General features: G+C 34.9%; 1 protein-coding gene across 1 annotated transcript; it reads right to left on the bottom strand.

Moving 5' to 3' along the window:
- Nucleotides 1-35,860: 35,860 nt before the first annotated feature.
- Nucleotides 35,861-143,712, bottom strand: LOC150107568 (uncharacterized). The gene is made up of 3 exons (XM_090391390.1): nucleotides 143,651-143,712; nucleotides 132,728-134,204; nucleotides 35,861-37,609 (listed from the first exon to the last, which is right to left on the bottom strand). Exons 2-3 carry the CDS (start codon nucleotides 133,467-133,469, stop codon nucleotides 36,276-36,278), a joined length of 2,076 nt encoding a protein of 691 aa, XP_090247516.1. The 5' UTR covers nucleotides 133,470-134,204; nucleotides 143,651-143,712; the 3' UTR covers nucleotides 35,861-36,275.
- Nucleotides 143,713-144,179: the final 467 nt, after the last annotated feature.

The following is a 144,179-nucleotide window of genomic DNA, read 5'->3' as shown; positions in this document are numbered from 1 at the left end:
AACAGAATACGAGAAAAAATATTAGTAAAATATGAGTATTTTCTTTTTCGGAATGTCAGAAAAAAAAAAACCCGGAGGAAGATCGAGATCTATGTGGATTGATTCAAGTAGAAGTGCTCTGCAATACGGAGCACTTCTAATTAAACACAAATCCCCCCCCCTGGGCATGGATGTTTGTGATTTGTGAAAATACTAGTAGTGGTGGTGGCGGTAGACGGCATTAGTTTAGTTGCGGATTGTTGTAGTTGGTGGAGACAGAGAGTTGTAGAGTAGGTGCCCTCCTTTGATGAGTCTTTGGTCCCCCTGGAGGTGTAAAGTAATAATAAAAATAATGGATTACTGTGTTTCTGGTTTTTTAGTGAACATACCTTGTGGTGCGCAAAGCAACACTATGCAAACATCACTTTAAGGGTCCGTTTACCATTAGGACTTCATTCTTGCGAGTTTCCCGGAGAAGAAATCTCCATCTCCATTACCAACTAACTCACATTTAATTGAGAAGCCCCGATATAGGTTATTCTCATAATAGACGGGAATCGAGCTCAGGTCTTTTCAACCAGAGAGCATCGTAGAAACCGACTGAGCGACGAAGTTTTAATGAAATCTAGCGCCTTAATTCATATAAATATACTTTCAGATGATGTCCGCTGTATTGATTCATCAGGAAACTTTATTTAATGCAGTACAACAAATACATCACATCTTGGATGTGCAATTTATCCAATTCTTTTGTAGCCAAGTAGGTTCGACGTTCGTTGTCTTTTCGTGAAAAATATTTTAGTTAAGAAACGAAAATAGTGCTGCTTCTAGTGTCAAAAATAAAAGCCGCATGTGAGTTAATTAACGAATTCCTTCTATATATGATCTGCTTTTTTAAAGAAAAATATATTGGGGTCGAATCTATATGTGTGAAAAGCATCTAGACATGTTTTCTTCATTTATTACAAACAGCCTCACTGGAAAACCTCAAAATTTTACATTTGATGACTTTTATTTTCGCAAGAAATATTTTACTTCATTTTCCCATTAATTTTGACAAAATGTCTATCTTCAATGATTTCAACTTGAGCTAACTTACACCTGTAACCTTTCTGGTAACCTCCAGAAAGGTGTACTTTTTCGTTCGAGAACTTGTACAACGCCTAACACTACGTGAATCCCTCCAAACCTTGGAATACTGTTCTCACATTTACGAACGCGCATCGAAAGTTTACAAAGATGCATAATGCTATCCAGAAGGGTATTAATCTTAACAGATGACCTCTCTCTCTCTCTCTCTCTCTCTCTCTCTCTCTCTCTCTCTCTCTCTCTCTCTCTCTCTCTCTCTTTCTCTTTCTTTCTTTCTTTCTCCCCAGTATATAGATTCACTACTTCAATTACTTTCTCATCGTTTTTGTGCCTTTTTGTATAAATTCTTCATTGGTACAAAACTGACTTTCGCTCTCTTTCAACACCTAAAAATACGAGTAATTGCTGTTAACATCCGTTCTTAAATTTTACCTTCAAACTTACGAATCCATTTTTCTTTATGTTTCATTTACTTTAGTTTTTTTTTTTTTTTTTGGAACATTTCATTACAATTTTCCCAAAGGAATACGGATTCATCGATTCAAGAAAGACCAAGGAATTCCTAAATGCTTCTTGTCCACAGTCAACACTCATTTGCTATAAGTTTTGCATCCACATTTGTAAGGGATTAACATGACGAAAATGCAAATATGAGAAAGTTATGAAAATGGATTTTTTTTTCTTTCTCTGTTTTTATTAGATTTTTGCGATCAATAATTAACTGCTACATTTTCAAAGAGTGGAATGTCCAGATGAACGGTCTTCGCAAAATGCTTAAACACACTTTTAGATCTATTTCCTTCGTCCGTTCGTGTGTGTGTGTGTGTGTGTGTGTGTGTGTGTGTGTGTGTGTGTGTGTGTGTGTGTGTGTGTGTGTGTGTGTGTGTGTGTGTGTGTGTGTGTGTGTGTGTGTGAGAGAGAGAGAGAGAGAGAGAGAGAGAGAGAATGTAAACTATCCCGTAAGATGTGCTTCAATGAGAGAATGTGTAATAACCAATGATTTAGATGTTATAGATTCTCCATATAATAAATTAATACGGAAACATAAACGGAATGTGTTCAAATGAAATTCTCGATCTCATCTTATGAAATAAAACTTTCAAGTAGTTTAGCATACGTCAAAAAAAAAAAAAAAAAAAAAAAAATTAGGAGAGGATGAGATAAAGCAGAGTGTGGGAAGTTGGTCCAGACAAATGTAAATATTGGGCAAAACCCAAGCTATCTTCCGTTTTCAGGATAGCCTTGCTTACTTGCGCGCACGCTTTCACACACACACACACACACACACACACACACACACACACACACACACACACACACACACACACACACACACACACACACACACACACACACACACGATGTGTCGGCAGTCATCCTTCCACAATCGCTCAAGAATGCCAGAGAAGAAGATGTGGGCGCCGTTAAAATGTTGCCATGGAAACTGTGTTGTTGTTTTCGTCGATCCTCGAGCGATACACAAGCAGAAGTTTAGGACATTTTTGCGTGTTGTGACACTACGACTCTGAAGATGGAGCACTCTTGTCACCGAGTTCTTCTCTGAAGACTCACTGCAGGTATGGGGAGTGACAAGTAAAACTGCATCCTCTACCGAGTATGTGTGTGTGTGTGTGTGTGCTGCCCTTTGTTCACGCCCCGCGGCACGGGGGTTGAGTAAGGTAAAGTGTACACATTCGATTATGTTGGCTGATAAGTGGATGGCGTCCAAGGTCTGTGAGAATACAGAGGTGTACTGGTGATAAGAAGCCTGCTTGTCTGCTGTGATTTGGGACGGAATGTTGTGTCAGTTAGTTACCATGCCCTGGTGAATTTTCGAACGAACGATGTTAGTTCAGTCGAAGCCAATCAAACTCTTAAAAACGCCTGATTTGTATTGTACGTTAAGGTTTTAGTATCTGGAGATAAGAAAACAGTACATGTAAAGTAGTGACGGGGCTAAATTATGTTCCGAATTATAAACAGATATAAAACTTAGAAGGAGAGATCGTAGATTCAGTTAGAATTCACAAACAAAAGAAAGAAATCCGAAGTGCAACATTTAAAATTAATTTCCCGTTTCCAAAATAACACGCGCTAATTCCACAAAAATAAGAAATTCAGTAAATACTTTGGATACAGAAATAAAAAAAAAAAATAAAAAAAAAAAACGAATTCAGACTATGGATGAATACACATAAAACTAAGTCGACACTATAAACAATAGAAAAATATACCGAATTAATCGAATTAAACAAAGCTTAGAAATATAAACAAGGACATCAACAATGTGCTCATAGAAAAGCAGAGAAGCATACGATGAACATCCAACAAAAAAAAAACATGGCCATCAACTAAGGCAACTTTCAAGCAAAATAAAACCATTAAATTAATTCAACCTTAGCAAAAAATAAATAAAAAAAGTATATTTTTTATTTTCATGTTTCCTTCCCGATATTCTCACTCCATTTCACTAATGATTCTGCTTAAGATCGGTCTGATTTACATCAGCATATAGCACAGCCTGAAAAAGCTAAGTAAAGTCAATGAACCACTAACAATTTCACCTTGTAAATAGGCGTGGCCTGTGAAGAAAGGATACTAAAGAGAAAAAAATGCATCAATATTGATTATAGAATGCAAAACTCTGTTTCCAATAGCAACTTGATTTTTTAATCATTTAATACTATGCATCTCTTAATACTACATTTTAATCTGCATTCCCTAGTTTCAAATTTTACAGAAAAAATAGCACCCAAAAATAGTTTAAATATAATTGTTTAACACGATAATTAAATATTTTCGTCTGCTCTGCATAATTATATTTTATTTGTGACTTAAAATAAACGACTACTGGCGCCCTCTTCTTTCAATAATTCTTAATTAGAAAATTAACCGTTATTAATTTTACATGAACTAAATTTTTCCCACCTCAATCAGTTTTATTTTTGACATAAATATTCATTTTAATTGAAAATACCAGCTAATTGCTGTGTTAATTATACTCGTATGTCTTGGACTATTATAATAAGTTTTTTGTTGAAAATATATTAGGCTTATACAAGCATATCGTGTCTGACGTACGATAACAATTAGTGCTTTTTTTTTCTTTTTTTTTTAATTTTAGCAAGCAGCAAATATTGACAAGACAATAAAAGTTCATTTAAATATTTCAGCATCTATTAGAGATGACTCAGCCGGAAGTAAACCATTATTCGTTTATTTATTAAGGATAAAAATGTCCATAGCTTTGTTCTCAGTTCACTTTTTTAAAAAAAAAAATTTTTCTTTTTCAATTTAGAGTATTTTTCTTCCAAAAATGATAGTCGTAGAGAATAACAGAAATAGCATTACGCAGTAATTTGTGATATCTTGTTCAAAGAGTGTTTCCATGTCAGAACACATGAGTTAAACCCGCCCCACAGTTAGATTTCAAATAATCACATTTTTGTCTTTAAAAAAAGGCGAGTGTATGTGAATGAACGCTGTTATCAGCTAAAGTAAAGGTGGGGAGACCTTCCCGGACATATGTTCCAGGCATGTTGACAGTAGTGACAGCTTCGTTTTTCACACGCGGATACACATCAGCCCTTGTGGGAAACATGCGACACATTTTTGCTCTTCCGATTTTAACTTGTCGCCAAAGGCAAGAGTAAGAAGATTTCTTTGTCCGTCCATAAACGTGGCTAGTTTCTCTGTTGTTGTTTTTATTATTTTTTATTTTTTTTTATCTACGATCTATCTCTCTATTTGTTTTTCAAGGGTGTGCATACTTACACAGATTATTCCACTGCGATGTACCTTTACTAGAGAATGTTACAGTGTCACAGGTTAGACACGTTCAAAATTAGCTTCCTCATGTTAATATCCCTAAGCATTCGTTATATCGATAATCTCGCGAGGTATTTATTTTTGTGAAGTATGTCATGGGAAGAATTTGCAGCACTTCACAGATGTTCACAGTGTTGGCTAAAACTTTGGTATTTGAGATAATCCATAGTAGGACTGGTTCAATGTTTTTTTTTTTTATTCGTTTTTAAGTGTTGCGTGTCTGACCTATTCAATGTTGTTGTTGTTGTTGTTATTCATGTGTCCTTTCCTGTGTTGTCTACTAGCAGTTATTCCTTCTGTTTATCAGTGTTTGAGGTAATTAACGACTACTAACTGTCTTAAGATTAGATTAGCTTCTTCTTTCTAGCATTCTATTGAGAAAAGAAAATGCCAGACAGACCCGAAGTCCTCAAAACTTTTGCTACTATTCTGTAATAAACTGCTGGCATTTTTCGTCGGAAGTTATATTATTACGATAATTTATTTTGACAAATTTAATACTGTACAATGGGTATTTGTGGGATGGCACCAAATATTACAATTTTTTTTATTTTTATTTATTTATTTTTAAGATTGGGAAATCTCTGCACCCTAGTACAAAGGTTATGCGGAGTTTAGTTGATTGTTCTGGATTTACGGCCGAAGCAACTTAAGCTATCAGACCAGTATATTGTTAATTTTGTTTTTCTGGTTGATTTGCCTGTTTGGGGTATGAAAAACCCACTGGAGGATAAACTCCGCCACCTTCGTACGAGACTCGTAACTCACCTTCAGTTGAAATATCATTATAAAGATTATTTTTTCACTTCCTAGACGGGATTCGAATCCGGATCGAATTCATGCTGGGAAATAACAAATATAGTAACTGTAGGATTTTTCGAAAAGATTTGGAAGATTAACATGCATATGCTGAACCCCCAAATCTACTTAAGAGATAGTAAACATCGATATACCACTTTAGTAGGGACGATAGTCAGTTTTGATTCCAAGTTTTACAAGTTGTGTGGATTGTGGGTTCTATTATGGGCACCTGGGATACACGGAAATATCAGTATTCACATTCCTTGGGTTCTACGTAGCGTATTCAGATTCACTGATGCAATGAGATGGTCTCATGAATGCCTTATGTCAGTTCATTGAGTATTCTCGGTACTAAACACAACTAAACGCAAAGATCTAAACACAACTTATGCTAATTAACATAAATATTCGTTCTTATTCATATTTATGGCAGAATTTCTTTGAAATTATTCTTGCGGAAAACTGAAATATCGTTTATAACTAAACATATTTCCCAAAAACCATGATAGTAATTAGCATTCAAAGTGCTTTAAATAATTATGTGTAAAAAGTGTACCCATAAATCTTAAAAATCCATGTCAAATTGACAAATGGATTAAAGTTCTGCGGTAAAGTATATATCTTGTGAAAGCCACGACGTCGCATATCTAATAAACCTTTCTGCTCAAATATTCGGTAACAGTCGAAGTTGTTTCTAAGCTTTTGCTTTCGCATCCATCTCCGAAGATCAAACAAACAGATTCTTTGTTAACATCAAGTGAGGGAAAGACAATAAATACTGTAACTGTGTGTCAAACAGTATTGGCAGCCTCAAAACAGGACAAATATTGCCTTTATTGATTGAGTTCTGACAGTATTGCTGACAGAACTCATTCCAATTTAGATGCGGACTCTGAGTTGACCAACGTTATCCAGATTTTGTAACGATTGTCACCCAGGTCATGCATTGAACATTGAACATCTCAACATTATCATGCTTCTACCCCAGTGGTTTAGCGTCTAGGATAACCCGGTCTTTTCAGTGCATTTGTCGGTAGCCATCTCAAGATCAAAGGTCTCCTATCTGATGCCAACAAACTTTCCTGAGTCCAGTTCTGGCAGTTTCAGCACCATGAGTTATTGATATCAAAAGTGAAATCGATATGTTTGGATTCTTGGGTCATTTTGATTAAAAATGACAACGTATCTGCTTACTGACATGCGTATCTGCATCATTAGCCTCTATTTTCACGTTCTTTACATTATTCTCTTCTGTTGGTGGTTGCAATAATTTTGTAACAGCAGTGCAAAGCATTAACGTTATATGCTCCTACCAACTACTACTATTACCAAATGCAAATTTTGTGTATTCTGTATACTTGGACAACAAATACTATAGACTTTATCGTTGTTTCCAATAATGTTAGCGTATCCAATGAAGTGGATTAATTTGAAACAGATTAAGGTTCAGTTTGATGTCCGACATCATTTGATTCATAATTTCAAGGAATCTACATTCTACTTTTGCATCTTAAGAAATTGAATATATTCAAAATTCATAAATGGGTTTCTAAACAACTAACATAACCGTTTTTATCGATAGATGTCATCATAAAATTATACTTTTTAAAGTCAGAATCCAAATTTGGTCACGAAAGTCTCTAATTGGTTGACCAACCCGAACTGTGTACATGTACTTGGCAAACAATTTGTCCCACAGCACTGTAAGAAAATCCGTCGCGCTATTTGGCAGCGTACGTTACTAAGAAGACCGACGTAATAATTTCTTTTACATACATCCCCGTCAACACTTTATTGACAACACCATCTGTCAGTAGAGTCAATACCATCTGGCGCGTACTACGTACAATCTGCTTGAATAACGTTTTCTTTGTGGAATGGCATCATTCATTTTCTTCACGAGGTGAAGACGATTCAGGAGGTTTTATTTTTCTTGATTGGAAATGTCACGAGTTTTAAATTCATTACCAAATGCATAAGGAAATGATCACCGAAGTGGATCACAAACCCAAAGTTTATAGATTTGTTGTCTTCGATATGGAACAACTGAAAACCATCAGATATATGTGCAAAATAAGCTTTTCTATAAAAGAAATAGCAGATTTGACACACTCTTATATGGTATCAATTGGCTAAATCTACAGGAAATTAAACAGTTCTTATTACTTCAAGGGTATCGTTGTCTACTTCATTAAGTTCCATCATTATTTACAAAAGTGTCCTTCGCATACTTCGTTTTGAAATTAAAATGTTTTTAATGTATCCATTCTTTGTTTTTGTTGCATTAAAGCTGTCATTAATAATGTCTGATCATAATTACATATCAAAGATACCTGCACAAAGTCTTTTTGCTGACTCAGACAATGGTAAACGTTTTTCTTCTTCCATTTCTTTTTTCACCGGAATTCTGTTTGCATTTCCAAAAAAAACAAAGTTGTCCTTGTGATGACGTATTACACGACCAAGTGAGTATGACGAAAAAAAAAAAAAAAAAAGAAACAGAAATCTTAGGGATGACACTTAACAACTTTCCAACAATTTATTCAAAGAAACATAAGATATTCTAAAAAAGCCGTTTTTCAACCTCCTAAAAGTTCTTGTGGTTTGCCCAAGTGCGTATTTAATTATGTTACTACGTCAACTTGATGCCTGGCTACACACATAACCACAGAATTATTATATTGCCCCCTTCCCCCCTTTACGAAAATTGTCGGGACCTTTGCCAACCAAATTACAGCCATGAATGCTAGTTGCCTCCTTATTATTTGATGGAAAATCTTAAGGGATCATTGTTACATACGAACACCTTGACAATCGAGGTTCCAGGCACCGTTAGAACACAGGTCAGGACACCCCACCCATGTCAGTCTCCACTTCATTTAGCGGAACTGATTGGGTCTCGTCACGAAACGCTCCAAATAGGTCAAAGGTTAGAGTTAGTCACGCAGTTCCCCGTCAGAAATCTGTCGTCTTGACTTCCGGAGTAGAACACCTTCAGTCACAAGGAATGGAGATAATGGTGTATTACTGAGGGTGGCGCTTCTGTCGCCAGCCTAATCACTCGTCCCGTATCTTTAAATCTCCTAGATTGTTAGGCCTAAGCCATGCAAGGTAACATCTTATTAAGGCCATTTCGTAACGCATCGATGCTTCCACTCGGCAAGAATATGATTAGTTAAAGTGACCTTTGCATCCCACTCCTTCACGAATGTCTGTGAGTCTCGTAAGCAAGTACACTGGTTGGACGGGGAAGCTTCCTGTGAAATAACAATTGCTCAAAGAGTGGAACGGCAATTGTTCGATCGTCGAGAGACGGTTTGTAATAATATTTTTCGGTCATTCATCCTGAAACCAATACAGTCCTACTTGTAACGAAGTGTTGGGTCCAGGAAAGTGCGTGCAATGGTCGAGTTATTTTTACGAACGGTCAAAATCCGTCTGGGACTAGCACGTGAAACGACTCCACTGCCTATCTATTGTCAATTCCTTAAAATAGGAGAAGGAAAGTGGTGTTGATAAGACGATTGGACGGCACCAACTCAGAAGAAGCAATAAAACGGTCATAACTGATCACGCTATTCAACTACTCCCTGATAACCACATTCGTTCCAAGCATAGGAAATTATTCCGTGATTTTTTAACGGTTGGTTTTTTTTTTTTATTCCACTGCAACGTGGATGTTTCGAAAGATTTACCGAAATATTTTGCCACTCCTACGTTTACACCTACTCTGGAACTTCATTTGTTAGTAACAGACAGAACAGACATTAGGGAAAGGTTTACGCATGCGTAGTTCATTCTCTGGGCACCAATAGTGTTTCAAATTCCTGTTGTTGAACAAAAACAAAGATTCATTGGAATGGAAAATGCATTAGAATTCCTTATTTGTGTGTCAATTTTTCGAGTTAGTCGGGCGACTTATATATAAAACTATCTTAAACAATCTATATTTTCAATAAAGTACTTAACCTTCTTTTTTTGTTGATATTTTTATGCAATTATGGTTAAGAATTTAGTCCACTAAGATTGTATTCAATAGACCATTAATAATGTAAATTTGTGGATTGGATTTAGCATTCTTTTAAGAGAATAATACAAAATTAAAAGGTTTTTTTTTTTTAGTTCAATCTATTTAAGAAGTATCGAAAAGGATATTTAAAAGAATAAATAAAAATGTGCGTCTTTTAAGAGCTCTTGGTTTGGTTTTCCTCCATTCAGACATAAACATTTCAAAACGATTCTCTTTTACACATGAGTTCCTTCTACCAATCAGAGAAAGCACATAATGCAAATGTAAACACATACGCAAGACTCAAAGCACTACTAAAACCAGACGGTGCTCAATTTATTTGTGCTTCTTTAGCAGAACTAATGAAAACAAACATACATCGAGAGAATCAATAAAAAATGCACCGTTGGTGTTTACAGTCCTTTAAATTCCACTTGATACGATACTCTATTGATTTATTTATCTTTAACAACGCTACAGATCACTTTGATAGACTCGTAGTAGAATTTGTGTTATTTTTATTCAAGAGAGCATGAAGGATTGGTTAATTTTGGTTTCTACCTGATATCATAGTACCTCCAAAAGAATAGCAAATTTGTTACTTATAGTATATTGTGATATTTGATTCGAACAAACATCGTAGCAAATATATATAATTATTGAACTATAATAATATGCATTCTTTAGTATGAGTATCAATCCATATTGTAATTAACAATGCGACAAACAACAAATAGAGACATAATCCCAAAATTAAATCATGATACAACAAATAGAGACATAATCCCAAAATTAAATCATGATATTATACTACAGCTATAGTGTATAACAAAAATCGTGTTATTGTTGTACGGCCAACAATGAATAATGTTCAGCTTTACAGTAATAGTGTACCAACAATAAACCATGGGTTTTACACCAATAAAGCTCCAATAACGAATCATGATAACTACTATAATATATAGGGATAACAACCAATCATGATGACTCAGCAACACATAGACGATAATGAATCGTGTTGCTGCTGGTTCTGTGTGCTTCAGCGATATACCACCCAAGAAGTAATTTATACTTCTCTTATTATAAAATCATTATTACTAGCGGCATATATAATCAGCTATAAAATAGGTCGCATCACGACTATTTCCCCAAACTGTTAACTTTTCAATATGAAATTAAATAATGGATTGGTAATTAGTTTTAAGTAGTTTATTATTTTTTGTATAACTGATCGAATTTGGAATAAATATCAGTTATTAGAATTACCATGAGAACGTAAAACTGATTTCAAAATACTTGTTTATCGTAAACCTCTAAAGATACTGATCTAAAGACACACACACACACACACACACACACACACATTTATAATGACCTCCTGCTATGAGGCTGGGACTACAGAGTCACGCCACATCATAATAATAATCATAATAATTTATTCTGCATAGAGTTCTCCCCTTGCCTCCCCCAATACTTGTTTAAGCGGATTGTGTATTTGCAATGCGAAGATGACAAATCGAGTATGAGGATTTACAGTCGGAAAAAACGTTTATATATAATAATACAAAGTAAAAACTGGACAATTAGTTTTTTAAGTTTATTTTATTTAATTTTATTTTATTTTAATTAAATTTTTTTTTTCATATCGTCCATTACAAATCTAGTTACATCTGTAGTCATCTTTGCAATTCAGGCTATTAAGACTATTGCAGATAATCTTATATCTTTTATTTATTTATTATATTTTGAATCAGTTCGATTTTATTTTTACATCTTTAGATGTTCTGTTTCGATGAAATATTTTTTCATTTTAATTTATTTATTCATAAAAGTGCTTCTCTTAGTTGAATAATTTTTAATTGTCCGAAAACTAACATCAATCGATGATATTAGACTCTGTGGCTATTGTATTTCTTCTTGCATTACTTGTGGAATTATTTCTGAGAAATATGTCATGATTTCTTACAATGTTTACTATGTTTGATTCATTATACTTCCAGAACTGTCCATTGCAAAGTTATACTTCGTATCTTCTCTCTTTCCCGTTTGTTTTCTTATAATTTCAACCTTAACTATTTAATACTATCCTGGCCATCTTGAAATCATAGTCATCCTTTGAATGTTCATCCGAAATTTTCTGTAAATTGATGTAAATTGTCCAAAAATATTTGTTTTTTAAAAACAGACATTTCTGCTTGATATATTCGCTTTTACTTTTCAAGCTAATGAAAACCGAACCTTGTAATGTAAAACCAATCGGCACACTTCAAAGTAAGAGCGCAGGAAATACTTCAAGCGAAAAAAAACTGAGAGATTCTGTTACAAAAACAAACAGAGCCACCTGATTGCCGTAAAGTATAGGCAATAAAGGAGCATTGGACACTTTCCTTCATAAATAATCATGCATATGTTTGTGTATGTACCGTCTCAACTTATATTTCAGTTTAGTTTGTAGTTTTAATTTTGCCTGTAATGTTTAAAACTGAAGATAAAAGAGGAATATAAAAACGAATAAAATATAAAAATGGAGAACTTAGAACAAAACAATTGCAAATTTGGAATACCAGAAAAATTAATCAGATTGGTCAAAATGTGTGTACAGGAAAATCAATGTAGAGTCCTCGCTAACAACATATTGTCAGAACCATTCAGCATCTCCACAGGTTTAAAACAAGGAATATCACCTATACTATTCAACATAGCCTTATAAAAAGTAATTCGAGAAACAACGAAAAGTACTATGTCATGCTCTGCGTCATTCCTGGGGTATGCGGACGATATTGATATTATAGCAGAAAGTGCAGATGATATAACTGAAACTTTTCTAAACCTGAAAACCTCTTCCAAAAAAATAGGTCTTAATATTAACCCAAATAAAACAGAATATTTAAAATTATCTAGAGATAATAATCTCAATAAGCCATCAACTATTCAATTCGCTGACGTGATATTGAAAACTCAGTATAATTTAAATATCTAGGCTCTATAATAACTAAAGATAATAAGATCCGAACAGAAATAAAGATGAGAATCCAAGCAGGTAATAAATCATATTTCTCACTTCAACACCTCCTCCCGTCTAAAAATCTGTCATATGAATCTAAAATAAATACCTACACAATGCTAATTAGACCAGTCGTATTATACGGTGAAGAGACATGGAAAAATATAACAAAAGCTGATGAAGATCAATTACAACGCTTCGAAAACAAAATCTTAAGAAAAATATTTTGTCCCGTTAAAGATCTTGTGACAGATGAATGAAGAAGGCGAACGAATAAAGAACTCTATGAACTTTCATAGAGTCTTTCAGATCGTTCAGATCTGAAAGACTCTATCTTAAATCTTTCAGATCGTAAAGGTACGAGTATATTACACATTATTAAAATGCTAAAAACTTTGGAGAACACTATAATAAAAGGTGATATGACATCTCCAACAGGATGTTGTCAGTTGTTTTCAAGAAAACTGGTGCTAGAGCAGCAAAAAGGTACTCATGCCATATACGCTATTAGTTTGTTTCATCTCCTAGGTGACAATTCGCCTGTTTTATGGAATGATAAACCCGAGTTTTCGGAGGTAAAAAGCATAGCCACCTCCATATTGAGACTGGCTATATGACAAAAGCTTGAAGTCCCGTGAAACACACACTAAGTTTTGCCATAGTCTTCCATGTGATATTCGTAAAACTACTTACTGTGTAATTTTTGCTCCAAAACATTTTTTTTTAATTCAAATCATTATAAGTACTAGTTGTTTAGCAAAGGACATTATGTCCTCAATATTTCTAGTAGTTGATTTAAGGGTTCCCTATAGTGCAGTCTGATGAGCAGAGATGCTCATAATATGACAGGCTAACGTCTCCCTTAAGAATCTTTTTCTATAAACATTCGGTTTTAAATGATTCCACCCTCTGTTCATAAGCCTTTGTACAGCCTTTTCTACTTTGTTCAACCGTATACATAAACACGAATGCTGGATTTTCCTACGGATTCTCAACTGACGTCTACTATTACGTATTACATGACAACAGAGGAACCTGTTTATCCAGAGCAAAGAAGAAGAGTCTTTTCAGGAAGTACTGAATATATCATTGTTATCTGGTTGCTAATCCAGATTCAGACGTCATTTTGTCGTAAGCAAATGTTGAAATCCTACTAATAAGCACATTTTAAAGAAAGCACTGATGCCATTTATTATGTAACGTCTTAACAGCCAGATTATTGTATTAGCAGTATTTCAGATTAATGTTCAAATGGATTTGCAAGTATCATTTACTGAACATTACTTCAATTTTAAGTTGTGAAAGAAGATGCTTCAGTGAACGAAGCACCAGGAAAAAATGGATTCCCTTTGGTATCGGAATCTGAGTTCGAATCCCGTATTCAAACGCAAGAAACATTTCTGAGTATTTTTTTAAATGTTTCTTACATTTCCAAAACGGATTTTCTGCAGTTTTCAGATCTATTATTATTATTTTGAGTTTATCTAGTTTATAAAATATCCCTTCGTTTTAAGATTTTTAGTAATAACTTTTTAAATTTTATTACCAGCTTTGTTTCAACAGTTTCCCCCTAAAATGGATCTATTATTTGTTATATTAACTGTCATTCTGATTTCATAATGCGATTAGTTCTTACTTTCTACTTTTTAAAGCAACTATAAATGCATCGATCCATCTTCCCGCATCTTAAGTTATCCTGTAGGCTTTTTGCGTATGATTTTTGTTCCAAAAAATTTGCTGTTTTGCTAACCTTGCATTCTATTTAAGTGAATTATTCGACTTTGGATTAGTTTTGCTTGCATGTTTTGGATTTGTCTGGTCTTCTAAATAATTTCATTCAAACTGCATTTTCGACCTATGCAAGCCTTGTTTATTATTTTACTCTCTAAAGTAGCCTATTTACGACACAATGTATATTTTCGTAATTCTTGTCTTTTTATTGCTATTTTATCATATTTATTGCAATAGTTTTCAAATTTGGATAATGAATCTTGAAGAAAGAAAAGAATCGAACTCTTACTCCAGGTATTCTTAATTGCTTCAGGAAGTGTGTCTTTTGACCTTTCTTCACACACTCATCAAGCAGAATTCTCTATAATTCCGAGATTCAGTTTTATTTCCCTTTTTTTGTACATTAATATAATAAGAGTCTTGTACTCCAACTCTTACCAGATTGAAATAATTTTGGCTTAATACAAGGGGTTTCCGAAAAGTAAGGTAATATATATACATTTTGTTAATCTTGAGGATGTTTAATAACAGAAAGTTGAAATGATACACTAAGAAATAAGTGAAGATGCACTATGTCTCCAAAAAGTCTCCAAATTTATTGATGCACTTGTCCCGCTATAGATTAGTTTATGAGTATCAGTACTGAAGATGTCCGTGCTTGCACCCAGTAACCAACATCGCATCACCTGATGAATTCTTCATCCGTAGTAAAATAACTTCCGATAAGGTGCTTCTTGAGGGGGGACGGGGACGAACAAATGGAAGTCTGAAGACGCTAAGACTGGACTGTAGGGGAATGTGGCAGAATTTTCCAACGATTACAACTCAATCAGTCACGAGTGATGCGCGTAGTGTGTGTGTGTGTGTGTGTGTGTGTGTGTGTGTGTGTGTGTGTGTGTGTGATTTGCATTGTCGTGCACCAAACTCACGCCGCTGATCAGGTGTCATAGTCCACAAACGACTATGACTCCTGACAAGCAAATGTTAGCTTTCAGTTTGTCCAACGTTATGCAGTAAAGCTGTGTATTGATTGTTTCTCCATTCGTCAAGAAGTCCATCAACAGATCGCATTCGCGATCCCAGAACCCTATGACCATGACTTTTCCAACAGTGGAAGAAATTTTGAATTTTTGGCGCTCAGGAGACTGTGGATGTTTCCAGATCATGGTCTTGTTTGCTCTCCCTGGTAAAGTGATGAACTCAAACTTCGTCTCCTGTGACTAGACGAGCGAGAAAATCCTCGCCTTTGTCGCTTTATCACAACAGAGTGTCCAGACACATCCTCCTACATGTTACCTTGTACGCTTCTGACAATTGTCGGAGCACCCACCTTTCGAAAGCGAAGGTATCGTAAACAGTGGACTTACGGAAGTTGACCACTTGTGCAGTTGCGCGCAGTTTCACTGGCCGGTCTTCAAGAACGATGCACCAAATGTTATCTTCTGTCTTGCCTGATGAAGGCCTTCCAGCCTGATGTCGATCTTCAATGTCACCAAGGCTCGCTTTAAATTCATTGCTCCAGAAACACATCTGCTTCTTTCATATCACCCCCCCCTCTCCTCCATACACAACAACCATTTCACGATGAATGTCACTTGGTGGAGTCCCTTTTAGATGAAAAAAAATAAGCCAAAAACACACAACAAAACGAATAAATTTACAGACATCTGTCTTGGACTATACTCGCATAGCAGCCGCCATCTTGCAACAGTAATTAGCTGAGAAGTGACAGTAGCTAGCAGCTGTTTTGAATATTAATATTCAAAACAGCTGCCAGCTACTGCCACTGCGTTTCATCTCATTCCCTTGCACCATTATTAAGAATAAAAAATGCATTATTTTACTTTTCGGAAACCCCTCGTATAATCCAACCTAAAATACTTAAATCCGGTTTCATTAAGTTAAATTTGGCTAAATTTAAACTTAATATCATTATCTTTCGGGTAGAAAGATTAGGCTTCGAGTTCGTTTATGATTCGAAGAACCTCCATAAGCTCTTTTGAAACCATTGAGCGTGAGTTGGTTGCACAAAAGAGCAAATAGTTCCGAACATATGCAATCGACATTCATACGATACTGGTTTTATAGCTTTAGTAGTTCCTCCAAGTATCATTTAACAGCGCAGACTACTCTCATGTATAGGATATTGGGATTAGTTCCGAAGAGTGTTGGAAGTCCACAATATGGAGCAACTAATAATGATAATCCTTTCCAATCTGATGAGTCAGTTTGGAAGATCTCAATCGAAGACCTTTTGCAGGGTATATCATTCTCAACTACTTCTGCTGTTTCTCCTGTTATGAATTCGGTTTGTTTCTTCATTGTAGTAGTACAAGAATATTCCATACTTTTAGATGAAACAACGCATTTTACGTTATGGTGGTTTAAAAACAGGCTCGTGTCATAGTACGGGTGCTGTTGCGATATGATTTGAGTGAAACGATTTGAGAAAAAAAAAAAAAAGAACAGATCTGCATAGAGTCTTGATCTCAACAGAATGCTTCTCTAGTGAACTTAGCTGGGTGGGGCCATATTAGTGACTCGCAAATTGGTCGAATGCATGCTTAAAATGATGGAAAGTGTTAGACAAAGGAATCCCCCACAGTTACCGAGTTTAAGTTTTGTTTGTAATGCTGTCCCAAAACTTATTCAACAGTGCGTTTCTGTCACTGAGAGGACATTTGTAAGTTCGTCCTATAAATACATCTCTTCAGAAACCATCTTGTGATATTCGTTCCTTATCAAATCTAGGGAATAAGTTACAGTCATCAAAATTAGGAAGAACAAATCATCTGCATGCTACAGATTATAGAAATTTTTAAGACGGATAAGGAACAGGTATTTTTCCCTACCCAATTAAAACGACAACAAAAAAAAAAAGACAGGAATAGAAACGGTTTACAAAAAAACAATGTTAACTCGTAGAAGATTAAATCCTTGACAATAGTGAAGAATGTTTACGAAAGAATTTAATCAAAGTAACTGATTCCAAATGTCACGTGACTGTACTTTATCCAATAACGAGAAGAGCAACTGACAGTCCTAATTAAGAAAAGAATTTCAACCATTATCGATAGCAGGTACTTGGAGTTGACTGAGAACACGGTATTATAGCCATTGTTTCCTACAGAGGGCGCACATCTCGACACTTCGTGTTTCATTAATCGTTTTGGTGTCCACAAAAACTTTTTCCGAGTTGAGTTGTGTCCACGCGAGACTATTTGTAACGTGACGGAGGGTTGGTCATAGACGAAGTGTCAGTAACCTAGCTAAGTCGAATTCAGTATATAATAGCGGAAACTTGAAACTCTTCCCTCCTCCCCCCCCCCCTATTTTACTTGAAGGAAACAAAGTTACAGGCCATCCGTGCTCTCGTGAACCACATCAACACACTTCTATCACCCAGACTTAATAGGTCCCATTAAGACTGTCACTCCCCTGGTTTTCCTGCCCGTTAAATATTCCAAACCCGTTATTCAGTGACCCGTATCGCCATCGTTTGTCACAGGCTGGTGACTAGCAAGAGGCTGTTCGATCTACTATCAGAGGCTGTTACAGTTTTTCGCTTGGGCATGCGTGAAAGTCTTAGCGTGGGATGCTTCAGTGATCGAAAAAAAAAAAAAAAAAAAAAATTGCACGCATTTCGAAGGAACTGTTAAGAGCACTCTCGTGATAAGGGGATTTATAACGTTCTAAATATTCTTCTTAGCACGTGCTTGATTGTCTGAATTTTATGGAGTGATATAATAATTGGAACAAGAAGACCAACTGAGTTTTTCAAGAAGGTTATTGTGTTGTAGTGAGATAGACGTAGTCTGAGTGTAGTTTTTTCTTGGAATTAATTTTGCAGATCTACTTGCACTGAGGTTCTAAGTCTGCATCAAAAGGATTTGTTGTCATATAATGGATTCGTTCAATTCCAATACAAAATGAATCTTTTTTTTTTACTTTGGATATTCATGTTTATATCCCATCTGACTTCTGTTAGTAATATGAATGTATTGTCTGGAGCAGCTTTTTAAAACGTCTATGTGAAGCCAATGCGGTATGCATGTCCGTTAACTGTGCATGTTTCTTTGGCCACTTTGCCTGTTCTTTTTTTTTTTTTTTTTTTTTGCAATGAAAACCCCGAATTTCTTCTAGAAAAATTTCTGCCATCTACATAGGAGTCCATCTGACTCGTCTTAAGTTGGAAAGAACTTCAAAGTTCTTCAAATCGCAAACGGAACTCGAACTCAGTTCTTTCCACGTTGATCTGAGCAATGTTTAGATCTACTTTCTTCGCCAAAATTCTTACTATATAAAATAATAATATTATTATCGTATTTCAATTTCAGTTCCATACATCTGTTATTTTCGCCCATTTTGAAAAATAGCCGCGATGGAACGAACGTGTTTTAAAATGGCGGCTCAATTAGAATAGTTGATTTGGAATAATCTGAATTATTGAAATATTTGTAAATTTTTGTTTTTATTTTAGTTATTTTTTATGTTTACTAGCTTTATTTTATTCCTAAATACTTTTCTTCTCTTCTACCTTCAATTCTTTGTTTGACGCTTTACGAAGGTCACAAACTGTTTAGATGGAAGTAGATGAGTTTGAATGTCAAAGCTTTTCCAATCAACTAAAGAAACGATCACTGTTTCATCCAAGTAGGAATTAAGGTCAGGGTTTTTCCCTTTTGGAAGAACTCCTGTTCTTTTTTTCGTTCAGAAGAAAAAACTATCTGAAAATGGCATGCTGATATGCATATTATCAGGATGAACTGTCTGTGTGAGCAAGAAACGAATGGAGTTTCCAGGAGATAAAAAAAAATCGAATTCAACCCTCTCTTGAAACTACTCAATTCATATTAGAATGAAAAGTTAGTGGGGGACAGCCGAGTTTTACCATCCAATAGATTTTCATCGTGTTTATTAATGAATGGTTCTACGATGAGTTTATTCCGAAATATACTTGATGACATCTTTTATAATCTTCAACTTAATCGAATATTATTTATGAAGGATAAAAATAAAGATGGCCGAATATCATAAAATGTACCGGTACCATGTTGATGAACTTGGGTGATATTCTGGTACTAGCGGAGAATTCAAACAACTCAGATTGCAGAATAAATGGACAGATGTGAGGCAGAGAAGCAGACTACAGTCGAAAAATAGCTGAAAAATTGTTTTACGAAGAAAAACAGGGTTTGGGGATAAAAGAAATCCAGGTGTGAACGTGGGAGAACGAAATGTTCGTGATTGTTGATGTGATCTACCTTAGGTATGTAGGAACCAATATTTGTCATACAAAATGGCCGCAATAAATTTTAGTGAGACCACCGTCGGAGTAATGTGCTCGACGACCTAAGTTTAGATTCCTTTTTTGGAGCTATCCTCAAAGTCATTTGTCTATCAACTGGATGAGAACTTTAAGTCGGTTGGTCTGTTTTGCGAAATTAAAACCACGAATTTTCAGAGAAGAAAACCAATGTCAATAAAAACCCTAACACGAAAAGTTTTCTGAAGATTTTTCGTGTTCTAAACGGGATTCAAACCCGGGTTTATCCAACAGAAGCGCATCATCGATACTTACAGATGTTCGATATGCTTAGAAAAGAGGATGAAATCCTTCACCGCACTACAGCTGGGAACGAGACTTACGCATATTCATACGAGTCACAGATGAAAGAGCAGTTGCTCTCCTATGAGTATCAGCATCAAGTGAACAGGCACGCTCTGGTGACGTTCTATCCAACTATGACAGTGACGTCATTTTTTTTTTTAATTTATTCGCATGTTTCAGTAATGACTTGATCAATCGAAAATACAATTCTTATAATCCTACGGTTGTTTTCTTTCTACTGAAAAAGTAGCTCCTTTCCCTTTTAAATCTCAAAGTGATACTCAGCCCATTGCGCCAATGATCAAATGATATTGAGACATGACATCACTGAACTATGTAAATATAATCCAATCAGGACTTCTCTTTATTTGAACAAAGAATGAACAAATACGAAACAGCTAAGATGCATCAACACTGCGGAGATACTAGTAAAATACCTCTTTCAATATTTATAACGGTAAATTCTAGGAAGAACTTTAAGAGACAACCTCCCCTCATTCAAGGGGCTTTTTCTTTCACTTATAAAAACCACTGGTTAATTATACGGTGTGTTTTCTTTGTTTTGTTATTCTCTGTTTATTATTTACGCTAGACAGTCATTTGAAACACGTTAAAGACAGCGAAATATTTGTATTCTCCGCCTATGCAATATCTTACTGAGAAATTGTATATTAGAGACCCTCACCTCTATCTAACTACGCCTTTCTCTCCATCCAATGATCTTGGCTGACAAATTACCATTCTCCATGTTCCTGCTGACATATGTAGTTGTCTCCGTGGCGTCTGAACTACAACATCTTTTCCTTTAATTAACAGGGTAGTAGCACCTTCTCTTTATTTATGTCAAGGTTATAAAACACACGAGGGAACTTAAGCTAGCCTTCCTAGGTATTTAAAGTGCTACTCGTGCAAAAACTGCAGACCTATTTTCAAGTGCGATAGCTCCCGATAAGAGGATGCCAGTTAAAGAGAAAAAAAAATAGATGGCCATTTTGGCAACCCCCTCCTCCCCGTTTGTCCTAGGTCTACTGACCCATAAATACCTTTGTGGTTCTGTTTATCATTTTTCTTTTCTTTTTTTTGGGGGGGGGGAGGGCTTGCCTTTTTGCGAAAAAGGTGGTCTATACAGATGCTTTCAGATGATATTGTGTACACGAGAATCAGATAAATGGTGGGTAAACAATATTACAGGATTCAGATACTGCATCTAAAAGTGTACGGTCGAATCTCCCGCTTTCATCGATGTAATTTTAACTATCAGAAACCATCTGAATTCAAACCGGTTTCAAGAAACAGTAAATCTCATTTAGATGGAAAAAACGTGATTCTTTTTAAAATCTTGAGTTAGTAAACAATCAAACATCGTGTTAATAAAATATAATTATTGTTTTTGCATCTTCTTAAATATATTCTTAGGCGCCTATTTGCAATCTCCTTCCCTTCCTATATCCCAAAGAGTTTTACAAAGCTACGGGTTTTCACAAATACAAAATTCTTCAAATCTGTGACGTCTTTACGAATTAATATTCCGTAAGAACAATAACATTTAAGTAATTTTAAGAAGGTGTTTATATTTCATACCAACGGCGCAACGTACGTTCAGTCTGTTGCGCCGGTGGTCATTTTGGCATGTCTATCGAAGCGCATGGCAAATGTATCTTGATGCACTGGAATAGCAGCAGAAGCAGCACTGGGATACACTATTATGTAAAATTATACGAAAAAGTGAGTATTTACTCATAGTTTGACTGTCTTCTAAATGCTAATTTGATAAAGAGATGCTGATAAGTTGGTCCATTCTTCATCAAACACGCGCATTTCCGGTTGCGAAGTTGAACATTTTGGTCTCGAATTCAATTTCCACAGTCCTGGCAGTATAAACTAGGGAGTCCTCATGATGATACCCAAATGAGTCTTTTCTATAGAGCCTCTGACGCGTAATCAAAACAGAAGTGTCCAAAATTTCGAGAAATGCTTCTTCTTCTTAGTGGCTTAATTTTTCCATACATCGCAACAAAGGATCTTAAGCCAAAACAAGAGAACCATCTATACTGTGCATCACACATAGGATGATACATGCTGGTCAATAGCGTTCTCGTAGAAGGAGTGCCTTACCGAAACAGGTTCATGCGCTTTATAAAAAAAAAAAAAGAAAAAAAAAGTGTATTTGTGAAGAAAGCTTAGGCTGTGGAGTTCGCTCCATCAAGAAAACCGAGACTATGGAGTTTAGGGAGGAAGGTTTCGGCACTGACCTCTAGGTCAGAGGTCAGTACACCACGATAGTATATCAAGTCTTAATTCCTTTCAGTAGTTTCCTATTTCTCTCATCAGTTTATGGGGTTATGACTGTTTCTCATACACTGTTTCATTTTAAGTGAATATTTATATTCTTAATACGTAAGGAATCGTTTAAAGAGATAATCTCTAACAATATATTCTTGATAGCTACGTAGATTTTATGCGAAACCCTGTAATTTTGCATTTTGATAGTTATGGTTTAATATCCAATGAATAATTAAGATTTCTCTTTTGTTGTTATTATTGTTTTAATCGATATCTTGAAATATATTCGGATTCCTTTATTATTTTATGACTATTTTCATTGTCCCTATTTAAATTAAATGCATTATGATCCGTTATAACTTTAGACAACGATAGATGACTTTCCACCTCAAAGAATAATGTGTTTACTTGGGCGGGAACGAAACCGGAAAGATGTGGATAAAGTGCAACGAATCAACTTGGAAATGACGTTTAATTATTAGAATCATTTCCTGCCCTCGTTTGATGAAGAAATTCAACAATACGCTGTTGTTTTTATCCTCTGTAATCGAAATATTCTAATTTTGATTGTTTAGTAAATTTCAGATGACGCTTAGATAGGGAACTCAATATTTTTATTACGTTAAAATATTCAAACAATTAGTAAGTTGATGTTTGGGTCAATTGTTGGCAAGTTTGTTGTGTTTATGTCAATAGGAAGGTCAGTGACATCAGATAAGCGATTCTTTTGTAAGATGTTTATGGCATTGACCAAACCAGAAGCCAATCTATTGTTGAAAGGCTTCGATCACGTGAAATGTGAAATTTCTCGCGTGATCATTCTTTGTTCTCCATTCTTGGGCTGTAAACAGTTCAGAATTCAAGTCTATCGATATGTTTGAATAGTCGAGGGCCTTTAACGCTTTTATTCTGTCTCCGATTCATTCATCACCATTACGATGACGGGAAAATAGGCTACCAAACACTTTATTCCCTGCAGGCGACACTCCTTTCACACGTTACAAAATTCAATATCTCCGTCACACATCGCTATTTGTTCGCAGCCACCAACGCCGCAAATGGCATTTTCGTGAGGAGTACCGGTTGAAAGAAGTAGGCCAAGGATTATAATTACTTCGAACGCAGGGGCATGGTGTAGATGCTCGAGACCACATCCTGTAGATGAAGGGTGTATCGTGAAACAGAGGAGAGAAAACACGCTCCTGCACACACACACACACACACACACACACACACACACACACACACACACACACACACACACACACACACACACACACACACACACACACACACACACACACACACACACACACACACACACACACACACACACACACACACACACACACACGTGCGCGCGGTCACCACACATACACAAAGTTCTGCAACATCATCATCATCGTTGTCGTTTTTACTTGAAGAGCTTTGAAAGCTGACTTGAGATCGCTTGCAATTTTTTTTTACGAGTCCTCAGACCACATGACTCAATTATTAGAACACGATTTCTTCCGGAACCTTTCTGCTTGGAATTTTAAAAATCCCTTCACATCTTCGTCAAGTACAGACAGACAGTTCGCAAATATGCAATTTTTGCGAACTGTCAATTTCTTTTCAATTTCTTGTTTCTTCTGTCTATTTTTTCCTAGTTCTTTCCCCTCTCTCTCTTCTACTTAATCTCTCTCTCTTTCTCTCTATCTTTCTTTTTTGTTGTTTTCTCTATTTTCCTTAGCATTTCTGTTATCATTCCTGTTTTCTACGTCTTCCTGTCTGTCCTTCCATCTTTGGTACTTCTGTTCTTTTCCTGTCTTTCTCTCTTTCTTTCTTTCTTTATCTCTCTCTCTCTCTCTCTCTGTCTCTCTCAGTATGTGTGACGAGTGTTTGTCTTTCTCGTTCTTTCTATTCCCCTTTCGGTCTTTCATTTCATTGTCAGGCGTTTTCTGACTTCCTCTCCTTTTTTATTTATCGTTCTCTCTCTCTCTCTCTCTCTCTCTCTCTCTCTCTCTCTCTCTCTCTCTCTCTCTCTCTCTCTCTCTGTTATTATGATCTATCTATCTAGCTCTCTTTTTTTTTCATTGTTTTGTTCTATTTACTTTCTTACCGCCTTTCCTTGTAACTTTTTCTATCCTTCCATTTATGTTTGTTGCTGTTTTACTTTGTATTTTTATTTATCTACTTCTATCTTTCGCTTTGTTTCGTCGTTTGTTTTTTTATAATCGACAACCATATATAGCCCACAACAAAGTTGAAAACCTGTAAAAAAAAAAAAAAAAAAAGGAACTTTTTAAAATCCACTCGAGATCTTTAACAAGCAGATAGTAGAGCCTTACATCCTACGATGAAATACTTAAAACATTCCCAAGATTCAAAAAAAAATTGTCCATCACATGTTTTTTTGTCGCATCAGAATTGTGTCGTTATGAGTCGACGGCGCGTCAATTGCTTTCACAAACTGGCAGAATTGCTCCGTCACTTTTATACTCGCACACCGAAACATCTACTGAGAATCACTAGTTTGTTTGTGTGTGTGTGTGTGTGTGTGTGCTGCCGTCTCATAATCTGAAAACACGGCACAGAAATGCGGAAGTAGCGATTGTTTAAGACGCACATAGAGTGAGTATCATTACGTTGTGTAATCCTAAGTTTATGCAGCCCTTCATGATTATATCTGTTCGGCATCAGCTACTGAAACGGTGATTACGGAAGCGAATTACTTCAAATGAACCCCTTCATTAATAAGGTAAAGTGTCTGACTACTTCATTCACTACCTTTAAACTTACTTTAGATTGTGAAAGAAGACGAATTTATTTTCATTTCTTTGTATTAATTGGTTGACGAAATTCATTGGTCTAATGAGCTGGTTAAACAAGCATTCTAGTATTATGTTTAGTTCTGATCTTTATTTCAGGTGGAGTGACATTCCATATGCATATATTGCAATAGCAATAACTATTAGGCAAGATACAGTAGGTAGGTCTGGATTTAGTGCACTTTTGAAAAAAAAAAGATTCTCGAATGCCATTTTAATATGATGTTGAAACGCGACACAAACGATAATTCTTCTTTACCCAACTTTGAACGTGTGTTGAAAAGATGAAAATCGACTAAGATCAAGCTCTACTTAACCAGAAAGGTTTGAGTTTTCCAGAAAAAAAGCCTGTATACCCTGTGAAAGTGCCGTTTGCATCCATAGCGCTAAAGAAACACAGTCTAAGTTCAAGTTAATTCTATTCATCAATTAGAGGAATTCTCCCTAAGCTTTCTTTGACCGTTTTCCAAGTTAACCGATCTCTGACATGCAAATGGATATTTGGATATGTTTTCTCTTTAACTCGGCTATTTCATTTCATAAAATCAGGAAAATCCACCGCAGAATTCGCACTGTTTCCGATAATTATATTATATATAGTGTTAGGGACAACGAGATGGTGGCAGTTGTCTGTCCTCTCTCCTCCCAGGAGGTCAGTTAAAATCTCAGATTGTCTTGGATCACCTGTTCTGTGATTGGCTAAGAGTAGAGGCTGGCGACCTACTAATCTTCAAACGTTAGAGCTAAATGGCTTCGCTTACTCCCTTTGTAAATAAAAGACTGAAGGATTTTTTAATTTTCAGAACAACAGTGCTCAGCCCTCATAACAACACGTGGTTCGAAGCGTTAATTAGAGTGGTGCATGTCCCATCGTAACTGGACTGTGGAACAATAGAAATAGTTCCCGTGAAACAACAAGTTGTATTGTCCACTGTTCAGGTCTAATAAGTGGCTTAGATCTGGAGAGTTCCTGTATTAAGCGGTGGGGTGTGTGCTAATTTGACAAAGAATTTTAGATGTGGTTATATACGAGACCATTGGTTTTAATATGAAATAGCCTAACAGCCACGTCCTACCTTCATATTTTGACTCCTTAAATGGCGACAGTTGTATGCAACTTGTCCTTGCGTGTAGCAGTAGAAACTAAAGCTCCCAGTTGCTACAAAGAACGAAGCTGTTAGAGTACTGGTTTGAGGATATTGCCTTGGCCGGCATAGAGCCCTGACCTTAATCTCTCGACATATCTAAGGGGATGAGCTGGGGTACGCCCAGCACGATTTTCATCAAGTGAAGGGCTGACCACTGCTTTGAAAGAGTGTAAAAGAATTTTTTTTCTCCATCAATTTATCATGGCATGAGCTGGTAAATTGATGGAGAAAAAAATGCAATGGGAAAGAATGGGACCAAATATATTCTCAAAAATAAAATAAAAAAATAATAATAACAATAAAATTAAAATCACTAGAGAGAGAGAGATTTTCCACTTGGAGAACTGAAAGCCTTTCAATTTCAACCTAAACACAAATCTTCAGTGGTATTACTCCGTTGATGAACTATATTCCACTTGCTTTAAGCTTAATAGTGTTCCAAGGGTTGCTTAGTAAATGCAACAGGAAGGATCTGTGAATATAAATTAACTTGCCTTCTCTTACCCCATCCCAAAAGAAAAAGGTTAGAAACCAATGTGGTAAATGTCGTACATCAAAATGCGTGAAAAGTGTAAAACAAGAAATCGACTTTACATAAAACTTATTGAGAAATCAACAATCAACCAGAGTAAGTTTATTTGATGAATCTTGTGCTGGAGTTTGTAGATAATCTTCAGAGTTGATGCACCTTCGTGTTTCATCTCCGATGTATAGGTTACATGAGATGAAATAATGATGTAAGGAAGGGAATATCCAACATAGCATTGATTAGAACCATCCCGCTATCTCTGATGAAGTGATAAAGTTGTGCTATCTATTTAACCAATAAGAATCAAGTTGGGAATGCGTCTATTCGCTGATAGAACTGTCTGGTAAAGCTTCATAGAACATGCTAGTGAAATTATCTACCTTAATATTATTTGGTACATGAATGATATCGAATTACATAATATATCTCGCAAAATAGACAAACCGTCCACTAGAACAAGGTTCAAAAGGTCGATAATTATGCTGCAAGTTAGACATAACAGGCTGCCCTCATAGTCTTACTTGCTTCTGTCGTAATACCAAATAACAACAACAACCGAAGATATCCTTGTTGCATTCTGTTTTACACCTGTGAAGTCTCTGTAAAATATTCATGTACGTTTTATAATTATTCTGATCAGACAGCGTATTTCTTATCACTCAATGAGAGATGACAACTGTGAATGTAAAAAAAAAAAAAAAATGGTGGATGGGATCCTTTGTACGATGTCGAGTATTAACCAAGTTTCGTTACAAGTCCCTTGACGCATATCAACTATTTCTGAAATTTGTATTCATGTGGTTTATCCCTTTTATTATTTTTTATTGTTTATTATTTAGCAGGTAAAATAACTAACCACTTGGAAGAAAGATGAGGGCTCTGCAAAACCCACGAAACCGTTTTACATTATTACTTACGAGGCATTATTCAGTTGCAATAATCACGAAATGTAACTTACTGCACGCATTCACATATGATTAAGTTAATTTTCAAACACCACTAATATATTCAGCGTGGAATGAAAAGACCCAGAAGAACACCGATGCCATGTTTATAGAGCTTTCATGCGAAGCCAAGAAGTGTATACGTCGAGCAAACAGGGAATTCAATGGAACGTTCTTCATTGCACCAGTGACTCCATACAGCATATGCTAAAGAGATACAACCTGTCCAGGCGTTACAACTTAATGATCACCCGCTGAGTTAGCTCGCCACGTGTTGCAAAGGATTGACCTAAACAGCCTTGAAAATGTGTTGCTTTTAAGCGTGGGATGACCTAAGCAACCTTTTGAATATTGGAAAGATTTTTAAAATATATTTTAAAATTTTTAAATTTTAATATTTTAAATTGTAATTGACGAACTATATTCTACTTGCTTTAAGCTTAAAAGTGTTCCAAGGGTTGCTTAGCAAGTGCAACGCTTGGAACTTAAAAACTTTTTTTAAAATATTTTATTAAAATGTTTTAAAAATATATATTTTAAAATTATAATTTTAATATTTCTGTTATGATTAATTATAAAAATTAATGATTGAGAAGAACTACAAATTTGAATTCATCATGGTCGCGAGGAATATTTTTCTAGGCCTATTCTACCAGAAGTGAGTTAACCGGTCTCAGATGGAAACAGGTTAACGGAAGAGAAAATGACTGGTGAGTACTGAATTAGCACGTCCGTCACCTGAACTGTTTTGACTCTAAATGAAATTCTTTAACTTAGGGATGGATAAGAATTGATTTCTAGTCTAGCCCTCATTTCTGTACTTTTGTTGCATCACCACTGTGTTATATTTATATTCCTGTTTCTAAGAGTTGAATCTAGTTTTGTCCTTTTCTTAGAAATTTAACAGTGGTTCGTTCAATGGAAAAATATTTAGCAATAACTTCAGCTTGTCCTTACGGAAGTATTTAATTATGAAGGCAAAAAATAAATTATTTTTTGTCTTCATAATTAAATTAAGAAGAAAATAAGTAAAGTGTCAAATGGCAGGGTTTAGGATAATAATTTTGCACATTTCCAATGACACATTCCTAGGGTAAAAGTTATAAAACGAATAGAAATCGTGAGATGGGTCTTTCTAAATACGAAATGCGTGTTTATTTTATTTATTCATTCCCATGCTTTCAACATAGTAACACTCCTGTGGGGGGGATTCCCATGACTGCACTATCCTTGAAACTAAATTTCCATATGGTAACGAGTTTTTGTTTCTTTTTTAAAAAAAATGTGAAGGTGTTTTTCCCCCTCTTAAGAGCAAAAAACATGAGATCACCAGTGGCAAGGTTAATGTACTGTGACACGTTGACCAGTCGGAATTGTTTAGTTTTAAAATAATGTCCGCATCAGATGCCGATACAGACCAGTCTATTATATGATAGGGATGCAAGGTATGAGTAAGGGGAAGTGTTGTTCACATAAAAAAAAAAAAAAACCTAAGGAAGTTTCCCATTGAATAGCTGTCATCAACGAGTGACGATGAAAAGTGATATGTGTCAAAACTCCTCTTTTTTTTTCATAGATTGCTCCCACCCCTAACGCAGAATCAGTATCATCTGCAAATGCTATAGGAAGAAGAAGACAACTTCTTTTACTAGACAAGATAAGTATAGGTTTTCTAAAGTGTTTGCATCTTTATTTTTGATCTATGTCCTACGCTACTATTTCATGTAGACGATGTTTCACAGGATAGTCGGGAAAAATCCTCGTTCACCCATTAGTTACTAAGGTGTTGTAGGTACTAGTTGAGGAGAGTCACACTAACTACTAAATAATTGCCCCTTGCCTATTACGGTGTCGACGATTTCTAGACTCAGTTGTATTTCCTCTTTATATGTGCAAAAATGCCCGCAAGGCATCCGGGTACTTTTTAGTCTGCTATTTCACTTACTTACAGTCCACTACAAGGTGAGAAGGTAAACAAGACCATGCACAAGAAGGGAGGGGGGGGCTGAACAGGGAGGAATGGAAGAGAAGTTCCGCCCACTTTCTGTTCTCAAGAAAGATATAGTGCATAACAAAATAAAAAATAAATCCCTGTCTTTGTGTTCGTTTAAGAAAATGAATATTCGGTTGTTGTTATTATAACAATAAAAAAAATTTAATGGGCGCCATTAATTACCACATTAATTAATGTGGTAATTAATTAATTACCACATTAATTAATTTCCCATTTGTTTTATTAATAACCTTAAACTAAACATTAAAATTACGATAACTGTCTCTGTTAATTGAGATTTTAAGTATTGTCGTAAAATAAGCAACGTGTATTAGCAGTGTATCAATAGATCACCATAGTTACTATTGACGAGAGTGCAGAGTTTGCCTAGCGGCGGAATTTAGAACTACTTCACCATAAATGTGACAGGTTTGATTTTGTCGACTATTTAAGTATTCCTATGCATATCGAATAACAAATCAAACACTCCAATAACCTCCACTTGATCTTTTATTACCATGGGCGGGCTTATGTATACATTCATGAGTTACTCAACTTATGAATGCTTTAATTTTCTATAAATTGCTTTGTCTCGAATATGTTTAACCAGTCCACTTACATTATACTGATTGTTTTATTATGTTGGAATGTTTTCCAAGCTAACGATTCTCTTGTTGTAAATCTTGGTTATATTATGATATCTCAATTCTTTTTTTTGTCCCAAGATTAATTGTTATACGGTATTTTAATTCTAGTCATGCGATTCGTACATACAAGTTCATAAAAGTAGTAATAATTGCTTTTAGCATAGTCTATAAAACTATTCAATTTCCTTTAGGCACAAGTCACATTAACAACTCGTAGAAATTTAGTATTTGGTGATGTCAATTTATTTATTTAAGAAAGGTTTTTCGATAAGGAGTGTTTTTTATGAAAATCGTGTAAGAGGATAAAGTACTACCATACTTTGACTAAGTTTTTCATCCAGGTGTTTTCATACGCAATTTGGATCCAATGGGAAGCAAGCTCAATACTTACTGTAAAATGTACTTTCTATTTTATGTTAGACTGAACACTTCCGATTTTCTCGGTGAAAGTAAACTCGTCTTTGACATTTCCGTCCTCCATTGATCTAATTTGGATTGGATAGCAATTAAGGGAGAGATGCTAATCGCTTTCTCTCCGGACTCTTTTTTTTTTTTTTTGTAAGATAAGTGAATCTTGTTACATTCTATGAAAGAGAATAAATAGCCAGCTAGAACAAAAATTCTGTCAACTGATATGAAACTAAGATTCCCATAAATTACTTGTCGTTTTATTTTTTTTTCACCGCAAAACAGACTGACTGGTCAGAGAACACGCACAATGAACAATCATGCTGTAATAATAAACATAAACAATGAGAACCACATTAAAATCCAAATGGTGTTGTAAAAGTTTTACTAGATTGCTTTAGGATGTCACAAACTTTAATACTTGAAGGGTTTTTATGGGAAATGAGGAACAGACCTAAATTTCTCATATGCAATATACATGAGAAATTAGGGAATCTCTTCTCTTCTCTTCATAATATCAAAAGTTAGCTAATTTCAGAATTTAGTGCGATCTACGCAATTCATGATGAAGCTTTTGGAATAAAAACAATGTAGAAATGTATATATACATATAAATTAATGTATAAATGTCTACATAATTTTTATTATGTAGAAATGGAAATAAATAATTTACTAAATAAATTAAATATTTACACGCCGACGTTTCGCCAGCTCCACTAGTATTATCAAGGGAACTTTAAAGACATACACTCGGCGAATGACGTGCATAGAGGGCGACGGTGGCTCTCTTTGTGGTGATTACTGCTCTCTTTGTGGTGATCACGAAAGATAGGACGGTGCTTCCAAAATTGTGTTGTTAATTAGGCTATCATTTTTATCAGTTTATCGGGTCTGTAGAACATGAGCCGCTTCCAGTTGCAATGTGATTTGAAATGAGATCATCTGTACAGCAACCTAGCTTTCTCCCACCTCATCAAATGGTATTATTCCAAGGCATGTCCAAAATAGTGGATCCCACATTGAGAGAAGGAGGATAATGGACATATCTGGGAAGGAGAGGGGATCCTGGTGGTCCTTGATTTGTTTCATGAATGAGCAGATTTTGTCCAGAGGTTTACAGACTGTTCTCATTTCGTGTTGTTTTAGGGATGAATATGGTCTGTCTGTTGTACCTTTGATGTAGGTTGCAGACAAGGTGTGTGTGTATATATAGCCCCGTTAGGAGGAGGGAATTGCAGTACATTTTATGGATTTTAGAAGGGTTTTTGTTGTTCTTATAGCCGTTTCTGAAATGATGTAAATAGAACATGTTCTTCCATGCAATGCACTTGGCATCACCATCCTTTCCAGGTTTGAGGGAAGGATGATGATGATGATGCCAAGTGTCATATAGATATTTGTCTCTGGGAGGGAAGAGGGAGATTAATAACAAACTGAACACGTGAGAGTCCTATCTGATTGCCTTGTACTAAGATATCCAATAAAGTGGCTTTGATGAGGCTAGTTTAATTTGGAGAAACGTCGGCATGTAAATATTTAATTTATGTTGCAAGTTATTTATTTTCAGTTCCACGTAGATTTTATTCCAGAAACTTCAACATAAATCATTACAATAGCTGTGGAAAGAGATAAGTAGTGCTATTTATAGGAAAATAGTGAAGTATTGTGAATTTCTCTGGGTGATATTTAAAAATTTTATGATGTCCAATGAGAGAGGACTGGAGATCATCCTAGGAAGTAAGTCCTACAGTGAAATCAGCATGTCATTTTTGCGACAGTTTTACTTACCATTGACTTTCTGTTTTCCCTATCACAAAGCACACATCCTCGGTATTCAACTTCTGTTCATGCATGAAGCTGCTTTATTTTGTAATCTGTGAATTGCTCATGACATCACAGAGTTCAACCATGTTTTATTATCAGTGACATGTCTTAGCAATTGACTTTTTTTTATGTTGCTCCTACCCATGAAAGGTTATTTGCTAACCTATAGTACATTTTATATCATTGGTGGCTAAGGATTTTTTTTCTATTTTTATTAATTTTAGATTTTTTTTTTTGTATTTTTAAATTTATTTTTACAGGTTTCTGGAAAAATTAATTTTTCCAGAAACCGTATATATATTCGTTATGGACGAAACGAAGTCTCTGTTCTAACATCTAAATTTAGATCTTTAAATGTCATGTTTCTTTTCCTTTTTTTTAGACTCGATTTCATCCTTGTAGCTATTTCTGCTTCATCAGTATTCATCTCCACGTTGCTATTAACGTCAGCTATCCGTGTATCATTTACCTATCTTGATCTTATGTGAGTTGCCTTAGTGCACATCCACCTGTCTTCTAGTCGGTTATTAACCCATCTAACACACATTGGAAAACCCTTTTTTTTTATCTTATTCTAAGATTACAGATTAATTTTAAGTGTCTAATGCTGTAGTTAGCTTCTGGTGTCGGAGTTATATCGTGTCACTAATGCATTCCTGTCTAGTTATCTAATGACACTACAAGAACTGAGGACCGATATTGTCATGACAACAATAATTGTTGCTATGACAACCTCATCATTTTCATTAGTCGATGCATCCGGAGATAGATAAATCAATAGACTACGCACAAATACAATGACAGGTTGAATAATAGCGGTATGCGCGAGATCTCTTTTTAGTGTAAATTCTTTTAGCGTAAAGAACACGATAGCGAGCGCATTTTGGTGTGCAGAAGTTAAAAAACAATTCTATCAAATGCATGTTCACTATCATCACTTTCTTTTTTTAGAATTTACAAAAGAAACCGCTTTTGTAAGCAATACCTCATTTATTTTAATAACAATGCTGAGTGATAATTTTTATAAATCAATTCAGTACTAAAATGTAATTGAAGATTTGCTTCTCTTGAATTCGTTTTCCTGTCAAATCCTGATTCGAGTTTTCAGTTTTCATTATGAATTGTATTAGGTTACTGTTGTCATGGTTGTTATGTACCGGTCTAATTGGTCGACTGAATATTTCCTCACAATTTGACCTATAGAACACTTTTTAGCGTCGTATTTGGACAATCAACACGCACTTTTGATGGAAAAGATTCAGGTTTAATTAGCGTCACTGGCTTGAGGAAGATTCTCTGTAGTAAAAGGACGTCTTTCACTAAAAGCGTAGGTGGTGGGAGTTTTTCCTCTCTCTCTCTCTCTCTCTCTCACACACACACACACACACGCACGCACAAGTCTTTTTTTCTTCCTGCAAACAAACCGACTTAAGAATATACGACGGAGTACACAATAATATCGAGACACTGTTAGAGGCTTGAATATAGGGTAGTTTAAACAACCTGAATCTGGGGGGGGGGTGTCGAAGTAGCCTCTGGATATGCGAGTTGAGAAAAGATGGAATCCTTGATACAAGAACTACGATTAGAACTGGAAATAGCATAATCTTTATTGAAAGTCTAAACAAAAAGTTTGGTAGCTAAAGTATTGGTCTGGGTTATTTAGCCCTTAGTCCATCCACGATATCAATATTCTGTAGAGAGGTTTATAATTAACATATAAAAGAAAAAAGGACCACTACAACTGTTTTGTGGGTTACCATTATTCCGTAGTGCATAAGTGAGTTTACAAAACAATACAAGATGTCGAAATAAAATAGTGTGCTTAAAAAATAATAAAAATACAGGTTGTATGTTTATTATTTCACCAGCTGTTGAAAACTGACTTGACACTGAATGTTAATTGTTTTGTGAATGCGTCTTCATAACAAGTTGAAATCAGGCGTATTTATATTGGTTCATGGACTGTTGATTTATACTTTAAATGAAACTAGATACTAAAGAATAGTATAAACATTAGGTTATGTATAGATTTTGCCGAATGTATTGAAACGTGGATCACTTTGGGTAGAGCCAAACTTTGCAATTATAACATTGTTACTACTGTCCCTACATGTTACTACGAAGCAATAGGCAACCACTCAGATAATCAAGTTATAATCATAAACCAACAACAGAAGGGGAAAAAAACGCATTTGACCTTCGCAAAGGATCAATATGGGACTCTGAGGAAAAATAAAGTAACACTTTTTTTTTTTTTTCGTATCCCATGCCGCTCTTATCAGATACTGCAGAAAAAATTAACTCGGTTTAACAAGTTCGATTTGTAAAGGCTACAAATATAAATAAATTTTCCCTTTTACTTCGAAAAAATCTGTACTGTTCTGCTTTCACACAGTATCAGAAGTCCTTGCCTGGAATCCTTATCTGTTTACTTAGAAATTATGGGATAACCTGTGCACCATTATCTCAGTTCAGCGTTATCGGGGTAAGGGTCAATGGTGAAAGTCTCTCCACTCTTCTTCTTCTTCCTTTGTGAGAATTTTCTAATTCCGTATACTTCACAAACATTACAACGCTAAAGAATTGAGTAGCGATCTGTTTGTATCATTAATTAAAGTTTCTTTTGGGTCATCGACATATGAACTTTAAATGACGGATTTCCGAGCGGGTCTCATCCTCTTTATCATAAGAAAAAATTAACATTATGAGATGAATCAGGGTAGCTATTAGAATTGCTGTTGTACGTTTTCTGTCATTACCTATTTGGTTTGCTTTATGGAAAAATACACAACATTAGTTTATTATCTCTGCTGAATTTAACAGTATTTTTTTTTCACTTTTTTTTATTTCATTTCAAACTCATTGAACGTATTATAATAGAAAGAACGGTTTATCATCAGACAGAAATAATCTAATCTGTTTCTTTTCTTGATGCTTGCACGCACTTGAGTACACTAGTGTTCAGATGACATTTTTTAAAGCAGTGTATATCTTGAATTGTCTGATGTCGGCAGTCTTGTCATTGTGAGCTTTTAACAAATGTTGTTTCAATACTTCGGAGAGATTTAATTATAAAACGGTTAAAAGAATTTGGGTAGCTCACACACACACACACACACACACACACACACGGAATCTTTTCCGTGGTATTGTTTTTTTTTTTTTTTTTTACGAGTGATGTGCTAAAAATGAAAACCACCGATATCTTGAAACGATTTATTCAAGTTTGTATTAAACAAATCCAATGGAATGCTAAAATCTAGTCACATGAAAATATCTTTTTAATAATATTTGTGGCCTCTGAGGTCTTTGTGGCAAGGTTTCGGTGGTACAAGAAACAAAGTGACTAGTGGATTGTAGATAAAACTGAACTATCCCAGACTTAAATAAAGAACGCTAACATTATACACAGCTTATTTAAAAGTTTGATTATCGTACTCGTCTATATAATAATAATAATAATAATTAATAATAATAATTAATAATAATAATAAAGCAAATAGTTTTGAAACATATTTTTTGTTTTAGAAAAATATATATATATTTATATAATGACGTCACTCGAGAGTTCATTTTTTTTTTAAAAAAAAAATATATATATATATTGCATAAGTTGTTTTGGCATGGGGATCACTTATGACAGAATATGGCGAGTTTCTTCCAGAGCTGCTATGAAGCCTGAGTGTTCGCTTGGGGACGGAGAATTCGTGTCACTATTGGAGTACAATGACGCTACTGCAGGGTTTGTTAGTCCGTAACTTCCACCGACTTCGTCTCCTTGGCTGTTTTCTGCACTTCGACATGGTTTCTGCTCACTTTGGCATGCATTGACAGAATGAAAGTCTTGGGTGTTGTCGTACGGCGTCGCCGAACCCGCTATGGAAGGCATATAATTGATGAACATTTGGTTACAAGAAGAAGGATTACGTTCCATTTTCAAATACTGTTCGAGTTCGTTGCGGTCAAATTCTAGGCACTCCGAGTCCGTGTAAGGCTGATCTTCCCCGCAGTAGGCACTGTCGGAATAGCGGCTGTTTGGGTACGACACGCTCTCTGAAGAGGACGGATTGACATAGAAGGAGTGAGGCTTATGGCTGGGCAAATTCATTTGATACGTACAAGAGGGACGTTTGTCGATGGGGTACGGTTTTAATGCTGGAGGCAAACTACTGCTACTGCTGGGGATCGAGGAATAGCAGTCCACTGGTAATAGAGAGGAGGGTCCCATGCTGCACGAAGGATCTCCTAGTGAAGACACCAGCGCACGTAACGTGGAGCTTCCCGGGTTCATTCCATTGGCGATTCTAACGGGAAATGGTGGACGGATGTTCTTTAAGAAAGTCGAACCCTCGCTAAATCTCGACACCAGTTGGCTAACCGGATTCTCGCCTCCCGCCGAACGTTCCAAGGTAGCATTTTCTTTGGTTCCTCCGGCCTGGAAAGGGACTCCGTCTTGGTCACAATCGATTGGCGACATCTCCGGAGTTGGCAGGGAACGGATCGAATCCGGACTAACGTTTGAAGAGAAAGAGGAGGCAGCATCTCCACTGCTGCAAGTCACCCGGATGTTTCTATACTCCAGTCGGAAGTTCTCTATCCGACGAACCGATAATTCGGAGCAAGGACTTCCGTGCGGCGAAGACTCTGGCGTTTGTATTCCGCAGAATTCCATACTGTTCGCCGAATGCGGTCCCAGACGATGAGACGAGTATCCTAACATCGTCGAATTGGAAGAATACATGGACGTACCTAAAGAGGGAGGCGGAGGAGGAGGATACGAAAGTAGAGGAGGTGGCGATGGAGAGAGGGCGGAATTGCCAGATTTTCTCATACCTCTCTTGGAATTCTTTCTTCGCCTCGGACGATATTTGTAATTGGGGTAATCTTGCATGTGTTGTACTCGCAAACGTTCTGCTTCTTCGACGTAAGGGCGACGTTCTTCATTGGTTAGATTCCTCCATTTTTTCCCTAAGGAAAGAAAAAATGAACTCAAGTTAATTATCGGTCGAAAGTAGATTTATTTTATTTAAATTTTTTACTTAAAATCATAATTTGTATTCTGACTGATTCTTAAAAAAAATATCGTGTGTCTTTGTTTTCTTTTAATATTTCACCCGCAAACCGTCATTTATTCCGTATCTTAAACTCGAATCCTCCAGCTAAATGTGATAAGTGCTTATCATTTCGTGCGGATAAAAACGGGATGTGGAAATCTCGGTCTGCGTCTGTAATCTAAGTGCAAGAAACATGGACGCCTACATTATCCGAAATTAAGATTACTAAACTATAATAACTAAATAATTGTGCAACGCCCTTCGCTTAAACCCAAGTAATAAATCGCATTCAAAACAAGTCTTGTGAAAGATATAAAACGAATACCTGGGCTGAGAGTAAAGGTGAAGAATTTCACTCGAATACCGGAATTTAATAGAAACTTGACTAAGATTATCTAGAACTAATCTTTTTGAGTAGACGAGACCTTTTTCTTACAATCTTACTGATCAATAAACTCGATTTTAATTTAATGAAGGGGGGAGCTATTTTCAAACCTGTTTCCTAAAGGGAAAGCTTCGAAACACACACACACACACACACACACATGGGATATTATGTAAACCGAACCACTAAATGTACTGCATTTTTCATACATTATCCACCTAGGTTTTTCTAGAACAGGACCTACATGTTTTAATATCGTTTGAAATCAAAAGCAAAGGCTGAGAAGGAGTTATGAATCTTTACTAAAAATTAGAAATGATTCATAGCCATAATTAATCTTTTAACAATAAATGATTCGTTATGCAAGTAGATATTAAGTCATATCTACTTTACAATTGCTTTACAATATTAATCCATCTGGTACAGTTAGGCTTAACTGCAAAACTCAACTACGAGACAAAATTCACTATCTACGAGAGAAATTAAACCATTGCTTAGGAGCACTGGCGGTTCGAAATATACACACTGTAAGTACAGTGTATACGTGTTTGGATAAAATATCAAAATTATGGTAAAAATTAAAAAAAAATGAAACATGAAAAAATATTGTTTATTATCGATAAAATTATACAGTTTGGTATAATTCACAATTACTTAAAAATAAAATCCATTATTATAACCCCAATAATGTTCTAAAATAAAAACTATAACAAATGTTATGTCTTTAATTGTAATGTCCAAATATTTAAAGAGACGGAGTAAACACGATAAGCACTACGAACACTCTACTACTGGCGCAAATTGCATATAAACAACAGTAGACCTGCGCGACGGACAGTGCTGCATTACACTAATAGCTCGCATCTCACTGTGACGTGCATATGCTTCCGTGCGTAGCAATATGACACTGTGGTAAACACAGTGCTGCTAGCGTCCTTCGCCCTCCTAAGTTCTACAAGATGAATTTTTATTATTCTTTATACAAAATAAGAGAATGGTATAGGATTGTTGATGATAAAGTTAAATATTACAAGCAAGTATAAATAAATTAATAAATATATTTATATATCGAGAAAAATTGTGGATGCTGCAGTTCCTCAGTGGCTATGAACGAGCCGCCCCTGCTTAGGAGAGCTCAAACAGCTCTCTAACGAGACTAAAAAACTTGTTTTGGAGAAGCTCTAGTAAAAGTACTCATTGTAGACTTTAGACAGAACTTCTACATCGTTGTTTTCAGGTGTGTCGACCAGTCAGCAATGCATTGATGTTGCCAAAGAACGCATTGATGCAGAAGTATTTTACTTTTTTTTTTTTTAAATCTAAACTCTCCCTAGCCATTACTGTTGAAATGATCAGAGAACATTATAATAATTATTGTCTTTAATCGATTAGTCAGTCTTTAAATACAGTCTTGTTTCCCGTGAACGAGATACTTATGTTCCTGAAACTTGTCAAAAGATAAAACGATAATTCTTGACAGACAGCATAAGGTGCTTAGACAATTCAGAAAACTGAAGTTGTTGTCGCTAAAATTAAATAATGGTTTTTATATAATCTCACATAAGTTTTTTCAAACTTTTTCTTTATCTTGATTTAATTTACTTTATACTGTTTTGTATCTTCTTTTCGTGTTTGCCTGTCAGAACAGTTGACATAATTTACTTTAATAGGCTTTCTGTATTGTCTTTGATTCTTTAAAATAGCTAGTTTTTGTATGATACGTTCTTTGTATATATTTTTGCAACATCCTACTTAACGGTCTCTTATCCAAACCAGCCAGCCGGACACTTTCAGTGTCCGGCTGGTTGGTTTGGACCAAAAAAATGCATACTTTTTTTGCATTTTTTTGTTGTTGTATTCGGCTTATTAGCTTTGTTATACATTTTTATCACGTACTTTTGTTTCAATGGTTTATAATTGCTGTTCATTAATAAGTCCTTCACTTATTATTGTATTATTCAAGGCACATTGCCGAGATTTCCTGCCACTTTTCACACGCAATAACCCTTCTACCTTAGAACATGGCATTGAATATCAAGGGCATATATTTAATATCCTTTACTTTTCCCTCTTTCTGTCCGTTGCTAACTTTTCCTAATCCAAATATTTGCTATTATTAAACCTAAATCCAATGCGACGTCGTAATAATTTACCTTATGTAAAATATTTGTACTGATAATGCATCAGTAGTTTATGAAAGTGAGGATTATTTCAGTTCGTGAGCGAGTGGTTGTTGGCGGTTAGGTTTCAGACGAGAGTGAAGAAATTATAGACACCATCTCAGTCGAATAGTCCCCGTTTACAGTTAAGGCGTAGTTTAATTAAAGATTACAGTTCAATAGTTAACGCAAAATATTCACGGCACAATTATGTAAGATGTAATTCCTGAATTCTGAGAGTTTAGATATCTTTACCGCTTACATTTTCATGAATATTTTTGCCTTCGAAAAGTCACTGAAAAATAACCTTTAATAGAAAAGGGATCTTGAAAAACGGTAATCACAAAACTTGTAAAGAAAGCAGATAACGTTTTCTTTCCACGTCTACGAAATTTTAAAAATATCAACTGCATATGATTTCAACTAAGAGTTATTGGTATTTTAGGTGCTAATACATGCAGAATATTACTTTTTCAAGAAAAGAAATGAAATAAACCGTTGTTCTATTTTATTCCAGTTTCTAGCTTTAGTACGAATGGCTTTATCCTATCTGTTCTGCAAAGTAATCGGTATTATCTGACAATTCTCATGGTCTGTTTCGGTGAACATCATTAAGAAAGACTGGGGGAAAAAGCCATGACAAATACGCCCACCAGTGCATTCGTAGTTCCACACACACACACACACACACACACACACACACACACACACACACACACACACACACACACACACACACACACACACACACACACACACACACAAACACACACACACACACACACTACGTGTGATTACTGCATAACGCAACCTTTGAGTTTAGGCCTCCGATTATCTCATCAGATTATACAAACCGAATTCGACTCGATTGGTGTTTGGTCTCTTTCCCTCACCGAAAGTAAATCTAGGTCGTTTCCTATCAGTTGTCAGTATTGTTCAAATAGCACCGGAAGGGTAATGAACTTTCTTACCGGTATTTCGATTCACCAGCACACTAAAAGTTAATAAAATATGGGACTTCGTTCTATATTTGAGAACCGTCATCTATATTTCAGTACACAAATTAATTAAAAATTGACTGAATTAAAAATGCACTTTACTCTTAATTCCTTCGGTAATATTTTTATTCCTCATTACGCTTACCTGGATAATGCAGGTATACGTAAATGATTAATTCACATAAACTAAGCATTTTTACAAAATTTTTGAAAAGAATAAAAAGTCTGAGCGCCCTCTGGTGACAGATTCTCTACTTGACGTGGAGAAGCTGATAAACAATTGATGCTAAATCCTTTTCCAAAGGAATCCGAAAAAAAAAAAAAAAGAAAGAAAGAAAGAAAGAAAGAGCGTTCATGCATAATCTATCTAGGGAAAGTATGCTCAGTATTCATTTATGATAAGAGGATCTGAGGAGGATTAAACTAGCAAAACATGCTTAAAACATAACGGTTTCTAAAGTCGATAACCCTCAAAAGCCCCGTCATGTTTTGTTTTTTTTTGCTTGCGAATTTTATATACTAATAAACTATAATAATTAATATTGTCACTAATTCCGATCTAAAGTTATGCCGTGAGAGGGCGTATTGGAAGTTGATAACAGCATATTAGCTTTAATAAAGAATCTTTTCTGTTCTAGGCGTCTGCTTGCGGTAACAGCACTAAGCTCACATAACAATACTCGAAACGAGAATTACGTTTCAAATAATGAATAGTAACCTAACCGGTACTAACCTAATTAGAAATAGATTATATGCATATTTTTTTCTCTCTCTTGCTTTGCGATGTATTTAGCTAAGAAATTAATGTTGTAAGAGAAAAATACTTCCATAATTGGTGTAATTATATGAGAGTAAGCTTATCATTTGCTAGCATATACTTCAATTATTATATAGTGTTGGCAAACTTCCCATTAAACGCTGTTTTCCGATTCGCGTCTATATCATCGCGTCTCAGATGGTATCACTTAAACAACATATTAAACCTGATATCTGCAGTCTATTCAAATTATTATATGAACACATTCGGTTAGAGATTGTAATTAATAATGAAATGCAAATATTTCATTATTAATTACAATTCAAATTCAAATGCAAATTCAAATTAATTCAAATGCAAATAATGTCGTAAAAATCAAGTTGCTAATTATCTCCAGTTTTAATAATAAACACATGAATCATCACACAGAACACTGAGCACAGACTTGCATGAGGTTTAAGAAGAAACCTGTAATGCTGTATGTTTTACACGGTTCAAAGAGTTAACAATATGTGTTTGGAAACAACCAAAAGACTGTTTTGAAACAAAACGTTTAATACATCGAAGCAACAATACCAAAGAGATAGGTCTACTGCTTCGGTGTGCTAAACGTTTGGTCTCATAAGTTTCGGACTGCCTTTGAGAGTGTTCCATTGTCACTTCAAAGTGCAATACCAAAAGATAGCTCTCTTTAGTACTGAAGCTGACTTCGTATGAATATACGTCACTTACTTATCACTTCTCTGTCACTTCTTACCTATCATTTCTGTGACAAGTAGCTGAATCGAAAAATAAATAAATAAATATGGTAAAATTCGTTGATTCGCAATCTTAAGTAAGAAATATAGTTTCTCCTGATTAATAAAAACAAACTATATTCGTGTTAAATCTAAAAATAATGTGGGTCACTAAACATGCCAGTTCAAATTAACTTATAATGCCAAATAAAAATGCAACTTTTTTATTCAGCGAAAGTCATTTGCATTAATCGCCTCAGTTTTAGGAAGATGCAGTTGCGCATCATTGATTTATCATACTGACAGGCACTTTTCTTCGTGTTTATACAAGTTTTTTTGGTTAATTTTTCGTTCCACAGTTAACGTAATTATAAATATGGAAAGAAAAAAAAGTGTGCAGCTAATAAGAATAACACGTGCTCTGATTTTTAATTAGGAAAAAAAAAAATAGAAGTATCTTAAATGATTAAACGTAAAACCCTGAGGAAACTACAGAAAAAAAATTGTCTGTTTTTATTCAAAAGTAGGATGATTACTGATATTTACAATATAAGATCATGCTTGCTTACACCAATTTTTGTTTCTGATAGTTACATTAAAGAATACGTTAACATTCTGAGTAAGTATAGTAGTCACTTGTGGCGCCATCTGACCTTCAAAGTACGAATTACCATCGGGTATTTCTATTTTCAGTTATCAATACCATCAAGTCGTGCGTTGTTTTACCAAATGAATTTCATAAGCCGACACAACGAAGTCGCAGATGAACTGCATTTAGAGACCCTTAAGAGCATAACCTCCCCTCTAAAGCAAACACATTTTTTTAATGCTAAAGTTTTCTACTATGCAAAACAGGAAGAGTAAACTTAGGAACAGAATAAACTTTTCAGGCCCAAAGACACTCTTATGGAATGTAAAAGAAGAACTGTAAACAAAGGGACGGGACACTAGATAGGATTTGTCTCCAGCCTGGAATCAAATCTTATGTTATCTTCAAGCATGTAACAGATTACATGCTTGAAGATAAGTGGTGACCTTCAATGGCACAGCAGTAGTTGGAGATAAATACATACAATATTAGCTTTGCTTTGTCACTGTACTTGTGATAAAGAGTTTCTTCATTTTGCTTTCCTTGAGGGGAAGGGAAGCAATGGGGGGAATGGAAGATTTCATTCTCTCTTTCATTCATTGATTTGTTTCTTTAAACTGGCATCAAAGGAAATGTTTTATATAATACTAAGTCTCTCTTTAAAAGAGCATTGCATATTGATAACCATAAAAACACTAGACTTATATGGAATTATAATACTTTGTGTAATTCGTTTGCATGTATATATGTACACTTTAAGGAGATAGTACTAATGCTGATTGACGTTTCGACTGATGGAAATGACCATCTTCAAAATGAGTTTTTCCCTTGAGATTGAAAACAAGAACTTTCGATACCAAACTTGCTTTTTGCTTCCCGTTAGTTATGTAATTATCTAAATATTTTATTGAATTAATAATATTTTGCGTTACGAAAGTGTATATAAATATACTAATATTCATTTCGTACCTGGATTTGTGCTTATTTCTTATATTTTGCTTCTTCTTTTTTTTTTTTTTTGAAAAAAAAAATGCACTACATAGAGATAATCTCCATAACCGAGAATGGTCGCACTATTTAAAACTCATCTGTGGTTCTTGACTTTAATATACTTTAAATATAAGTATTGTATTTGACTTTGAGCTTCCTGGATGTGTTTATAATTTATTTTATTTTTTACAACTTGAACATATGCCAAAAGTCCGAACAATGGTTATTTTTTAGACATAATAATGAACTTGCATTTCTGGTTTACGTCTGTATGCTGTAACTTTTCAAATTGGAAATTATAATAAGCTCTTTTGGTGAGGCGTTTCTACGTTATGTGTCTTCTTACGAATGGATTATTCCTTTTTAAGCTTACCAGCCTAAATAAAGGCTTATTAGTTTATTTTTATATGACTTCCCACCCATAAAAGTTTATAAACCTAAAGTACATTTAGTACCGTGAGCTATATATATATATTTGCATTTTTATTTATTTTTAACATAATCCAGCAAACCTGCACTAGAGACTAACATGGAACCATTTTTCAAGTCACTTCAGGTGTCCATTAAGCGAGTAGGTAGTGTCACAGCGGACGATAAAATTCATCTCCTACAGTCACAAAACATCAATGCACACCGCGGGATTTGAATCTCCAGTCTATTGGGTGGTTCGAGAACACATAGTCTAACCACTCTTGGCAAATCAGGAGGATTAGATTAAAACCTTAATGTTTATGAAATTGACACACACACGCACATGCACATAAATTCTGAGGAAAGATTCTGCAACTGCTTTAACCTGGTATTACGAAGCATAAAATATCGAGTTGTTGTTGTGGTGGTTATAGCCTTTCGGCTGTTTAGGGGCAGCTATATATACGCCACCATCTAGGGAAACGACTATGAGCAAAGTGGTTTTCCGTTGCCTTCCTTGCCGTACTATATATCCTCTGACTGTAGCCTGTGTGTTCACGGGTTCGGTTTGCTTGCTTGCAGGATGAAAAACCGCAGATAAACGGATGGAAAAAACCCTGCCGTCCACGCCCAAGACCAGCTAACTTGGCTATGGCTGAGGAAAATCCTTAAGCTCCTCACGTCTCCAACAGGAATCGAACCTAGGACACTCTTTCATCAGGCATATGGTCGAGAAGCGCATAGCCACTAAGCTAACCGCACGGACAAAACATAGGTTTTAAGTAACAAACAATAACAATCTGGGTTATACACAGGCATTTAAGGCTCATGATTACCAGATTGGTTTTCTTTATATATATTTTTTTTTGGAAAAGGTGGTCAGTCTTAACCTCAAATATATATTCTTGCGTGTGTAAGGGTTCTCCTAGCCCGTTTAGCTGTTTTGCCGACGAAAAAAACCAGTTTCCGGGAAGAAAACCTCCACCTGCTTACGAGACCGGATAACTCACCCTCACTTGAAAAATTCTGATAATGGTTCGTCGCGTACTAGATGGAATTCGAACCGAGGTCTTTCCAACCAAAAAAAGATTCGTCGAAACCGACTAAGCTACGAAAAATAGAAAAAAAAAAAAAAGCTAACGTTTGCGCTAAGAAGCCAAAAATACAGGACAGTAAGTTGCCTCTGTATTGTAGAATTCGAAGACATCTTATATCATGTAAAATATGAAGTTGTACAAAGATTTCAGCTATAAATATATATTTGCTATTATTCAGTGGCGAATTCTCCATGCTTGCTATGCTTAATTGATTGAGAAAGAAGTAATATTTATTTGTTAATAAATGCATGCATTTATAAGCATTCCATTTAGTCTTTTTTTTTTGTAGACAGAAGACGTTTTAAGCTTGCTCGGCAATAATTGAGCTTTGCGTTGTGTATCGAAGGCCGACGCTAGTCAAGCTACCTTGGCTTGCTCGGTTGTGAAAGCATCCAGGTCCTCGCTTCAGCACTGTGATTTCATGTGCGCGCATAGCCATTTCCGCTCCCTCCACGTCATCTCACTCTGTTGCTTAAACACAGGCCATACGCAGTCAACGTAGCTCTAGCCAGTGAGCTTCAGTCAGCCTTTACAAGTGTGTGTGTTGCTTGGGAAAATTAAGTTACAACCAACTTTTTATGACGATGTTATTGATCAGTTCATAAAGAAGAACCGTAGGGTAGAATTTGTATTCAAGTAGCTAAATTGAAAAAAGATAGAATATCATTTGTAAAATAAATGTTGTATTTGTATGATTAAATGTACATAGTTTTAAATGGTCAGTAATTCATTATTCCGCTAATCAGACTTCAATCACACCTCTCATTCCCTGAATGATAACAAGAGCAAGTGAATTTCAAGACCAGCATTCGACCCTGCTATTATTACATCTAAAAGATATGTATTTTACCCCCCCCCCTCGTCTCTAATAACACGTACCACCTGTTATATGGGGAGTAGGAGAGATTCACTTTACATATTAAAAAGAAACTTTAAAATTTGAATAAATTTCTTTTCATTTTCTCAACGTTAGCTACTCATAATATCCATGCCACCATATTCCAAAATCACATGATCATTTAATAACTAAACTTTGTCTTCGTGTTCAGAAGGTTTTTGATTTCAGGTTTTGAGATTTTAAATTGGGGATTAAAACTAATCGTAAAAGTCGGCATCCTTTCTCTCCCTTAAAATATGACAGGTTTTCGTCGTTATTGGCGTATATAAGCAAATATTTTAAAAAAAAAAAAAAGTGTAAGTAATACAGGGGAAAAAAAAGCAAAAATATGCGTAAACAAATGTGCTGTTTAGTGTAAAAACAGCACACGAAAACTTAAAAACCAGACGGCTTCTTTTATAGGATTCCTTCGTGGCCACGCAGAAAGCCACAAACGTAATTAGATTTAAATATCCCTAATGTTTCGGAGAATGATGGTAATGACTCTAACTTCCGCCCAAATCATTAATTTATTTATAATGTACAGTCGTGGTCACATATTCTGCTACTTTTTTTTTCTCTCTCTCTCTCTCGTCTATCCCACCCCTTCCATTTTCGCACGCATCATAATTAGAGATCGTAACAGAGTAGTAGCGGTAATGAAAGGATTAATAAGACATGAAATGATGTGGGTAAATTTAGATCTTTGATGATTTTACCCTGTTTCTATCATTGCTTATTATTGTGCCTATTAAGTGTCCGATTTTTTTTTTTTTTCAAACACCTCAGTGAACTGTCTGGAAAAGGGGAAAAAAAAAAAGACAATTCAGCAGTCTGGAAAAAAAATCCAGACACGTCACCCAACTAAGAGTCTGGAAAAAAAGTCAGATACTGCATTGAACTAAATGTGCATGTGCAAGGGGGAAAAAATAGATACGTCCCTAAATGCAGGTAAATAGGGATAACTATACTTCTAATTAATTTATTATTTTTAGTAGAAAATAATAATATTTGTGCCAACACAAAATAGGCAATCGAACTAATCTAGAACCAGAGAACGTAACAATGCATCATTTATTTATTTTTAAACGTATGCACAATCTACACACCATACGTATGTATATACCAAACGTCTGTCAAGATACTATATATAAATAATTTATTGTTCGTTTTATGTTTGAGGAATCTGTTTAACTGTTGTTCTGTCATTTAGCTACCGTAAGCATATCATTATGTACTAATGCAAAATACCTGTAGGTAATTGCTTAATTATATTAATTATTTATGAACGAAGCTAATTAAGTATTCTTTCACGTTTCGTTGCAATGGATTTCTGAAATAGTAAAGAGTGTACTTTAGACTTAATGGCATTTTAATTAGTCTCTGGGCGAAGTTTCATTAAATCATTGACATTATCGAGAAATTATCTTAATAATTTTTCTGTCTTTAATATACCGCTTAAATCATGAACGGCCTAACATATACGATACTTAGGATAACACAATAAAGCCGAAGCGTTCTACAGTCAGGAGCCGAGTCTTAATGTTTTTTTATCATTACTGCCTACTGTTTTGCAGCCAACTATTTGTTTAAAGGATATGTAATGCTTAAAACATAAGCACAATGACGAAATATTTTATACTTTATAATGAACTCATTAGTTCTTGATCTATTGAGAAATGTAAAAAAGCTTTCATAACGCCTGCGCACTGACTTCATTTCAATAATAAAGCCATGAGTGTTGCAAAATGGAATTTCGTGTTGTTGGTTTTACAGCGAAGGGAACCGAGACAGCTGGAACTCTTGTCCTGGAATCCCTGGAGCTCTGGGGAGGCCTTAGCGTTTGTCAGTAGATATTTTCGCTGTTAGCAAGGTAATATTTCATGCAAGAAGGGGGGACTAATCATTTTCTAGTTGTTCCAACAGTGACTATTGCGATTGTGAGTGCCCTCGTTTATTTTAAGTGGAAATGGAGTTATAAATCTTTCCCTGCACTGATTTTCCATTCTCACAAGATAGATGAGTTAGTGTGCATTTGTTTATGAAACTACAAATAGACCTTAGCGTGAGTTTCTCTAGATCTATTATACGTGATATTGATCTTAGGGTTATAATTTCGCGAGGTCACTTTAAAAAATAAATAAACATCTAAACACATTGTTTTCTTTTTTTAAATTCACAATATCGTGTCTAGTTATGCGTACGAAAGGAGCACTTTGATCTCTTAATTTACGAAACCCAGAAGCAGTGGAGTCCACGGAAGAATAAACAATAAAATGAAATGAGATTGATGAAGAAAGGTAATCTGAACTTTGAACTTCATGATCGAATAAAATCATCTGAGAAAATAAAAAGAAAACTAGCATTCTATGCTTCACAGAACTCAGGTGAAGTCACCAGACCATGTAGTTCTCGACAACCAAATTGTTAGCAGTATAAAAACACCGAGAAATTTTTAGAAACCAATCGTCTACGATGAGGACTAATAGATCCACTACTAGTAATTTATAGTTTCATTGTTTCATTTACTTCGCTTATTTCAAAAAGGCAAAATGCGATTCGTCGTGAATATACGTAATACATAAGCCTCTTTATTATTATTCACTAGCAGATCATATGTGAGAATTTCTCAGAGAGGGAGGCACATAGAATAGCCGTGATTAAAGATAAGAAGTGGGGACAATACTCCTGGGAGTCACATAATAAGCAAGAAAATCATGTATTTCATGAATTACAGTATATATTTGATGTCAACATGAAAGACAAATGAATAGTGCAGATATTAAATGCACTGTCCATTTGTCTTGGAATCACTTCAACATGATGACGATAGGCTCCAACTATCTTATAATTAAAAAAATACAGGACTACTACGACTGAACTATTTTAGAAAAATTGATACATACTTCGATTTTTTATTAAAATCCATCAACAGAATTTCGTTGTAATTTATCTTTGACACTAATTTAGTATATAAAACTCCATTATGCAAAACCGTATTCCTATTAGCAATACTTGAGCGCGTGCGACAATCAATTGTTGCAAAAATCAATTAAGTAAAAAGTCAACCATGTGGTCCCATTGTTGTGCAATAAATTCAAGTACGGATTAGTATTGTCATACAGCGTTAATCCGGAGTCTTGCAACAACAGCATTAGTTATAAAGAGGCACGAACTTGATGTCTATTAATCATACACGGATCATTTCCATAGTGTGTGTTTTTGTTATGCTTTTCAGTACTCAACTTACGTTTCTATACCTTAACAACAGACATTTTCTACAATCACCGAACAGAATAAGTAATGCAATCCCAATAATAACTGGAAAGTAATAAAATTCAAATTATATTATATTACAATGAATAAAATGAGTCATTTGTTTCCCACGAGTGCTATACATTATACAGAGCAGCTTACAAAAACCTATCGTTCTAACGCATTTGTTGAAACAATTATTTTTATTAGTTAATAAATTATTAATGTCCAGTCTTGGTGAAGTACAGGTTCAACAACCTTTCGTATTTGGATCATCAAAGATTAAATGGAGGTAGAGTTAATTTGCTACATCTCCTTTTATTAATCTTTCATTTATTTAGGATCGTTATAGATGATTGTCCATTACAGAACCTTGTAAATCATCATGGTGGCATTTTCCTATCTAGATAGGAGAGTGTCGAAAAACTGTAACTTTCAACACGAGTCTGATTCCAGACAGATCGGTATGACTGTACGGTCTTTTCACAATTCGGCAGCTTGTGACTATAGAGCTGTCTGGTTATCCACGTATCGTCGTCAAGTTATGTAGTATAGTTCTTAGAGTATTTTCGGAGTTTGTAAACAATGTTCTTTTGTTTGTTATTGAGTTAATTGTGTTTAACTGTATTTTACTGGAAAATAAAATAAAATAAAAAGAAAGAGAGGAAATATGTCGGCTAAGTTTTCAAATGAGGATCATCTTCGTCGTTTACGGTTTTTATAACTGTAAGAAGAATACTGACAGTGATCTTTCGATGATGTCCGTAATCAATAGGGTTTTTTTAACTGATATAAATCAACGACTGAAGGATAGTGGATCATTTGTTGTTATCGGAATATATTCACTAGTTCAAAATAATTTGCTTCGAGCAGCGCAACACAGTTTTAGAACCAGTATTCGAATAACCGCACGCCTTGAAGTTACTAAAACGACAGTTTGGATAGTGTTAAGTAATGAGAGTGTACATTCGTAGAGGCAGATTGTGAGCCTCGAGTGACCTCTTGTCGTTAGGGGCTTGCAAATCCTGATTTGCGCGAGTACATTATCAACGAAGCGATGGTTACTCAGGTGGAGTGAATAAAATAATAAATAATAATAAAATAAGCATTTACAGGCCAACGAAAATCCATATGTAGCAATTTCAAGCTCAGTAAAAGCTTCTTTTTTTTTGTGGTAAAATGAACTGCTGGTCTTTTAAAGTAATCTACATGGCAGAATATATTTATTCTACCATGTAGAGTATAAATTTACATCGCTTGTTATCTCTTTGGTCTAAGCGTGAGGATTAGAATCAAGACAGAAGGTAAGCATCCCATTTTCTGGCACGATGCGGTTCCCTCCTACTTCTATTCGGTTTGCCATTTTCTGAGCTGTCAAACACAGCGCGAAATTAAGTGTTTAATTATAGCAACCATTTAACAGGGACATCGGCATCCAATGGACGGTAAGCATCTGACTGGCAATAGAAGGAGGGGATGGGGGGGGAAGGTAGATATGGCGAACGTTTAGCAGTCTCATCGGTAAACAGAACGTCTCCGCAGTTTGAAGTGGCAAGATTTCGAGAAGGCAAATGACTATTAGTTCCATTAGAACGAAACAACAAAGCGGAAAGTGTAATCGATGTCTCATCGCCTCCTTTATTGCTCACTCGATCAAATAATTCTCGATCGATTGCTGTCATACGATCAATACTGCCTACGGTAACTCTACGGACTGCTCCGTAAATTGATTATATAATTATAACCTCAATGACGGAATATTTCCTCAAGATAAGGAAAGCAGCGAGATGGACATCGGTTTGGTTGAAATAAGAAAAACAGAGAATTAAATATTGGATCTCCTCTCCTTGACTTTTACGCTTTGTATATCCCAAAACGATACAATTCTTTAAATTCAGTAAGGTTAGATGTTGACTGCTGATAATGAAGTCGTACGTGTCGTAATTCTATGGAAGGAGAAAGTAGTTTGGGGTGTTGAAATTTTATTTACATACCGAATGCGTTAAAATGTTTCAGAAGTGATCGCCAGATGGAAATTATTATAAAGTTGGTTATTTGTTAATGAAAGGATATTAATAAAGTAGAATCTAACTATTCGCTATTTATTTTACGTTGTAGCCTGCTTTATTTAGACGTTTTACCTTATAAAATGCGTGATGTGTCCTTTGAAATTTCAACTCCATCAATAAACGGCAGATTCAAACTGATGAAAAGAACTTCCACAGATGTTAAAATTTTTGGAGAGGAATCAATGAACAGAACACTCGATTTTAAAAATTTCATAGCTTATCAAAGTTTCAAAGGTGTATTGACATCTTTTGATATTGCTGAACTGTGGAGACGTCCATCACTGAGCAAAAGGATGATGTGGTGCAAATCACGGAGACAGATGCAAAACACATAATATCATGTACACGTTTAGTAAATTTACAGAACAAAATGCTTTCTGTATGAAGGCATAACTTCATAGCAAAAATTAGTACATCAGTACTACATCGTTTCATATGACAAAAGGCAATTCATCTTTCGTCTAAAGGTTCCTCACCACACTAACGGGAATCGAACCTAGGTCTTTCCGACCAAAGGGCCTTGTCTATATCGACGGAGCTATGGTGGCTCAGTAATAACCTACCAAAGGTTGATAGATTTTCGTGAATGGCAGTAAAAAACAATATTGTTTTATCATACGTGAGATTAAATTATAAATAATAATATAACCAATGCAAGAATAGGAAAATAGAGCGCCTATTACCTGAGATCTGTAAGAAAAGAAACTAAGTTAACTCGTTAATCCTTCTGCTAGTGCTTACAAAAAACCAACATCAAAAGCAAAATGATTTGTAAGTGTAAGGAACTCTCAGACTAATCAAACTCAACTAAATTCAAAAACTGCAGCGAAAAGAAAAATAATAATAATCAGACAGCCGCTGACTATTTTTTTCTATTATTTCCGCTTTGATTTATTGTCGATGACTTCATTACACACGTCACTTTGGGAAAAACTTCATTTCAAATCTTGTCTGTGATTTCAGAAACTTCATTAAGCTTTTTTTTATTGTACGTTAGTTAGTCGTAGATGGAAATAATTGTCAGGGTTTTAATGTTGTTTTTTCTGTAATGGCGTCTCCTTGGTAACAGTTGAAAGATGTGGGAAAAAATTTCGTCAAGAATTAGAACTACGAAATGAGAAACGTTGTTTACTAGGCCTTTTCAACTGACAAGACCTAGTGTGCTCATTAATGTTCTGAATGTGACACTTCATTTAATTTCTTAAATTAGGTAAGTATGCCAAATACTTACTTAAAAATTAGAATTTTCAACACCTTCCATAAAAATATTTTAGTTCAAAATGTCTTTATTTTGCAGTGCAGTTGATTTAAAGAGAAGTAGATTAGTATAAACGATCTTTTGGTTGAAAGACCTGGTTTCGAATCCTATGATACGAACACGAAATGACCAACCAAAAACCATCAATCAGGGAGGTGTATGGACCTACAGGGGTTCAGGTTAATGGAACATTTAAAGAGATGAACAATCTCTGTTTCTACAGAATGGTTGCACATAAGCCACACATCTGATCTAGCAAACAATGGTACAGAATACACTGATGTGAAAGAAGAATATCGTGTCTTGTTCGTAGAGAACTGGAAGTGAATAATATGGAGCGGATAATCAAGCTACATTCTTTTTTGATATGTTCGGCGAATATAAATATGGAAGATGCCTGAATAATGCCTTATGCCTCAGTGCATCATCCCAAACTATGAGGTTTGGTGGTGAAGGGCTGTTTCTGCTAGTGGCGACTTGGAATTTTATCACCTAAAAACAGGAAAGCAGACGAATACGGAACACCATTAAATAGAAATGCAATGCTGCCTATACTGCTGCAGCTCTGCAATAGAATTGATCCATGGCATTTTTAAGACGACTTTGCACCATATCCTGCAAGTGCTTCTGAGAAATAGTTTGAGGAAAATTATCTAACAAAACTGGCCTGCGCGGAATTCTGTTCTTAACCCACTAGACAGAATATAGATAAAGTGGAATATGGGTGTGTTGGTTAGACCAGTGCGGTAACCGTTGATACACGGAATAGCGATCGTGTTGGAGGAAGAATGCTCCAAAAATACCTGACTCATTATCGGAAAATGGTGAAGAACATGTCTATTTTAAGAGATACCTGTGATTCAGACATGAAATAAAGTTTGATACGTACACACCATGATAAAATTATGACTTGCTAATCTCAAAAGATCAAATACTTACCAGCGACTCAACTACATAGCCGGTTCGAAACACGGTAACAGTGTAAAACTAGCTAAATGTTTAACACACGTGATGCATGCTAGTGACGGTGTACTCTTCACAGCTGGATGGAATCCAACTGTGGAGAGCACACCATCTAAAGCACATCATCTTTCATGTGAAAAAAAAAAAAATTGGTCTACTTGAATAGTCTATCTTCTTTTTCAGGCTGCACTTATCTTGAACAGTTAGAAGAAAACCTTATTTTTCAATGGCGCTATTTTTTTTTTTATCACTGATAATAGAATGAATTATTCTTTCTTTCTGAAATATTCGACTATTCAATATTAGAAATAGAGAAGAATATTTGTTAATATATATACAACCGAACTTATACCACGATAATAAAGAAAGAATGCCTGGAAGATTGTCAAGTGTGATCAGGACAAAGAAAGTAGATCCTTGAGGTGTATGATTGAGATTTCTCTGAAGTGTATACGGTGTCAGTACTTATTTCAGTATAGTTATGTATACACGTGTTAAAAATGGAACATAATAGTGTATTGGAATCACATACATTTTAAAATAAGACAAAAAATATAAGAAATAAGTACAGAAACTTTAATCCTTTTACATGCGTAACACAATATACAATATAAAATATGCAATCCAACAATATAAAAAAATCCCTTTGACGATTAAATTCATTTGAAAGTTAAGTGAGAAAATAGCCATTATCAATCTTAACAAAACTTTTAATGTTGTGCATGATATGCAAATAACACACACAGAAATAACGACACTTAATCATTTTTACAAATATATATTGTATCTTGGGGAGTGAATTCTTTGATATTATCGAAAAATGACAAACCGACTGGTGAATACATGTATTTATGCATATTAGCCCTACATCATGTTACTTCGCTGGAAATATCTGGATTCAAAAGGAACTTCATCTTCTTTTTTTTTAATTTAAGGGTAAAAAGGCGAATTTCTAGATTTGGGAAATCTAAACTAGGCTTGCAGGAAATTTGCCTCTGTCGATTTGATAAAGTTCCTTTTGAATCCAGATATTTCCAGCGAAGAACCATGATGTAAGGCTAATATGCGGTCAAATGTATGTATTCACCAGCCGTTTTTTTTTTCAATAGAAACAGGATTTTCTATATAATATAATTAAGAAATCAATAATTAAACCGCCTAACTTGAGCATCAGTGAAAAGGACCTAGAATTTTTTTTTCCGGTTTGTAATTTTTGGAAAACTTAGCCACCCGATAATTAAATCCACTAAATGAGCATCTGTCAAATGTATATAGAAAAAGCAAATGTTTGCGTTTTTGGAGAAATTAGAATTGCTCTCTGTTTCTTTCTGGCTCGCGCCGAAAGAAATTCTCAAAACCGGATCGAAGTGATCTCATTAGATTGACCAGTACCATAGGATCAGAAACTCAATGATTGTAATTGGGAACCCTTTGTTGTGTACACGCATTTCACCTTTCAACCATGGTACTGTAATTTAGAGTATTTTAATTCCTGTTTTTTTATACACTTCAACGTTGTCTGACACTATTCTTCAAATACAAACATAATCACCACCTTCGCATCAATTTAATCGCTTGCATTAGAGAGAGAGAGAGAGAGAGAAACTAGGTCAGAAGGCTGTACAGCACTACTCACATTCTCCACCAAAATCCCGACAGTAAATACATCATTATAGAAAAAAAAATACCCCCCCCCTGCATAAAACTACTTACTACCTGATGATTACCTTCAAAATAAGGTAACTGAGTAGGACACCGAGATTTCGAATTCAAGTGACACTTGGGGATAATTTTCAGCTTAAAGATATATGACCAGGATTTGGATGCCTTTGAAAAAGATTGTTTCGTAGAAATGAAAGATGGGAAGATATGTAGAAATTTGTGTCGCAGTATATAATGGAATTGGATGGTTAACAAATGGAAAGAATATAACACACACACACACACACACACACACACGGTAGTTTGTGAGCCAGATGAGCTCGCACAAGGTACAAGCTAGAGAAACTGACACAGCTACTACTTGATTTTCCTTTGTATGAAATATGTAGGTCACACACACACACACACACACACACACACACACACACACACACACACAATGCATGAGTACTAATTGACCAATAATATTCACGCAGCTTCCTTGAACTCCTTCAGCATTAAAGAGAATTGTTTAACTATGTTGGCGATGTTATTTTTTTCCCTACTAAAATATTGTTAAATTAAATCCAAGTTTTTTCTTGCGCTCAACAGTCCTGATTCATCACTAAGAGATAATCAATATTGCAAACCGAAGAGTTCGCAAATGAATCATAGGCAACGGAAAATATCCAGTTTCACCAACTATATCACATGTCTAATAAATACAGAAGCATTTCGCTATAAGCGTCGATAGTTGTAGGAAAAACGAATCCTTGATAATTCATGGGAATCGGTACTCCGCACTTGGAAGTAATTTACATATACTAAGAAGCAGAAGAAGAAGGATAAGAAGCATTTATTCAATGATTCCCTTTTAAAATAAGCATACATTATAGTAAAGAATCTTACAAGCAAAAGCAACAAGTGAAATTTAGGGAAAAAACAGTCAGTTAATTTTTAAAATGTTATAAAAAGGTACATTTATCTCATAGGTCTTAGTTATCATGTGTAACAGATATGAAATACGAATATATAAATGTAATTAACACCACTGAAAATAATACTAATTATATCTTCAGTTTTATATTTAAAACACGCATTGCGAACTATTTTTGACAGCGTGTAGCTCATTTTATATATGATATTTACTATAGCGGTCTACCTTTTCATGATCAGCATAACTATAGAACATTTATTCACATATCACGAATTGTTGAGGTTATATTTAAATACACATTTGAACCTGTTAATAATAAATTGGCTTAATAATGTTGTATCTAGTAGAGCATCGCTGTCTTTGTTACAATAGACATAACGCCAAAGATATTGTTACCATATTTAAAGTAAAAACACAAAGTACCAAAAAGAGATTGCATATACTCCGTTAAACGTAAGGAGTGAATCTTATTCTGCTCAAATCGAAACCTCTTGTATTCTTAATGATGACATCATGGCTGTTTACGAAAGGGTTGATCTGATAAGGCAATAGATACAGGGGTATGTTGTCACGTTTACGTTACATTCCCATTACTGTTGATGTAAATGTCATTGGTATTGTGGATAAGATCCTTCGTAATAACCCTAACTTCAGTCCCGTAACCCAGTAATATCTGTGATCTGAGCTCTGGGATAAGATCTTAAAATAAGACATTTCTCAGGAGACACGTTTTGCTAATGAGGAACGAAAGATACAAACAAATTCTAGCTGCAGGGGAGAATGGAGACTGTAAATTTTTCGATACTATCTCGTTGACCCTGTTTTATTATTAACAAACTAGCTATTTACCATCTTTATTGCACTCTCCAAAAATACCCAAATGGATGTGCGCAATTTTATAAGGAAAAAAAATATTATTCTAGTTCGATTTCTATATAAATTTACTTCGTTTTCATTTTTTATTCATATTATAATCTAGATGTGCAACGCCATCTAGCGATATTTAGTTATTATTACATATCTCCGTGGATCTGTCTACAGTCTTTAAGGTGAAAATAATTTGGTATCAGATCCGGACTTAGATTATGGCAGTGGGCAGCTGATGCAAAGCGGATCTTATGAAAGCGGACCCGGCCACAAGAAGGGGAAGGAGAGAGAGAAAGAGAGAGAGAGAGAAAGAAAGAAAAAAAACTTTTTTTTTTGTTTGGTATTCCACAAGGTGTCCTTGAAGAAGTCTGCATAATAAAGACTGGTGACGTGTTTCATAGGAGAGAATCGCTCAAGTGTGGCTTTGCAGCGGATGTCTCATCTGACAAGTAGTTAATGTATTAATGTACCGACAAGGTGAAAGGTTCTGTGGCCTTTTTATTTTTATTTTTTACTCTTAGTCATATGTGACTTTTACGCTACCAAAGGCATCGTTTCTTTATTTGATCCTAAATAATAAGAAAGGATTGATCATTTATGTAAGGATATTCACAAAATGATCCTTTTAGATCTTTCCAAGAATATATTTGTTTTCTCAGTCGGTAGGTTTAAAAGGAACTTGATTATATTTTTAAGTTTACTCATTTTTATCTTCATCGCGCTGATTAATCTCTCCCTCCTTCTCTCTTTCAAAATCAATTTTATTTATGCATTAAACAGCGCTTATTCTTTGTCAGTCTCTCTCAAAACTATTCATTTATATCCCAAGAAATAGTGTAGTAGTACAGTAGACGATAATGACGAATAAATATTTTAAAGTCCTCTTCAAAAGAACGTTGGATATATGCATGATTAAGATTATTCCCAATGTTGACAGGAGAAAAAAAGTATGTTTAAGTCATGAAATATCGGTGAAAGAGGAATTCGTCACTAAACAAATTTCTGCCTCTGTGTTATTTATGAGTTGTGAATATTGCTATGGAAATTGAGACGTTTATGTTTTATACGTATTTTGCTACTTATTTACTGAAGAACAATGGCACATAGGCTAATTATACAGCAGTGATTCACAACCCACTATCGCATACCAAAAAACGTTTCAACCTTTATTTATTATTACAAAGTGGGCAGCTTGGTTGTAACTTTGAGCCAACAAGGAATATGACAAAACCATGCTTAGCTTATTCCAATTTCAAACCAGATGCTGAAGACGCATATAATTGTTCACTGCTGGCACCGGTCGCTAGCCAAGGTTTGAGATTAACATTTAAATTTAAAGAATCGATTATTATGGTCAACCTACACACGAAAATTAACTATAAGTTTCTGATCATCCCCACCTACTGTTCACTGAGATGGTAAATATATTTAAATACGCCGAATACGTCTTTTTAAATAATCAAATAATTAATGGACAGATAAAATCTGAAATGTAGAAACTATAGATGAAGACGACGTGAATATCTTGAAAAGTGAGTCTTTTTTTTTCTTCTTTTTTGACAGCAAGTGCAAGCGATACTCAGATCGTTAAACTGAAGTTTATTTATCAATGTAATTCACGGTATTTTAAAGCCAAAATTCTATCGGTTTAAATTATATACGCTAAGAGTATATCAGTGGAATTCAGTCATGATATCTAAATTATGATATAGGAGATCTGGGTATTTAAATTATCTGATTATTATATTGTCGGTAATAATTAAAATAATAAATTTTATTTATCGGAACAACAGTTAAAATTTATGAAGTTCTGCTAAAAAAAAGATTTCTCTGATTTACTAAACTTCTTTCATCACGGTATACCATAAATGCTGTCAAACAAACATGAAATTAATCGAATCTTGCGGCTCTTGAAGTATATATTAAAATTTTGCAGAATTATTGGACAAAATATTAAGAGACATTCACATGCTAAATGGTATCCATCCATAACAAGACACTAATGACACGTGACAGGTACGGCTATAAAGAGGCGGTAGATTGCCTCCCGGAGACAGGATAATAGCTCGAATGTGCGATAATTGACAAAGGGCTAAGGAATTCGAATGGGAGGATGCTAAGCAGGAAGCGGACTGACTAGTAAGAGTACCTCGGAAACTCAGGATTTCCATGTTCAGTGCATCGAGTATGTATCGAAAATATGCAATAAACTGGGGGAGGGGGGATTGGTGCTGAGCATGTGGTCAGAAGATGTAAAACAAAGGATCGTATAAGACGTGCTACAATTGTTCAACTTATTGTGCGGTAACATGAACATGCGTCGGACACTCTCTCGCAGATGAGATATAACATCAAACGACCATTGCAAAGTGTCATAGCTGTACAACAAAAAAAAAACAACAACACTGGATCTCTCCGAACATCAGCATTGCAGACTAAAAAACTAGAAATGATCTTGTAGAGTTATGAATCTCGGTTTCTGTTATTTACCCGAACGAAAGGTATACCAATAGGTGCACTTAGTAAACAAGCGAATATTTAGCCCTTATCCTACTAGTATAAAGAGAACAAGGAGTCCAGTTAGTGAACTATCAACGGGATAAACACATTCTCCATGGAACATAACGAAGAGAATGTTGTGAAATCTGTCCTTCGATTGAGAAGGGTTAAACCGAAGGACAAATGTCCTGCCTTCATTTGAAAGCTCTATTATCAGTGAGCTTTTCAAATGAAAGTGGTTAACTAGTATGGTTATATCAGGATTTTTTCATCAAGCAAAACAGTTAAACTGACCAACTAACAAATCAATTAACCGACATAATATGCTATGCCATGGTTTCAGTTGCTTCAACAGTACTTCCAACTAAAGCAATTAGTTGTCCAAGAATGAATATAAGAAACATTGAGCATCTGTAGAATATGATGAAAGGAATTGTTCCTTGCAAGGACTCGTCAGCCTATCTGATGAAACTACAGCAATTCATCCTATTTACCTGGATTTTTCCCTAATCTAATAGATTCAATGGCAACATGGCGTATCGAAGTAGTTTTGAAGTTTCCCCGGTGGTTCAACACGCTTATACAGTATATGGAGTTCATGTGGGTATTTCTAATAAAGTGGACGCTAGTCTACTGCATTTTATTCTCATAATATAGTTTACATTATAGTAATATATTTGAGGAAAGGCAACTTCTCCCAAATAATAAACGTTTCCGTAAGAAATATTTATCTGCAAACATATTATATAATCGATATTTTCCGAAATACGAAAGAACGAGCAGAACTGAAAAACTCCCAGGAATTCTATTAAAGCGAAAATCTCCATTAAATTAGGATCGTCAAATCTGATTTTGATAAATTCCGGTACCTATATTTATTCAGAAAGTTACTGATGATGTAGGACTTAACTAAAAATGTCTTTAATTTCAGTTTGTGTTCTCGATAATTTTGTACTTATTACAGAAGATATAACACATATGCGTAATCCCAGTTGCTGTGATACTAATATTTAGATGTAAGCTATAAATCTTTATTTCATGAACTGATGTCAAAGAACAACAGTTTTGACTAACTGAGAAAAAAAAAAGTATATGCATGGTTTGCAAAATTAGAATAAAATGAGGTTATAAGTCCTAAATAAAATGAGTGAGTGTATCTATCAGCTTATAAAAAAAGTAAATAAATAAAATGTAAGAGTATTAAAACAGAGATCGACAAGTATACTTCCACTTCTGAATAAAGTGCTGAGTTTATCAGTTCAATCATTGCATAACCGGAAAATTTTCAACTTGGACAGACAGAAAAACTATTGACGGAATATAAAAGCACGACCGTCTAACTCTTCAGGCAATGTTTTCAGTGTACAAAGAAGAAATCGGGTACTCTAAAACTCTGAAAGGATTACAGCACTTGCAACGACAAAGGATAAGTGGAATAGCTGGTGTTCAGAGATAAAATATTGAATAGCACAGGAAGGTGCTTAAAGCTCGAGATGCACAATTTCAAACATACTATTGTACGTCAGTTCTATGAGTAAATGAACTTGTAAACATTGACTTTTCTTTGAAGGGTCCTATGTATACGGAAAGTAAAACAACAATACGATCATAAAAAAAGAGCAGGAGAAAACTGTCATTCGAATGACATACTGAAAGATATACCGTTCGCGAATGTTTGAATCTAAACTCAGTTTTGACAACTTCCTTTTGTGTATGTCATGATGAAGTTTTGCTGTTTAAAGTATCCTCATTATAACGACATTTGAATAACCAAAACCAAGGTGAAGAGTTACTAAGTATAGATGCATGTGTATTTCTAAGAAAAGCAAGAAATACCTGAATTCCTTCCTCAAAAAAATAAATTTCTTCGAATGAAGTGTCTGTGTTTGTGATGTTTCTTACTGAAGGCAGCCATGTGGTCAGAAAAATAGGAAACAACGTGGTTGAATATCATATACGTTTTAAATATTATCCGCATTACAATTTTCTGAATTTTAATGTGCAATATCTTATGTTGCACACTAAATGCTCAGTTGTCACTCGAGTAGTTACATAGCTGATCATTTTGTTGGGAGTTCGGATGACGTTATGTGATCAGCAGAAGAGACATAGATTTATATCACAGTTATTGACAGTCAATAGCTTTCTGTCAGCACGCTCATTAAAGAAAAACCTAGCCTGTCACAATTCTATGAGGGTATAGTGCCAATATACTAATTCAGTTGTTGAGGAGTCTCTTATGTTGCACTGCACGAAGGGTGTGGCATTTAAAACCTAAGAAATTACGTTCTTTACTTGGTGATCAATTTAGATAGCTTAACTCACAAACTTTGAAATCAAAGTTTTTTTTATAATATATGCATAAATTCCGTGTATTTGTGTGTGTGTGTGTGTGAGAGAGAGAGAGAGAGAGAGAGGGCAAGCATCTACCTGCACGTACATATGTCACGCTCAAATAGATTTTATGTTAAGCGTTATCGAGATTAGCCCAATGCTATCAAGTTATGAAGCGGAAACGTTGTGACTAAAGTTGTCGATACTACTTTTCAATTTTACTCTTTTTTTTTTTTTTTGATTCATAAAAGACACTGCTTACGAGGAAAAGTGGTGGAGGACAAATATTGCAATTACTAATGGAAAATGTTTTCTTTTATTCTTATACAAAGAAAACATTTCGATGAATATTCTAATATAACCGATAAACAGATTATGTTATTTATAAACAGATGCTAGAAGCAATGAAACATGGCTTCTAGCTTCTTATTTCTCCATTGTAGGAGCTCCAATTTCTGTCCGCCCTCTCACACAGACGCAGTGTTGCTGATAGCCTTTCTACTGAGCCAACAACAACACTTTCATTCGATTCGAGGGTACAGCAATGAGACGGTTCCCAGTCCGGCCACTAGATAGTACATGAGACCTAAGCTCATGATAATATATCAGAAGGCTTACCCCACCACATGGCGAATAATCCCGCTGCGACTTATTAAAGCAATATTTATAATATAGCTGTTTCATGAAGCCAAATCTTATTTTCAGCTTCATGAAGGCAACAATTATAAATATTGCATTTTAACCCAACTAAGCTAGTAACTCTCAACACTACTGGACTCAACAATTTTTCAAAACATAAATAAAGTTCAACTCAGATCTTTTGTGCGAGTTGAACTTTACCCATTACATACCGCGTAGCTACGAGTATATCGATATTATTTGTAATTTTTATGAGAGAGAGAGAGAGAGAAAGAGAGAGAGAGAGAGAGACTAGGAGTTAACGAATACTTAGTGTTACTACAGGGATGAAATGAAAAGACATGTGCAGCGTTCTTCATTCTTCCCCCCCCACACACACACACATCTATTGTTTCACATTAAAAAAATTGTAGCTTCTGCTCTAAATGGAGCATCCATTATATGAGCTATTCATCATTTTCAATAAACAGCCAAGCTAATAAAAAAAATCTCATTTTTTTTTACTTGAATAGTTGCCTTCTAAATGATATATTATCGAATGATTTATCATGTCCAAACGCACGCATATTTCTGTACTTCTGTTGTGAAGGTTTAAAAAAAATTAAACCGTCGACAGATGGCTGACAATTCTAATATATTTAACTACATCAAATACAACGTACAGATATGTGATAAACATTTTGTAATCCCAATATTAAACCGACTTGCATGATTGTATTAATAATAATAATAATAATAATAATAATAATAATAATAATAATAATAATAATAATAATAATAACAACAACAACAACAACAACAACAACAACTTTGGTGGATAACAATGAATTAGGTGTTAGTTTATTTTTGTGGTAAAAAATGCATAATATTTTGGTTTTCGTTTTAGAGGCCGCACATCGTTCTGCAGTTATCAAAATAATATTTTCATGCATGCAGTTTTATATTATAACAACATTACTGCCTTATCATGCAAGGCATTTTAACGGAAAATATTAATCCCTTCTTCTCTTATCAGATTTAATCACAATTTTACAAACATATGGGCTAACATTTCTGCTGATTCGAATTTAGAGGAAGATGGAAAGGCAGTGTCACTTTTTTTTCAGTGCATTCAACTAGATGCTTTTTTTGGGTAAAGTTTATGACATTTAATATATGTTTAGTGTCTTTTCAGATGAAAGTTGGGCTTCAGAGACGCAATTTAGAACAACAGTCGACACGATCTTTAATTTTAGTAAAAAAAAATAATCTATGCAGTTTTTTTTTTATATCTTATCGTATTCATCATTATTATGATGTCTTTTCATGCCTGAAGGCGAAGTTATTATGTAAGCCAAAAATTTGCTTCTAAATTTAAAAAAAAAAGTACAATTCATCAAACGGTATTTCTTTTTCACACCGAACAGAAGCCATAATTACATATCATGTATTGACGTTACCGACACTACTCAGGCTAATAGGTAAAAGATGAAATCACCTGGAAAAATATCAAAAGACCTCTAAACTTTCTTGAAATTTTTAATTATGAAATAAAGGAAAAAGTAATTTTCTTCCTTCTCTTCCTTAGAATTATGAATAAGCAATCCAAAATAATAAAGAAAAAACTAATTGTCTCGAACAATACTGCATGTTTTTTCAATGTTTTTTCTCCATGCTTTTTTACAAATCTTCAATACTGAAGATATATATAATGTGAATATTAAAAGATATGCTAACCAAATGCATATTTCAAGTACTCCGTATGAGAAACTTGAATTAGTTCAAAGATTTTAATTATTATAGTAACTGGAAACCACTCTCCATTAAAACTTTTGTTGTATTCAATGTCCATTTGCACTTTATTATCATTTCCTTGGTTTTGCTAGCTTTTTCTATTAACAAAAACAACTGACAGTAACTAGCCCATTGGCCATGAAGTAGTCTTTTAAAAATTCGCTAATGGAATATAAATTTCATGTGCTAATTATTGTTAGAAATATCACAAACACGACTATCGTGTTCCTTGAAATGAAGACTTTGTCTTTTACAGTATACTATACAGTATACCAAGCGCTGAACTCACTGAAGCGCATCGACATCGCTAGCATATCGAAATATGCCAGAGTTTAAATAACACTGAAGTTAACAACGACAGAAAAGACTGAGCGCATTCTCTACAGAAGATACGCTAGCAACTAGAAATATCAATTATTCATATATGAGATGATTTCTTTCTTAGTAGCGCTTACTAGACAACTCCACCTAGCTGTGTTCGTACGTGAGTCCAGTTACAAACTGACGATGAATAAAATATTGCGACTCTCGTCAAAATGTATTTTTGAACGTGCATATTTTTATAAATATGTAATGAAGCAGTTTTAAGTTATTTTAGAGTTGATTACGATAACTAAGAACCTCCTGTACGTAGCTCAGTCGGAAGGACCTAGGTTCGAATCTGTTTTGGATGTGAAGAATCCTTATAAAGACTTTCATCTGAAGGAGAGTTAGCCGGTCTCATATACGAAGGTTGTAGAATTCCCCCTGCTGGAAACTTTACCACCTCGCAATTTAAGGACACAGAAAGTCATGAGTCATCCTTCACGGATGATGACTCATGACTTTCTGAAATATTTAACTGATCAGGATGGGTGATCAGCAAAAGGAAAGCTGACCATTCAGAGGAAACATTCACTAACCGAAAGATCATGAGTTGCAATCTGTCATTCCCAATATGAATGGGTATTTCTAAGTCCAATCATCGTGTAACTTAAATACAGATTTGAATCATGGTATGGATACGTTGATGAAAAATGAAACATATAAGAAGTGACAGTTTTAATGAGGTGGTTGATCACTATGCATAAAGAAGAGACTTGTACTGATTAGGTAATTAAGTGGATATTGGACGCTAGTGGGGAATTTACAATTAATCATCATTGTCTGTGGCACGTAACTTCTAAAACAAGACTAGTTACTATGTAGCAGCCTTCCAAGTGGCATAGATGGATGTTTGTTGATGTGATCTAGTTGAATACCATCACGCATTGGTCATATTTCTCTTACTGCATGCTGAGAATTATACACGGCTTTGCTGTTGCGGCTGACATTGTTTTATTGATTTGAATTATAGTTTTTCTAATCAGTGGTTGCTAATTACAGTGCAGAGGTAATTCGGGGACTTAAAGGTTACCAGTGTTTTTGTAACACGTTATTTATCTCTGTCCACTCATAGAATTTCGTGGTTAGAACTGCCTAATTTGGTGTTATTCAAAATCTCCTGGCACTTTCTAATATATACAAAGTAGTTAATTTTTTATGAAAAAAAATCAAGCAAACAAAGAATCCAGAAATTACTAAATACATCAAACTGCTGAATGAATTTTGCTTTATTTATTTCTGTAATAAAAACAAAATACATCTATCATCGCATTATATAAACTGTATCATGGTCGAGCATCCATAGCTCGGCGGGTATCGAACATTATCGATACCGCCGAGAGAAAGACCTTCGTTCTAATCTAGTTCAGGCCTGAAGAGCTTTAAGTATACCTTTTTTTTTTTAACTGAAGGTGAATTGGTTTCATATGAGTGGAAGGGATGTTTCGTTTCGAAACTAAACTTGGCGTTTCCATTCCACAAAACTGGCCAACTGGCCATAAGAACAAAAGATATAATATTCTGACATCATCGCCTTACCTATATAAATTTAATAAGAATATGATTATAATTCAAAAACTTGATTATCTTTATTACTAAAATGTATAATCAGTACTGTACTGAACAACTGCAAAGATTCTCAAGAATCTGCCGAGAAGGTTCTAAGGTATTAACCTAGGAACAGAACAGAACAGCATGGAAGAAATTCCCATTATATATAAACAAGGACTATGTAAGTATGATTGTGACCGCATGGTTACACCCAAATGTTGTTTTCAATGAAGTAACAAGTAGTTAGCAATATATATATATATATATATATATATAACCAAGCAATTTTATATGCTTGGCTATTTTAGCTCCTAATCCCAAGTATGCAAACAATTAAGTTTGCGCCTGAAACAAAATTCAAGTCTAAAGATGGTACAACACCTGTGCAACTCATTGTAAAGGTGGGTAAAGCTCTGATCACTATTCTTAGTATTTTCCCATAATGTAAAGCTTTATGCTTTACATTATGGGAAAATACTAAGAATATTATTATTTTATTTTCCCATAATGTAATAGCTTTACATTATGGGAAAATACTAAGAATAGTGATCAGAGCTTTACTCACCTTTACAATGAGTTGCACAGGTGTTGTACCATCTTTAGACTTGAACTTTGTTTCAGGCGCAAACTTAATTGTTTGCATACTTGGGATTAGGAGCTAAAATAACCAAGCATATAAAATTGCTTGGTTATCCTAATATGCAATATACCCAAGTTAAAAATTTATTCCCATATATATATATATATATATATATATATATATAGAGAGAGAGAGAGAGAGAGAGAGAGAGAGAGAGGAAATCGCTCGAAGAGTACAATTCTCTTCCAGTCAATGTTACGAACACGAAGTTCGCTAGACAAAGGCGACTTTGAGCCAAGACTACAAGCGAGAAAGCTGGGTTGTGCTCTAAGCGGCAAGTTAAAAGTTAAAAAGTTACCATTTGAAAAACTCAATTTTTTTCTTCTTCGGTATTAGTTAACTGGAGATTGAGGTCATTTCCCCTTCGAGCTTTTCGCTTTTGTCTTTCCCAAATAAAAAAATATTTTGAGCATATTTTGGAGCAGGTATTATATCTTATGTTAGGTAATAGTAAAAAAATGGTATTCGTGCAACTCTCGGCGTTGCCATCCTAATTTAACTGCGTTTCCTGGTGGAACACTTAACAATAATAATGCGTCCACCTACAAAAATGTATTTAAAAAACAGACGAATTATGTTCTTCGCCATACACCGATAAAAGCTTAAGATAGTAAATAATAACGCCCTGTCTAATTCAATGAAACGAGCAAAAAAGAACATAAGCCAAAGGCTAACATTTTCGCTTGAGAAAGTCCCATATCATGACTGCTGAAACTGATCATGAATGCTAAATGCCTTTAAAAAAAGCGCATCCAAAAAAAAAAAAAAAATCAAGAATAAATTCTGTTGAACAGATATTTCCCAATCGTCCTGTATATGCTATTTCTGTTGTGGAAATTGTGCTATCCTCACAATATTAGTTCAATATTTGATTCTTCTTATTTCTTATTGCAAGTTCTCTTAAATCGTGCCAGTGTTTTATCCTTAATTGGCGCAATAGATGCACTCTTCTCCTCATCGCCAATTATATACACGGCTTAAGACAACAGACATTCTTCCGTCGTCACCTTATGAAACCTGTTAATTCATCTTCAAATGACAAGCCTGGATTGTTTCTCGCTTCCAACGCTGAATTCGAAACCAGATGTTTTTGCTCCGAAATGTAACATGTTTCGACTATGCACAACACGTCTGTTACAAGCAGTACCGTCGACAGGGTGTAGCATAGAGGCAGCCTGCCTCACGGCACGGCTTAATAAGGGCGCTCGTTCAGCCATATTGTGGTAGGCGCCATCGCAACGCTAACAATTCCTGTTAAAGTGCGGAAAGAAATTTTTCCAAGCTTAAACTGATTAAAAATTATTTGCGAACAGCAGCAACCCAAGAATGATTGGTTGGTCTAGCAACTAGATCGATAAAGGCGGACGTAGCTTATAATTTAAATTTAGAAGAGCTTATAAACAGTTTTATTGTGCGATATCCCGTAGAGCAAACATTTAATTAATATTATTACGTAATTATTTTGCATTAATGTTTCTCTTGTAATGAAAACAAAATAGCAATTGGAGATTATAACCCTTATAATCCGTCAGGGACGATGTTTAATTGTTTGCCTCAGGGCGCGAGCTAATCCTGGCGACGGCCTTGGTCAGGAACATTTTTTCAACTACTGTCTAGAAAGATATTAGTTATTTTTAGAGAAATTATAAATCAGAAAATATTTAATGAAAGAAACCTTCACTTCAAGAAGCAACGATACATTTTGAATCGTAAATACTTTCTCATCTCTTGACATAATTGCAATGCATTTTCAAAACGGGATAAATTATTATTCCTTCAATTCCACGATAATGTCGTTTGGTTCTAGGTTCGAATCCCACGTAAAAGGCGAAGAACCTTTATGAGGATATTTTTATTTGAAAGTGAGTTAGTCAGTTTCATATGGAGGTGAAGGGAGTTTCATCCCACAAAATAGACAAACTGCCCAAAAGAACAGATGAAATTAGCAGACATAATTAATGCACTGCAACTGCAAACAACCAACCAATCAAATATTTTAATTACATGAGAACATTTGGTGTGCGAGGACTATTTCAGGTCTAGGCAAACAACGTACCTAGGATCCTCGATGTATACTACGTCCCTCTCTTTAAGTTTGTAAAATGTTGCAATTTTGCATAAGTTTATGCTCCTGCGAATAAATCATTTTCGTAAAAGCATCTTCATTGTTCAATAATAGTGCAAATATACATTGAAAAAAAAAGTTAATAAAGCAAGATGCAACTGCCAAGATAGAAAATATGTCATAGTTATTCAAGAAATGTAGATACTTCCATATATATGGCAAACTTATTAAGAGATGTGTAATTTCCTTCAAATAAAACACCAAAGTTTATGTTGTAGAATGTTTTTACGTATGGCTTAATTTTTACGTTTTTCATTAGAGTGGTAGTGCTTCTCCCTTCGCACCCCATTTGATCCGGATACAACAAAAATAAACCACGGCTATATTATCAGGTTCTATCTATGCTGATTCCAACTTCCTAATATTGTGTATGCCTTCTAAAATTCCGATATTTAAGAACTTTTTTTCTTTTTTCAATATTTTTTGAGAGCAGTATACCACTAAAAAGTGTTAATCTCATTGGTCTCGGTTTCTTAGTAAAACCTTAGCAATACTCATAATATATCATCTACATGATATAAGAATTGTTCAAATAAACTATCGAGATTGAAGCTCTAAGAAACAAAATATTTGATTTACAGGCGTTCTGGATTAATCTCCAAAGAGGCATGCTCCTATTCCTTTTTCCATGTTTTTGTTTTTTTCATGTTTTCCCATTACCATTGTGCTAATACGTAGCGATTAGTGGATCGCTAAAAGCTGCTCAGCGTATTTGGTTTTATGCTTTTCAGTTTTCTTCCTTTCTATGATTTGTTTTAGACCGAGGAACGGAGGAAATGTCGCATGGAATGGTGTATCAGGTAAATATGGAGAATACACACGCAAGCACTGTCCAGCTAAATTTCTCCTCACAAACTGTAATGAGTAGGCAGCCGTGGTATTGTAATGAAATGTCAGTCTGAATAGCTTTTTTAACTGCTTTCGTATATCTCAAAATGGATCACATTTAAACTTTCCATGAATCAAATTAATCATAGTATTAATATTAGTATATATAACATTATATATATATACTAATCTGCCATTAGTATGTATATATATATATATATTAACTGTATATTTTAACTGTATATACAGAATAAGAAGACGTATACAGTATAGGAACTTTCTGCCTTAGAGAATAGAAATAATTCTCTACACGAATCTTACCAAAGGCCCCACTCTAGAGCTAAACATAAGAGTAAGATGACATAAGAGTAAGCACAGACATTTAACCAACCAAAGATTTTTTAAAAAAATCAGGGTCTATGCAATAATATATTGTTTTATTGAGTTTTTTAGCTTCCATTAGCTACCAATATTGTCCACAACATATTGGTCGCTAAGGTGTTTTTTTTTTTAAATTAAACGTTATTTTTTTTTGTAAAACCGATTTCTACCCCCATCCCCTCGGGATTCATCCTTACGAAAACTCGTGTTGCTGTTTGAAGATGAATGGATAAACAGATTCTTGCTTACCTCTTTATCTTCACGTATACAGACAGTGACAGCGGTTTAGTTCCTTTATTAATTACTCAGAGGCACTTGAGACTTATTTATTATAGCTAAGAGATACTTGAGACCGAAGCAAAATCATCACAAATTCACAAGCTATTCATTTTCAGTTTTCGTACAAAGTTCTGACATTTGCAATGCATAAATTGTATAGGTATCGAATATCGCATTTAAATGGGATGATGAAGATGCTGTAGGGTGTGCGAAAGATACCTAAAAAAATAGATCTATCTTGAAGGTTTGAGAGCAACAAATAAAGACAGATCTATGTTTTCTTATTTAATATATAAAAAATTAAAATGAATTTTTGTACTCTTAAACATGCCTTTGTTAGGTAAGAGATTAGTAACCAGAATAATATTTTTAACGCTTGATTACTTTCAACTAGAATACATTGGAATAAAAAATACAACAAACGCAGAACTGTGGATTTCAATTACAGTTTGAAAAGAATATGAGCTAGTAAATTCACAAATTAAAAGAAGAAAGGGAAGAGAAAGACAGGGTGATTCTCTTTTTATTTTAAATTTGTACATGACACTGGTTTCTGTTAGGAGATGACTTTGAAAAGTCATACCAAATTGATGCACCGTCTGTCACACTCATACACTGTTAAATTTTTATTGTTATATCACAGACATACAACTAATCAAATTGGTATTCACTTCTTTATATCCCGATATAAGCTAATCTTTTCTTACTCTTATGTATCTCAGAGTATTCCTACTAAAGTATTAAGTGTCAATGTCATTTTTTTTTTCAAAACACATTAAGATAACTATTCCTACGTATCCTTCTTTTTATTTATATATAAGGACACATTCATTGGTTCTCTTACAGTGTAATATTTTCATACTAATGCTACATCCGCATACGTAGAAGCATTAAATCAATATTAATAGCGTTGTTTAAGACTGATTAACTCAAACATTCCCTAGAATCGTTCTTCAGCACGGCCCTTAATGTATCCGAAATTCTCACGGCTGTTATCCCTCTCCGGTTATAAGGAGAACTTCTTTATTAGATACTACAATCACGACAGACCGGAAGGGCGGAAACCATTGGAGAGCACATTAAACTAGCGAGGTCACTGTCCTGTTTCTCAAACTTGCCGACCAGTCGTCTTAGATCTCCTTAAACAATGGCGGTTAGAAAATGGGTCAGCAAGGATTTGGTCGAGAGTAGAAACAGTGTGTTGTGTTGCTTGTTTGCGACTTGTTTGTCTCGAACACTTGAGGTAACAAAATGGGAATGAATTTTTCTCAAGTGGTCGTCATCATCTATATGCCTGCAGCAAAACGGTAAGGGGAGGAAATGCAGGAAGATAGTTTTTTGGCAAACCCACACTGTAAATCAATGATGCGAATCTTGCCTAATTGGTTTTAAGCGATGTTTTTTTTTTTTTATCTTTTAACTTTTTAGTGCTATTCACAACTCTAATTTGCACCAGTTATAAACAGCTAGTCTATAATTTTGCAGGACCGTAAATCGAGTGATATGAACTCCCAAAAATTTATAAATAAATAAATTCATTTTTACATCAATGCTGTGTTGGAAGCAAAGCATCGGATTCTTTATTTAATTAACTTTTAATTGGAAATCTTTCGTGATATTCTCATGGAAACACAAAATAAGTAATGGTCACAATAATGTCTTCATTCCAGCAATGAATTTTATCGTGACCTTTTGAATGCATTCACATTATAATTGTTGTAACCTGGTGTCATCAGTTGTTTTTCAGTGTGTAAAAAACGATAAATTTTGTTTTGTATTTTGATTTTGTGATCTTTAAGAAAAATCACATAAATTATTGTTACTTCATCTTTCTCTTTCTATCTCTTTCTATCGCTGAAATCAACACACGCACGCACACACACACACACACACACACACACACACACACACACACACACACACACACACACACACACACACACACACACACACACACACACACACACACACACACACACACACACACACACACACACACACACACACACACACACACATTGCCCACGGTCTTTTTGGTCAGCAAACATGTTTGGCGTTACACTTGACTAGTTTCATAAAAGTCAAGTATTCTGTTAAGATTTCAAACGGCTTGTACACAGAAAATAGACAGGTAAGTAAAAACAGATCATCTCTTAAAAGACGATGGGAAATCAGATAATTAATCTTGTTCCGTAATTAATGCAATATCGTCATCAGTACTTAGCTAAGAAAAGATAAAGCTCCTGAAGTCACCATTATTCTTAAGCCTAACGACCGCATTCCTCCATGTCCCCGGGAACAGCCCGTGACTGGCAGCCTACAAGGTAATGCCTGCCGTTAGGGACACGACGGCTCGCCGTCTCTAGGTGTTCCCACGGTCGTAGTACTGTGACAGGTCATCCGTGGCGACCCAAGAGATGATGGCATGTTCTGTACAGGTGACCCAACAGTCGGCAGTACGAACGGAAGGAACGCAGGGAAAAAGGGCTAGGGTGTCCATGGGAAGGGTTGAAAGTCGGTACGGAAGCATCGTCTTGTTTAGCATGCGCTACCAAAACAGTGAAATATTATCAAGACATAAAAATAAAGGAGTGACGCTAGAATTGTAATCATTTCTTTACTGTTTCCAGCGATCTGGTCACTTGATAGGTTGTCTGATTGGGTCGTAAAGCTCATCTAATTACATATGTCAGCATCTAAATAGCTTGAGGCCTTAAGCTGAAATGGCAAACTTTTTTTCACATAAAAAAATGACTTTAGATTTCCAATGTGCTGCCGTGCGCACATTTTTCATTCGTTTCTTCTTTCATTAAGACGCCTGTTCTTATCTAAAGCGATGTCTAAAGAAATCCATAATCTGACTAAGCCTTCTGTGAGTTTATGGCATTGTCTTTGACATTACAATGGTGGTAAATACGAGATTCCATCCATTTTATGACGCTTGTGAATGTGTATAATGGGAATAATATTTTTTGTTTTGACTTAGAAGGTGTTTTTAGCTTTACATCTAACTTGAAGTTTGTAATAATCCATCCAGGTAATCGGTTGTAATTACTTCAGTAATTAGTCAGAATTCATTCCTTTTTCTTTCTGCAATACTGTTGTTTTGAGATACTGGTTTGATGAATAACGCTTTTGTTATCATAGAAATCCAGACTGTTTTATAAATAAACGATGAGGGCCTACATAGCTCGAGTGTAGACGAAGTCCTTTTCTATTAAGAGAGAGTTAACCGGTCTCATAAGAAGGTAGAGGGGTTTATTCTCCCGGAAGCTGGCATTTTCATTCCTTAAATTAGGCACAACTCTCTGACCTCACATATCTGCATAGAACACTTTGGGGAATGATTGTAGCCTGCACCGACCTCCTAGGAAGGATTAATTTCTACCGAATTCCTCATCTTGGATCCAAACGGCAGTACTGATATTTGAATAATACGAGACGCTAACAACAATAAGCAATGCATTCTTTATATTCTTTATTCGAAATTTTCTTGAAGTAGAAATAATAGAGAATAAGAGAATAAAAAGAATAAGAAATAGAGAATAATTATTCTCTCTCTCTCTCTCTCTCTCTCTTAAAACGAAAGAAACTTATTAAATGGCAAAATCCTGGATGTTAATTTAGGAATTAATTTGCCAGAGCTGCTTAATTCTGTCAGTTACAAGAATTGCACACACGTGATCGTGACCATAACAAAGTTTGTAATCTTTAAATATGTTTTAATAAATCTAATAAAGACTGAATACCAATAGATGTTAATGTCGCAAATTTATAGTACAAAAATACATTATACCCCCTTTTCCTACCATTAGCCTTATGGTTTTCTAAATGATGTTAATATACACGTGGCGCCATCTAGCATTTATTCCCTAAGATTAAGTTTTTTTGTATAACGCTGTATACAGAATTTAATTATGCACGCTACAATTGTATGTGAAGGGAATCTCACTTCGACATTGTTTTACCAATGTGGGAGAAATGTTTTAAAAGTCAGTCATTAAAGACTGCTTTCCAACATGACAATTTAAATTGGTGATGACGGAAATTTTTTTTTTTAATAAACAATCTTATATGTTTACAGTCCATGACTATAAAGGCTTCACCTAGTTGCTGATTTGAGGCAATAGCAGTAGTGAGATGAAGTAACATTGCTCTTAAGATCTGGAAAACGGATTCGAATATCGCACTTGAGAACGTTGACCATACTGCTTTCGAAACTTGTACTGTGTTTCCACCCAATGTGAAATCTCGCTTACCGATAAAACTCAGGTCTCCCATCAAGGATTATTTCTTCAAGAGATAACTGATTAAGTGCGATACCATTACAAGGATATTCTTTACACATGCAATCCCCGGGGCTCTAAGAGACGAATAGCTGTGCGTTTGATTATCAATGCTCTCCTACTAACGCATATTACAAGATATCCTGGTCTTCTGCAATATGTTTGTGATCAGAGTTTGGATGAGTCAGCTGAAGACATTGCCTTTTTTAATCCTCCCACTTGGTATTGATAAGATAGCTCCATCGAAATATACATGAGTATGTCTAAGTTCTTTAATAGTTAGTTTGTTTTCGCACGTTTAAAAAAATGCGTTATAGCCAAATTCAAATTGTAAATTCAACCAGTAGCTATAAAAATTATGGTCACCACCATGAGAATTGGTCTGTCTCGTCTGTACATAGTAGTCCATCTGATGGGCTAATGCGCCACTACTTTGCTACCCTCCTTTTGGTCAGTGGTTCTAAAGTGAGGATGGCCAAATTAGAATATCGAGAGCAATTGTTTCTTCATGGGTTTTTCTCCAATCACTTAAGTTTTCGGTACTAAATTAAGAATACATTTGGTACAATGGAATAAAAGAAATATTTAATTATAATACTGTTGAAATATAACAATATTATTTTAATATAACTTTAATAATAAGTCGACGTTATTGGCTGAATGAATATTACTTCCACTCTACAACCGACGGTGTGTAGGTTCAAATCCCACTGTGGCATGCACATTCCTGAATGTCTTAAGTGGTTCATGATTTTCTTTTTCCAGTGTATGATCACCACTTGGCTTAATAGAGAGCCGAATTGTCGTGAAATTATCTATTGCACTAATATACTATTCTAGAAGTTATTTCAGTGAGTAGGATGTCATCAAATAATAATAATAATAAATAATTTTAATATTAGTATATATAACATTATACTGATAGGGTATTGTATAAAAATAAATAAAATAAATGCTTACTTTAGAAATGCAAAACTACAGAGAAGGGGATTTAAAAGCTACTTTAATCGCCAGAATTTGAAGCGACATCACTGTACGAGTAGTTTAATAGGAAAGATGTCATACAGTGTATGGACGCTATTAATGAATTTCCAGAATTAGATAAATCGGATGAGAGTTACATTGAGCAGGAATTTCATAAAGAACTGAAGACAGTGGAGGGTGCATAAGCAAAATTTTGAGTGCGGCAAGAAAAGAAGAATCAGATGAGAGAAAATAGTTGATCACACTGTAAGAACTCTTAGAGGGTTCTTTTTTGTTTAATACCACAAACATAAGGAAGAAATGGTTACGGACGAATAACTCTGATGAATGCCAAATGATTGCAGTTGAACATATTACTGAAGAACTATTTTGGCAGTGCATATCATCTAGTTATGATATAATCCACTTCAATGATATATGCTAATAATTATACTAAATAATATCAAATACTTGTGAGAGGGCAGACGAAAGAATGGAAGTGGGCGGCTTGAGGTCTTTAAAGATATTGCAAAATCTTGATATAAACACAGGTTTAGTTTTGAAATTACAGCAAGTAACTAATACTCTGCAGCCATTTTTTTTATTTGTTTGAAAATCTAATTTTCTGGAAGGAAACCCCCCCCCCTCGCTCAATGTCCTAAGGGAGTATTGAACAAATATATGAAAGTCGAAATGCAAAAGGAAGGTACGTTCCAAAATCTATGCAGATAAATAAAGACTAGTTTGTATTTTTTGGAATATTTCTTGGTCTATTGGAAGGCAGTTAAGTCTAAATTTCATGAGTGAGTAGACAGCCATGCGAAATTTTAAAGGGAGTCAGCAGGGCTTTGTTAAGAATGATGCTGTCTTAGTAATGCTTATGCAATAAATTGCGAAATGAGTAGATAAGTGCAGAGATTACGCTCCGACAGACTATCGACAAAAAGACGAATAGATGGGGATAGATAATAAATTGATGGTGGTCTAACGAATCACTTTGTGTGTGTGTGTGTGTGTGTGTGTGTGTGTGTGTGTGTGTGTGTGTGTGTGTGTGTGTGTGTGTGTGTGTGTGTGTGTGTGTGTGTGTGTGTGTGTGTGTGTGTGTGTGTGGAGTAACAGAGTTCGAAGAGAATGGTGTAGTATCATTGTGATATTGCTATAACATGACTGTAAACATCTTTGAAGGAGGGACTGTTACTTATTTGCTAATGGCGTAAAGATAGAAAAGCAATGAATCTAATGCAATATCCATTCAGGATGATTTGAATGTACTAGTAATGTGAGCAGATGAAAGAATTTTAAGAGTGATAAGAGAAAGAAATATCTTGCCAAATGGTTCAGAGGACGTGGTGAGAGTAAATTAACTGTGAATGAATTTAAATAGAGGTATGATGGATACTGTGTGAGCTAGAGTGGACGTATTGAGATGAGTCCGAGAACTCAATGAGGTACCATGACTACTACTACTACTAATAATAATAATAATAAACGAAATACACGATATTAGAGATCGATCCTTATTTTATGGTCGAATATGTATACAGAAACTTCGAAATTTTCGAAATCTTGACCAGAGTGTTTGAGAATGCAGTCGTCGGCATCAGAAATGCCTTAACTTGTACTACTTAAAATACATGGGCGCTGCCGAAATTTCCGCATAGTAATCTTTTATTAGTGCTTTTGAGAAAAGTATCACTGGCCTTACAGCTGTTACGAGCTGGTTGGTTCTCATCAGAGGCGATGAAGAATCCTTAAAAGGGAAAAAACCCTTCGTTCAATACCAAAGCAATCTGTCTTAGAAAGTTGTATTTTTCAGAAGTGAACTCTAAGTCAGTGCATAATTATAATAACAATAGGCTTGATATCAATCTCTCACTAAAAATACTTTCATACAATCTGTGACTGAAGTCTCTGAAGGCACTCAAGAAGCTAACGTAAACCTCTATTAAACTGTCTGGTTTTACACACCAAAAAAAAAAAAAAAAATGAAATCGAATGGAATGGAATGCACACAAAAAGTTCAAATTCACAAATGACTGAAATAATATTAACATTAATACAGACGATTCGTGCTACCCCCCCCCAAAGAAAAAGACAGTACCTCTCTCTCTCTCTTGGTTGCCATGGTTGCCAACTTTTCTAACAATATTTCTCGCTCAGCTCTGTGATTTCAGTTGTTATTCTTCTGTACATACATTTTAGGGATTTATTATCGTGGCTTGTGAATTATTATCATTTATTTTTAAATTAGGCATAAATAACCACCACTGTATAACTTAAGTTGACATACGGGAAAAGAACTATTAATTTATATGCTATGGGAAAGTTTCCTTCAATTTACACCCTAATCCTCAAAACATTGTTGCGCGTTTCGTGCATCTTTCATGCTTTTTTTTTTTTTTTTTTTTTTGGATAAGGACAATTATTTCTTCCTTAAAAACAAAACGTAATTCGGCTCTCCGCATATTCTTTATAGTGTTCTTTTATGGTGTTTCTTATGTTTATTATTTCCAGAAATGCCTGATTAAGAAACAAGTAGGAAAGTAGGATCAATCAGGAGAGGAATCGTAGGTCCTGGACAGTCGTATTAGTTTGGAGCTACAATATATAGACTTCAAATATTTCTGTTAAATATATCAATATTCAGGTGCATTTAAGAGCATTAATCTCTGCTGTAATAATGATAAGCTTTACAACTCGACATGTCCCAGCAAAGAGATAAATTTCATTTATAAATTTCATTATAGATTTCATTCAAAGCGCCCAAAAGCTTTCTTTCTTATATGTCCATATTCGACTTTATTTATTTATTCATATGGAGTTTCCTCTCTTTTCTCCATAGTCCCTTTTGGGGCGAGTTGAGCCCCCCTCCTCGTGGGGAGTTAAGTATTTATGGCTCTAGATCCGTGTGTTTATGGGGCCGGTTTGCCTGCTTGCGGGATGAAAAACCCCAGATAAATTGGGGAAAAAACCCTGCTGTCCACGCCCAAGATCGGCTAACTTGGCTATGGCTGAGGAAGATCCTTAAGCTTCTCACGTCGGCGACAGGAATCGAACCCAGGACACCCCTTCCCCAGGCATATGATTGAGAAGCGCATAGCTATGCTAACCGCGCGGACCATGTTCGACTGATTATGTGCGAATAAAAAAAGGTATTTTCTAGTGAAAACAAAGCACATTATTAGTGTGCCAACATTTCTTTTCAAGTTGTCTATTGTTAAATTAGTTAACAACCGAGACAAAGGCGTCCACGTGGTAACCTAAAATGCATTCATACTTATATAAATACGCATTTAGCTTTAGGCAATAGTTTCCCAAAATCTACTTCTAATAAATGAAAGAACATAAAAAGATACTTCGCATTTTATTACAGAATTCACATCAATTTCCAAATTACTGTTTTAATTCAGATGTAGACGTTTAAAATATGATTTGAAGTTGAACTCTTTCAGAGCAAACAAATAAAATTTGTGTACTAACACTGCATTAACAGACTAATTAAAATTAAACGCGCGCAAACATGCTGAAATTTTGAGAGGAAGTACACATTTTTTCACTAGCCACTGATATTTAAAGCACGATTCTGTCGTCTGGCAAATATATATTAAAAGGAGATACTTGACTATTTTCCAACCTGTTGGCTTTCAAAGGAATTCCCAACCGGAAAACCGGGTGGAAATCCCCGCACTTAGGAAACAATTTTCTCTCTCTGAGAAGATGCTAGCGTTTATAATATTAACTTTAACTCTATGTATTTTCATAATTTATAATCCTCTGAGTAATCTCAGAGGATTAAGCTGGTGCAACACATCTACTATACAAAACTAGTTGAATCTACATTTAAACCGAGCCTTCCGAAACAACACAAATAGAATAAAAACAGAACCATGGTGAAGTAATTCTCCACAGTCTTCACTGACAAGATTAAATGCATTCACAATAGATAATGTGACTGGCATTGGCAGAAGAACTGGTAATCTTGCAAAAGATGTATATATTGTGGAAAAAAACATTTTTTTTAAATTAAAAACAGACTACTTTTCATTCTTGAATCGACTGAGTTTTATGTATTATTTCTTGAGCATTTTTCACGATCAAATGGTTGTATTAATCTCTGTGAATTGATTTTCCTTGAACAAATTTAGAAATGTATAACCTGAGCGAGAGTCATAGAACACAAATATGCATGCCTTTTGATATATATACACTAGGGGACTCCGCCCCCTGGCACCTACGGCGCCCAACCCCCCGTGTTCCGGACTGGTAAGCTAGTTCTCCTTGAATTCTGATGACTCGAATTTTGAAGATTCGAAAGGGGGTTCCGTCCCATTGGCGCCTATGGCGCCCAATCTCCCGTGTTCTTCTTGATTTCTGATGACTCGAATTTTGAAGACTCGACACTCAGGGTAGCCCCTGAGTTTCAAAACGTTTCAAATAACTTGACAAAAAACGTGACACGTTTCACAAAAACTTTACATAAAAATGTTTCATAAAAAGGCTTATCATTTTATATTATAGAGTAGATATATAAAAAAAAAAACGTAACGAATATAAATTATCATGAAAAATTATGAAAAATTATTTTGAAATAAGAGGAGATGACAATCTCATGGAAATCTTAATAGCAGTGTTCAAATCATAAATGTAAATAATATTAACTAACTGCCTGTTCAAACATGCATGAAACACGCTAGAGAGTAATCACAGTTCTGCATCATTGATGCAAAAACATATGATCGACAATTTTTTTTAAGAATTATTTCTATGATATTTTTTGTTTAAGAGAAAATTTCTTACAACATTCAAACAAAGTAGAATTATCGTAAGTTTTAGATCATTATTCAACTTTCATTGATTCCTATAAACACAAGAAAATCTACAAAAAAATAATCTCTGATTAGAATTTAGGTACTAGATGGCAAAATAAAAGCAATAACGTAATGTCAAAATCCTGGGGATTAGATGTTGGCTGCCATCAAAGTTAGGAAGGAGATCTCGATTTGAAAAATATATTGAAACATTATTTCTACTAGGGAGTCCTATTCTCGCCAGAAGTAGATAGCTTACTTGTTATGCGTCATGAAAAAGATAAGATTCCAGAAGGAAAATCTCTCTTCCACTTCTGTATGAAACTAACCAATCATTTTTAATGGAAAATATATCTAAATGTTCCTCTTATACTAGAAGAAAAGGAAATCGAATTCAGCTCTTGTCACTGCCGGCTGTTCTATGGAGGTAAACGTTTTAAAAAAGGAAAGGACTTTTTTTAAGGCGATATTTTAATAATCGCCTCGGTCTTTATTGCTGATGAGTCCACCGAAATGCATATTAACATTTGTGCCGTTTAGTTCAGTTATGTTGAAAATTTAAACCGTATTCCAGTCTGAATGCAGATTGGTTATAATATGGCTACTAGAGAGAAATGCGAAATTTTCTGAATTCGATTCCATTCCCTTTACGTATAGCACTGTGCTATACTACTGTACTCAGAGTAACCATTTTTTGTCCTATAACTAGTAGTCTCATAATTACTTGAATCTAGATTTCCATGTTAATCTTGTACGAAATCATTATCACCCCTACGTGTTTAATTGCACTGTGCTGACTGATATGAAGCCACTTATCGTAATTTGTAAATGATAATTTACTTCCCTTTCTTCCTCAAATGACGACACACGCAATTAACAGACATAATACACTGACCTTATAGCCCTAGTTGCTTCAAAAACAATCCAACCCAAATCTTTAAATGATCTTATTAAAAATAAAACTAAGAAACAGAAATACATTCCATATTTCCACTCTCGATTACTTATGAGATTATAAGATACCTTATTTAATAATTATATATATTCTGCATCATAAACTAATATTATTCTTGCATCCTCAAAGAAAGAAGTAGTACAGAGCAATACTAGTGTTGAAATTAAAAAAAAAAGTGTGCAATAGGAATGCAATACGTTTCCCCTTTCCAAACAGTGTATTAAATTACCACAAAAAATAATGAATAATTAAGTATAACCTTTGAAACAATTTTCTTTGTTAACAAAGTAGAACTCATGCAAACTTAAATGTGCGGGATCGTCTTCGTGTCTAACGAAACACCAATCATATCCTTTCTCCCCTTTACGATGTGCATTAAACAACAAGTGTGGTGTGATAATAGAGATCCCTAATTATTTCAGATACATATGTAATTCCAAGGTAGATAATTTGAATTAATACGCAGTGGCTTACATGACTATAGCTATCTAAGCCACTGATGCTTGTATCCAATGTCTGTATCACTACCTATAAATTTGCAAAAACTGGAATTTATATCTAAATATAAAATACTAAAAATATTAATGTAGAGCATATTTATTTATTTTATCAAGTAATTCACCGAAGCCCGTGTGAGCTCAGGTGATATGAACGATATTCAATGACTGGAAAGATCTGATTTCTAAAACACAAATATTCATGAGGACCATTTCTACTGAAGGTAAGTTAGTCGGACCCATACGTAGGTAACAGAGTTTATCATCCCACAAGACAAACAATGAATATATATATATATATATATTTAAGTGGAAACACTTTTGAAAATTGGTACTTGTTATATCATGTACTTTTGAAAAACAAGGACAAGTTGAATATTGTATAGAACAATGTTTTGCTTCCGCTATTTTAAACCTGGTGGCAAAACTACATTAACGTCAACTAGGTTAGATCTGAAAGCCTATACTAATGTTAAATGCTTGACACGAGTAATGACAAACGTATTTGACAAGTGAAGCAAAATATCTTACCAATACTGCTTAGTTGTGTCTGTGTGTATTTAGAATGCATACACCTAAGGATCGCTGGAGTACTTACAATAAGTAACGTTTAATGACAACCTCTCTCTCTCTCTCTCTCTCTCTCTCTCTTGCATAACTTTAGCTATCTTTATGATAAAAGTTGACACTGCTTAGATGAGATAGGATGATTTTAATTAATACTATTATAGAATGCAATGCGCAGAGATTGCGGCAGTCCTCTCTTCATGAATGTAATATTGCAAAGGAGAAAGATGGACAGAGTTGAGTTCTTATTAATCATTAAACATATTTTTAAGTCACACTTAGACTGCCGCACTTCACAAAAATAAATAATAAAAAATAGGCAATGTTTCTGGTTAGTGGAAACATAAAATTCATTCATCAGTCGGCTGATGGACAGCTGTTGAAATGTAGGAAAATATGAAGATGTGATGTTCTAATATGAAGATAAGTGATGCTTATTTTCACAAAAAAAAAAAAAAAAAAAAATCTAAACATTTCAAAAATTCACTAATATCAGTAAATGACACATAAGCTTTCATGACATTTTGTGCGATATGTCATTGTTATATACAGATAAACAGTATATTCGCATCTAATGTTCGATTAGATGTAGATATACCTTTTTTAACATATTTCTCTCGGAAACCACGCTGCCGTAAGATGGTTGTCATCTGTTGATCAAAACAAAAAAAGTATACAAAACGACTTTTTGCATTGATTACATCAACATGGCGCGCCCATTACAGAAAAAGTTGTAATCAACGCAAAACAATTGATTACATCGTATTGATTACAACGAAATCAGTTAAAATTCTTCAAGTACTCGTCAAATGCACATTCTAGAATTTTTTACACAATCAATATAATATGCAAAGTAACATAAATAAAATTATTTTGAAAACGACCCGCCTGAAATTACAGATCAATTTTTATTATTGTTTGTATGCTTACATAAGTGTGTTGCCATTTGAATGACAATAGTTTACCTACTTATTCTAGCTGTTTGGTTTTTAGCTGTTTAAGAAGTGCATACATTATAACAGAGCTTTGATACCTTAGTCAGATTCGACGATGCCTTTTAGATGGAACGACCCAGGTTCGAATCCTGTCTAGGATGCTAAGAATTCTGTATAAGGGCTTTTCAACTGAAGGTGAGTTAGCCGGGTCCATAAGGAGGTGGCAAGGTTTTTCCTTCAGGAAACTCAGATTTTTTCATTTCGCAATCAGGCAAGAAAACACTCAGTTTACATACAAATATAAGGCTTACTAACCAGCTTACCTTACAGGGGCGAATTCTCCATGCTTGCTATGCTTGCTGCGCAAGCTCATTAATTGAAAAAGAAGTAAAATTTATTTGTTAATAAATGCATGCATTTATAACCATTCCATTTAGGCTTTTATTTTTTTAGACAGAAGACGTCTTAGGCTTGCGCGGCAATAATTGAACTTTGCGTTGTGTATCGAAGGCCGATGCTTTGCTCGTCTAGTCAAAGCTACCTTAGCTTGCTCGGTTGTCGGAGTTTCCAGGTCCAGCTGCAGCACTGTAGTTTCATGCGCGTGTATAGCCATTTCCGCTCCCTTCACATCGTCTTAAACACAGGCCATACGCAGTCAAAGTAGCTCTAGCCAGTGAGCTTCAGCCAGCCTTTACAAGTATGCGTGTTGCTTGGGAAAATTAAGTTACAACCAACTTTTTATGACGATGTTATTGACCAGTTCATAAAGAACTGTAGGGTAGAATTTTTATTCAAGTAGCTAAATTGAAAAAAAATAGAATATCATTTGTAAAATAAATGTTGCATTTGTATGATTAAATGTACATAAATTTCTAAATATATAGTTTTAATGATCAGTAATTCATTATTCCGCTAATCAGACTTCAATCACACCTCTCACTCCTTGAAAGATAACAAGAGCAAGCGCGAATTTCAAGACCAGCATTCGCCCCTGTTATCTTACTAAAATCGTGGTTACCGAAACCAAAGATATTTCGCTAGTCGTGAGGCCCTAAGGAGTCTCCTTTAAAAAAAAAAAAAGTAAAAAAATGCACGCAAAATCTACAGGCATAGTACATTACATAGGTGTGTTATATGAGGGGTGACAGTACACGAATGTAGCAAACTATATTAGTATACTGCTATTGGTTACGAGAGGAACTTTCAGAGCCCGTTATAAAAGTGCCCTATAACTATATATCCCCTAGTTCCATTATACGGTCGTAAAGAACTAGGGGACATGCCCGCAACTAACGATACGCGTCATGTCAAATCTTCATCTTGTCTTCATAATAAATTATTAATAAAAATTTAATTATAAATAAAATATTTTATTTTATTTTTAAGTTTTAAAATCTTATTTAAAATCATATAGATGTGAATTTAAATTCATATTAAAACGGGATTAGTATATAACAAACCCACAAACGTGTTTTATATAGATCCGATCATTTTCGAAGACAAAAACTATAACTGATTTCCTAATTTTGTCAGCTTTGCCGAGAATATTTCAAACCAGTAATCGTTTGGGAGTAGTTATAAATGACTGATTAACCAGCTTATTTTAAAAGTAGTTTTAGCACTTGACTAGCGATGCTTCTATGGCCGAGTTGAACATCTAGGGAGTATTATTAAAATGTAACATTCATTCTAAAAGTTGTATTTATGATTATATTTATTGTCGTTAATTTTCATTTGTGCGTTATAAGAAATAAATATAGTTGTTCTATATATCAAAATGCGTAATTTGATATATATATATCAAATTAGTAGTATAATAATACTAATTTATACTACTAAAATACCTTATACTACTTAAGTGGATTTTGTTTAAAAAGTAACCATCACCCGTAGAGTGGAAAATTAAACTTCATATTAGAGGAAAACTGTGCAAAGTCGTCACCGAACTCAGTATCTCACCGATATCTGCAGGCAACTGTGTTCACCAGTGTTGGAGATGAATGTAATGTCGTCAAACGAATGATTACCAAATGTAGATCTACTTCAACAATTCGAACACAAAATGAATAGCTCAGCTAGAGTGAAGAAGTAATTCCAATCTCGCAGGGGAGTGAGGTAGAGAATAAGATCATGTTACATGTTTACTCACAAATCAAGGGCATAATCCCTTTAAGCTGATTCCAGAAGATCCTACCAGCAGCTCTAAACTCTGTTCCAAAGAAGTAGAGTGAGCATACTCTTCTGCGAATGCACTAGTCAAAAGAAAGCGGATGCCCTAACAAGAGGATTCCGGGCAGCTCAATGAACTTCGGACTCAATAAAATATGAAGGAGATTTAGATGGACATGGACCATTTCCCTCACTCAGCATATATTTCAGCCTTGAAGCTATACGGTAATCATTTGTTTTGTTTGGTTTCCTGCTCAGACATTTCTAGAGTTTTATCGTCTCCAAAGATCAAATATAGTAGAAGATTTGTAGAAGGATAGAACGACGTATAGATAAATACATCAAGGCAAATAATATATTAGAACTTATATTCTGTTGAATATTGATTTTCAAATGCAGGAAATATTATGAAGTTTTTTAAAAAAAAAAAACGTTAAAACTCAAAACATAGTAAAGTCTTTGCATAATAATATATGCTATATTGCATGCTAACATAGAGAAATGCAAATCAAAAGAGATTAAACTTTCATTTGGGTGGTTATCATATAATAAACCTGGTTCCTATACCTGTTTCGAAATGACTATTTTGTTTTTTTCAACGGAAACTAGGACTCGGTCGTTTAATTCCCGTGTAGATAATTAGGATTTTCCATCATAAAAGGGATAATAACAGTTCAAGTGTGAATTTCTTTATTAATATTTATTTTTGTTGTAGTAATTTCACAGCGCACGAGACGCTTATGCTACACGTTTCGCAACGTCTCGTGTGTAGGGTTGACACACACACACACACACACACACACACACACACACACACACACACACACACACACACACACACACACACACACACACACACACACACACACACACACACACACACAGTCACGAGATTATAAAAAAACCTATAGTATATTATTAGTAGAGATAGGGAAGAAAGTAATTTACTGAATACTGTAATTGTAATCCTTGAGGATACTATAGAAGGAAATATATTCAAATCACAGAGACATAGTGATGAATGAAGAGAAAGAAGGAAAGACAGAAAAGCTGGTTGAATGAGTTTTTACTCTTAAGTGGATAGCGAATACTTGCCGCTCCTGTTTTTATTGGTTTTTGAGGAAAATTGAATGCAGGTAAAAATATATGTTATTTCAATTGAATAGCGACCAGCGAAACAATGTAAACAATAAAATAAACCATTGAGTTAGTAAGAAAATTATTAGACACTCGAATTTATCTTTTCTGTGCCTTTCTTTTCCTAACGAACTGTTGGGAATATTTTGTGCATCGCCATACATCTTAGCAGGGCTTTTGCTTCCGCAAAAGAAGCCCATAAAAACACACGCAATTATCAGAAATAATACGCTGGTCTAATAGACCTTAGCATATTGCTTCAGCCAAAAGTCTAAACGACCCAACCTGACCAAGCATTATTTGCGAAAACGGATATTTTAAGATAAAAAGGATTCGGAATTTGCGAAGAGTGCACTAATTCAGGAGAAATAATCATCTGAAGTAGAAGAGAAGGCTAAGCTCAGTGTGAGGCAGCTATAAATGAGATGCGTTACATGCCCGTAGGCTAATCATATTGGAAGAAACAATCACTTTTGCATGTCTGAAAATTGGGCTATTATCATAGGAAATTGATTTCACTATCCCCCCCCCCCCCCCACACACACACTGAATGAGCCGTTTGATTTATTAGAAATTACGGCTGAAGCAACTAATTTGACACTGTCAAATTAGTTACTTCTGATACTGACATTAGATACCGACAATGTTAGTATATTATCTATTAATAGATTCCCTAGTCAGATTGCCTGTTTTTGAGCATGAAATATCATTTATTGATATACGGAAATCAGTATTAATGCCACTAGTTATCATTTGAAACTTTCACTGGTTTTTTTAATATATTTTTATGTAACTTACGCCCTCGAATGGTTGTAAACCGTAAGATTAGTATCGTGAGTGGGTTGTTCAAAGTAGTTTGTTAAATGAGAAAGGGGTGGGCATGCTAAATGCTATTATTTAATTAGAAAGGAGGACGTGTACTACCGTATAACGTATATACCACATGCAGTTAAGTGTCAAATAGGAATGCCAATAGAATAGTTTGAGATTTTCCGAACATTCATAAATGTCTAGAGACTGTTAATATCCATACGAACATCCCAGTGGGATAATCTTGTTAACGAAGACGCTCCTTCGTTGGAATAAAACCCAGTTTCAATTCCCATCTAGGAAGTGATTTTTCTCGCAAAACAGGCAAACAGGCCTCGTGAACACGTACACAGTATCTACAGACAGAAGATGCTCGCCTTTAGGGGATTTGAACTTCATCCAGGGAACTCAACTCATCCTTTGATGAAGATGCTGTTGCATTGTATTAATCTTTTATTACATTACAAAAATATTTTTATATCACTTTGCTTCATGATTTTTGTTACTTTTTGAACCTTTAATAAAAAAATTAATAAAAGATTTTAATGGTCGTGGTTGTTTATAACTACGGACAAAACAGCGAAGTCTATGAGGTCAGTGCATGATGTCTGTTAATTGTGTTTATTCTTCTTGCCTGTTTTGTCTGTTTAACAGGATTTTAAAAAAAAAAAAACTAATTAAGAAAAAAAAAGGTTTAAGATGATTCGAACATTAGATAAACTGCAGAAAACATTTGAAAGTTTTCAGATTACTAAAATACTAAACCAAGTAGATTTTTTACCATTTTGCTGCGTGCGTGCGTGTGTGTGTGTGATTTCTCTTCAAGCGATTATAGTAACGTTTAAAACTGTACTTAGATATTTAATAAAGAGATATTTTGCTTATTTTAAAATGCACTTAAACTAAACAACTGACTCTGCTTGCACATATTTACTGCATTAAGATGCCAAGAATATTTCAGTCCAAGTTGCCCATTCAAGACTTATTGCTCCCGATTTAAGTGGCTGCTAATTAAAGTCAAGTGAATACTTCAAAGACCCAAATAAATCTTGTTCTGTCACAAGTTTCACTACAGGCGTCTTGGTAGAAGTCTTGCTATGAGTAATTCATATTTTAGCGAACGTTCGCAGTTCCCACTTTAATTATCGGATTTCTACTTAAGAGAGTTTGAAACTTCTTTATTAATAAGACGTAAAGACTAAGTTTCCTGATAAAGTTTTAGTAATTCGTTGTGATGTGTAGGCTCTCAATACCCCGCTATTTATCACTCCTATTTATAATCGTCCACATTTATACATTTTCCAAGAGAAAGAATTTCAGAGCAATGCTGAACAAATTGCTTCTAGCTGTACAGAATTACGCACAAGCAACTAAAGCTATGCGAATTGTATTATCATACTGTCATTTTAATTTTTAAACCTTATTATGAAACTGTACTGTGCGTTACTGCCACTATAAAACAGGAGAATTATCATCCAAATTTTCCTCCACAATCATATCTTCATTACCTTCCCTATGTGAAGGACCAGGCTGCAGCTCTTCTGGTGTAACCTTTTTTTTTTTTGATGAAAATGTCCAATGTGCTTTTCTTATTCCTCTTCTTCTTCTTTTCATCATAAATTTGTTTATAGCAAGCAAACGCATCATGTACTTTCCTTTCTACTAATAAGTAGGTTCAACATTAGAGTCCATGTCTTCAACCATTATGAGAACATCGCTAACTGCAGAGAATATTTCTGCAAGATCCTTCACTGTGAATTGTTTAACTACCTCTTCTTGATTCTCTTTTTTCTCTTTCAACAAAACAGTTGTTCCTCCAGCTCGACCAATTCTTCGTTGGTCAACTCTTCAGATGCACTTTATATGAGTTGAACTATGTTGTCATCATTCACTTCGAGATTCAGATTACTTTCTAGGCCCACTATTTATTCACTCAATTTACAAAGGTCTTCATTTTTTCCAAAACTTCCAAAATCGTGCACAAACCTTTTTAATAAATGTTTCTATATGCCACCCATAGATAGAGAGATCACTTTGTCCCAAATTACAGCAATATTTTTAATAGCATGATAAATATTAAATGCTTTTCAGAACTGCAAGAGAATCTGGTCGTTTCCTTCAGTAGCAGAAATGACTTGTGAAAAAGTTCTCCGTAGATAATAAGCCTTAAACACTGCAAGAACTCTCTGATCCATCGATTGGATCAATGAAGTAGTGTTTGGAGGGAGAAACATGACCTTGAACTTGGTGAAGATCAACGATGTAAGACGGATGACCAGGAGCATTATCTGGAATTAATAAAATTTTAAATTCTACATTTTCTTACACACACAATATCTTTTCATTTCACTCGCATTACAGTTGATTAAGCATCCGAAAACAATTTTTGAGTCATTAACGGCTTCCTATATCTCTGGTAATGAACTGGAAGAGTATGCTTCCTAATGTTTTTGAAGGGTCGTGGATTCTTACTGTGCCATATCACAAATGGTTTCAGTTTATATCCAGCCACATTACCTCCTAACACGGTTATTTAAGAGCCTTTAAAACTAGGCATAGATTTTAGCTTTTTGTGGATGAGCGGAATTGTTCGCTCGGGCATTTTTTTCCGAAACAAGGAGGTCTTATCCATATTAAATATTTGCTGTGGCAAATAAATTTCCTCCGTAATAATTTTATCCAATTTCTCCACAAATTCCTTGGCAGCCTTCTCATCGGAACTTGCAGATTCACCATACATTTTCACATTATGCAGTGCAAAATGCTGCTTGAATCTCATGAACCAACCGGAAGAAGCGTTGAATTCGTAGTCGTAATCGGGCCCTGCTTTCTCCTTCAACATGTTGAAGAAACTTGGTGCCTTAGCGGTTATGGTCATAGTGCTAAGAGGTATGCGCTTTTGGTTCGGGTCCTCTACGCATGATGGAAGTAAATTTTCCAATCAACGATAGCACCTTTTCGTTGCTTCGTCATTATCGTTGAACTTGCAACTTCATTTCAAAATCAATTGCTCGCCTCTTTTTCTGTGATTTTTCACTAGGTTTTTTAATTGGGTGTGTAGGGGGCCATGTTGAATAAAATATTGAGAAATATTTAACGATAAATACACAGATAATCTATTTTTTCAACACAAAATCAACAGTGGAACTGTTGAAGACATGTGCTGACTGCCGAGGGATATGGTCTGCCGAGGTCATATATTATATGACCACATAATATGATGTATATGATGTGAATTCTGTTCACGAAATGTAGCTATTGTACATTAGTACTGCGACTTGGCTGAAGGTTAAATAACTAGTCTCTTCTCGCTAAAAATCAAGCAATGAACTTTTTCAAGCTATCTCAGCCTCCATATAAGCAAGGAAAGTCACACGACAAACGAAAATCGACCCTCCTAAACACATTCACAAACATCCATATCAATCGCGAGATTCGAACCCACAGTCTACTGGTTAGTAAGCGATACGCTATCCACTCGATCCAACCGAGCTACAAATACGTACTACAACCAAACTATTAGTCATAGCGACGATGCAAAAAACCACGTGCTTCTGCGGAAGCAAATCAGCATTTGAGCGAAGAAAACTCTTTGCTTCAGTATAAGTATCTAGTCTAGTCAACTAACTAGATAACTGAAACCTGTTATACGTAAATGTTTATCATGATATTGTTTATATTAATCTATAGATCTCTGGAATCAACAGTTTTAATGAGAAAAGAGGAATACATGTTAGTGAGATAGGACAGATACCGATGTTGCGTTTACTGACAATAAAAAAAATAATAAACTCTTGTGTCCTTAAATTTGGCTAATTTCGTTATTTACTGGATTTGTTATGTAGATTTAAAAATGTTCAACTATGAAAACAGTATAAAGGCCTCCAGAACGACGGACTGTTATTACTGCCTACGATTTCTCCTCTCTAAGTTCATAAACAGACGGCCCAGGTAAAGATTTCTCATAATCTAAAAATATCCTAGTGTCCATCGATCGGTCTGTCCAGCTGGTATGCTTTAGTCGTTGAAGAACAAATGTATATTTTGACAAAAGCATTACAAGAAATTTACTTTCAATTTGAATTTACAATGTTCTTCCATCTGCTAGTTCTGTATGTCTTTATCGTTACCTGGAAAGGTACAGATATGTCTGGACTCGTTATCTTTCAATAACCTTATGCATGAGATAAACATTCTAGGCATGGTCTTTACTCCATGGATAGTCATAGGCATATTACGTGCGTGTTTTTTTTTTTTAAATTACGTAAATAATTTTTCGTTAGTAACTTTTGATTTCATTACAAATTATAAAATATTACAATTATTATATAAGAGAATTCTGAATGATATTTTTCTAATTATTTTATATAGTAATTTCTTTCATATAACGCTCCAGTTGTTCAAGTTACATAAACTTTAACTTCTAAAAGTAACATTTGACTGAAACAGTGCGTTGTCTATATAAATAAACTAATTGAAAATTAAAGTATGTCTAACGCACTGAATATTTTACTGCATTTCGATGCAAGATAATTTATTCAATACGTTTCAGTTGAATACACAATTTATTTAATTATTATATATTTACTTGATAATTAGTGTGCTAAGTAAATAAGTAAATATAAACCTGAGCACGCCTGAGTGAATTACACACACACACACACACACACACACACACACACACACACACACACACACACACACACACACGGGCTGTGTGTGATGTTTTTCCATGTCTTGAAAAATTCACACATACACACAACTCATGCGTCCGTGCGCGCGCGCGTGTGTGTGTGTGTTCGTGAATTTTAGAATTCAGAAAGTTATGCCGGAGCGAAGGCAGAAGATATGTAAGTATGCAAGATAACTTTCCCAGTTTCATGATTTCGTATCTCATTGCGATAAAGGTACAAAGTTCTTAACTTCATTTATGATAATTCTGTATTGTAAAGAAATATAAATCTCTCACAACTTTAAAGTAGGCGTGATTAAAACAGATTCGGTCAGGAACAATTATTTCAATATTTTATTCATATTTATCTGATTATTAAGTTAAATTATGCCTAAGTACTGAACACTCAAGTGGTTGAATGGTTCCGAACTGTCCTTATGTTAAAAAAGTATACAGAGTAATAGAAATGGACGAAGTATTATACAAAATAGTTCCTAACAGTGTCACCAAGTAGCACTGCATAGAACATTGCGAATAGTTGAATTGCTCTATCACTAGCATCATTAACGGCATTTGTTAATGTGGTGATTTGGTTCATTATAATTACTTTTATTCAACCAACAAGTGCATTTTGTTCCTTACAAACTAGTGAGTAGTAACCCACAACCATATGGCGCATTAATAAGGCCCGTGAAATGTTATTCTAACAATCTAAAATGCACCACGTCTGAGATCTTTCGATCAACCATAAAATCTGTTTCAAATAATTTGCAGCGTGGTTTATTTTTCTTAACATTTTAATTAGTTTTACTGAATAGATTGAAAATCATCAAATCGTTTACTTTTAATACATAAAAACACGCAAGTTCAATAATTTTGGTTGTAAAAAGTTAAAGACAAAAATTCTAAGAATTTTGTTAATTTAATTTAGAGTTAGATAAAAGAAATAATTGAGGTCATCTGAGAAGCATAAAAAGTAATCAGGAGAAATTCATGAAACAAAGTTCCATGAAACTACTGATACTATATGATAGGAATCAAGGGGTGGGAGAGATGATTCTTCTACCTCATGCGATCAGAGAAAATAACTTGTGAATGTAAAGTAAATAAAAATGAAACATATGTATATTTTATTGCAATTTAAAATTTTGAAATAAATACTAAAACATTTAATGTTTATTACAGTTTCAAAATTTTCTATTCGAAAAAAAAAAAGGAATTTATTCAATTTTTAATAAATTTTGAATTAATTACATTAATAAAATATGAAACATTGAAAAGTCTGATTAAATGTATGTTAATCGCCAGTCTAAAGCCCATCTAAAAAAATAAAAATTAAATTAAAAAAAAAATAAAACCTATCACTTTCTTATGAAAATGGCTACCTAATCTTCAGATGAATTTACAAAAGTTCCTCGCATTCTGGACGAGATGCAAAACCCAAGCCTTTCTGAAGAACAAACTGGCCTGTTGCCCTTGCGACTGCTACGAAGTCGATAATTATCATAAAATAAAACTGTAAAACAGCAATAATTTACAATTTTACTATTTAAGAAAAGTACTCTCTCATCCCTTTATATAATAAATTTACAAATTTTACGTACTGTCTATTGTTTTTTCTTTGTATCTCCTAGTACCTAATAGGTAACTGGTTGGTCCTCCATTATGAAATGGATGCGGCTTATAAGTACCAAAAGTTTTCCAACCCTTTCTATAGATGATCCTTATCCTTACAGCTAATAGTCACAAGGATTCAAAGGTGATATGTATGTAGAGTTTGGAAAGTCCTGATTCGTAAATGATAATCTTCTCTATTTTACCTATAAGATCATAACCGGTTTCCTATATTCGGTGTCAAAGCAAAATGGCGAAAAGAAAAATAAAAAAATCTTTCATAATAAGTACTTTCGAATTGCAACATACAAAAAACACAGTGTTTGAATCCTAGCATCTCTGGAAAGTCGGAATATGCTAACCAATGATTCTGTGTCCATTCCTCACTATAGCTTTCATTGTAACTGTCATAATAGCGGATTTCGCTGTTGCCAAGGCAACGAAATCGATCTTAGAAGATCAGGTACGTTTCTTATCTGTGAGAGATTTTCTGTAAACTCACTGTAAAGAAAAAAAAAATAATAAATGAAAACTGTAATAGTTTGGTAACGAGAGTGACAAGGCGAACTCATATTCGGCAAAGGCATGGCTCTTCTAAAGGAGTGCAGATCCCACGAGATTCATTCATAAACTTTCTCCAGACAATATATGTCTATGTTTATCGTTTTTTCTTATTTGTGTTTTTTTACCTCAATATTTGACTAAAATTCGTGAATGCAAAGAAATATTTTGTTTATATTGATCATTAATAGGTTTAAATTTAATTTGAGTTGATATTGATACTAAAGCGCAAATCTGCACTTGACGATTTTTTGATGAATAACTTAGGATGTCGTCATTGGGTTTTATGATCGGCGGAATATTTATTTTTATTAAAAAATAAATAAAATCAGCTCGAGAGCAGGTAAATTACCTTGAACAAAACAGCTTTTGCCACATTACTCAAATAATGGCTGCAGTAATCATTCTGCAATCGTAGCTCAGTCGGTAATCGACGATGCGGTTGGAAACACCTGGTTTCGAATACCATCAAGAACGCCAAGAACCTTCGTCAGGGTGTTGTAACTGAACTTAGGGATGTGGCGAGATTTTTTCCTCCTGAAAACTAGGGTTTTTCACCCTTCATAATACATGGGTTTTATATACTTAGTTGCTTCCACTGTAAATCCAAAACAACTAACCAATCAACGAATCATCCTGTAATAACTCTCTATAATATCAGAAAAGAATGTTTACAAAGTTATAAAGTCTATAAGGCCAGAGTACTATGTTCGTTAGCGTGTGTTTTCTAGACGATTTATTTTTACCAGATAAAAAAATTCCAGTTTATTGAAGGAAAATATCATGTCACCACCATTTGAAACCGGATAAATCACCTTCAGGATGAAAAGCTATTATAAACATTCTTTGCCTTCTAGATTGGATTTTCAGCACCTAGGTAGGTTGCTACTGCACCCTACCCCTTAGACGGAAGTTAAGACCTCTGCATATAACTGCAGTATACAACTGCAGTAAGTACCTGCCGAGTTGGCAATGAATTTCATTGTCTCGTCTAAAAGAGTCTTTTTTGCGTAATGGACGCTCAGAATGGAATTAAACATCATGGTTCTACCCCCCCCCCACAACAAAATTTAGAATAGAGGGTTACCATTTTTTTCTGTTTCTTCTAGCATGTGATGTGTGATGTTTTCTGAGATATATCACACACATCATGGAAAACTCAATGTTTCCTGTTTTCGAGATTAAAACATTAAGTTCATCCAGTACACTAGTAGTGTACTGGATGAACTTAATGGTGAAGATTTCTAGACATTGGTATCACAAGAATATCTTTCTCGACACAATCCAAAAAAGGTATTTGCTTCTCAGAGCATTATTTATTTGAACAACTACTAATTCTAAACAAATCACAAAACCCTACACAATTTGAATATTTTATATCACATTCATGGTGGCGTACTCCCTAAATGTGTCTTCCCGAAGAGAGGAACCATCTCGTATGTGACTAAGTGAAGAGATCGATTAGGTTAGCTAATGACCTGTCTCGGCAACCAATTCACTCCACTCTCTTTCACGCAGACGGCGAGTTTCTACTACATGAAACTGAAGATATTTCTATGATAAGTCTTCATAAAAATTGGCGTCTAAAATTCCCACTGTTCTCTAAATATTTTAAATTTAGCTATTTCCTTCTTATGTATTTCCTGGAGAAAAATCTGCAGGTCTTAAAATAAAATTACTTTATTTCTTATATGCTTAAACAGAATTATAATATATATATAATTATAATTATAATTATATTATATTATAATATATAATTATTATAATTTATTATTAGAATTATAATTATAATATATATATATATATATATATATATATAGAATAAATACTAACATAATATGATTACACTAATTTCCACGGAAACAGAGCGTCTAGTATATAACGCGCAGTTGACTGTGAATACCAACCTATAAAAAATACGTTTTGTGCTTTTCGCCGGAGGCTGATTACAAGAGTGGTAGTTACCACTCTTTGTGGTAGTGGGGTTAATTGACCTCGAAACCACAAAGAGCAGACTATTACTTGATAGGCAGCAGCAGCAGCAGGTTGACTTTCCTGCTGATCAGTGGTTCCAAATCGATGATAAGACCTGACCATTTTGTTCACAGTGTGGCATAAATTGTCATTGAGATAAGCATTAACGATCCCTTCCTAAAACTTACGAGAATTTCGATATTCTCTCTCTATTGAGCTGATAGTAAAATTAAGGGTTGGAATCAACCAAGATGCTACAACAGTTAATAAAGTTACATTTAAGTTATATTTTTATTCATATTTTAGATTTAATTAAAATGAAACTGGAAAAAAAAAATTAATTTAATAACTAAATAGAAAGTAGAAGATTAATATTTAGAATGTATATTTTTGATTATTCTAGATCATATTCTATAACCTACTTTTTTTTTTTATTCTGTGGAATCCAAAATACTCCACTTTATTCTTTCTTCTTTTCTCCTCCTCCTCTTCTCCTCTTTCTCTGTGTGCGGCTTTAATAATACAAGTCTCCGAAATAAAGACAAATCCTGTTCCACAAAATGAATTACTCTTCTTTTAAACATAGCAAGAAGGCGAAGCTAAAACAGCCAAATAATGTCACCTGCTGGAGACACGTTTACACAAACACTAAAATAAATATTGCTCCATGTCAGGAGGGAGGAATGATAGAAACAGGTGTTGCACTATAAAAATGTCTTAAAGCAGTACCCATATAAATCTACTGTAAACATCAAACTAATATATAGCATTATACATCGAATTTCAAGCTGTTAAGTGTAAATATCGCGAATAATTTTTATAGTATCTCGCTATTATTGAAATAACAAATACAGAAAATAAGAGAATAACGATACAAAATAGTAAAATTACAAAGCAAATAGTGTTGGTTACCTTGGGGGGCCGATGAGGGGGGGGGGAGGCATAGTTCAGGGAGAAGCAATGTGGCACTTCCCCGATTAAACAATCGGGGAAGCACCACACATACTAGAGGAATATATAGACGTTTTTAAGTTAAATATGATTTTTAATTCCTTTAGAGATAATTTCCTCAACAAGCGTTGCTAATTAACTCACATGCAATAGCGAAATTTTAAGATAATCCCCAGTTTGGACATATATTTATTAATAAAATCCCCATAACTTTAAATTAATTTCACTTGAAATGTTTCTAATTAGCTGAAATGAAATGCTCTTACAAAATCAGCTGATTACTTATGTGTGCAGTGCAGACGCACAACAAAAAATCAGGGAGGATTTTAATTAATATAATAATAATTTCATTATGTGTCAAAATAAGAATAAAATTGAATTCATGATCATCCAATAAGGCTTATTTCATATTGAATACTCAATAATAAAATACAAATCGTTATCTTTAATAATACAATTTCGATTGTTGTTATTTACTATGAGGAGACATGGATATTTTTGAACAGCCTTTTTCGCGTTCTTATGAGCCACGTAAACTATAGCTAGCCAAGGTAGCAGCGCACGAGAGATGGTAGGGAGAGAGGAAATAAGATCCACCTGTTTTTGTAAGAAAAGAAACTTTACAAGGACTAAAACTGAAGTTAATCAGTCTCACATACTGATGCCGAAGGGTTTTCCTCTTCAACTCAGAGTTTTCATCCGCAAAACTGGCAAACTGGCCACAATACAAGCAATTAACAGACATAATATACTAGCCTTTTAGGGTTAGCTGCTTAACGCCAACCAACCAACCACCTATATGAAACCGACTAACTTAGTGTCAAAAGGCAGCGTCGATACTGAACTAAGAAGCTAGAAATCGAAGTATTTTAATATTCTGTCTTTTTAGTTAGATAAGAAAGAGAAAATTATATGTATATTTTTTTAATTATAGTTTTTTTTTATTCAAAAACTGAAGTCACTCATATTAAAAACACAATAAAAAACAACTAATATTTGTCAATCAAGCTTTCTAAATCAAGTCTGCATCAGCCATTGATCTATAGATGGGTACCAAAGAAGTAAATACGGATGGATTCTTATATGAATAACTGCATTTTAATAAATTCCAGATATCTTTCTAGATTCATTCAATCATATGACAATTTTTCAAGTGATTGCCAATTACAGGACTGGTTTTCTATTTCATTTGAGTTCTGATTTTCAGTTATAATTACGGTCGTAACACACCGTCTCCTTAGAGCATTACTTGTTTGTCTGATAAATGGGTGTGTTCTTCTGTCCGGTTTGCTTGTTTTGCGGGACAAACTAAACCAGAGTTTCCTGGAGCTCTGCCACCTCTGTATGAGATTTACAAAACAGGATAGATGTCTAAACCAGAAGAATCCAACTTACCATTAATGATTTAATCTAGCGTTCCAGAACATATTGAAAAATCAGTTTAAAACATTGATATAAGGTAAATCGATTAAATACATCAGAGTTCACGAATGCAATAATCGCCCAAAGTCATGAAATGTATGTAATTGTTAATACACAACTTCTTGCACTTTTTATGTGTATCACATCCACGAAAGAGTGTATACATATTGTATATGAGTATTGTGGGTGGGCCAAGAGTTAGGTAATCAGGAAACCATACAAATGTGAAAAGTTTTCCAATCCCTTTAGGGTGGTAGTCTCACACCGGCTGATGAAAATCAACAGTCACCAAAATTCACTCACTAACGAAGACCCATGCAACGGTAGGATTTTAACCTACCTAATGGCCTGTTGGTTGGACTGGATTCTCCACTCTGCCAAAGCCAGGAACTAAAAAAAATCGTCTCTTCTATTTTCTTTTACTTTTTTTTTTCACTTTCGTCAGAAAAAGAAGAAAAACAAAGATGAACAAAGCCAGATTCCATGATAAACTAGTATCAAATTATTGACGTACTGTATTTATCCAATTTGTCCAAGAAAAAGAAGAAAAACAAAGGTGAACAAAGCCAGATTCGATGATAAACTAGTATAAAATTATTGACATACTGTATTTGTCCAATAACTGTTCCACAAATTAAATATGCAACAGCGTTCGCAATGAAAAGTTTCCAGTCGCTAAATATTTACTTTTGTCTTTTGTGGTCGTTGGGCACAACATCGCTGCCAAAATTCAATTCTTCTAAATATAAATGTTTGTAAATGGTCATTAGAACTTACTTCTAATACGCAGCACATGCAAGATCGAACTAACCAGTTAGCATTACTCTGCATGTTTTGTTCAACACCCGACATGCTTTTTTTGGCCGCAGAACTACTCAAAAAAACTAGAATGTCAGTTTACGTCATTACCAATATGGATCATTAATACATGTGTTGGGGGGGGGGGGTTCACATCATCCTTATTTTTGCAGAAAATAAAAGCGTTTATGGTGTTCTGATTCTATGGCATTACCAAGTGCCATTTACCGTACAAGCAAACATTTTGAATGCTGACCAAGAATCCATGGACCACTACAATAATAATATTCGTATGGAGTTCCCCCCCCTTTCTTCCTCGTCCCTTTTGGGGTGGGTGGGTTGAGCTCTCCTAATGGGGGATTACGTATATATATATATATATATATATTTATGCCTTGTATGTTCACGGGGCAGGTTTGCCTGTTTTGAGGGACGAAAAACCGGAGTTTCCGGGAGAAAAACCCTCTACCTCCGCATGAGACCGGCTAACTCACCTTTAGTCGAAAGAGACTAGATAAAAGTTCCTCACGTCATAGACGGGAATCGAACCCAGGTCTTTCCGATCAAATGGCTTCGTCTATACCGACTGAGCTACAGAGGCGCTACACCAGTACAAGGAAACGTGGTCTTGCCTATGCAAATAATAACTTAATAATTTACCACTGAAACAAACTTAGTCTCCATATTTTAAATTCGGTTCTAGTATGTTATGATAACCAGAACTTAATAGCATCACGGAGCAACCAATAATGTCATAAAGTGACGAACATGCTGACATTATACACGTAGCGTACAATCAGTACGTATCATGTTAAAAATAGATAAATAAAAAGAAATAACTAAAGCATGAACTCAGAATTAAAATATTTCATAATGTACGCATGTTTCTAAAATGCTGAAAATCGTGAACCGCATTACCTCTTCGGTAGGCCTTATAAAGAACAACCATTGATTCAAATTGCATTTCAAAACGGTTTTCAAAATTTGACTAGCATCCACCACGTTCAAGTCTGCATACAAGATTAAAAATATCTGATTTCTTTCTAATGGCCAGTAGTTCACCCAGGACACTAAATGTACGATAAGTTCAATTTAGCATTATACACATCAAAAAGAAGAATATATACTTTTAATTCTTTGCACTTTTCATTTTTAATTTACTACTGAATGATTAGAAGATAACTCGATTGTCAGTTACGCTTCATATTCCGTCATATACTATGCAAACTTTATGCTCTTGCGAGTTATTAAACCTCTCCTTTTCCCTGAGCTATGATGCATCTACCAAGCTCTATCATTACGTCCACGATAAAAAATGCCGGATGATTCCCGTGCTCCCCACCCTACTTTCTGCTCAGACAGGACATATAAAGCACATAGACGCTCTCAAGCCACACTCATAGCGAGTTCCTTTACTTCGTCAGCAGATGTGCAACCTACAGATAAGTAAAAATCGTGGATTCTTGTGCATAGCATGCAAAAATAATAAATGAGATAGGAAAATGACTGGTGAATAAAAAGTAACGGGTATTAGAGAGTACTATATCTGCCGGCATTACATAAATAAAAATAAATAATGAAAATAAGAAAAGCATATTAAACTACATTTAAAAAAAACGGTAGTTTTTTTGAAAATCGGAACAGTGTTATGCGAAGAAAATCAAGCGACCTGACATGTAAGATCTAAATCTGATACGAGGAAGTTCCATGATATTTCATTAAATCCTTTTTTACTGTCGAAGGTCAGTTATATTCGCAAAAGATAGTACCGCCCATTAGTAGAAATGTGTGACGCCCTGCTGTGCTACATAATCACTATAGACAATCCCAAATGCATGTGAGCTTTAAAAAAAAAAAGTATTGTAACAACTTATCTAATTAAAGACAGTCAATTTTCACATCGCATGTCGATACTTCAGATTATTATCAGATCTAAGTTAATAACACAGTGAAGCATACGCTGTTGCTAATGAGTAGCAAAAGACAACAACTAGCAGATCCTATCACTTATCTTATGGGCTGCGACAATGGAGTTTTAGTTAGCATAAACAATCAAAAAAAAAAAAATGATGAAGCAGGCATGAAGAGTCAAACAATTGGTACTAGAAAGATGCATGATCAGAAGCAGTACACCGTAAAACTTGTACCAGTTCCATCAGGTTTCCGTAGTGGAAGGATTGGGGTTGGGGGAGGGATGTTTGTGATCGCGAGCCAGAGTAATTTCTTGACAGAGAGTGGCGTAACGAATCTTCTAGGTATCACATTGTTTAAAAAGGGTGGGTGGAATTTTTATCGAAGCACGACCGTGCAAATAAACAGCTTAGCAATGCCATTCTTGATAGAACGAAGCTAGCCGGGAAGTTGTCTACCTATGAAATTATCTCCAATCCCTCGAATCACGACCTTTTACAAAAAAAAAAAGAAAAAAAAAGGTAGTGATTCGTGTGAAAGGTCGTGAAAGAAAGAAAAAAGTAAAATGAAAAATAAATAAATAAATAAAAATCATAATCAATAATCAGTGTTCATTTTCGTTTGTAAGTGTTTCATATGCCATAAGTGGAAAAGATGTGATTCCGCAGGATTAGTGTAGTTCTACTAATCACGTTTAACCTTTATCACTGGTGCGATAACTAAAGTAATGGCTCAGAATCGGATTCCTCAGTTTTACTACAAATGTCGGTTTCAATTGATTGTTGCGTGAGACACGCAACAATGAACGGTAACTACTCAACTCCCATGATCCCACACATATCAGTATCATTCGGTAACTATGACAAACAACTTTTCACATTTTTGTTTTACGTTTTCTATTTCCACTTCTATTTCTTTCGCTATTTCTATCAGTATTTTTTTTTGCTTACAATAATAAATATAATATGTAACTGTGTTGATGGTAAAGTATCTTCAGGGAATTCTCCAAAAAAAAATTAATTCATTAAAATAAAAAATAAATTAAAAGTAATTAAAATGTAAATCTTTTATTTCTTAAGTTGAAGAACTACCACGCAAGCTTATTAAGTGCAAGCTGCAGATTCCTAACTACGTCAATTATCATGACTTCACTCTTGGTTTTCCCAGGGTTAAAGTAGGTGTGGCCTGTATGCAAGGCACGTAGACTCAAAATGTTTATTTTAGTAATTCATGTTGTTTAATTTAGTATAAAGAGTATTTATCAATATATATCAACTGAATCGGTATTCTTTGACAGGTTCATCTGAAGTTGAACTCGATGTGAAGGTAAAGAAATCTCCTTGCAGATGTTTTCTACCTTATCAACTGTTTTTTTTTTTTTTTGTATATTTAAACACAAGAAAGAAGTATGCAACTATTGTTATTTTTTTCGTCTATCAACAATGAAAAAAAAAAAAACTTGCATATTATTACTTATCACATGACAGCAAGTAACAAATAAATAATATATCATCTCCAGTCATATACTGGTTGGGCAATAAAATTACTTTGAGAATTGGTTTTCATTTCTCTTTTTCCTGTTTGTGCCATCATTTTAAATGGAACAAACGTCAATCTTACACCAAAACCATAGTCGCCCCCTGCCACAAAAAAGAGGACACGAAAGTTTTAAATCTCGCTATGGTAAAGATGTAAACATAAACTTAAAAATTCGACGGCGCCACAAACAGAAGCATTTTTTCCAATTTACCCAATGTTGATTTAACCTGCATTCTTCCATCGACTACACAACACAAATGGAAATCTATATGGCAAAGCAGCATGTGTCCAATAGAAATAGTTTACGCTCTGTGGACCAGATGCTCTTTAAAAGAGCCATAAAAGAGATAGTGGTTACAATAGTTGATGTATTGCGTCTTTCATTACGTTTTTAATTACTTCGTTGTGATATCTTTGTTTCAAATTTTCAGCTTATAATACCCAGTTCTCCATGTAAGAAATCACACTCCCAAAATATATTTTATCTTTCCTATAAAATGTCATATTTTCCCCATTTTACTCAATTTTTTTTTTCAAAATAAATCCTCTAACGCAAATACTTCTTTTAAGAATATATTCTTATATTTCATCCTAAATGTGAGAAATTTGATAGTGCAATATTTTATAATAAAACTGATGTTCCTTCGGTCTTTTTCCGTATTTATAAATTTATATTTGGGTTTACTAGTAGAGTTTTCGAAGTGAGAGGGGGGGGGGGGTCTCCATTAGATGTCAATAAGAGTTTATGCCGTGCAAAGGTCAACAAATGAGCAAATTCTGCTATTTTCTTTGTATACACACAACCTACTCAACACAGATAGCAGTCAAAAATGTTGCTGATAAACCCACCCAGCAATGGGAAGAACTTCAAAAATTGCAATAGTGTTCAGTTTTGCTTACTCAGCACTTGGTGATTAAAAAATAGCATTTGTCACAACTGAACTAACATCATTTCAGCAATATTAAACTGTGCTGCGCACAGAACTACAATAATTCTTTACGCACTCTTAAAAAATCATAACAAAAAAAAAATACAGTTCAGTTGACTACGAATAGAATTTAATTATTCTTTTTTCAACATACCAGAGCCCACTTGGGTTCGTAAAAATTTTAATTTGATTCTTGTTTCCATTAAGAATTTTAAAATTTCTTAAATAAATTAATACCACGATTCTTTAAAAAGAATCTAAAGGATTTCAGTAGACCTTTGTTTCGTTCTTGAGTCTGTAGATAAGTCATGCTATCCGCATTACGGAAGTACGCCCATTGTAAACCGTTTCAGTTTCTTTTCTTGTTATTTTCAGGAACCTTTCCCAATCTTAAGCGCTTCACACTACTATCAATGAAGAACCGCCTAATACAAACAAAACAAAATGTCTAATGCAAATAAATTATTCTAATGGTGGGAAACACCTGTTCTTAATCCATTTTTCATATCAGAGTTCACCTTGGAGCTTAAACATTCAATAACAACCGTCCAATGCAAACAGTGAAAGATGTACCATGGCGAAAGTTCAAAGGTCTTGTTTTTACTTTGCGAGAACTGTTGTCTGATAGAAGGGGAAAAAAAAGAAGGGAAAAAAACGAAGTCTTGCGTTTACAACTAGAAAAATTGGTAAATAAACAAGAAATATTTAAATTCGAATTACTAAACAGTGACAATCGTAAAGGACGTATGTTTAGAGTGGATTTCGTTGGAAAATGATGAACCATAATCAGAAATTAATAAGATAACCAATTTCTGAATAAGGAGAAAGAGATTTTAGAGAAGGAATTTAATTAGACAAGAGAATAAATTGTTTCTACAAAATTCACGAATAATGGTGTAGTAGCACAGAGGACACAATATTCCACTGCACAGATTGCGCTGGGCAGAAGTCAACAAACTTTTAGAAATAAATTCGGTATCTAATTTTTAAAGTCTATGTGTATAACATTAGAATTCAGCATAGATCATAGGATTTTGGTAAAACACCTTAATTGTACTAAACAAGCACTTATTTCCTAAGTTAGAAGATAAATAAAAACGGATATGGCAATTCTAGGTAACTTTTTTTAATATAAGAAATATAATGCAAAAAAAAAAAAAAAAAAACTTACGCTGTACCCTTCCTGTTGCATGGAGCATAAGCGGGGATCCAGAAGTGAGTATTCTAGAAGAATATTTCTTCTGCTAGCACCTTCTAAGAGACTGCCTTCTCCCCAAGTTTGTAATCAGTAGATTTTACTTTTAACCAATTCTATATGGTTATTTAAAGAATAAGTAAAACTCAATATATAAATGTCAGACATACTGTATGTATATTGCTATTTGCGGTATACAGAAAATTAAAATTTTTCTAACCGTGCTATCTGCCAATATTGAATACTCCTTTCTACATGAGTGTATTTACTAGTAAATGCAACAAATTGTTTTAGACGTGAACTTGTTGCACCTCTTCCGTGCGATATTCCTTTGACCATATGAGAAAAACTTAGTGTTTCTCAGATGGGAAACACTAAGTTTTTATGTTGTATATGCTGCGTAATTTCTTAAAATTATCAGAATCGCAAACTTTCGGAAAGTATGCAACATATACGAAGGGAAGGAGAGGGGGCAAGAATTTTTTTTGCGTGTGCGTGCGTGCGTGCGTGTGAAATCGGGTTAAGTTTCTTCCACAAAGTTCTGTAATTTACGGATGAGCTCCCGGAGTCTCCCTTCAATTTCTCAGAATCTTCCGCAAAAATAAATAAATAAATAAACAAATCTCTCACAACTCCAGGAAAATAATTATTATAATAATAATAACCCTGAATAGAATCTCCTAAACTTTTATACACCGACAATCTCAATCGAAGCCCTTCTTGGTGAGTTGGTGCCACTCACACCTCTTCTTTGGAAAGGTATATGTTCGCGTTCAGATTTCAAACATCCTTTATAATGAAGAAAGGAACTGTGGTCGTATTTTTAAAGAGGAAAATTGCATTTATTAGGCTCAGGCAGAAATGTAAAAAATGCAAAAGTTATTTTTCCCTTCTTAGAACTTTCAGCAAACATAAGAACCAACTTGGGAACTCACTATGGAAGAACATGCCACTTAGTATATAATAATGATATAAAGTCCATAAGCCCCACATGGGTAGATACGACACTAGCTATAAAACCAATATAAAGATATTGGTTGTAATGCATTTTTGTGACTTGCATGTACTCTCTCTTGATTAGTTTGCCTGGCTTCTAGACAAAAAACTCGAATGTCTGGAGAGAAAAAATCCTGCCACCTCCGTATAAAACTGGATTCTGGGATGGAATCATGTCTAAGACTTGAACCAAGATTTTTTTCCAACCAAAGGACATCTTCGAAAGTGACTGAGCTATGGAGGCTTAACACACACCACTTGAAAATACGCCACTGAACACACCATCCTCTACAATTACTACTGCTGTATCTGATGGAGATTGGTTGCAATATATTTATGTCATTTTAGAATATTTCATGAAAAAAATTAACACTTCTAATTTGCAATTCGACTTATTACCCAGAAGTGGAAAACTGCATTCCAATTTTCAGAATTGCACACAACTACAACTATTTAGCGTGCATTTTCATGCATTTCGTGCTCTATCAGTGGTTTCTCTTAGTATTGAAAAAAACGGAGGATTTTAATCATTTTTGTAACAGTATGTTTTCATGATATTAATGTGATATAGTGAATCTCAGTGGTTGGGTGCTCGCGAATCCTGTATTTAGATATACTTTATTTACTTATGTAGCGGTATTTAGTCAAAGTGTAGTGAATAAAACTCTAATTATCTGAACCCTCGCTGTCTCATCTTCATTTCATTGGATGGAATTTATCCCTGTTAAAACAGACCTCACCCCCAAAGTCTTTAGAACAGGGTCTCAAGGACTTTCTCAATAAGTATACAAGGTTAAATAAGGGATGAGCAGTATCGGAGAGTTTTGGATGCAGCAAAATAATTTCGAAATGGCCAATGAACAATAGAAAAAAAATAACGCAAGCATTATTACTATGTACAGAAATGTGTGTATCTACTTAGAAGATAACCATTTGGAGCAATATAGCTTTGATGATACTGGTTTCTTAAAATAAATCGATTTTCCAACTTAAATACTACGTTCTAGTTGTTGTTTTTTCTTTACAGTCCACATCTCCATCTTAGAAATCGGATCCATGTGATATACAGTTTTTTTAGGATCACTGAAGGAATCAAACCCTGAAGTTTGATAGGCTCCCGAAGTTTTTCAAAGTTTAAAGTTGCAGGAATGAGAAAAGGTAATGAAATCAAGAGTTCGAAAAGACTATGATTTCCCTCTGCCTCCATATCAGATACAGCACAGTTTGTTGGTTGCTCGCGGAAGTTAAGGCGTTAAAAAAGGCGAAACAGGCCATCTTTTTCACAAAATCTTTAAAAAGTGGAAATTAGATTATCGTAATAAGCGAAGGATACAACGCTTCGTTCGGACTAATTGACAGCAGACGTTTCCCTAGCTGATATCACTGTACAAAAGGAAACCACAGAATAATGTGAGCGCTGAATCTCCACGCACAAAACGCTCTCGTAAAGAGTTATCATCGAATACGGTTACTGGGGTGTCATCAGTGTGATAATGATGATGATTGAACATCAGACAAGTGGAAATAAGTGCGTTGGTCTAACGAATCGAATTATTTACTGTTGTACTACGCCCTTGAACCCTTGAAAATAATCACAAAGGATGCATCGATTAGTGACTATTTTCAAGAAATTGGGATTCCTTGCGTATCAACCCAGCGCATCGTCAGTGTACACTACCGGAAGCGGACCACATATAAGCCCTTATATTGTACTTGCTCCCAGCTGGGATGGCGTCTTCCACCACAACAATGTGCCATTACCAAAGCTGTAAAAACTCGATCGAAGAATCTGAAGAAATCATCTAAATGGCTTGTAAATTCATCAGATCCCATTCAAAGTGAACGCCCATAGTATATGTTAGAACGTGTTGCAATATGTATAGACACTGCATCGCTCTGCATTCAGGAACTCGGGATTCCTTGATGGCATCATGACTACACATCCGCCAACATTACTAGACAGTTAGTAGAATGGATGCCATGGCTGTATAGATCGCTGTTCGTGCACCAAAAATCAGGAATCATAATTCTATGCTATATGTTACGAAGTGTTCTTAAATTAACGTTATAACTATGCAGTCTCACACACACACACACACACACACACACACACACACACACACACACACACACACACACACACACACACACACACACACACACACACACACACACACACACACACACACACACACACACACAATGTGTGTGTGGTAAAATAATAGCATTTTGACTTGTTTATTTTATCATAAATCCTTAACTGCTCCTGTGCATTTTTCAAATTCCTGTTTTAATTTGTTTTTTTTAAAATAAATAAATAGCTGCAAAACCACTATATGATTAATGTAGTTGCTTTGTACCTAAGATATAAGCATAGTTTACTACAAAGCAACTACATTTCAATTTAATGGCACTTTTATGGATATATCAATAAAAGTGTCATTAAATTGAATGACTAGTTGTTTGATGGGGTACTAAAATACCCTATATCCCATTTGGTGTTTGCACTGCTTGTGTTTACAGAATAATAATAAAAAATTGAAGTAATTTATTATGTTAAAACTGCGATCCAACATTCAGAAAGTTGCAAGCGTCATATAAAATTAACTATTTAATATACAATATTAAAAGGTTTTGTTAAAGGTGATTCCGAATGTGTGTTGAAGACCGAGAATTAAGGACTTTTTAGCATTAGAGAAGTAGGTTTTACCTTTCAAGGAAATACATAAGAAAGGAGGTTGTCCCGAAAAACAGGGGCAAATATGACCACAGAAAGAACTACTAATAGAGTTAATTATATTGAAAATATTTTAATGTTTGCAGAATATCCATATTGGTTATTTTAACAAGCCAACATCAAAATTGATAATTCTCCATGAAAGTTAAAAATTGAAGTTCTAGTTAGTCGGTTAACAAGTCCATTATCTTTAAATTCTAGAAGTCAAGAAAGATTGTTCATATTTACATAAAGCAGTACGTATGATATGTTATCTGTCGTTTCTAAATCCATGAAATAATATGATAAAAAAAAAGAAATCACTGAACATATCATTACAACCGAAATTCTTGAGGAATAGTATTGCGTGAATCTGTCTCTTCAATAACTTAAAATTATTTCTGCGGATTTTTTTATTTTTCTATTTTTCCAAGCTGATACGCTAGTAACACTACACCATCTACCAATAGTTGTCTGGACACTTTAGCAATTTGCAATTGATACCAGCAGGCGAACCCTAATATCGGACATGTTCACCATTGGCTTTGAATAACTCCTGCACCCTTTGAGGGAAGCTTTCCACCAATGTGTGGCAGACATCAGGTGGAATTTGTCTTCATTCCTCCATCAGAGCAGCACTGAATTCAGCCACAGATCGAGGACGTGCTGATCTGGACCTCAATTGCCGCTCCAATTCGTCCTGCAGGTGTTCGATGGGGTTGAGGTCAGGACTCTGTTGGCAGGCCAGGGCAGTCGTTTAACACCCATCTCTCCATACTATTCCATAACAGCAGCAGCTTTGTGGCATGGGATATTGTCGTCTTGATAGTAATATGGGTCCGTTCGGTAAAAACTCCACAGTGTAAGCAGCACCTGATTATCCAGAATATCAAGGTACCGAGTTACCTTCATGGAACCACGGACAACGACCAGTGGTCCCACTCCAAACCAGCTGAATGCACCCCATACTATCACTCCTCCACCACCAAACTTATTACTACTGTGGGTACAACACACTGTAGCAACAAGCGTTCACGTTCACCAGGTTGCTTCCACACCCACAACCTGCCATGAGACCGATAAAAAGGTGAACCTTGATTTATCGCTCCAGAGTACCGTTTTTAACTGCTCAATTTTTCGGTTCACACGCTCTTTGCACCAGGCCAAACAATATCTATCTGTACATCGGTTCTTTGTTGTGACGTTCGGATTGCATACCGCTGCTCCTCCGTGGAAACCCAGTGAAGTTCTTTTCGTACAATATTAGTGTTCACCATGGTGTTACTGGCGTTCTGTTACTTATCACGGATGGTCTGTGGCGATTGTAGCTGGTTTTTGCGTGCTACCCGTTTTAACACCCTCCTGTCCCTGTTAGTTGTTTTCGGCGGCCGTCCTGGGTGTTTTCCTGCACTAGTGATGCCAGAACATCTCCATTTGTTGATCGCATCGTTAACCATGGATTTTGGATGCTACAGTTGAGTGGAAATGGCACGTATGGACATCCCACCAATGTGATAGCCCATGATGACACCTCTCTCGAAGTCACCGAGTTCACATCGTGTTGCCATACCACCTGTATTCAACTGCTCCTATGAAATACTGCTTCCTACTATCTGTACATCGGTTTTTATGTTATTAACAAACCTGGACTGTTCAAACTTCAAATAACAGAGATGTCCGGACAATTATTGGTAGACAGTGTATGTTCCATAGAAAAACAACGACTGTTATTTGGAACCAGAACCGCTCTAAGAATTCCTACTTGATTCTTTATCTATTTATTGTTATTACCAAATGGCTTCCAGTCATCTATGGAAGTACAGGATGTGTCAGTTCAATCTCTTTAGATTTCAAATTTCTTTAGATTTTAAATTAATTTGTATTTCGTGTAGTTTCGTTTAAATAAATTTTTTTGCTGAAATATGAATTCTGGCTTATTGTGATATTTATAATAGGCCAGAATTCATTCAGTCTAATTCATTTAATTCGAATTCAATTAATGTCATAGACGACTGATCTCAATCTGATCACTATATAATTAATAAATATGAACCACTCTCTCTCTCATTCTCTCTCTCTCTCTCTCTCTCACACACACACACACACACACACACACACACACACACACACACACACACACACACACACACACACAGAGAGAGAGAGAGAGAGAGAGAGAGAGAGAGAGAGAGAGAGAGAGAGAGAGAGAGAGAGAGTTAGCGTCATGAGGTCGTTCAAACATCTACCCTTCGAATGAAAAGAACTGGGTTCGAATCCAGTCTAAAACACGGAGAACCCTTTATAAGAGCTTTTCAGCTGAAGATAAGTTAGCTGGTTTCATGGGTTCGGAAGTGGATTTTTTTTATCTTACAGAATAAGCAAACTGGACGAAAAATACAGGTGATAGACATAATACCTAATAGCCTTAGCTGTTCCGGCCATAACTAAACTAAAACTAATTGAATGAAACAGTAATGGCCGTTCAACTCGAGATGCAATGCACTTTGAAAGCACTCAGTTCCAGCAAATAAACAAATTCAAATTACGGCTTGATCAACAGCTTAATTTTTACTAGGAGACCATGAGATTGGACTACACTTAGTTTTTAAAATATGTATTTGATTTATCGATTGATTTGCTCTCTTTGCATTTATCAATAAATAAACAAATGTCTATATTTCATCTGTTTACGAATTGCTGCTTTTTTAATTGTCATTAAAGCTTAATCACCGTCGGCGAATAAAATTTAAGCTTTGATAATATTTACACCTTATTTAAATATTAAATGTCTCGATTACTTAAAATTTAAACTTTACTTTAATGGCGATAGCCACATAGATTATGCCAAGATGATTAAGGATATAATTGCCCAATGGAAGATGAGTACAACTTGTAGATTCGTTGCATACAGGAAGCTGTGTAACACAGTGACATGCTTGTTGAACAAGGGTACATGTCTTGCATATTTATTCTCATTCCTTCAGCGATATCCAGCCAGTGAATAAATTTAAATACGGAATATTAGCGAATGGCGAATCATTTGCTCCACAGTCAGCCAGCAATTAATTATTTTCTTTTGTTATTTTTTTTAATTTTGTGAAATGTTTCCGTCCAATGTGGCAACAAGTATGGTTACGTTCAAGGATATATGCATATAAGCTAAACAATTATATTCTGTGATTGTTCAGAACTTTCGTTGCCTCCTAGTAAAGTAAGTTTGTCTCGCATCAGTGGATGGGAAAGAGACCCACATTCCACTCCTCTACATGAGGGAAGAAATTCTCTATTATACAGTTTACAGGCAAGGCTGAGTTTGTCGATCTTATATGGCGGAGGCAGAGATTTTTCGCCTGTAAACTGATAACACTTCGTGATTACGTTCTTCGACAGACATAACAGATTATGAGCAAAGGCGTAATACCATCCATCTTATCAAAATTACGTCTCAAACATTAGTTAACTATAATTGGGTATATATAGGAAGTATAATGATGATCATGATTTCCCAGTACTTTCTCTGGAGCATGGGGTTTCAAACAATACAAAAATTGGTTCATGCAAAACTCTACTTTTGACTCTCGATATCACAATAGTCTCGTATTCTACTCAATTTTGACAGAGTGAACTGTTGTAGTTCCCGCTTTAAGGCAGGCTGTTAACTCTCTCTCACTCTCCCTCGATATATATATATATATATATATATATATCACCTGGAAACTCGGGTTTTTCATCCCCCAGATGAGGCAAACCGGCCAGTAAACATGCATCTACAGGCATAGAACCCCCCCCCTACACATATACACTCACAAGCACACACCGGGAAGCATAGGGATAACCATCTTATCCTCGGTGCGGTAGCAGTTAATCCTCGACACACGCAAGGTAGAAGAGGGTAGGAATAATAATAATAATAATAATAATAATAATAATAATATATATATATATATATATATATATATATATATTCATTTTTTTAAATTAACTGACTTAAAACCCGAGAATTATAACACAATGACATTTTATTTATTTGTTATATATATACAGTATATATATTTTTTTTCATATATATATATATATATATATATATATATATATATATATATATATATATATATATATATATATATATATATATATATATATATATATATATATATGAAAAAATTTTATATATATATAATATTCATCAAAGCTGGATTTCCTTCCTCAGTTTTAAGAAAAGGCTGGTTATATTCCACTAATTCGAGCCCTACCCAAGGGCCTATGAGTTATGGAAATACTTTCTGAAAATGAAAGCTGTGCCGAACAAAGCGGCCTTTTGCAGCTGCCCAATTTTTAATCCATCTAACTCGAGTGCTTCTAGATGTTTTTTCAATGTTTTAGGGATGGCGCCTAAAGCACCTATTATTATGGGAACATAATAATAGGTGTAAAATGCCTTTACATAATAAAAGTATGTAAAGGCATTTATGTAAAAAGTATGGGTTTGAAGTATCTAAAGACTATTGGAAGCATAAAGTTCACCAGAAAATGGTTGAGAATGAAAAAACTAAAATACTCTGGGATTTCAAAATCCAGACTAACAAAAGCTTGGAATGTAATACACCCGATATTACAGTGGTTGAAAAAAGTGAAAACAAGGGTGTTACGTTTATCGAAATATCAGTACCAGGAGATAGTCTGATTGACGACAAAGAAAATGAAAAAATTACAAAATATTGCGATTTGCAAATCGAAGTTGAACGAATCTGGCAAAAGAAAACGAAAGTTGTTCCCATAATAATAGATGCTTTAGGCGCCATCCCTAAAACATTGAAAAAAACATCTAGAAGCACTCGAGTTAGATGGATTAAAAATTGGGCAGCTGCAAAAGGCCGCTTTGTTCGGCACAGTTTTCATTTTCAGAAAGTATTTACACAACTCATAGGCCCTTGGGTAGGGCTCGAATTAGTGGAATATAACCAGCCTTCTTTTAAGACTGAGGAAGCAAATCAAATTTTGATGAATATTATATATATATATATATATATATATATATATATATATATATATATATATATATATATATATATATATATATATATATCAACGGACACTCCCATGGGCAAGGTGCGTCGTGCCATACCAGGGTGATCTGAAAAAGTTTTCAAACTAACAATGAAAAAACGAATTTATAATTTCAAAATTATTTTTATTTTTCAATATAATCTCACTTAAGACTAACACATTTATTCCAGCGATGCGCTAGCTCCATTATTCCTCCCCTGTAGTAGTTCTCAGTAAGATCTGCAAAATACCCCTCTACAACTGCAATCATATCTTGATTCGAAGAAAAACGATGACCAGCGAGGAAAAGTTTTAGTTTTGGGAAGATATAGAAGTCAGAGGGAGCCAAATCTGGTGAATAGGGTGGATGTTCCAACAATTCATAGTGCACATCCCTTAATTTTCCCATTGCCAAAACACCTTTGTGGGCAGGTGCATTGTCCTGATGAAGGATGATTTTTTCTTCTGCAAACCGGGTGTTTTCTCACGAATTTTTTTGTCTAGTCTAGTTAAAAGATCGGAATAATATTTCCCGGTTATTGTTTTACCCTTTTCAAGATAATTAATAAACAAGATGCCTTTAGCATCCCAAAACACCGATGCCATGATCTTTCCTGTTGATGGAACTGACTTTGTCTTCTTTGGCGCTGAACAACCGGTTTCTGTCCACTTTTGATTGCTGCTTGGATTCTGGTGTGTAATGATGAATCCAAGTTTCATCCACAGTAATAAATCGACCCACAAAATCAGTTTTACTCTTGTTAAAACGCTCCAAGCATTTTCAGAGATTTTCATGCGAGTGCGTTTTTAATCTCTGCTGTGAGCAAGCATGTCACCTATCTTGCGCAAAGCTTTATAATTTGCAATTCTTCATGCAAAATATATCCCACACGTTCTTTTGCCGATAGTCTCAGCAATTTCGCGCACTTTTACTCGTTAGTCATCCAATACCATATTGTGCACTTGATCAATGATTTCTGGTGTTGTTACACTTTTTGGACGTCCTTAACGTGAATTATCTTCAAGGCTGGTACGGCCACGTTTAAACTCGGCAGTCCATTTCTTAATTGTCGAAAACGAAGGAGAAGAGTGCCCATAAACTTTTATGAATCGAATGACTTTCTTTTGGCGTTAAACCTTCTTTTACAAAGAATTTATTTTATAACCGCACGATACTCAATTTTATCCATTTCAAGGGATACAGACAACACTTTTGCTTCAGACAGCTATATAAAACAAACTACTTGATGGAATGACTTGCAATTTCACATGGATGCTTATGATAGATGTACGAAATTGAGTTCGGGCATCAACTGTAACACGAATCTGCACAAAAAACATTCAGAATCGGGACTCACAATATGGCTTTCTGTGTATGACCACAATATTCAAGCCCCACATTATCCGGACGAACATGCAGCGTCGTGTACAGTGGGATGTGGACGCTTAGAACGCTGTGTTGTGGAGCGACGAATCAACTGCACCCTCTACCGAACAAATGGAAGGGTGTGGGTGTGGCGGATGCACGGTGAACGTTTCTTACTAGAGTGCGTAACTCCAACTATGAAATTCGGAGGTGGGGATGGGATGGTATGGTCTTGCTTTTCCTGGTTTGCCATCGGACCTCTGTTTTTGGCCAGATCATTGACCTCCGAGAGTTATCTGAACATTTGTACAATGCAATGCTTCGTACTTTGTGTGTTTCTCTGGAAAACTGTCCATTGTCTCTGAAAGAGACAATGGACAGTTCCAGAGAAAGTATATTCTTTCTGTGAAAAGTATATTCTTTCTTGCTGAAAGAATATACTGTCAGCGAGAGAATATACTGTGTCATAAGGTTGCAGCTGTAATCGTGTGGTTTGCTGTCATGAAGGTCATCAAACTTGACAGGCCCCCACAGAGCCCTGATCTCAACCCTATTGAATATCTCTGCGGTAAACTAGAGCGTCGGTAAGGTCAAAGGACGTCCTCTCCAAAACAGTTGAGGACCTCATTACATGCCTACAGGAAGAATGGTCCAAAATTCACATTTCTGTTTCATGTCTGTTTTTTCTTCACACAATGGTGTCCGTTGACTTCTTTACAAGTAGTGTGTATATTAATTTATTTACAAGCTAATAACATTCACGAACATCCATGCCAATAATGGTCGCGAAATTCCACTCCATGAACTCAGAAAAATGTAGCTTGTTTTCGTTGTTCCAGTTTATGTCTCCGTAAAAGTGTATCTCAGTTTGCATTAATGTTTTTATTATATCGATATGCTTTAGAAAAGCCTCCTATCGTAAATTGTTATTTTTTTTATTTAAACCGGATAATTAAGTTAAACTTTAATTCTTTATCATTCCTACGTGTTTAACCGGTTCATGGATGAAAAACCTCTTGGAGTTTTAATGGGTTTTGCATTTACTCAATACTCTTTATAGACTAAACAGTATTCTTTTAAGACACTTCAGGCCTCCAATAAGCAGAGTGACGTCTCGCACTGGATGATCAATTTAATCTACCAGCCGAAGACATTCGCTGACATTCATTTCACACTGAGATTCGAACCTTCAGCCCGTCGGTTAGAAAGTATAAACACTCTGCAATCAGCTAACCAGGTTGTAATACAAATAAGAAAATGCCGATAGTTTTGATAGTTCTGGCTTGGATTTACTGTCATATCCGGTGGGATTTTTTATTACATCTTTGCAATGTTGTTGTAATGCCAATACGTAAGTTGAGAGTGACACGTTTTAGTTTAATGACAGCATAATTATAAATTAAATGAAACACAACTGATAAGGCCATGCTGAATTTCGAAAAGCATATACACGCAGCCTAAAAGAACTGGTTTTCAGTCACAAGGCTAAAGAGATTTTTTAATGAAAAAAAAAATGCTTGGGTTCCGAAGCTACTAGTTATCGCTCAAATGCATTCATGAACAAACTTAAATTTGTACCTGAGAGTGAAGCATTGAAATACAGCAAAGTTCCTGTGAAAACACACACACACACACACACACACACACACACACACACACACACACACACACACACACACAATGGTCTCTCATACATAATCCTAAAATTTCAAGAAAAGAACCATATTTCGTTAATGCTTACTCTACTTGCGGGATTCTTCAGAAGTTTCTTCCATTTTAGATTGTTTCTCAACAGAAATACTGAGTAATGTTTATTTAAAGTAATATTTATGTTAAAATTTTAAGCAGTGTGCAAGTTTCATTTTATAGTTCATAGCAAGTGACACATGCCCGTGCTGGTGTAATACGTAACAATGGTCATGATGGGAAACATATCTCATTAATCAGTATTATGCTTTCATATTTAGACACCATGGAGGGTTTTCTTCTGGATTCCGTGGTTTTCCCCTCTTCCCTACAAATGATATCCGATGAATAAATTCGTGTCCCACAGAGAAAGTTTTGTCACTGACAAATACGATACTGCCTCTTCGATCAACTTATCAGCAACATTTCGTCATGTCATGTACATTAAAATTTAATCCTTCATCGAAAATTGAGGTCCAAAGAGAGATCTTAAAAGATGATGATAAAGCAAAAATTACGATTATAAGAATGATTCACACACACACTTGCACATATACGCACTCATGCAGGCCAATTAATGGTTATTCAAACAGTCCTCGAGGGGTTTTTAATCCTTCCGTGCTGCAAATAGATTTCGAATCAGATAAGTGTGATTACCATTAGCCACTGAGCCATCTTTAAAGAAAGCTACACTTAACCATTAGTTTTCAAACGCAGCCAGCCACCTGAACAGGTAATCAGAGAAACCGTCAAATGTACGAAAAAATTCATTTCCGCCCAGTTGGCGTCGTGACGAGGAAGCAAGGCCTCGCCACAAACGCAATCTGTCTGTGGGAACGTAGTAGATCGACGCGATCTACGAACAGGTTAGCGTTGCGACAAGGCGGTGTTTTGTTCTCCCTGGAAGGTATCTGTTTCCTGTGGGCTTTAGGCAAGCCTGGAGGGGGAGAAAAGGGGTCGGGGTATGTTTTCCAAGTCATTTCCTTTATGCCTTCAGGCTTAGGCTATTATTAATTTCATCCTTCTTCCGTCGGACTAATCTTTAATAGCGTCGAAGACCGCGGATAAGAGAAATAAACGGATAAGGGAACTAACAGAAGCATGTCGAGACGAAATCACGACTATTTCAAAATGTTCCCGTCTCCCACCCCCTTTTCTCCCATCAATTCGCATTCGATGGCAGCGGATGCGCTTCTCAGAGAGAGAGAGAGAGAGAGAGAGAGAGAGAGAGAGAGAGAGAGGTTGCGAAAAGGGGGGGATGGGATTTGAAAACCGAACTCGGATCCTCCTTCCAAAAATGCGGACGACATTCAATCCCTGAATGATATATCGGTGTAAGAAAACACGGACCCATGTCGGCTTGCAACTGCCGCCGAATGCCACGCGACTCTTAATTGTTTAAACGGTTAGTTTAAAAGGCGATCAAGTTACGGCTGGTGAAGGTTTTAAGTGACCTTGGTGTCAAGTCCGAGTAGCTAGAGAAGCATATGGCGTTCGAAGCATTATCGCTTAGTAACAACTCGGATTTCACAAAGACAAAGGTTCAATCGAAAGACATAAAGGAAGCGCAGGAGTTTGTCTGAGTTGTTTTTTGCGTCCCACGTGCAACTATGTAAGTGTAATGACCCAAGGACCATTTTGTTAAGATGGACTGGGAAATAATTTCGATGGCTCTTGTGTATTTTTATTTCTAAATATCACTCCCGCTTATGAGGTTGAAGTCCGAACGATATGGATTACTTTTATTAATTCCAGCAATCCATAATTTAAGATATACGCAACACAAATGTGCCAACACTGGAGATATCTATGCCGATCTTATTACATAACGTGTTTCTGGTAAATCGGATTTTAGCCACTCAATGTTGATGCATGCTTAAAAAGATAGCATGCATAATTAAATCAAAATTCACTTGTCTTGTACATTGATTTTAACAACTGAACAGTGTTGAGCGCATTGAATTCGTCTCTCTCTCTTTAAGAAGAGTATAAACTCTTCTTATTATATATGTCACGTATGAGTGAGGAGGGAAAAGTTGAAAATATAAGCAAGAGGGGGTGCACAGAAATATCAAGACTGGAAATCTGACGATATACTTACATAACGTTCAGAATCTACTACAATACCCATCAAACTAGCAAAATCATATGATTCGATGACGGTGTAAAGGAAGGATTTGCAGAACCCCAATGTGGGAAAGAAAGAAAGCAAAGAATAGAATCCTAAAATTCGGAAAGTATGTAGCGAAAACCGTCGTGTCGCTCTAATAATTATGTTTCCATTACTGTGCTTGTAATATTTCCCATCTTCGAGTTTCATGAGAGAAAAAAAAAATCAAAATAACAGAAAGTGTACATACTTTGTGCATCAAAGAATTATAGTGTTTACTGAAATTTTTGGTTGTTTAAATTCTGCAAACTGTCGCTTTTCAGAAACGCATCGAACCTATTTTCGTATACGATTACTTTACAGTTAAAGCTATTTCCTTAAATAAAATTCAAGTGCAATTCTTTGCTATAATTAATTGTACAACTACTATGAACATAATTTTTACATAATGTACAAATACGTTGATAAGCAGAGTGTACTGAGAATTTCATATATAAATAAAAAATTGCGAAATTAACATCGCATTTTTCCGAGAGACATTAGTGAAGTTATCTGTCTACACGAAGCTGGTAGCTGGAGATTGCAATCGTTCTGCATGGCTAATTGCGCTAAACAGTTACCAGCCAGGATTATTCCTAAAACTCCCATGTAGTCGCAGGTTAAAGTGAGTAAGTCTAAATGTGTGTGTTAAATAAAATTGGAATATGGAATAGTAATGTAATCATATTTTTACTAAAAGAAGAAAATACTTATTAAATAGTCTACAAAATATTACGATGTGCTTGAAATAACGACTCAAGTAGACCTAAAACCAGAAAGCTCGCAATCTTCTTCCGAATTACGATGATTTGAAAGCGCTTTCAGTCAATAGGGATACGTTAGAAGGATAAATAATTAATTTTATTGTTTCCTATATTTATAATAATCAGGAAGGCTCCTGGAATAAAATAAATACAACAGAGGAAAACTAAAATATTAGGGGGTCAATGTAATGGAGGTGGTGAGAGAGAGAGAGAGAGAAATACACAGTAGGTTATTCAATAATTACGTTTGTTTTATTAATGCAATGATCTTTTGGGTTACGTCGCGAAATAATGACACCTGTAGACACTCGTGTTACAGCCTACTATGGTATAAAAGAAAGAAAAGGAGATATATCAACACTTTGTTATATTATGTGTGTGTGTGCATGTGCGCACACGTAAGCACACACACACACACACACACACACACACACACACACACACACACACACACACACACACACACACACACACACACACACACACACACACACAAAGCATGGATAGGTTTTGCTTTATATTACTTAACTTAAAGTAGACAAGATTTTTTCAACTCCGATATTTTGGGTGAGGGATAATCACACCTATCTTTCGTTTCCTTTTGGAATCGTCAATACTTTAAAAAGATATTTATGGAAAAAATACATTTTTTATGGACTTATGGGCTCAATCTTAAATGATGCCCAAATAGAAGGGTGAAGGGATGAGTGTCTGTTCTTCTAGAAGGATTTCGCTCCACAAAGTATAAGTATTTATTTAGAAAACTGAGTTCTCTGATTAGAAATTCAGCAACCCCACACATTCGAAAAATCTTACAAACAGTTATTAAACTTTAAAAAATAAAACTGCTGAATACAAAATAAGTAATCGATTTCTCATATGATTTCAAAATATTGTAATGCCAGAATGAGTATCCCTACACGTCCGTTATTAAAACAAAAAGAAAAAAAAATCTGGAAAATTTTAAATTCTTTATTTTCTTTATTTTTGGTTATGATTATAACATCATAACACTAATTACGGGTATAGACCATATTGGTCTGTTCCGGTCCCATTATCCATCCAGTATCCTTTTTTGAGGTCTACCCTGCCTTCTCTTTCCAATTGGCTTATATTTTAGTATTTGTTTAGGATATGCAGTGTGATTGTAAGCGGTCTTTTAAAAAACAGTGTGATATCATTTAAGGATATTGGTTACTTTGGTTCTATTTCAATCAACTATACCCAAACGTCTTTTGGGCGGAATTGGACAAAGGATCGATAATTAAAGAACTCTCAACATCATATTGATTTCCGATGAAAACAATCAAATCCTAAGATAATTCTCAATGTCACAAAATGAAATTATGTATAGATATAAACTGTCCACAAAATTAGATATTTGTGGACAGTTTAAAGGTAAACCTCATCTATTTTTATAAAATGCCCTTTAAAAATGTATGTGACTTGAAGATAGTCCTTGATTGATTATGTCTTTGTTCAATAAAACAGCCGAGCATTTTTTTTTTTTCAAAAAAAATCTTTCATGTCGATTTCGCGCTAAATCTAGAATTTTACTACTCTTTAAAGAAAATGTCGATACGCAGTCATCCTCCCCAATGGCAATTCAGTCTTTTAGCCGTCGATTCTTTGATTGTTAATCCTTTGATTCAGCCTCCTATTGTGGAAAAAGAAAAAGCAGTGTATTTGATATAGACTACAGGTGTACGTTGCTGATGAAGTGTCGAACGAAGAATGATAAAAACTCTAATGCAGTTGCCCATATTGATGTCCATTTTGGTTTACTAAGAAGCATTTGTGAAGAAGAATAAAAAAAAAAAAACGTTATCCTTAAAACTGAATCAATTAAGACATGAATTAATTAAATTATATTCAACAAGAGTAGAATAGGATTTTATACATTTCTCTCGTGTTTAGTTTTTTAGTTTTGTAAATGGTTTTTCCTTCGAAAATAAACAAAATGACGTCATTGTGTGTGTGTGCGTGTGTGTGTGTGTGTTGTTTGAAAGATGATACAGGCAAGTGGCTCCTGTCGCGAACTCAATTGTTGCATTACCCAGACAATCGACTGTTTCCTATTGGCACAACACAACGTAGTCCTCTTTAGAAGCAGTTGTTGAAATATCTGTAGATCTAAACAGGCTATTAAGAACATTACTGCACATACCCACAAGCAATTCGCGGCGTGATGGTCACTGAAAAAAAAAATGTTCATACCATTCTTTTTTTTTTTCCTGCTAAATTCGCTTTTCCATTGATAGTAAAAGGAAACTCTGGATACTTTGCAGGACTTTCTTATTTCTCTTCTCTGACATAGTGCGTTTTGTAATAGGTTTTAATATTATGCCGTTGATAGTGTGCATCTTTTCACCGATGCATTACTCGGTGTTTTCGCTTTGTTGAAAAATTCACGTTTACAATATTCTTAGCATTATCAGCTCATTCTGGTAGCGTCACGTTTCGCTGTCTCATTATTATTTTAGTTTTAGGACCGTGATGCTGCTTACCTCTCAAGGTACTGCCTTCCACTTGCATTTCACGGTTGGTAATCAACTGTACAAATTCCCTCTTTGCTTCATCGAATCTTACTTCTGTTTTGGCCTGTTCGAGTCATCTAAATTTATTCTACGATTTCGACTGAAGACTTTTCTTTTTCGTTTTTCTCCATTCGTATAGGAGTTGATGGAATAATTATTGTCATATCTTCTAGGCAATAATGGTCACACGAACTTCTTTCCTTTTTCTTTGAACTTTATTCCTGATCTTCACAGTGCGTTTATGTATATTACATGTGCTTGATATGGAAAACAAACAAAAGAATCGGAATGAGCATAAAAAGTGAGGATGAACACGGTTAAAAGACGGGAAAAAAGTTTTAAATCGTTTTTTTTATTACTTATATTGTTTTTTTTATTAAAAAAGAGTGATGACTTTGGACGTATTTCTTCATTGCAGAAATACAGTCGTTTTCAATCGCTTGTTATAAATTGGAAATCATATTGAAAGCATTAAGAGCTCTTAGGCCGCACTCACATTCAAAACAAATAAAAGCTTATATCTAGAAATTATTCGAGGTATAAATGGGAACAAGCAAAACATATTATTCGTAGTTGTAGACTATAAAAACGACTCCCATGATACAGTTGTGAAATGGGAGACTGTAAACTATCTAAGTGTCGTTTGGACGCTAACAGTCCTGTAAAAGGGTTTTGAGCCTAATAGAAAGCAATTGAAATAGCATTTCGTCCCATCTCGCTTCACTTCAAACACTAGCACACCAGAATAGCTCACTCTTCCCCCTCCCCCTCTGCTATCCTTATAATAATTCAAAACTTTCCAAGTACTGTACGTCATAAATTCGCCTTTTCTCGACTGTGACACAGAAATGGTTATAAACTGATTACGCTTCGCTGCTCAGTTTATTCAGAGATCCTAGTTTAAATCCTCTTATTACAAAAGGTACTGTTTTATCCCTTAATATTAATGCATATACAGCTAAGCAAAGGAGATAAACTAAGAATAAAATACAGTAGTCCTCTGCTTCAGTTTTAATTATGCTCAGTGCGACATTTCTTCCGGAAAACTCTGACACAAAAGGTCTTATAGACAATGTCTCTTGAAAACTAGCACGTTATCTACGAATTTACAAAACACATCTCCGTTGCGTTTAATTTTCATTGTACGTCAAAATGAGCATCGTTGAAAATATGTATTATATATATATGTAGAAATGGAAGAGAGAAGGTATTATTTTTCTTGTGAGAAATGGAATAGTTTCAAAGGTCGCCATACGAACCCATGTCAGTTCGGGTATGCAGGTAGACACATAGGAAGTAATGCTTCCTATGTGTCTACCTGCATAGACACATAGGGAGTTTTTTCACCAGAAAAACTCGGGGTTTTGGTCCCCCAGAACAGGCAAACCGGTCCCGTGAAAACACATGGATTACAGTCATGAATACGTCCCAGCCATATGCCGGTCCTGAGCCCGGATAAAATGGGGGGGGGGGGAAAGAAAATTACCCTGTAAAAATCTCACCAGGAATACTTTGTGGGCAATGCCTACGAAGTCACTTACGGTCGGAAACGACTGAAAGGGAAAAACCAACCAACCAAATACCAGTCTTTTCAGAAGAACGCATGGAACTTTGATTAACCATAGAATTATCAGCTATAGGTCTAATAATTTTATTATTACTTTTATGACAATTTTATGTGACGTTTTGATGCTTGATATTCAGAATGTTGATAACGAAATATTTAAAAGGATAATTCATTTAATAAAACTTAAGTTCACGAAGTCTTCTTGATTGGCAGTAATTATCAATAATTACGCTTGATTTCTATTTCTGTTAAGTTCAAACAGTTGAAATATTGTTTTATCAAGAGGAAACCGTAGTTTTGCTATGCGGGGCTTCATATTTAACGTGCATTCAGCATAAGGTTGGAATTTAAAAAAAAAAAAAAAAAAAACTTGAAGTAACAGATTAACTAGAATCCACGAACAGTAGTACTCTGCTGTCGCCTTTTATGCGATGGACAAGTAAATGAGGGGATATCGCCAGTGATCTCCATAAAATGCTGCGCGTGCGCAAGTCGCTTCTACATGATTGTGCATGAGCCGCTAGGTGCCGAGCGGTTTTTAAGAAACAATTCTAGGTGTTAATTTGAGTCACCAGTTTCAGTGCTACTATACGATGTAGGTTCTCAGTATCATTTGCTTAAGGTTTAAAATAAAATGAAAAATAACGCTCAGACGACGTAATGAACTATGCGCCGATTTTGTCTACATTTTAGTAAATTAATGTCTATAGAAACTCATTACAGGTAAACATGATTGTTAAGAAAAGCTATAAAGGATAATTTTAGTGCTGTAGAGAATATTCTGGTGGAATGAACCCTCCGCTATGCTTACGGCAAAACTTGTCAATGATTAGCCAATTACCATATCCGGGATAATAAGTAAGAGCGAAGAGATTCAAATTCACTTTTTTTTTCTATCCATTAATTTTTGCGGCATGCATTTTCTTCATATTTCAGTTGTGGTTTAATCCAAATGACATCTGGAATTTTTCCTCACATCTTAATTTAAACATGCAAAACAACAACAACAAAAAAAAAAAAAAAAAAAAAAATATATATATATATATATATATATCGAAACACAGTTCGATTTGTAATCTACTCAATAGTCTCTTCCTATTCATTTACCTCCTTTCTTTTGTTCTTTGGAATAACTTTCTGTCGTCAGTATTTCCTAAAAATCACTTTATGCACATATTCAAACCAAATATAAATTAACTTTTTTCTCACTTTTTTAAAGCCTTAAGTTATCCACAATGCAGGGAGTGAAAGCGAAAAATATATCTGAGTGGTTAATAGAAAGACAGCAATATGAAATGATACAAGTGAAACCTGCTTAATGTTTATTTTAAAAAAAGTACAATCATTTTAATCAGATGCAAATTTCATTCCAAAACGACCTGTATGTTGTTAAAGAATATCTGTTAATGAATCTGTAAGTGAACTGTTTTTATATCAATAACGGTAGATTATTAGAAGCATTTCTTATTGGAAAAAATTAATAGAAATAACCTAAAAGATTTTTTGCGCTAAACAATAATTCATATTATTGTTTATTAACTTATATTTTTATTTATATATTAATTACCATTATTGTTTATATAGTTAGTTTTTTTAGTTATTATTTACACAACACTATCGAAAGTCTGCTTATGAAAAATACAACTTTAAAACACGCGATTTCATAGCATGCTGAAAAGATTTTTATCCTCAGAGAGATTTTGTATGATCTCTGATAAGAAACAATTCGAAACAACTGTTAAGCTGATGGCATAAAATAAAATAAAAAGCATATACCGGAATGCAATACCAAGGCAACTCTCATACCGAAAACTGTATTTTCGTAAACTTTCATTTTGATTTTTTTTTCACTTTTAAAGGCAAATATTGCTTAATACTTTGGTTATAAAGCAATAATGGGTATTTATTATAGTTTCTCTTAAATAAAAGTTATATAAAAAGCTCAAATAAATAAATTAAATATCAGCAACACCTTTCGGCTCGAAATACTTAGGTGTTCGATTCTCACCTGGGATGTGAGGAATATTTAGGGGCTTTTCATCAGAAGATAAATTGGCCATCTCATTACCAAGGTGGTAGGATTTTATCTCCTGAGAACTCGGATTTCCGCCTAAGAGCAAAGAGAGAAGACGAAAGAGAGACAAACAGACAGACAAAGGAAGAGAGCTTTACTGAATAAAAATAAATAAATACTGTAAAATATTCAACTAAATCATGTAGTGATGTCATAGAAGCCTGAAAAATCCCCTTGAGGGTATATATCAGGAATTTGATGATGATGATGTAAAATGAGGTTCGTTTAATACTTTGCCATCATTAGCAAAGTATTCAAAATAAATGGCTTTATGAGGCACTTTTTTCATGATAAAAAAAACATTGATTCAGTGTTGAAACCCCATTTGCTGATTTCAGGCACTTTTGCACTTTTGATCTAATTGACAGGTTACATTTAACTACAGTAATATATGATTATCTTCAAATATATACAGAATCTTGTAATACTAATGATTATAATCTCGGTCGTAGATTCAACGTTGCCGATGCATGAAACCACTCTCCATGCTACGGATTCTGTGCATAAATAAATCATGTACATGTACATGATTTATTTATAATATTAATCTGTTAATCATCACAGATTAACAGATTAATCTGAAATTAACAGATTAACAGAAACTAGGTGGAAAATCATTAAACAATCATCCATCCACGTGGAAGGATAAATTTTGAATTAAGGAAATTATTTCTTTGTGAGCTTTTCTTGTATTTATATAAAATAATGATTATTATGTTTACATTTTGGCAGTGATAAGCCCTTTAGCCGGCTAGATATTTCAAGTATTCAGATCTTGTTATAAAGGAGTGAATCGCATTCTATAGCTTCAGAAGTATCCTGTTGAATATCAGGTAATATGCATTATAGCAGATAGACTGCTTTATGGTTAAAAACAAAAAACAAAAGTTGAAAATGCATTGTATCTTCTCACCAGTGTACTCATTTACACAATGGGGTGTGGGGACAACTGAAACGAACCACTAAGGAAGGAAACAAAAATACTACATATAGATCATATCATGAAAGGAGAAAAATAATAATAACAACAACAGAAGTATGAAATACTGAACAAGAAATACAAAAGAAGACTCATATAAAACCACCGCAATATTTCAATCAGTTTCCTGCTCCTTGACAGGTATTTGGACAGTTATATAGCGATTTCATCTAATTGACCAGGTGATTACTAAAAGCGTTAATCTATAGCAGGGCAAAGTGTCAATTATGCTTGTTTTCAGTATGTTGTTTCGAATCAAGTATAAAACTGGAACGAGTTTTGTTGAACCTTTGGGTTAAGTATTTTTTTACTTATTTTGAAACTACTGATTAACGAGGAAGACGGCAAGACACCAACCACCTATTAAACATTATATGGCTAGTATTAGTGACAGGTTACTTTGGACGTTACTTTACGAGGCTACTTATATATATATATATATATATATCGACATTATATATTTCAATAACTTCTAGCTTGGGGAGGCACCAATCTCAAAAAAGTACCAATTAAAGTTTGCAAAACATCTTGGTTATTTTTTCCAATTTTAATTAGTTAAACATCTTGTTTCCTATACCTCAAGGTACGAGAAAGTGATTATTTAACCTTTAAATATTTCGTTGTATTCAGATGCTCATAGCCTTCAAGATTGTAAATAGATTTCCACCCTGCTAGTACAAAATTCCCCAGCTTAGTGATCAGCAATTCTAACAATACGAGCCAAAAACCAAGGAAACAGCTTAGTATGCCGGTCACTGAAACCTAGTCACGATATTCGAACAATAGGTTTATACTTAGGGGGGAGGGGTTTAACTATGTGAAATTTGTGACTAGCCAAAAGCCATGTTATGGTCGCGTGAGCGTAGAGGTGTAGCATCGGGAAGATCGACGAAGTTCTTACATAGCCTCTCCAAGGAGGTAAAGGGTTGTTTTATATGCACGCGAGCATAAATCTTCACTGCGAGTATGTAACCAGGAGTTTCATGAAGAATGCGATTCAACGTAGAACCAGAGGGTGTATTGAGGAGTGGGGAAGAGACCTAAAATTACTAGTTGCAGACGTGACCGGGAAATGAATAGAACATTCAGGTGGCTTCATACGGAGAAATAAATTCAGTGTGATCGCAGTGAAGATCGTAAATGGATTATATGAGGCTATTGAACATTAATGTCGAAAGTCAGATATTCACACACACACACACCAAATTAACTTAAATAAGGCTGCGCTTGATCCTCTGTAGCAGTTGTAATGTAGAAGTTATTTTACAAGTGACTGATCGATAATCAAATTAAATCTGTAGAAATTCAGTCAAGTTAACTGAGTTATTCTCTGCTTATCCAAGTGTCCACTGCTAGTGTCAAATCCACTTAACCGTACTAATCAGACGATAATAGAGGCACATACGGCCGCATCCTTTATATACAAGTCAAAAGATTTTCGTCGAAACGTGAGACTCTAAGCGGAATTCAAATTAAGTAAGCGAACTTATTTCACAGTTCCGTAATTTTATAGTAATATTACGTAGTAATTAACTTCTTCTATCACGTACTGTAATCATGAAAACTTAGTACAGTTATCACCCCCACTTGAGAAATGTACTTACCTAGATACGGCTAATAGGCGGGTGTATTATATTTAGATAACACAGATCACATAGAGATTAACTGTACAATAAGAGAGTGAACTAAGGTACTCGCTGTCGTCCCTAAGGTTTGCGCAATTTAAAAATCACATTGTTTGTGTTTTGATTTATTCTTATCACAGTTATCTACTAAGGTTCGTAAGCATCTGTATGTGGGATGTTTTTTTTTAAACAGCTCTTAGTATACTTCTATTATTAAAGCGCGTTCAACACAACGTGAAAAAATAATATGGTGGGTTTATGAAAATCATGACTTTAGTAATGAATCCGGACATCTGTAATTTATAAGCGGCAGCTAATATGCAAGATAGTACAATATTCTGAGCCTCCCTTCGTAGCTCAGCCGGTATAGACGAAGCCCTTTGGTCGGAAAGACCTGGATTCGATTCCTGTCCATGACTTAAGGAACTTTTATCTGGCCTCTTTCGACTAAACGTGAGTTAGTCGGTCTCAAAAAGTGGTAGGGGGATTTTTCACCCGGATACTCGGGTTTGATCGTCCCTCAGAACAAGCAAACTGGCCCGTGAACACACACGGATCTACAATCAAAAATGTACACTTTAAGAAATCCCTCATTGGAGGACTCAACCGGTCCTAAGGGACGGATGAGGAAAATTGGAGGAATCCCACACGACAACAACAACAGCACAATATTCTCAATATTCACAAAATTGGAAATCGTTTCCTCTCAAAATAAGTGATTTGGTAACAGTTGTACAGAGATAATTAAATTCAAGTTTAATTTCTTTCTGTTTCTTAACTCTTGCCTTGTACTTCAACCGTTTCACCTTTTTTTTTCTTTAGTCTGAAAATATTTTCGGTAGAAATTTAGTCGAGTAGGTCATATAGATCCTTGTCGAAGCGGAGAATGACAGAGATAGGTTGAATGATGTTACAGAACTAATAAACATATAATAAAGATAATTAAATCAGTTATTTATACCTGTTTCACCAACGTTTTCCTCCTACAAGATTTATGTCTTAATTGTCTTTTATGTCTTAATTACATATGCAGTAGATATGCGCTTGATATTAGCTTCATAACGTTCTCTATATGATACTTTTTATTGTTCGCTGAAAAAAAAAACATTGAAAGTAGCAATAAAAAATTCAACTTGTTTAACGGTAAATGAATTTGTTCAGTGAGTGTGTGTGTGTGGGGGGGGGTGAATATATATTTGTTTTCCAAATTGTTCAGTTATTGTACCATATATGGCTTGGTAAATAACAGCAACAAGCAAATTCATTACTAACAAAAGAATGACAGCAAACTCGGAAGTACGACACATCGAGCTCTTTTACATCCAGAGAATAACTGAAATGAATTACTTTTGTAAAGCCATCTCTCTCTCCTACTTGAGTTTGCATTGGTGATCGGATACGAGAATAAAGAAGACGAAATTATTTGTTACCTATAAATTGACGATTAAATATCAATAAATCAAAATAAAAAAGGAACTAAAACTGAATAACTAAAACTCAGTGCATAAGATGATGTCTGAACATACTGAAAGATCACATAAGAATTCATCATTAATAAAAATGACAAATTTCTCCAGTTTCCTTCTTCTGTTGCTCAAATGCAGCCTGAGTTGTTTCATTTCTCAACGCCTCCTTTCTCTGCACGAGCTATCTTATTCCCTCCCCACCTTGTATCATCCATTTATAAACTGCCCTCAGGTAGAACTCAGCCCCTACTTCATGAAACTCTTCTCCACTAAACTTGGACAGCCACTTTTTTATATACTTGCAATCCTTGAAAGACAAATGCTTATCTCGCAAAGTGACTGCCCTATTAGATCACGTGCAACGTGCAGTAGAAGATACGAATTCAAATGAGATAGGCGAAAGGACCATTTGGTGATAACACTACTAAATGCTTATTTTTATTTTATTTTTTTCTCCCCATTTAAGGGTGATGCTCATTTTGGACTTAAATGCTACTTTATAATCCTCTTAATGTCATCTAAATAGCATTTTGGGCCTATTACGTTATTCATTACTTGTCAGTGAAAATCATAATTAACCTTATTTAATAGTTTTATGTTTCCAACAAACCGAGATGTTTAGCACATTTAACAATTCTGTACTCATTTACCAAATTATAGAGGATGTTGTGACTGAAATATCCTGACTATATACACTTGCGTCATGACTTTATGTAATCCACAAAAGGTGACGCTGAAGGTCGTAAATCTTTGTGTTTGTCCCTGATGAACGCTTTCCCACATCCAGTGATCTTCGTTAATCGTAGTAGAGAAATTAGTGTTATGTGGAGAACCACTTTCAAAGGAGATAGAAACAAGATTTTCGACTTGGAGAGTAATTATTTATAATGTAGCACTTAACATGCAAATGTTATATTATATTTCTTCATTAAATACTAAAGAATACTTAAAACGATGTTTCACTGCTAACACATTAACAAGTTTAAATGCAAAGCATTAAGTTGTGATACGCTGTAATAATGGGCTAATGTTTTTTAATATACCACTTGGACGTGCTTCTACGTAAATTGGATATTTAAATGTTATGTATATAAAGCAGGAAATGGAATATTTTCTGTTATACTGTACATGGTTTAAATTTAGATATGGGAAATAAGGCCATATTTCCAAAAAAGCTACGATAATTGTTTTATTACATTATGATAAAATTATATATTACAGGACGTTATACTTTTAGTATTCTGCTAAACTCAGATACGAAAGGAATGGTAAGTGGGATGGGAGTAATTCTGCATATTAATGAAAAGAAAATTGACATCCTGTTTGCTTAACACCCCTCCCCCCCCCAAAAAAAAAAACATACACATCTGTGCATCCCAATCAATAAATTATAATGATTATATATTAATGTGGTGTTTGTCTTCATATTCTGCAAACTGAGTTGCATTCATTTAGGAATAATTTGCAGAAGTTTTTTTTTTAAGTATCAAACTTCTTCAGTTAGGTGTTACTGCTTAGGACAAATAGAGACATCCTGAGACCAACTCCAATACGACAGTAGACGAAAAGAAAAAAACGGAAAATAAGATAGAATGGGTTCATATTATCTTAAGTACTACTAGTGAAGGTTTGAAACAAAACAAAACAAAATTTTTTTTAGGTATAGTTTCTGGGAAAATTCCTATGCTACTCCTCTTAAACACTATTATTATAATTACGGCTATTATAGCCAGTTTTTGTTTGGGAGTGTCCCTTATTTTAAATACAGTTTTTTTTTAAACTGCTGATGATGAATATGCAAGCTACAATACAATTTCAATTTATCAGTACTGTACACATACACACAACAGATATGGTTGCTCGCTTAACGGAATATCATCAGTACTTATCAGAGCCGACTGTTAGCCCATCTATCGGTATATACGCCCCCCTGCCAAAAAGAGAGGAGAAATGGAATGCTACCTACCTAGCATCTTGCTGAGGTCAGCGTTATGTAAATCAGGATTTTCGTCAGCTAGTCGTTTCCTTTCTACTTTGGCCCACACCATGAAGGCATTCATGGGGCGTCGTATTCTTTGTTCTTGGGACCGAGTGCTTTTCTGTTGTGGCTGATCAGCAGGCGAAACGGACACGGGAGAAGCGGATGCGGGTCGAGAATCTCCACCCTCATGCGAGAAACTTCTCAACCCGGAGCACGAAGCTGCGGCATCCATCGGTATTAGTTCCCCGCCGGATTCTATCCTTGCACCCATTTCAGCTCTGGAGGCAGCCGCAGCGGCATCAGCTGACACTTGAGACCCCGGAAGCTGCATATCACAGTAAGGAGAAACGCCGGCCATCCACGTGCCATCACTACTCCCTTCCTCCGACGGCGACTGAAGACTTTCTCCGTTAGTCCCCATACCGGGTGTGGGAGGGTAACCCCCTAAAGGCCACTTGTTATAATGGGGAGCGCCTCCCGCCGACGCCAAGTAGAAGCATTCCAAATTGGGCTGGCAGCCGGGGGCGTGGGACAGAGCTGCGGATCTCCCGTAGTCTTCGCTACAGCAGGCAGACCTCGGTGAAGGATGGCAGCCCTCCATATTTGCTGTCGATATTGAGTCTCCAGTTAGATCAGAAACCCCGCAGGTCGCAGTGGAAGGGCGTTGTGAGCCGAGGAGAACTGCGGACTCAGAGAAGGAAGACATATCCGGTGCACTGATGTCCATGCCGATAAACAACTCGCCCTTCTCTGTCTCTACAGCAACAAGAGCACACACCTGTACCTACATAGGATCACCGAAGAACGGAAACTGCCTTCTATACAGTTCCCAGCAGAGAGAAAACGCAAGGAAGAAGTCGTGTCTCGTTACGCTCGGCGCATTGGCTGCTACGCAACAGGTTGTATCTTAACTGGCAAGGAGCCAACACAGGCCTCTGTTGAGGCTTTCCACGCACGGAATGCCGGGGACTACAGTCACGTGAGACCAATGGCGGGTGGAGGCCGTATCAACTGAAGTAATCTCTGCAAGAGCTGCTAGACCACTTGTTAATCACTTCCCGGAGTCCTCCTCTGAAGGAAACATTCACGTGACTCCAGAGTTACCTCAAGAACGTCATTTCTCTGTAGCTAGCGCTATCTCTTAACCTCCCCTAACCTTCAGAACATACAATTGAGTTTCTTGACGCGGCAGACAATGGTGGTTGTGTAGGGAATTCAATTAGAAGCGTAACTTCTCTGTTTCGCGACCAGTTTCCGTAGACATGTAAAGCAAATTGTTAACATGAGGTTATCTTCATCGTACGCCTGCCCTGGAAACCACCGGACGCTAAATGCACTGTTGAAAACCGAAAGTCACATTAGCTTTAAGATATCCTACTTTTAAACGTCCCCCCTAAAATGCTCGGTCTCCTTTTGGACATCCATTATACACATAAACACACCACTCCTAAAAGGCATTTGTCTGTAAGGTAAATAAAGAATAAAATCACAAAATTATTAGCGAAAAAAAAAATATTTCGAGAATTAATTAAGACAAGTTTGATGCTAATAACTAAAGCAAAATAAGCTCAAAACTCCAAAATTACAGTTACCTATTTCTAAAAATAAACTGAGACGTTATTTGGTCCTATGATATTAGCAAACAAATTATAATTGAAGACAATATCGCAGTGAAGGAATGATGCTTTATAAATTTTACTTGGAACAGAACCCGGACCTCTAGTTTTCTCAAACAATGTTGTAATGTCTTTTTACTATTTATATAATCTTTGCTTTGTTCATGTTTTTACAAGAACACCACGGTGGTTTACAAACTTTTACTACGATGTAAAAATAAATTTATTTATCCTTGACACTTTTAACTCTAATTTCGCCTATGCACATCCTAAAGTATAGTTAAAAATGAAATCGCCCCCACCCCTCTACTTCCAATTAAATGTGTGGAATAATTTATAATATATACCGTTTATAACACACACACACACACACACACACACACACACATATATATATATATATATATATATATATATATATATACACAACTTTACACTAAATAAATAACTTCTAAAATATTATATCAGATTTCTTTCCAAGCATTAAAAAAACTATATCTCAAATGGTTTTATGATGTGCCTTCCCTCTATTCTTACTGTATCAGTTCTGAGATTTTTATGACCATTATTACAATATTTCCATTCCGGTTTTCTATGAATAAACATTTCATGAAATGTAAATTAAAATCGTCTTTTTATAAATATTTAGAAATAAAAAGTGCTGGAATGTTTCCAACCCCAATTCAAACTAGCCTTTCTATTGAAAGGAATTCATGGCTAATACGTTGGAAAATGGTTTCAAATCATTTTCAGCTTATCTTTGGCAACCCTTGATTTCAGTTGATAGATTTAATTAATCTCTGCACGGATAAAAATTATAAAATTTTAAATTAATAATGGATGCATTTTGATATCTAATTCTCTGCCGTCTTTCAACTAAAGGCAGGCCAAATTTGAAGAAAAAAAAAATCCCCAAAAGGTTATTTTCACTGTTAACCATTTGTTTGTAGGTCCTCGGAGAAGAATAATAACGTAATTTAATCTTCAGATTGAAATAAATAAACTAAAATTTTATAATTAATTTTTTTTCTGTAGTAATTTATTATTATTATTATTATTTAATAATAATAATAATAACAATAATAATAATAATAATAATAATAATTTTAGTCAATAGCCGAACTGTTTTTGGAAAGGAACCAGCAATGAAGATGTACAAATATTCTTATACGAAAATAATAATAATAATAATAATAATAATAATAATAATAATAATAATAATAATAATAATAATAAATGTGACACTTCTGATGCTGTTTGTCATCAGGCTATCTTATGTTAGAGTACAAAAAATTGTAACTATAATTAGACTGACTACGCTAAGTTGAAAACTTTTGACACTAATAATGATGTGTCACATTAAACTCTCGCAGTGGGATTCGAACCTGCAACTTGAAAAAAAAAAAAAAAAAAGAGAAGCTCTTCATTCAGGATAGAGAGACACATGATTATCCATTCAGAGTGACTAATATGAAAAGGGGGGGAAATTACTGTAGATATGGTAGTAGCGAGGAAATCGTTAATGTTACAGAAGTGGTAGAGCGAAACAATGCAAAGGATAGACAACATCATCCATCTCTGAAAGTACTGAAGTCAGAATCCGCAAGTCTCTACACAGTAGCCGTTAATATGTTTGTTTGTTTTTTTCAGTCCGTCAAAAAATTACGAAGATCGTCTGAGAGTTCGTATAAATCTTTATGGTTTGTTAACAGAGAACTACACGATATAGATTTCTATGTTGTGCAGCTTCATTGAACACAAAGCCCCTCCTTCGCAAACCCCCACAAAGCAACACCAATGCGAAACACCAGCTAAAGTGGTGCATGGCTGTCGTAACTGATCTGCAGGAACTATGGAAGGAGGTCATGTGGAAGGAAAATGTGTAATACAACCCTTCAAGTTGGACAGTGGTTTGAAGAATAATCGAAAAGTGTGACCCACGGGAAGAGTTGCTCCGGATGATTTGGCTTGGTGCTGCTCACTGAATTCCTCGTTGACATTTAGGAAAATTTCAATATACTTGAAAGAGAATTGGAATTTTCTTGAATATTAAATATTTACACTGTGACAGTTCTATGGAACTGATCTGATGTTTACTAGCAAGATGAACACTGGAGTTTATCCGCAAATTACTGTGTCTATGTCTACAAGTGAGATTTGGTGTGTGTGTGTGTGTGTGTGTGTGTGTGTGTGTGTGTGTGTGTGTGTGTGTGTGTGTGTGTGTGTGTGTGTGTGTGTGTGTGTGTGTGTGCGTGAAAAATTTTACACAATTTTTCATTCACTTTCGATTTTAACTATAGTTTTCTGTTGATTGCATAGTAAATATTGTGTAAAGCCTAGCTTAACTGGAAGTTAGCATACTGAATTCATAATTACGCTCAGAGGGAAAATATTCCTTTCCATTTGTATTACTGAATGTTTAATAGCGCCAGGGAGCGCTTACAGAACGCTACCATGTGATCTGTCTACTTCTCTAATTCGTTTACTCGATAAACTATCCAAAAGCAAGCCAAATCTATGCATCATTAAATTCAAATAATGCTTTGTTAAAGCTGAAAAAATTTTAGACAAAAATTATTCAGTAATAGCTAACACATCAGCCAAAATACGTTTTATGTATCAATGGATCATTAGCTGAGATACTCTCAAATAATTAGCAATTGAATAATAAGAGAATTAGTATCCCTTCAAGACTCGATGCAAATTAGCTCCCAATGGTAACCTTCGCTTGTAAAATACGTGTTAGTAGTTTCAGCATCCAATGTTGGACAAAAGATCCTGAAATACTTTCAAGTATCAGCATCTGGTAGATAAAGTACTTTTTTGCATTGCATATAAGGTGAAGATATTCCAAGTTACTTTTGATGCTAGTAATCATCACACTCATCGCACAGTGCTTATTGGAGCAAGTTCCTCACAAAACAGCGAATTCCATGACACAAAGCAATAACTGACTAACGAAGGAGGTCGAGTAAGAAGCCTTCACAGAATCGTGATAATAGCTTGGCCTCGCGTGACTGCATGAAAATATTTATATGGGATTGCTGGTTAGGCAATATCTCGATGATAGACGATTCAGTCGCCTGAATACCATAAAAAAAAAAAAATAGCATGAATTGTACTACTACAATCGGTAGCAGAAATCATATTGTATTTGCATGCGCAACACAGGTATTCTTCAATTCCCTTAACGTTCTCAGTCAGTAGTAAGCTGGTAAAATCTTTCTTAAACATTACTGAAATATTACTTTTAAAGCGTTAGCAGTGCTGGTACTGGACTACTATGAATGTGTTATGATCACTGTGGATAATATCATCGGAAGTTGCCTGCTGCTCTTAAAGGTGATATTAACACGGACAAAAGATATAGGAGAGAGTGTTGTAATAAGCAATGCATTCATACTCAAAGCATCGGAGAATTTTAATTCTCTAAACCAGGAGATCAGGATGTCTAAGAAGCTGTATACCATACAAGTCGAAACTGAATAGGAGCATTGTTTGGGTTTAATAACACATTCAGAAATTTGTATAATTTTTGAAAACGTTGTACATACGAATCAATTATTCTGTGGAACAGAAATAGTCTGAATGAATATATGAGTTCAGAATTCAATGGAAATGAAAGCAGTTAATGCTTCATATTTTAATACGGTTAGAAAAATAAAGTTAATTCTTTATGAACGATACTGCAAAAATATTACATTAAAATAAACGTTAAGCCAGAACTATATTTCCGAGAAACTTGAACTGAGCACAGCTGAATAGCGTATGCACACTCTCTCTTGTCTTTGATCACATTTCTACCCTTCTAAGTATATTCTCCATCAGTGTGTAATAATATGAGGCAGGTATTTGAATCATTCTTCCTTCAATACGATCACTAGTCCATGAATCATGGACTACTAGTTGGATACAATCGTCTAACCCACATTTGACATTCCATTTCATCCCACAAGTACATATATTGAGTTGATATTGGGACTCTGCGCTGTACAGTCAAGTTTTCCATATAATTTTTCTCAAACCAGTAGTACCTATGTGGTATGGCATAGACCATTACAATGTTTAAAGAGACTCGAGTCTGTTCCGTAAACCTTCCATAATGCTGGAGGCATTCTACTATCCGCAAGTGTTGCCCATCTGTCAGCGCTCATCCTTCCAGCCACTACAGTCAAAGCTCCGAATATAGGAGAGAAACATCTCCGGAGCATTAAACTCCTTCCACCAAACTTCACAACTGGAATAATGTATTCGAATACAGTATAAGGCGTTCGCTGCATTCGATCGGACAAGTGTGTAATGTGACTCATTGCTCCATATCACATAAGAGGGTTGGAAATTCTAAAGGTGTTCTGCGGATTAGTTAGGATGCACTTTACACCAGTGTAATCTGTGCTGTTGTTTGCCATGGTTAACATTTGGTTTACCTGCAGTTGTTCTGTAGAAGGGCAACTGTTTAAGAGGTGTCTTACCACGAAAGTGAACCCTTGTGGATTCATCTGAACTTCAGGTTGATCGTTTCAACATCACACTTGCTCGACTTCACACCCACTCCCACTCTTTCGTGTATCATTTGCCTTTTGGTGTTAGTCAGCTTCCTAGGTATTTTGGTGCATCTCTTATCTGTGTTAACTTAGTTATATTTAGGGTGAAGGAGTGTTTTACAAAAGTCATGAACAGATAGTCTATATCTTCGACCTCTTTCAAAGTCCATAAGTTTTTCTTCAGTGACTTCCCAGACAAAGATATAGCTAAGAGCGTCTAGTTGATTGTTCAGTATAACTTTTTCTTATATACGCGTATAAGATAAAACTTATCACAGCTGAATGTGACAACTAGAATATACATCAACATGTTTTATTTTATAACACAGAATGTCGATATGCTTATATCAATAGAGTGCACACCGCTAGTATGAATGACGTTTCCTTCAGAGACTAATAATCAGAGAATGATTACTCATTATAACTCTTCTTTTCTCTTCTTCCTGTAATAAATTTTAGGAAGGAAGCTTTTAGAAGCATCGTCTCAGATGTGAGAATAGCATTTTATGCCGGTGAACGGATATGGGATTTCTGCATAGTTAAGAGTTCTTTATAAGAAGAGTAACGTCAAGAAATAAATAAAAAAATCTAGTTTTTTAGATGTTAACAAGAAGATACTTGTAATATCAATAAAGGAAGAACTAAAAAAAAACTTCAAGTTTGACAGTCTTGGATGACCAGATAGAAATCAAAGATACCTAAACTCATGCTTGAAACATGTATTTTTCATAAATTAACTCGCAATTATTTCCATACTTTATAAAAAGATGCTCCAGATTAAAAAAGCAGACCAGAAGAAATCCTTAATAAAAAAAATGCAAATATTAATAAAAATAAAATATAAGAGATCCAGGAAGCTTTTAAATAGTAACACATATTATTCATAAAATTCATCATTTTTTAAATAAGCATCACGTGTTTATGCGAAGAGAAGTGGAAGTTAAGTGTATACCATATAATAATAATAATAGAGATTTGGGTATAACCGAAAGCAACTGTCAGAGAAAAATTTTCTTTTTATGCAAGAAATAACACAAAATTGAGTTATGCAAGCATTCAAGAGTTAACACGGTTATCTGATAAGTTGTTGAAGACAGGTTTGGAGATCAGCATGCAGAGTAGATATTCTAGAAGCTTTGCAGGGTGAGACTGTGCAAAATTTGTCAAATGAGTGAAGTGTACAACTATACATCCGTCTGCCGAAAGCTATCGGAAAAAAGAGTAGGAATGGAAAAACACGAGTATTCAGGAAGAAAATTCTGTCACCTTTGTCAGATACTATATAATTCCGCTTCAATTGAAAAGGCTTAATAAATATTCCTTACATCTCTGAAGGGATTGGATTTCGCATGCAATGAAGATGTTATCTAGTGGTGAAGTGAACTGATGAAAGAGGGGAAGTACTAAAGTATTAGGTAGTCAGAGAGAAAACGTTCAAAGTTAATAAGACAGACCATAAGCTAATGTAATTAAAAGTATCTTATGCTAAATCTAATCATATGTCTCTACAATAATATTTTCCAAACTATCTACCGATAGAAACAACTTACGCTTGAAATATACTGGCGTAACACATAAATGCTAATCTGAAAGATATCAAGTTACCTAAGACAAAGGGAGATGGGAAACTTTTCGATCAAATTAAGAACCATTAATCCCTATTTTCATATACAATATATGCCGTACGTCTGCTCGAAAAAGTGCTTCTGATTTTTAAGTTTTGAATATAAAACATGCCAAAATATTTTGACATGTTTTATACTGACAAAGATCAAATAATAGAGAAGGTAGAAATTAGATAAAAGAATTGCATTTCATTAGCAATTATGAATCATTTAATCCCTTCTAGTCTTAAAACTGAATGAGCCTCTCATGGAGGGCGATTCGTTACTTTATTCTGCAGTGTGCATCTGCTGGCTAATGGAGTTTGTTTGTTTGTAATGCCTGTAATTAATCGTGGGCTTCTTTTAGACCGTGATTCTTTCATACTAGAGGATCTGACCATTCAGCACCTGATGCACTAGTCACTAGTCACTTTCTGGATGCATTCGAACTATGTGACCGAACTTCCAACTGTAATTGTTTGATATTATCTATTAGTGTGTATAACCTATCAAGTTTGTATCTTATTTCTTCAGCTTGTTTTGCATTTCCAATGTGTTTCCTTAATTTTCCGGAGACATTTCATTTCAAAAGCTAGTAATTCTCTGTCAGCATTTTTTCTAGGTGTCTATGTCTGAGCTCCACAAAGGCTGAACCAGAAATGATGATTGAATCATAGAACTTTCTTTTCAAGTCATTGGATAATTTATTGTTTTACTCTTTCTTTTGTATAATTTTAGTTTGTATAATTGTCCATCCTGTTAAGATTCTGTGTTTATTTATAGCAGTATTAATTTAATTAATGTAATCAATGAAATCAAGGGGATAAAATCATTTTCTTGTTCTACTTGAACTTTAATTTTTTTTTACTTACTCTTTCTTCCTATCTTCTTTTTTGTTTGGCTGATATCAACTGATATCTTATATTTTAACAGGTTTCTTTTACTTGAGCTATCCGGTACTTTAATTAAGTTTAGTATCTGCAATTATGATGACCATGATATCTGCAGTTTCACAAGAATGATATACAGCTCATTATTCTTTTCTTTTCCACTATTGCAGTATTAATAAGACCTTCTATGAAGAATTTAAAAAAAAAATGATAGAGGTGAAAATAAACAGCCTTACATGACTCTCTCTCTCTCTTCATATTAAATAGTCGTAGGATATTACCATACCGCGCTATTGCTTTGATGTTCTAAAATACTCAGAATATTAATATAGAGTTAATATTATAAATATTTTATAATCTATACCGAGAGTTTGGAATGATTTTTCTCTATTAACAGAGTCGAATCATCTCGTTTGAAATCAATAAAAGAACAATGACCGGCCTCTCTGGCCAAGTGGTTAGCATATCTGCTCTCCAACAAATAGGCCCGTTCTGATTCCATTGTGGACCTGGATATTTGATAGTCTTTGGGTAGGAGATGAATTTCATCGCCCGGTGGTAGACCACCATCCCGCTTATTGGAGGCCTGAAGTAGTTTGAAAAGTTTTATTTGATCTCTAGAGCAAGGTTTCCGGACTAGGTGAAAATGAATAAAACTTATAAAAAATATTAAAAAATAGAAAAATTCTTATCCCACCCACAGTACTAATGAACTATAGGTTTATGATCTTTCGTGGGATGGAATTACATAGAAAAAAAATAAAGATCAATATTTTAGGGCGATTCTGCAAATTCACTACAAGATGAAGATCTGACCGATAGTGAAGAGACCTCAATAAAGGTCAAAACTAGTCTGGGTAGTGGCCCCCCCTTAATGCATAACATTATATATATCCGCAAGGAGATGTGTTTTGCATTATGGGTGATACTGAGATAGGAGTGTTGTGATCTTGCTCCACCTTTGCAACGAGTTGTCCGATGTTGTACCACCTTACCCCAGTCCTGAAGATACTTTCAGGCGCAAACTTTGTTTGCTCACACTTGGATAAAGGATTAAACTAAATTTATTATGATAGTAGATCTAATTTTCTAAATGCATCTTTTTCTTTTCCAGTGAATTATTTAATTATTGTGGTTGTTCGAATTTTCAGAATTTAAATAAAAAAAAAAAAGAATATAGATTACAGAATATGATTATAGGATCGGTAATTCTTGCACTCTTGTCTGGTACCTTTTTTATTAACTTGTCAGCTAGTCATTAGGAATCATAGTTGAATAAAGGATTATGCTAAATAATAGTGTCAATCATCTTTGTGGATGAAGGATTAAGGAATGGAGACGGTGGGTGATGTGTAGTGGTGTATCCTCTCACGATGAAGCCGTGGACGTGTCACCCAATAATAATAATAATAATAATAATAAGAAGAAGAAGAAGAAGAAGAAGAAGAAGAAGAATGGTGCATTTTTATCTTTCGTGGGTGGAATTTGCAAAAAGATTGATCTCTCTCTTTCTCTCTCTCTCTGTTTTCTTGGTATACATCGAATTCTTCTTCATTGAAGTAAGTCAATGGTCAAATGTTGCTGCTTCCTTAAACACTGTTGCCAATCGGGTACATTCCTTCATGCTCATATTTATTCATAGGTTGCGGTTACTTCCAGCAGTAAGACGGGAACGCGGACCGCAACTGAATCTTCATATACCAGCATTCTACGGGAATGAATAAAATAGGTAGTACTCGCTATATTGTAGGCGTACCTAAAAAAAACTAGCTACTTACTGTATATGCAAAGAGGACAAAGTGTGATGCCTGAGCCATCGATTCTAGTTTTTATTGTAAGAGCTTTAAGAAAACATTTTATCAGGAATTTTCATTTGAAGGTCAGTTAGACAGGGGGGGGGGCTTCCACACCCGCATGTGATGCATGACACGGAGCTGGCAGAGTTTTTCGCTCCTCCTCAGGCTAATTAACAGAGGTGGTAGGATTTTTCGTCTTTAAACTAGGCAAACTGGAAACACACACAAACATATAGCAAAATACACAAAACTCACAGGCATTTAAATCTCACGACTTGCCAAGGTCGACTTGAGGTCCTGTAAGTAGTGAGGATTATTATTCTTCAAATGTCCAATTTCAAATCTGCAGTCGGTATATGCAGAAAAAGAAGTATATACCGATTCATGAAAAAAAAACAAAACTATATTTAGATGATCTGACAAATAATCACTAAGAGATTCAGATTCGGACTACTTACTGTGGTCTCAAAACAAGCATGAGGCCTATTTTCTTTCTCTTTCCTGTCTTTCTTCATGGCGGCAGGCAAACTGAAGAGGTGAAGGGAGGGAGAGTGAGATTTACGATGTACGGCGTTTAAATCTCCTCTGGTGTCATGATATTCATACAAAGTTTAATGAAGATCAGTTTACAGGTTCAAAGCTACTAGAGGTGGAATGACAGACATGGTAACTTGATAAGATTATTTTCCCTACGAAAAGTAGGCTAAAACAGAACAGATTAGTTTTGGTTTATGTATAAGGGCAAGGGTAATCAGCGGTTTTTTTTCGTCACTTTCATTACGCTATTTCATAACAATAAATTTATTGTTAGTTATGGCAATGATAAATAGTAGTTTGGGCTTCTCCAAACACCTGGATGTTTAAAATCTTTAACTGATGTATTGTTCTGTAAAAGCAGATTCAAATTGGATTCCAAACAGAAATCTTTACGTTGCAACAGAGATTGTTAGTCAACTATGTGAATCCATTTAAACACAAATCAGTAAA

This window comes from Typopeltis vanoorti, chromosome 4 (assembly GCF_054136105.1).
Source record: "Typopeltis vanoorti isolate ZY-2024b chromosome 4, IOZ_Tvanoo_1.0, whole genome shotgun sequence".
Classification (NCBI taxonomy): domain Eukaryota; kingdom Metazoa; phylum Arthropoda; class Arachnida; order Uropygi; family Thelyphonidae; genus Typopeltis; species Typopeltis vanoorti.
The sequence above is the reverse complement of the archived record's forward strand: the minus strand, read 5'-3'. Positions and strand labels throughout refer to the sequence as shown.

Bases quoted from the DNA above. Each gene is read 5' to 3' on its own strand.
- LOC150107568 (XM_090391390.1), bottom strand. From the start codon at position 133,469: ATGGACATCAGTGCACCGGATATGTCTTCCTTCTCTGAGTCCGCAGTT. The intron at 37,610-132,727 runs GTAGGTAGCATT...TTCTTTCCTTAG, and splicing joins TGACCTCAGCAAGATGCTAG to GGAAAAAATGGAGGAATCTA.